Raw genomic sequence first — 144,179 nt, forward strand, 5'->3', positions numbered from 1 at the left:
TCCTTTACTCACACAACCATTTGCCCATTCATCTAACAAGGCAATTCAAATGAGAACATTCAGTTCCTTTATTTTATTCTAGCACCTTTATAACAATACACATGAATCACAGCCCACATTATATCGCAGTGCTACAATTTTGAGTCCAGTATCTTCTCTTTCTTTTCACTGTGAGTCTACAAGGAAGTATTCTTCAAGTGCCATCTCATCAGTCAATAAAGTAATATCAGAGACTTGCTTTGTTTCTCATTCTTTGACTCTTTAGGCTTCAGCTTTCTATATTTCCTTTTGAAGTGGTTTATGAGAAGTGTCGCTGCATAATGTTAAAAGTCAATGCATCTAAGTTACTTCTGACTCATGGTCTATTATAATCAGCACAAAGATTCCTACTGATGTGAATGGATTGGGAACCAGCACTTACTACTCTTGGTGATAATTACAAGTTCTACTAGACAGTAGAATCAAATACTCAAAAACATAGAGACCAGCAAGAAAACAGTAATGGACTGCAAAACCTATCTACTCCAAAAGGTAATGAATACTCTTGTAAGTGCTCTGTTTTTTCAGCATAATTTTTTGCTTAAGTTGTATTTATCTTTGATTTCTTGCAAGACATCATTATTTTTATTTTTTTAAGCAAGGAAAGAGGAGAAGAAAGACTCCAGGCCCAACAGCTTGTCTGTTGCTCACTTGCATTTCCCCCTGCAAGCCAACCATCTGGTCAACAGAAAAGAAATAAAGCCCATATTGACACCCTCAGTGTCACAACTACTGTAGTGACAGCTTAAAACAGCTGTAGGTGATGGCACTCAGAGCAGCTTCATTGCCTGCAGCCCTTATGGCTAAACAAAACAGGCTTAAGTGCTCCAATCCAGCTGGATTTATCAGCTTGGGTGGAGCACCATGCCAGTGTACTTACTCCAATCCCCAAAGCAATTCAATCAATAAGCCCTGCTGGACACATACCAGCAACCTGAAGATTACTTTAGGTCTCCATCATATTTGCTTTAACAGGACTACTAGATTGGGCAGTGTAAGACCACAGGTGGCTTGGCACAAACCAGCTTGGAACCAGCTGAACAGATGTCTAACAAGCCTGGCAAGACCCACACTGGCTTCGCACAGAGTCACTCGGATGTGTCTGCATCATACTACCTGATGCCTGTGAGATGGGGGATAGACAGAAGCACATGAAATGCCTGCAGTCCCAGCAGGACTGGTGTATGCAGAAGATTCACAAGTCCCAGTACTTTTCTGCAATTCTGCCCTCTAGAGCAAGCATGTCTCATGGGATTTCCCTCTTGACAATAAAAACAGATCATAAATAAAAATACTGCTGCAGAAAGATGCACAGGTTCTGAACTCTCTGGAGTCTCCACAGTCATTTCATGTATTTCAAAACTGTTTGGGGGAGAAAGACGAAAAAATTTACAAACTTAAACTATTATAGATCAAAGACAAGGACATATTCCATAGGCAAGCAGTTTCAAAAAAGACCATCCAGTTAGCTGTTCTAATTTATGTCAAGCACACATAAGCAGACCTACTACTCAATTCCCCTTCCACACCTAGAAAAATGTACACTTATTGCAAAAGGTTTGATACAAACCTAGATTTTGAGGTGCTCAAAAGAAGGCGCAAAGCATTACTCCCATTTCACTGCTGTGTAAATTAAGATGAAATAGCTTTTTAAGCATTGCAAAAGAGATGAGTGGCAGAGAAAGGACTTTTTTCTGACTCAGGATGAAATGCTCCACTGAACCATGCTGTATACATCAGCTCACTTTATTTCAGATACACTTGACCACTCAACTGTTTCTGGTTTGTCATTTCCTTTGGAGACAGACAGGAAAAAAAACAAAGGATAAAACCCCAAACATCTGAGGAATAAAGCAGGTGCTAGAAATCTGAAAAACAGATTGAAAAGTGCTCTGAGAAAAAGGGTTAAGCAAGGAAAGGAAACAAATAATGTATCCACACCACCCAACCCAGAGCAGTGTGGTAGTAGACAGTAGTTGCAGGTAAACCCAATGCATGTAAAGGGAAGAGTTTAGCTATGACAGCTCTAGCTATTCACAGAGTACGTTAGCTTGAGCAAAGCTCAGGGCTTATGCTATTAACTTGCCTTCAGATCCTGAAATAACAGTGTATTACAGAATCACAGAATCGCTGAGGTTGGAAGGGACCTCTGGAGATCATCTAGTCCAACCCCCCTGCTCAAGCAGGGTCACCTAGAGCACATTGCACAGGATTGCATCCAGGCACGTTTTGAATATCTCCAGAGAAGGAGACTCCACCACCTCTCTGGGCAACCTGTGCCAGTGCTCTGTCACCCTCACAGTGAAAAAGTTTTTCCTCATGTTCAGATGGAACTGTCTGTGTTTCAGTTTGTGCCCGTTGCCTCGCGTCCTGTCGCTGGGCACCACTGAAAAGAGTCTGGTCCCATCCTCTCGACACCCTCCCTTCAGATACTTGTACACGTTGATAAGATCTCCTCTCAGCCTTCTCTTCTCCAAGCTAAACAGGCCCAGCTCTCTCAGCCTTTCCTCATAAGAGAGATGCTCCAGTCCCCTAATCATCTTTGTGGCCCTTCGCTGGACTTGCTCCAGTAGTGCCACATCCCTCTTGTACTGGGGAGCCCAGAACTGGACGCAGTACTCCAGATGGGGCCTCACCAGGGCTGAGCAGAGGGGGAGAATCACCTCCCTCGACCTGCTGGCAACACTCTTCCTCATGCACCCCAGGATACCATTGGCCTTCTTGGCCACAAGGCCACATTGCTGCCTCATGCTTAACTTGGTGTCCACCAGCACTCCCAGGTCCTTCTCCGCAGAGCTGCTTTCCAGCAGGTCAACCCCCAACCTGTACTGGTGCATGGGGTTATTCCTCCCCAGGTGCAGGACCCTGCACTTGCCTTTGTTGAACTTCATGAGGTTCCTCTCTGCCCACCTCTCCAGCCTGTCCAGGTCTCTTTGAATGGCAGCACAGCCCTCTGGCGTATCAGCCACTCCTCCCAGTTTTGTATCGTCAGCAAACTGTATTCTGTAGAGATTAAGAAAGAAATGCATTGCGTAACATTGCAGTGTTGATTTCTAACAAAGGACATCCATCTGTACTGTTCTGATAAAGAGCACCTGTGTTTCCTACTGTTTCAACATTTCTATATGTATATAGAAAGTTGACAAGCAAGCATTCCTGGGCCCCTAGAAGCATTCGTTTAAACATATTTTACCATATCTTTAGAGGAAAGACTTCTGCTTACTCTGCATGAATAGATTAATTTAGAAATTGTCCATTAAGTTTGCAGGAATACATGATGATTCTAAGTTTGCCGAGTATTTTCACCATGGTTATCTAATTTTTTTTTCTGATTTTCAATAGCATCTTAATCCTCCAAGGTGCACCTAATTTGATATCATGATTCATTAGCTGAAACAAGGGAAGAAAGCATTTCTTATTGAACGCAAAATACAGATAATAGCAATAAGTGATAATCTTGGGAGATTTTTCACATCTCGGGATTTAATTAAACTAAGTAGACTAGGAAGGTCTGCAAAAATCCAAGCCAAACAAATCAAGGGTGCTGCAGACACTGTTAATATTTTGGTGTTTGGTGAACCAAAACCAAACAAGCCAGCCTAGAAATCCTGAACCCCACTTAGCTCCAGATCTTCTTTCATATTAAACAATATTGCCTAAATGAAATTGAAACACATAGCTCATGTTGATCTACTGGTTTTGTTGGTGTGGGATCTCTTTTGTCATCACAAGGAATTTTGAAGTATTTTGGTCTTGGTCCAGTTCAGAACTTTATATACCCAAATTTCAGTTTTCTACAAAGACTTGTTTTCCTAGATCAACAGACACTAAGGTAAAAAAACCCAAACACAAACAATAAGGTGATAAATAGAAGTTGAAGGACACATTAGCAGAAAACAGCAATATTTTTCACACTGACTTTAAGAGAATAAATATAATTAAGTATTTTTGCAGAGCTTGTATACTTTACTGTAGGCTCATGTTGAAAATAATTGCAACTACACAAAGTATATTGAAGTGAAGATTAAAGACAAAGAAGGCTTGACCAACATTTTGACAAAGTATGACTATTACTTTAGATATACTAGGAAGCGTTTTTGCAACTCTTATACTTGCCAAGAACCTGACATGTAAGAGATGCTGCTACACTGTCTTTGTCTAAATATGTGATACACACAGCTGAAGTCTCACACTGGTGCCTACCTGCTCTAAGGGTCATAGTACCTCTTATTTTATTCATTTATCCTACCAATATCAACTTCCCAACCCTTATTATTCATTTGTTTTTTTTCCTCCAGTTCCCTAGTATAGAATCACATTAATGCATGAGAAACATTTTCTTTAATGATACCCAAGATATTTTCTTTGTTACAGACTAAAATGTGAAAATATAGCTTGGTTATATCATAATTTGAATATACCTTTAAAAGCTCAGGGACTTCATTAGCTTCATTAGTTTGCACACAGCTTCATTAGTTGGTAAGACAGTGCTGGAAACCAGAAATGATTCAGTTACAAGGTCAGTTTTAAATGGACCGCAAGAAGCCATAAACTACTTTTCCTTTCTGCAGCACATAAGCAAAGCCCTGACCCACACAGAGAACATAAAAAGCAGAAAAATTATGAATCTTACTGAAATGGAAATAAACTGTTTATCCAAACTGACTCTTCTGGGCATACCTAACTTCCCATCACTTGGAGCAACATTTTGTTATCTCTGTACCTCCTAGCAAAGTGTTTATTCTCTATCAACTGGCACATATGGTACTATATAACACAGTTGTTGCGGCTCATGAAAACAAGAGATTCATTGCAGATACTCTGCCAAAGGGTGTAAAACCTGGGCTTCAGAGCAATCAGACACATCTCAGGTGACATACTTGACTCTGAAAAGGGAAAAATGACATTTGTTCAACATATGAACACTTTATGCCAACTGCTTCATTCACAGGCACCTTCTGCCAAAAAGTCTGACAGGCATTTTTTGTCCCACTGGGACTGAGGTGTAAAAAGGTGAAAGAAAACAGAAATAAGTATTACTGTCAAAACAAAGAACTTCAGCTAAACTGGAAATGGTACTGCTGGATACAGATATAAACGGTATCGAAGGGATGAAAAACGATAGATAGTAACAAGGCCTTTGCTAACTGGATAGCAACATATTCATTCCTGCTAGTCCCATTTGAAGGACGGCAGTTGCAGAAAGACAGTGCTGAGGAATTTCAAACAGTTTTGAAGTCTTGAGTTCAAAATCACCCCACACAAGAACACATGTCTTTTGATAGCAACCTCCTGTTAAAAGAGTGCAACATTCAAAAGAAGAACTCACTGGCTCTCCCAACATCTTTGGCACAGTGTCTCAAAGAAGAGGGGCAAATTTACAAGCTGGTGCCTTAGAAAAGCAGTATAATCCTCTTAAGTGAGAGAAACCCTTTTAATGGGAAAGCAGAACATATGGACATAACCCTTGGTCCGCAGGGAGCAGCAGGAACATGACCAGAGGCTCCCAGGAAAGGAGAATTGCTCTGTCTGGACCGCTCAAGCAAGCGAGATCAAAGATTGCTGCCCATACAGAGCTTCTCACCAGCAGCATCAGACTGCAAATAGCAGCTCTTTCTAGCTCCTCACACAACTCAGTGGTGTATCCCTCTGTTCTAAGGATACCATGTGTAGCTGATGCACACAAGAGCAAGAAAAACACGTACTGTCTACATTTCCATTGCTTCCCCACACTACCTGTGGTCACGAGGAGAGAAGGAATTTAAACTGCTGGTCAGTATAGTCCTAATAAGCTCTCTGGCTACATCTGGTGTCATTTAAACCACATAGTCGCAGACTGGCTGAAGGGATCCCTAGCAGCCCTTGCCCATCCTCTCCCAGGATAACTCCTGACCCTTCTGGTAAAGGGAGTTTGCAATGCATGACACAGTTTGGTCAGTAGATCCCATGGCTTCCTGAAGGCTGCCATTAGGATTTGTTACCCCATCACTGCATGACATGGGTAGAGAATGAGACATTTCTATAATGTGTTGACAAAAAAAAAAAAAAGAAAAAGAAAAAGTGGAAACTGGAGCAAGGTAGCCTGGATGAGAAAAGCCTCATGAAGTTTTGTGGTTCTAAAACATGCAAGGAAGACAACACAAGAATAAGAGTTGACAATATGTATGATGACAATCCAAGTATCACAAGGTTAAAATGACCAAACATTTGAAAAAGACCAAGAGTAATTGCCAGACCCCCAAATAAGTGCCAGCTAAGAACTAAATAACCAGCCCCTCCCTCTCCCTCTTAACTGGAGTATCATCAGACCACCTCCTTATTTTGCCCACAGAGATGACAACTGCAGTGGAAAAAGCACTTGGTAGGCAAGGGAGGTGTAGAACTCTTAATTTTGTGAGTTTCTTCAATATAATTGGGCACTCATTTATTGAAAGCAGCTGGAAACTTCTTTTCTTTACATTGTACTTAAAAAAAAAATAAAAAAATTACTCTTGCCAAACCTCAAAAATGGCCACAACTTCTTTTAGGAAAATGGAAAGGAGCACAAACTACAAAGGGAAACTTCGTGAAGGGAGGCAAACTAAGACTGACCTTTAAACAGAGAGTATTTTTCTCCATTTTCTCTACCTTTATATAGGCCATATATCAGGTTAAGACTGTTCTACCTATCAATTTCCTCTCACTTGGAAACACAGAACAGTAGTAGAAGGAAATACAAGTTGAGCATCATCAAATCAGGAGCGTTCCAGTGGAGCAGAATGTACAGTAGCTTTAAGGAAGGGGGGGGGAGAGGGGGAAGCACAAACAAGCTCACACACACACACACACACACCAGACAAACCATTTATTCACATAGTCTAGCTCAGAGTGTAATACAGCAAAGAGCCCTAAGGAGTTCATTGACAAAAAAAGGGGTAAAGGCTTGATATTTACTAAAGCACACAATGTTGATCTAGATAAACTTCATGGAATATATTTTTGAGGTTAATCCTAAAACATGGCTCATGATATCCGATATACAAAGAGATAAGGGGAGAAGGAGATGGGAGTCTTCCAGAGCAGAAAGCAAAAATTAACAAAACTCTGCTGCAAATCACTGAATTGATTTTCATAAAAATTTCTAAGATTTTACTTTAAAACTGAATAGTTACTCAGAAATAATTCAACTTTTTTGGTATGGCTAACGGAGCCCTACAGAAAGCTATAAATCTTATTTCCCCCACAAGGAGTTTATCAACTAAAGTATCTAATACGCAAGAGATGAAACTTTTTTTTTTTGTCTTGTGAGAAAAGTTTACCTATGAAACAACTGAAGTTTGTTACTCTTCCTCACTGTGTGCCCAAAAAAAGGTGTGGGACACACAACACAAACAGCAACCTGGAGAAAGCAATGGTAAAAATCAATCCATATGCACATGACTAAAGTTAATACAGGTGTCAAAATTCTATTAAGAGCTCTTCTAACAAAGAACTAAGTTATTTTCCAGGCACCAAATGCTTTTGAATCCTTTCCAGGTAGATGGCGGGTGCAACAGGGGCAGCAGAAAACTCAAGCTTCTCTCTCTGTTCCTGCCCTCAGCTGCAAGCAAGGCAGCTGAGGCAGCAAGGATTGATTTAGTAGGGATAGATGACTCTGGGAGCTAGTAGAGGAAGTATCTAGAAAAGCTTTAACTCTATATATTTGGGGAGGAGGGGGGAGCAGACAACAAAGCAAGGACAAAATAAAAACTTCCCAAATAATTTAGAAGTGGTTGAAAGTGTTTGAAGGAGATGGCCGGCATATCTGCTCACTGTGACAAGGTCAGAGGGAGGAAAGGAGAGTTGCAGTCCATCTTAGAAAGGAAAGAGCAGAAGTTTTCAGATATTGCCTGGTGGAGAAAAATCATTTTAAATATTTTGCTTAGCACATTTCAGATGACCTTAGGAACCCAGACTCCATCAGGCAGTTTCTAATATTTATTTTTTAATCAACTCTTTCCTTTGAAGGACTAATTAAATCTTCGGTGATCCCTCTCCTAAAGCAAGATTAAAGCGGGTAGCCCCCTCAGCACCCCCGGACGGGGTGTGCGCCTCTGGCGGCCTGTCAGAAAGAGGGACAGTGGCTGCCAGCAGCCCTGCCGCCCCAGCTCAGCTGGAGCCTTCCCCCTGTGCACCTGCTCAGAGATGCCACATACTGGGTAAAGGGCTTCGAATCCATCTCTCTCTGGGCATTTTCCTGCAGCTCCAAACAAGAAACATGGCATTTGCTTGGATGGATGTATCCTTACTGTGTACGGATCATCCCCACCTACTGCTGGAGAGCTGCTGTACGGCTTTGAATTGCTGCAAACAAGAGGCATCTCTGGAAAGTGTTTTTTGTTTTTGTTTTTGTTTTTTTTAAGAGAGAATTGCTTTTTCATTTTTATTCATACAAGTCTTCTTTGCAAAGGTTTACGAGCAAGATATGCTGAATGATGACTACAAAGGAAACAGCATGGCGTGCGTGACTGTTTATGGGAAAGTTCATAATGGAACTCATCTTGTAACCACTGACATTTTTTCCTGTTACTTTCTCCTATTTATAGGATGCAGTCATACACACAGGGAATGGGGCACCGTCCTCTGCTTATATATGACTCAGCACAGCCACAAATAGCCAACAGCGATCTCATCACTGTAGCAGCCTCACAGCAGAAAAACTTCTGCTTATGGTTTTCCTGTGAGTCAGTTTCAGTAGCTAAGCCTAAACAAGATCATACAAACCAGTGCATTCTCAACAGCACCTTACAGTTCAACCATTCTGTTACTGTAAGCCATCAGATAAGTAGCTTACAGTTTTCTCTGACCATAATCTGAATCATAATAGGATAAAGAGGATTATCTGCTTATAACTGTTCGCAGTGTAAACAGGAGTAGGAAATCGCTCATTCAAAGAGAGAGCAAGGAGGGAAATGTCTTTTAAAAATGTCAAGGCCTATGCTGAAGTATGTAAGGGATTGAGTGAATTACTGTTTATAGATAAATAAAAACTGCTAAGACATTTAAACTCCTTAAATTAGGTACTATGAAACTAAGCACAGCTTAAATAGACAGTCATAACAAGATTATGAAATAAATGCATAGAACAATACACAGGTGGATTAGCACAAACTGTGCTGACTGTATGACTTTTTGAACAGTATTAAACAGTATCATTACATGCCAGTTGCAAGGAAACGACATTAAACAAAACACCCCCCCCCACACACACACACACACGCCCCCAGCAGAACAAAACTTCAAAAGTCCTCAAACTTCATTTAATCAGAGCCTTTATATTTGATCCTTACATCAATAGATTTCAACAATATAGAAATTAAGACTAGTCATTGTTGTGACAGAATGAATTAATGCATTTCTGACCCAAATCCGGAGTCAGGCTTTCTGCTCACTTCTGATGGGGCTAAACTGTCATAATGTCCCTGTGTTGGCACAGATATCACTGAATCATTAAAGTTATTTCAAATTTTTTCATGTGTTTTCAGTATTATTTGAAGAGTGTCATAGTTAGGGGTTATACCAGGTTGATTCATTGGCCTTTTTCCTTCAATAAACTGGAATTCTGCTATAGTTTAACACAGGAATAGCCTTAGGTGAAGAGGTACAATTGCACCTAGTACTTGAAAGTACCCAGAATTTAACAGCAGAGATGTTTGACATAACAAGCCAAATCCAGAGGCAGCTTCTGGCTGTGGCTGGCTTCCCAGAGTCCCAGCAAAGCTTAATGCTGTTGCTCTCATCTTTGGGGAGAGCATTCAGCTTGCTGGTACTCTGTCATAAGTAGGTACTGAGACCCCACAATCTCTTCCCTTGGAAATACATATACATCTGACCAACTCTATCCCAAAAATCTCAAGTGGGTTAACCATATTAGAAGAATGCCACCTACTGTGCTGCAAAGGTTTTGAGCAGCTACACATTTGTGCTTAAAAGAGCCAGTAAACCATGCATTTCACAAAAACTGGAGTAGAATGTTTTCAGATCTAAAACCCAGAATGCCGGTGAATCATACATACTGATTTAACTGAATTAACTGTTAAGCAACCAGTAAGCAACTGTGAAACCTGCACGTAGGCATGATGGCAACCTATATTAATTTAGCACGTGGGGAAGAAAGTCAAAGGGCACAAAATGGAACAAAAAAAAAAAATAACTGAGCTCCTTCCCTCAATGTACTCACATGAGCTGAAAAAAATACTCATTTACAAAAAAAAAAAAAAAAAAAACACAGAGCAAAATGTCACACAATGTCGATGAATCTCCATAGGTTTTACTAGATTTACATTTTGTATAGTTGGTATTGGCTCCTTTTCTGAACCACAGTGCTAGGAATAAAAGCAGAAAAATTTGGGAAGATTGCTAGGAGTGAGAGAAGTTTTAGTATTTTCCATACAAAAGTAATAGTTTTATTTCAGTAGGCAATTTAATTGATACTGAGCTGCTGCGTAGACCGAATAAACAAAACAAGAATGCTTCATTTCCTTTATTATTTCCTCAGTAGCCTTTCTGCTGAGTTTATCTTCAGATTTTCAACAAATGTACAAAATAGGGTACATAAATGCAACCACAACAGTAAACAAACATTGCAAACAGTGCTCAAATGAGATAAGTCACAAGGATGGACTGTTTCTTATAAGTGCAAGAAGCCATATGAAAATTGAAGTGGAACCTTGGAAAACACCCACTAGTACCCCTAGAACACAGATTCTTCACAAGCTCTAGTTGCACCCTCTGCAACTTGGGTCGGGGGCAACCCTGGCTGCCAAAATCCTCAGCTGGAGCTGGCACAGGCTGCACCTGCTGCACATAGCACACAGTGCGCGACAGGCTTGTTACCTCCACCGAGAGGGTCTTCTGTCTCCTAGAACACCAGCCCCGACAAGTTTTGCGCTTTGTAGTTCAGAAAATGCTGCTCAAGAACAACTTCTTGGAAATTAGATACTTAAACATCTGAACTCCTCGCTGGCCTAAATTTCAATGTGGCCAAAGTTCAAAAAACAAAAAACCACACACACACACCCCAAACAAACACAAAACACACTCAGCTATGAGCCTAGACTCCTATATGAACCTGTACTTCTGCACTTCAAAATCCTGGCATAGAATCATCTGATCTTTCTAAATAGACAAAGAAACACAGTGAAAATTACTTTAAAAATCCTTCCTCACACCTTTCTTCTAGAAACCTCCCTCCTCTCCTACTACTTTCAGTGCACTCTGATGTACTTCTTCAGTTTCAGCTGATGTCTTCAGGTCCAAAACAAACTAGAAATATTTAAAAACAGGTTTCTCAAAGCTCCTAATTGTATGCTAGCTTTTTCCAGGTTTTCTTTAAAATGTCGAGACCACTTTTTCATCCCTCTCTCCTGGAGGTTCTCATCAGCCCTTGGTTCTTACACTGGGGACAAGCTGCAGAAATCTCCAAGCAAACGCAGACGGTGCCATTAGACCCCATGAGGGGACCCAGGAATATATCCCAAAGCAGCACAGCTACAGTTTCAAGGCGACATACCTACACCAACAAGCTCTGCATCTCAGCTGCACACATACTTGCGAAGAGCTAAATCAAGGGTCTCTGCTGTGCCCCTACCGAACAGCAACATTTGCCCAATGAATATTTTTCAGGAAGAGCTAGTAGAGAGTGATTGCCTTTTCTCTGTTTCTACAGGCAGCAAGGTTGCCTCTGCTATCAAGACATCTGTCAGCATTTAAGGGGCATCTCAATCTCAACAGGAGGATCCAGACATTATTCATGGAGTACTGTTAGATCAGGGTCAGGAGGCCCCACTTGAAATTTCAAGTTTAAAGCCATGTTGTCCCAAAGCTATTTGGATCCAGACTTTTGCTAGTTTTATTGAGAGGAGAAGGGAAGAAATAAATAAATGAAAGAGGAAAAAAAAAAGAGTTAAAAAAAAAACCACACACACACACTAACCACTACTAACCTCCATTTTCTGAAACACTAAAGATGACAAATACTGACCACAATTTCATAGAAACCGCTCATATGTTCAACAACAACAAAAAAGCAAGCAATCGTTCCTGCAACTATCTGACCAGTTCCTTGTAACCCAATATTTCAGGGCTCCAGTTTCAATGCAACAGTTTACAGCATCCAGTACCAGACTTCTAGCAGAGAGACCCTGTCTCCAAGCATCTGCTCAGGCGGTCCAATGCACACATTTAGTATTCCTGTAGGCTGGAAAAGGAATAGAAGCTTTCTCCTCAGCTTTACATTTATTCACTATTTACTCAGATTTCCAACTCCTCAGCTCAATTTCATGACAAGAATTAAAACAGGCATGATAGAGGTCAGTGCTCTGAGCAAAACCCAAGTGCCTTGTGATTGCCTGCTTTCTTCCAAAAGAAAGGAAGAAACTTTTGCCAGTATACGCTTAACAATTCTTTATAAAAAAATACCACAGACACACAGACTGGGAAAGATGGGATATTAGAAATAAAACCCATAGGGGAAAAAAAGAACCCAGATTTATCCAGATACTTCCTGATGTTCTGTCTGAATGCCTGAACCTCAAAAGCAAATACAGAAAGTTCCATAAGAAAAAAAGCTTCTGAAGAATATGATATTTAATACATGGTATTTTTCATGTATAAGCATGAACATATTTAATTCATAAAATAACCTAAATGAATGCTTAATCTCATAATAGAATTTTTCTAATTTTGTCAATAGATTCTAGTAGTAGCTATTAGGAAGAAAGCAAGAGAGAGCACCCAGAGCACCTTGAAATTAAAAGGAAACCTGGTCCTTATTGAGGGGGGAGAACGTTTTGAATATAGCATCAATGAACAATTCTGCTTTACCTCAGACAGCATGATGTTTTTGCTACAGGCACAAATTAAAGTATTTATTTCTGGAACAAAAATCCATCATAGCAAACTATTCTCAGAGGCACCATTTTCTCACTCCTCAGGGTGTCTGGCTGTTGGAAACAAGTAACCATAGATTTTAAACCTAATCCTGTAAGGCTTAATTATGGGAGAGGATCTTACTCACACGTCATCCCAGGGAAGCTAACGGAGCTGCTTGTGTGCATGAGAATTAGAGCTGGCTGGGCATAAGCCTGCCCTGTTTCCCCAGGAAACAATTTTTCCACCAATACTGAAACTTTGGGGAAAATACATGAGTTTTTATGCTGAACTTTTAGTATGCAACCTTTCGACTGGCCATGTTGGAACTGAGCAAGAACAGCCAGCCCCAGCACTCAACTCCCACCAGAGCGCTGAGAGCTCGAAGCCCATTTGGATTACAAGTTTGACTGTACCGAGAAACATGCACAGCAGTACTTGTCTGAAGCACATCCTTCTCAAGCTCTCATGGGAAGTGGTCTGCTTTTTATAAACCATTGGTTATACACAAAGCTGGAGAGAAATAAATGGAGCAGTAAGGATGCTTGCCTGAGATGCTGGGGACCCAAGCTGAAGTAACCAAACAATACCTACCTATAGACACAAGAAAGCAGTTCCCTAGCAAGGAAGGCCTGATAGATATTATTCTAGAATGGAAGCTGCCCCTAATCTGAAAATCAGAGAACTCACCCAGAAAGTAGAGGCGGGGGAGGGGGAGAATCTTTAGCAGAGACTCAATCTTGAATCTACATAAAATAAAGTACATTTTCCTGGGGGACTGAGGGATGAGTGTTTCAGCTCTCACCTGCTTCTCTTACAGATTTGGAAAGTGATTTTTTTCCCCCGCACAGCTTTCAAAACAGAGGCTTGGGCTGAAAGGACAGTTTTTGTCTTGCACTTACCCAGTGCACAGTCCAGTGAGGAACTGCTCTGGGACTAGCACTCCATCTCTAGGTCAGCTAGAGTTATGTGCCATTTCAGTAGAGGCAAAATGCTGAGAGGCATGTTTGTGCTTGTGAGAAGTTCTGCTTGCTCCAGAAAAAGTTCCAAGTTATGAAAGAGAAAAAGGCCCCATTTTCTCCATGTTCACTCACTTCTCCCTCTGATCATTCTGTTAAATCACAACCAGCAATATTCTTTTCTGTGCCTTTGCAGCAGGCCCATAGTGCCAGAGCACCACCCTTCAACAGCTGGTTCTTTGTAATATCTTAGACACCTTTTCATTCCTACGCACAACTCTAGCACTATTTTGTCTCCAGCTTGCAAGTTCTCAGTCCTTGCTTGGAAGGACAGTGATATATTGAATCCCACTGTAATCACTGAGGGAACAGACCTTTGTTCTTTACTGTTTGCCACTAAAATGCTTGGGATTTAGCTTCCCACTTGCTTGCTGGAACAACTTCACGCTTAACCAGCTCAGAGAGATGTTTTAAGACTAACTTTAATTCTGAATCAGAGGAAAGATTCAGATACTGTATTACCATGTGCTGTCAGGAAACTATCAACTGTTATAAAGCACCAGTTAGCCTCCAAAAGCATATTTACCCAGAGATGTGGCACAACATTTCAGTCTAGCTATGGAAATCAACATAGGTCAAAGTCCAAATGCTTTCTCTGCTTCCCCAGCAAGTTCTACAGCCTAGGCTCACCCAGATTTCTCAGCTAAAATACTACCAGTATCTAAGCCAGCTAGTATGAATTCAGACAAGCCCAAATATTAGCTTATGTCACACACTATACACATACACACTATATATAGACTACTAAGATGCTTTGATTTCTTTTGTACTTACCCACCCATGGAAGAAGCTACAATTTAATAAACAATAGGCAGAAGATTAATATAACTTTTGAAAAGCCATGTTTTAATCTATTAAAATTGGAAGGTCTCTTCATTGCCAAAGAAAAACAAGCTCTTCTGTTAATACTGGATCTCTGAGAAGACGAATGCTAAGGATTCCCCTGCTATGACTTTTAACGCACATTCACAGTTCAATGCCATGTCAGGGATACAGGGGCTACCTCTGAAACAAAGTATTTCTCCAGGAAAGGTACAGTGTTTTACAGTAGCATACCGAATCCAATTCGAGAAGCAAAACAGCTTCATCAGCAAGGTCTTGCATCTGTGCTAAATACAATCAAAGTCCTGAAAGGAGAAGCAGGATGACTTTTCTGGGTCTCCCCCACACCTCCAGTTATGACCATTACGTATTTGTTCTTGGTGCAGAGGGGTTTTTCTTTTAACATCTGCTGTAGAGAAAAAGAATTTAATTAGATTAATTAAAGGACCTGGGACCATGGCCAAGGACCTGGGAGAGATGTATTTGAGTCTCCTTATCTGGAAGAGGTTTGTTGTGGGACTTGCCAAAGGCTAAGCCTATCTACTACGCTTAAGTTACTCATTTGTAAAAAGTAGAAAAGTAGGGTTCTCCCTCTCCCCTCATTTCTTCTAGGGATTTTGTAGGGATAAATATGTGGTACTTACGAGTGCCATATAAGAACATAAAATAGATGAAATCTGAATGACAGCCTCAAGAAGATGAGCCTGATTGATTTAATATCCTTGCTTTAAAAGAATGACAGTCAGGCAGAAGTATATCATTAAATTGTTCCTCTTTCCAAGGTCGTAAGTAAGATCATTCCTCTGTAGGTGACTTGTAAGGAATATGTATGTGCTCTGTAAGTTACTGATATCCATTTGCTGTTTGTTGAGATCAAGGCATTTATTTCTCAAAACACAGCGCTTTCAACCACCACGCTATTGAATCAGCTACCTCTTAAATTTTTCTATCATGCACCAACAGGAAAGGGATTTCTCTTATCTAGTTTTACAGCACATTTAAGTCTGAGCTAGTCACCCAAGGCTTCCTTTAGAGTCTATGGTGCGAAAAGGTGCCTTCTAGGGTGCGATTCATCTCATCCTAAAGCAGAAAACTAAAAATAGTTCAGAAGAACTGCAGTCCAGAAGCATTTTTACTTCTGTCAATGGGAGCGGGAGGCTAGCATGAGAAGCTTAGCTGAAGAGGTCTGTGTGTGTCCTACCACACATCAACACTGTTTTGTGTAGGTCGTCTTTACCTCCTTTTTCTGTGTGTTTTAGCATAATCTAAGATAACAGCTTTCCAAAACATGTTTAGAAAGAATTTTAAATGCAGACTACATCTTTTCCTTTCTACAACATGAACATTTATTGTGCAAATTAATAGTACTAAAACTTTCTGGAGTTTGATTTTGTCATACATATCTAGGTATAAAATAGATCAGCCAGTCTTTAAAACTTTCTCTTCTTCCTGCGATAGTAGAAGTTACTGCTTCCACAGAAGTGAAATGCTTCCTGAGCACCCAGGCTGTACTGGCTATGGAATAAGAAAAGAACACCTGGCATCCCAAAATGATATTACATTTTGATAAAGAATGTGACAAAAACGTGTTAAAAAAAATAGATCAAACCTGTGACTTCTCTTCATGGGGCTTATATCTGTATATTCCTCTTTGTGCAATGAGGAGGCTTCTCAACCCTTTTGCAAAGAAAGGACTAAATACTCAGCTTGTCCACAAGCTCAGCACTGAATATTTATGGATTTGCACAGGAATTGCATAAATTACAGAAGATATCTACACAAGAATAAAGTTCTGTCAGTAGTAATTGGTAATGAATTATGTTCTAACAACTTAACCCACCCACCCCCACAAACACACATTTTCATCTTGAACACTGGGATTCAAGAAATCATTTTTGTCCAAAATAGAGAACAGCTTCCAGAAGTCCTGATAAGTTTTCCTTATCTAACTTCAGTGATCAATAACATGTTTTTGGTGTAGGCACCTGGGGAAAATCAATTTAATTAGTGATTACATTCACTAGAAACACCTTCTTATTAGTAGCTGTATTAAAAACAATTATTTTTGAAATGAAAGACATGAGTAAAGTCATGCTTAAACCTTTTCCATTAATATGCCAATGAGGAATGAAAATAAAAATGAGCTGAAGAGAAAAGATGTCTTATATTTTTATGGCTTCTTCACATAGCACTAAAGGAGGAAAGAAAACTGAATTTTAGTTACAGAGCAATAGTACAGATCTGCTTGGCATTTTGATGGTCTTTTAAAGAATGAAAAAGTCCTCAGAAAGTGATGTTGTCTATTCATTTTAAAAATAGGACAGGGACAGAAGAACAGATCTAATTTTCACACACACCCTTGTCTCCTTTTTCAATATCCAGCCTGTTAGGACCTGCTGCTTCTCACTTTATTGATCTTTGTAGCTTCTCCCTCTCTCCCCCTCCCCCCCCCCCCAAAAAAAAAAATCTTAAGAAGCTGTGAACTTCCAAGAAGAAATGATACACCCTTCTCAAGATATGGACTATATTAAAAAGGCCATAATCACTCAGTTCTAACAACCAGATGGAAAAATGAAAATCTTCTCACTGTTAGACTTTATCACAAGAAGCAGCCTGAGCAGTATTAGTAGGGCAGGTCATGAAATCTGAGTTGCACTCTGGGCAAAGGAGCCACTGAGCATCTGGAGATCATTTCAAACACACACCAGATGTGCTCTGTATTGTTGCCTGAACAACATGAAAATTTCATGAACCATTTTTGACCATCAGCATTCACTAGTTCAGGATTTGGTCCTTCCAGCCCTAATATGAGTATCAGTTATTGAAGTTCACATTTGCAAACTTTGGTAAGATAACATTTATAGTACTTTGAACAAGTCCTGAATTATATTCAGCACAAGAGAAGAGAGGTAAAACAGTGGCTTTACACTACTGCCAAACCTGCAACCAGGCCTCAGCTGAAGTTAAAGCAATCAGAAGAGTCCTTTATGTCAAACAAGGACTGCCAATGATTGAAGACACACCTCTTACACATCATTTTTCTAGGGTGAGTTAGAAGGGGTCAATATAGAAACCACTTTGGAAATGCTACCTTTTTGTCCTCCGCGAAATGGGAGCCCTGGAGCAGAGGAAATTAGTATTAGCTCTTCTGACAAAGCCACAGTAGAACATTTTATTTTTGATAGCCATAAACACTGGAAAAGTAAAAAGATGACACACACACACACAAAATCTTTTCTTGGAATTTTTCCAATTTTGGCTGTGTGTAGCTACACAAGGATGCAATAAAGGATTTAGACATAGATATCTTTTTAAGAACTTGGCAATCTGGCTCAGTATTTCACAAAAATTTAGTCTCACCTGCGTGCACACAAACATACACCTGCCTTATAGTTTAGATTCATAATTTCTTTCTCCTCTTGACAAAGCTGTGTAATAAAACAGAAATAGTAACACACAGAATTAACACAGGAGAGATGAACTGGAAAAAACTCATATTTACATTTATGTTCCTAATTTAAATTTAACTTGCAACTTCAAACGGAATTCCCACCCAATAGCCAGTTACAGTCTGTACAAGTCAGTTAGATAAGATTATTTCTGTTGAACAATCTCTCAGCTTGCCAGTAAATAGTTTGATTTGTTTTGTTTAAAAAACAAACACACACACACACACACACAAAAACACTTAAACCATTTGCGGCATAATCTGTCCTTATTAAAGAGAGAAGCATGAACAGGAAACTTTCTTATGACTTGACAGAATAGCAGCATCGGTTCTCACATTTCTCAACTTCACAATTATGGTAAAGAGTCTGCCCGGGGTGGGGGGGAATGCCAGACAGATCAAAGTTTACTAAAACTGAAGAGAGAGAAAGAACAAAACAACTCTTTGCAAAGGAAAGTGATTTCCAGCTAATTTCAACTTTCAAAGCACACTTTTGTAATTTGTTGCCAAGAAGAGCCAAATGCTCCTAAACACATACAGTATGATACCAAATAAGTTGTCTGTCTCAAAGATGCAATAAATTACATTAAGTATTAAAGTAGAAACAAAATGTAATTTGTCATGAAAGAAAACCTGAAAAAAACAACAGGACAAGTTTGGCTCTCAGGTTCAGTATAAGCCTTAGTTCTTACTAACTAAACGTGCACATGTCCCAACAAGCCTCCTGTGTCAAGGCTAGCTGAATGGTTCTATAGGAGAACTTTACCCTATCCAAAACATTCAGCTCATTTGCACTTTCTTGGGAAGCGAGACTGACAAAAAGTCTTTCAGTCCAAATGCCTGGAAGTATCTCCCACCCTTTCTGCCCGTTCCCCCAGCCCAGCCACAGGAAAGGCACAGAGCCAGGGTATTCTGCCTCTGCTGCAGTGCAGCTGCAGCGCAAGGCTGCAAAGTCTCCATTTTAATCCTCCTAGAGAAAAAGGAAAATCAATATTTTCAAAATTGAAAGTTTGTTTGATAAATATGGATTTCTGCATATCATGCCAGCAGAAACTTCTAAATCAGTTCCCCTTTTCAGTTCCCCCACCTAGGGAAAAGCCCCCCCTAAGTGGCAGGGAGGCTTGCAGGGTCCTTGCAATCAGCTGCCATCTTTCCTCCCCCAGAAGGGACAGGCACATGGACTGTGACCCTCCTCTTTGAAAACAATCACAGTTTCTCAGGATTTCCCCCCACTGCTTTGGGAGTGATGTGAGAAAGACTCTGAAGCTATTCTGTAAGCTTTTACCCCCAGGCCCTCAATTCCCTGCAGCAGTGGGAATGCACTAGACCCATGTTAACAATAAGCCATATATTTGACTTCATGTTTTCTCCTTGCAGATCTCCCTTCCCTTCTTGCCCTTAAGAGATTGTTCAGTGCCCATGTTTTTGTTCTTCAACTACATGGTCAAGTCCATATAAAAACCTTTTTCTCTGTTGAGAAACCATTTCCTGGATAAATTATATAACAAAAAAACCCTTACCATTCTGCCACCAAGAATAGGAGCAGTGGTAGGACCTAAATAGTTCTTAGCCATTCATACAATGTATACTTTCTGTTATATATAACATTTTCTCTACAGCACAAAGGACATCAGTTTAAGCTGTAATAAAGCAATTGGCGCAGGTCAAATTGCACAGTGTGAGTATGCCACACTAGCTGCAAACTGCTGCAAATCTACATTCAGTCCCAGCTTTGGCATTCAGTAGAGATGGAGTTTGTCACATTTCAGATACAACTGAATAACTATTCTTTTTCCATAATTTGACCTTTTCCCTCCAGAGACAGCCTGAAGGCTGTTCAAAACTGTGCAGATTGAAGGTACACAAAACTTGGAAAAGGTCTGTAAATAAAAATGGAGAAGTGGTTAGCAGAGCACAGCAATGTTTCTTCTTTTCCATTTATTGAAAACTCCCTCCTGCAAAGCATTTTTCTGCAGCCTAAACAGTAGGCTTAAGGCTAAGTCTCAGCTCTCTTTTTATTGTTCACATCGCACATGAAAGAGCTCAGATGTTCTGCCTTAAAGCAGGACAGAGATAGTCTCCATCTTCCTTCCCTTACAGGGAAGCACAAAAGCTACCCCAAAACCTGCAGTTCTGAGTGATTAAATGCAGCATATAGCTAGCAGTCCTAAACCAGATTCATTAAAGCCACTCTTCGGTGACCAAAAGCTTACCCTGAAGTTCAGTCCTCAGTAAAAACAATTCAGTACAACCCTGTATTCTTATCCAAGGAAAACATATTGCAGAGCACATATTCTTGTCTCATGCTTTTACTAAAGGAATGTAAATATAACTGCAGGGAATGAGCTGCAATCTCGGCCTAGAGACCCACTTAGCGTTTTTCCTCCCTCGTAGAATCATTCTGACTTATCAGCATAATAACTGTAATTTATCTGAAGCATCAGATGATACAGTGAGCTCTTCTTCAAAACTGCCTTTAAAAACTACATGTTGGGATGGCTTCCAGGATTTATCTATAAAACTTTAGTGTTCATTTTATACTCAAAGGTCAAAGCAACAATCTTCTCCGTACTAGAAAAATATATTTTACATCTCTCTCCTCATTCTTTACTCCTTATCTTTACAAACAACATTCAGTGGAACAACTTCAAAAATCTGTCTTTAAAAAAAGAAGAATTAATGCTACAGTGCATTAACCATTCTCTTTGCACTTGCAGCACATGATTAACATTTTAATGCTGAACTCGAAAGCTGAAGCCCTTTAGTTTTGCACCAAGCCAGAGCCACAATGGAACAGGTTCAGACACCAGAACCCAAATACAACGCACCCTTCATGCTGAAATGTAAAGGGAACCAGGCTGACTTCTAGATAAGAAACACATCTAGAAGGCATGCAACTTAAATATGAACACAGTCAAGACTTCAAGAGTTGGCCTGCTTTTAAATTAAGGTTTAGGAGCATGTTAAAGTAAACAGTACCTGTAGAAGCAAGTACAAGCAACTCAAAGTCAAAGAGAGAGAATGAAACACAAACAAGCAAAGACAACAGTCTAGACTTATCTTTCCTCTTCTCTTTTTTTTCCACTTGTATGTAACTGCAGCCTTTAACCTGTTCAAGCTCTATTTCTTTAGGGGATGACATGGATTGTGCTGGTAATTAACCTGAGGAGGCAATGACTAATGAGCCCAATTATGGTTGGAGGCACAGCTGGAGAGTTTTAAAAGCTAAAGTTAATCAGTAGGGGAGGGAGTTAAAAAAAAAAAAAATGCAAACAGAAGAACTTTACTTGAGCTAAAGTATCTAAATAGGTTTGCAATGCTCCTAGGTTTGCAATGTTCTTGCTATGTATTGTTAATTTAATTTCCTCTTTGGGGAAGAAGCATCTTTTTGCATCCTTAAAAAAAGGAATTATTTTTAAACAATCTAAGTGCTTAAAATGGGCTCATGACAAGGAGAATTTCTGAGAGATGTAAACATCCATACTGAAAACAGCCATGTGTACTCACAAGCACTTTTTACTTTATAGTTTATTAAAACACTATAACTGATATCTAATAACCAAATTAGTGAATACTGACAGTTGTTTGCTTCTCAGCACACCTCATGATAGCTCAAATCTGCCAAGTTTTAGCAACGTTATGCTTCTATAACTATTGTAGAAGAAGACATTTTGCCTTTCCGACCATCAAAAACAGTTATGTCCTCTAAAGAGACGGAGGAACACAGAGTGCATGGGCTGTCCAGTAGGAGATGGCTCACAGCTGTTCAAGGCAGGCACTGTCTGCCTTTTGTAACTTCTTGCTTAAAAATATCAGAGGAGTTATAATAAAAGTATTAGCAGAAATCATTCACAAAACTCTTTACTAAAGAGTGAGGCAGGACACCATTTCATTTGAGAAAGTGACTATCTGCAGAAAAAAAAAAAAGTAGTCTACTAGTTCTACCATAATGAAAAACTAGGCATAATGTTATATGAGCTTTTGCAGGACTGCAGTCTAAAATGAACGCTTAATTTTATACCCCACTGTCTATTCAGATTTTCCTAGGCAGGTATGGACTTTCCTCCCCCCAGTCAGTCCAGCTGTATTTTTACCATTGTCCATTTCTGCAGTAGTCCACAGTTTCACACACCAAACAGACATGTGCCTGCTTTGCACCGGCCAGGCACACAGTGGGTACATGCTTCTCCTCGGACTGGGAGCACACACACAATTCGCACTGCACGGCTGATGCTCTTCATCTTACTCAGAATAAAGATCACTCCAAACCCAGGGCAACAGTGAGCTCTGCACACAGGACAGAGGATCAGTCTGTGGTATATAATTCCACTTTAAGACTCAAAAAAAAAAAAAAAAAAAAAAAAAAAAAAAAAAAAAAGTAGCCAGCAAAGTCTTTATTTTCCTTTGAAAACAGAATTTCTGAAAATATTCCTATACTTTTTGACTCCCTGAACATGAAGATTTTTCTGGACACAAATGAACCCCATACATGTTTAATATTGTAGTTACACACATTTTACTCTGCTGATCATGACCATATAGAGATAACCAAAGCTATCAATGAAGAAAACAAAACACTGCCAAGCCTAGTCCTGATTCTGAATTAACATCTCCAGGAACTAAAGCATTACAAGGAAGCAAAACATCTGGGCTATATCTTGTACATATGCAACATTAACACAAGAAGCAAAAAAATTGCAATTTTGGTTTAGTTTTCTACTCTGGTTTGGATTGGATTCATGTAGTCAACTAAAGAGAGTGTTAACAAATATTTACACTTAGGAACCTCCTGTATGCAAATGAAAAAAGTTGGCTAATGCGTTCTTATGAGTACATGTTCCCCCTAATCTACCAATTTTCTCCTGTGATATAGTCCCTTGGCCAGTACTGTAAAAACGTCATCGTTTCATGCAGCTGAACTGCTCATTAGTACAGTAGTTGATGGCATTGCATAAGGCAGTACCCATACTGTGTCAGGGCGGAAGATAAGAAAGAAAACGAAAGTAGTAATTTTCTTTTGCTCAAGTTTTTTCTCCACTTTGATGTGATTTGTTAGAATGCACTTAGTAATTTGATAGCATTCTTTTTTTCCCCAGGCAAGTTCCCTCAGTACTTTAACAGTGCACCAGGGTGCCTGTCACTATCTGACATCTGCTACAGTTGAAGGCTGTCAGTTGGGTTTGCATGTCGAAAACAAATTCTCAGTAGGTTCTGTAATTTCTTTGCACTGTTGCTGTGCAGCAAAGTAGTATCTATTGATCACTGACTGGAACTGCGGTAGGTCAACAATTACTGCTGATGAGAGCTCTCCTCTGCCTGTGTGCGCCAGCATGCATTTATGTAGCTCTAAATGAGCAGGTGGAGGGGAGGGCATTTGCGTACATGAGACAAGCAAAGGCCCTGCCCCTGAGAAGTACTTCTGTAAACAAAGAAACTTTAAAGTGCTTAGATGTATAAAAATAAAACCACGTCATCCATAACAGAGTATCCATGTGGCACAGAAAAACAGCCCAGGAAACCGAGACTTATATAATATCTAATTAAATATCTGCATTGAAAAGTCAGCAATGATAAGGAATCATTCCTAAACTCCCTCAGTACTCCATCCTACATCTGATGTTCCAAATATAAACACAGACACACAAGGAATTAAAGAGGTTCTGATATCTTCTGAAAAGTACTAAAATAAAGTCTGCTTAGAAGTGGTTTTACACAACATTTCTTCCCCTCCCTTTTATAACATTATAAAATCTTGCAGCTTCAATTCAATTCAACTCCATAGTCTATTAAAAGATTACGGCAGTAATTTTAAGTGGAAGAATTGTAAGCGACTGGACTCTTTTGTACAGAATTACACATATTTAGACACCTGTTTTGCTTGAGAAAAAATGGAGTACATGCAATTCAAGCCAGAAATTTGGAATTATGTGGAGCAACACATGTTGCTTTGAATCAGATGAGGTAATATAGAAATGGCAGGCCAATCTCACTGGCCAGAGCCTTGGTATTATAGCAATTAGATCTCCCAAAGAAAGATCTGGTTTCAACCTTGGGACCTATGACTGCAAATGGCCACATGCAAGTACCTGAATGAATGTGTGTAACATCTCTTTGAAGTCTCTTGGACGGTTAGCAAATATGATTTATATCTTTCCATCATCTCCTTCAATCCAGAAAGAAATCAACATTTAAAGTACGTACTCTACGTACCAAGCCAAATCTACTGCTGCCAGAAATAAGCCCAGGACAGATGTCCTCAAGGTCCCTGGGCCAGCTTACATGAGATTCTGTTTCTCTACCCAAGGTGATACAACCAAGGTCTCAAACACTTACAAAGCCCCAGTTTCTTCCCTGAGACTATGCTGCTAGCTGAAGGCTCCTCTCCTCCCAGGCCACACAACCACCAGTGCTGGGTGTTGCTAACTGGGAGATGAGATCTGGAGGGGTTACAATTCCCTCACCTGCCCCCCATCCCTGTACCTCCAGGCTCCCAAATAAATTTGAATTCAGAAAAAAAAAAAAAAAAAAAGTGAATCCTCCCCTCACTGAACAGGAATGGTGTTTTGCTTCTGAAGTCACCAGTAACCCACCTCGTTCTGGTACATTTGTTAAAGGGGTGTGAATAAGTGCTGTCTCTGTCTTGTAAGCTGCTCAAGAGCAGAACAGACATACTCACTTTACTGCATCAATGTTTTCACCAACTCTACTCCCAGTTTTGATGTGAAATGGAGACTGAAGAGCAAGCACATGCAGACTGTCAGACATTCCTCTACAAAGAGAAAACTCCTTTCATCTGGACAGAAGAGTCTTTACCACTCTTACTGTTACACATTAAGAACACATTTGCTTCAGAGAACCTCAGCAGAGAGCAGGGATAGGGCAAACACCACATACAGAGGTTTATCACTGTTTTTTCCATCAACTGTAAGAAAATATAAAACAGAAAAAAAACATATGTACAAAAATACATTAATAGTTTTAAATCATGGCAGGTAGTTTTAAAGTTGGAGACTGTACCTGAAATATCAGAAATCCCTAGAAAATAACAGTAAAAATAACTATGATAAAATCAAATTTGAAATTTATATAAGTGCAGCCAAGAGTCAGTATAGCGCCTCTTAGGCAAAGAGGCTAAAGCATTTCAATAGTGCCTCTTTCCACTAATTACCATGACACTACATGGAATGCCAACCTTCTTGCTACTTTTAATCAAAGAATATCATCTGAAACTTGTAGTAAGCAAGAAAGCAAGAAATCACATTTCACCTAGACAAATGAAGTAGAATCAAGAGATTTGTGGATTCAGTCATACTCACATAAATAGCTGGTAACAACCGCATTAAGTAAGATGCTTTGTTTTGGAACAGTAGCAACATGGCATTTCCTGTGCACTGCTTAAAACTTTGACAGCATAAAAAGCACAGCAGAGGCATGAGCCCCTTTTTTTTTTTCCTACATAAGTATCTATTTGGTTGTAGTCAGCCTCTTGTCAGCACAAGAAATTCAGCAATTCTAAACCAACAGTGAATACCTAAAAACATATTTTCTACATCACTAAAAAGCTGTTTTCCCATCTATATTTAAAAGGACCGACCAGCATGCAAGTAATTTAGGATGTAGTTCTAGTTCTGTTATTATGCTTGTGGCATTAGCCATAGCAAGTACAATCATATGAGTGTAAAACAAGTCAAATGCAGTCACACTGTATTCAATCGGCTGATAAACTTTTCAGATTTCATTTTTCCTCATTTGCTCCCACCATCTCTGAAACAAATTTGCCCCCTCAACTACAAACACTATTTTTTATAACCTCTGATTATAATCTCCTCATGCCTTTCTGCTTCTAGACTTTAGCAGCTCTTCAAATTCACTATCATATCTCCAGTATCCCAAAGCTTCAGCGTAGCCTGAGTGACTTGTTTTGCTTCCCAAAGTTTAATTGCTTTCTTCATCAAGGCTTAACTGTGGGTGTCAGAAATCTACCACTGTGGGTTTGTTGCACAGCTATTTATGTTGCTGCCTTCCCAAACTGTAAGACAATCTCTTCTACTTTAGCTCACTCTTGGATTCTTCCATGTTTTCTCCCTTCTTCTGCAGCTCTTCATCAATCTCACTTTCATGTGTTTATTTTTATCTTATTCACAGCATCTTACTTGAATTTCTCTTGCCCAGTTAGATGAAAAGAAAGCAATCAATTAATAGAACTGGATTTTTAACACCTCGTTCTTTCATTCAGGTATTTTCTTACTTTTGTATCTGTCTAGTAGCTAAGAGCAAGCTACACAGCTGGTTCATCCACAGTTTCTGACCTATCCAGTGAGAACTGGAATAATGAAACAACAGGTTCCAAATGCTTCTTCCTTTATAGTTATTGCTTTAAAACATGCACAATTTAATAAGTGACATAGAATTTCAAAAGATTAACCACATCATATTAGTCTTTACTTGCAAGCTTCTTTTAACAGTAAGAATCAGTTTTAGTCATTTTGTTACGAATTTCAAAAGATACAAGTGAAAGCCATGGTTTCACATTGTCAGGTAGTAAGTTGTAGTAACTCTAGGAAGTTGTGCTGATTTTATTTAGCTATCTTTTCTAGACTACCTTTAATTTCTATCCCCATCTTTTGATTCATTAAGAGAAATTCCAAGTTTTATAAGTGTAAGCATATTGATTGCTGTAATAAAACACTAGATTTCTCATGCTGACAGTAGAAGATAAGCAGAGACAGAAAAAGAATAAAGCTAAACAAATGTAAAAAGCACACCATTAATAGGGTTCTCTATGGTTATTGAGCTAACTGTTCCACTTAGCACCCTAATGAACAAAAAGAAAAAGGATTCAAAAAATCAAATTCTTATCAGTCAGATATTCTGCATAATATGCATTTTTAGGTATCTGCAGTATTGTAAAGAACCACCATATGGACTAATGCTCTTAATCCTACCTGAGACCACAAATGTAATGAGACAATTTGAGTAAGCCAGGGAAAAAGCTATGCTCCTCCATGTGATGTTGAATTTCATGAATAAAAAGGAGCAGGAATTACTGCTAGCAGCCTGTCTAAAAGTAGAAGAAATACCCCCAAGAAAGAAAAAGCAATTGAAATTGTGCAAAGTGCATGCTATTTGTAGCAAGCAAAGTACATTAAAGCATGTCTGGGGAGAAGCAAAAATTACATTTAAATTGGATAAATGCAGCCTACCTTGCTCTTACGTGGTGTAAATTGCAATGCAATTCCAAACTGGCCAGATAATTTAAAATAAAAAGAACGAAGGAGTCTGTTTTCATAACACTACCTACAAGCAAAGTAAAAACTGCTGAAATAATCCAACTATTCTTTCTACTATTTAATTTTATAGCATGTTGTCTCCAAGGAACTATCAGAAAAGTCAACAAAGTTTGGACAGACCTATTTCCATAGGAATTATGTTGGTACCAGCAACTAAAGTTAGAATACTAAATAGGTGCCAATAAGTGGAATACTTTATTCTGAAATATTCATATTGTTAATGTTGAGCTTTTGCTCAGCTGTCCTCAGGTTTCAGCAGTTCCTCTGGTGACTCTTATTACAGGGATTTAAGATTTTATAGCCTCCAGATACCTGCCAGACAGCCGGCTCTTTAGTGGAGATTACCAGTTACACCTCAGCTACCCCGATTCCAGACTGACATTTTGGGTTAATCATCAAACAGAGGCTGTGCTGGGCCACCAGCAGGCAAGGAGGAGGTGCAGAGATTTCCTTTTTGGTCAGTTCAATCTGCTGTAGTTCGATCAATCAGGAGATATCTACGAGGGACCTGGACCTTTGCTGGCCAAATGCTCTGGAGACATTGTGTTGTGGTGACACACAGGATTTTTCTCTTCTATAACTTACATTTTAGTAGGATGTAGCATGCTGCAGCATGACTGCTGCCAGCAGACAAAATGAAAAGGGAATGATGTAACAGTTCCCCAGAGATGACTAATATTTTATTTTTAACATCACTTTTACTAATGGGAATTGAACTTTTTATAGGATATTTTTATATAGGATCTAGTATTGCTTCTGCTAAAATCTTTGGCAAAATTTCCATTTGATGTAACAGAATGAGCCTGCATCCTCTAGCTGGCATTTTTTCTGTCCTGGGAGAAGAGGCAGTTTTTAAACACCATCAGGGGACTGTACTTCTTTCACAGCATTATGCAAATAACTGATTTACCAGACTAGCTGCTGAGTCAGAGTCCTACCATTCCCCCCACCACCAAAAAAACAAACAAACAAGCTTAAAGGAAAAACAAGTCTTCCTCTCCACTAAATGAAAACTTGAAAAAAAAAAAAAAAAAAAAAAAAAAAGAAATGGGACGACATGTTCTGGTCATGTTTCATAGAAGCCAAATGTTCTGTCATAGCTCTGAAATGTACCCCTTGTCAAAGGTACAAGAGAGCTATTTGTTGCTATGGGAGGGCTATTATTTTCTTTCCCTTTCAATAACAAATGTACAAGTTTTTAGGCTCCTAAAGGCTGTATAAGATCTTTAGGTTCCCGATGGCTGTCTCTGTTTTAAGAATGCAGACTCATCCAGTAGCTGTACATGCATGTGGACAGATGTGTCCCTCAGGGTTGCTTGCACATGCAAAGCAGTCATATCCACTTGGAGATGCAGTCTGACATCATAGCTGCTGTCCCGCGCTGAAAAGATCATCAAAAAGGTTAAAAGGAGTAAATAAGAAGAAAGAACCACAACAAAGGCATGTTGCATTTGGCCTTCCTGAAAACTAGTGGAGATGTGGTGGAGTCAGTAAGAAAAGGTTCCCCATTCCAAGTGAAATAAGGCAGTACTTTTCGGGGGGGGGGGGGGGGGGAAAAGCCGTGAAATACAAGGCAATTTTTCACAGAATAGCACTGATAGAGTGGGCCTTGGGGCTTAATCCTTTACAGAAATCAAAGAAATGGAACAAGTGGTGTTCTCTGTGTGTACTTCCTTTGCTTTTTCTATCCCTTTCAGTCCCACTTTTCACTGTTAGAACTTTATTTAACCAAGAACTTCCTTCCAGACATATTTACCTACAGAGGATAAGACATGAACATATATAAAATAGTAAGCATTGTATTTGTTAGAAATACCAGCCTATCAGGAGAAGCTGCATACAAAACAGAGTCACATTTTCTAGAAAAAAAATTGAATTTGGAGGCAACTGCTTGCCCCAGACCCCACCAAAATCTGCCTGTGATCTATGCCTATGCTAAGTATTTACCTCAGGCTGTAAACTGCACTGTTATTCAAAGCTGGAATGAATTATCAGGCAGTAATGCAGTTACGATAGCATACAACCATGATACCTGTACTTGCACTAAATCCATTTTGTTCATCTCACTTGTCATATTTTAAGTGAAAGATGCAAGCCTAGGAAAATTTTTGTGTGCTTTTTTTGTCATTATTAATCCAAGAAAACAAAAGGAAAACTGTACTGAAAACTTTCTAGAAGCTATTGGCCAATTAGAAATTTGAAAGCACACCCTTTTTATAATTTTACTCTTCCCTTTTTTCACTATTAGCAGTGAACTCTATTAACACTATTCCTCATTAAGTATTAAAAAACCCTAAAGCTAAACCACCTTGTCTCAGTTTTTCAAAGGAATAAGAGTGCATATATGGTCATTCACCACGCCTCAGCTGTAGTAGGCGGTGATGACTCAATCATCAGTCAAGCCTACAAGGTAGCTGACAAATATAACATGGGACTCCTATAGGATCAGACCAATAGTACAATTGGGCTAGGATCTGTCTACCACTGGGCCAGTACCAATAAAAGACAAGAAATTTAATAACAGACTGATGGGATAGCCCATCTTTCAATATTTAGAAACTGGGCAACAGCCTGACACACAAATTTTTCTCCCCACTTTGTTAAAACAAAATAAGCAACCCCTCCGCCTCAAAAAAACACAGCATGAGTTATTTAGGGAAAAAAAAATGTTATTTATGTATTGAGTCAATCTGTCTTTAGCCATGTACAAAGCTTTACTCAGTAACAGAGACAGTATTAAGAAACATACCAATAGAGGAATTTACTTACTAGTGAATTCATAGCAATGTACCATTAATACCCGTGAACTGAGGAGTTTACATTTTTATAGATCATTACCAGTTAACATGGTAACTGACAATTGTTGAAGAATAGTCTAACATCCTTTAAGTAATCTCCAGTAAACCACATAAAAATGAACATAAACTGCACTTCTCCCTATTACATACAATAAAATCTGTCTCAATTTAATGTTGTGGAACACAAACACACATAAAAGAAGAAGAATGTAAAAAGTTAATATAATGTCTTCCAAGCACAGTTAAAACTGAAAGTTTTTCTAAAATATGCTTTCAGTAGGGAAAGGAAAATACTTTTGGGAAGTATTAAGATTCCTCTGCTCTCCTGTTCTCCTCACGTATTTTACATGAGACTTATCTGGATGTATATTGCAAAAGGAAACTTGTCATTAAATTATTTTCAAAGTGATGTTGCTGAGGATGTTAAAAATATTTTCTGTGCTCTTCATGAATCATGGGCTGCATTTCCCAAGCATAAGCCATGTACAGTTCATTGGTGCTACAACTGCAGCAAACCAAACAACTGTTTTACAGGACTCTTCAAAGACAGCAATAAGCAGTCAGCTTTTGCTTCAGGACAATGAAAGTATTAACCCTACAGCCATAAACTTTGATTTTTTTTTTATTTTTTATTTTTAGAAAAGAAATTGTCAGCCAAGGAATAGGAGAGTGAAAATTAGATTTCTAAGAACATGGAGAACTTTACAAGGAATTTTTCCAAACAGGACAGACTGGAAATTGGGAAACTCTTTGTTGAAAATTGTTCTGGAACAATTCTTTATTTTTCCTTGATGTTTTACTCTATGTATTTTGAGGCTTTTAGGGAAATCTGAACACAGGGTCAGGAGCATCCGATATCTGGGAAGAGTAAACTGAGATAGGGGAGGATTTAAAGTTCCATTAAATATATTCATATATTTGCACTTTAGATTTGACCTATAAATACTAGTTCTAGCAGCTTTTCCATAAACCTGATTATTAATGTATGCAGTGATGTTCATTGCATTAATAATAGCACAGTTTCCTCAAAGAGCCTATAACTATGCTTTGTTAGATGACTAGATTGCCATGAATGGAAATTTAACCAGTAGATAAAAGTCCTGCATACATCCCAGTACTTTGCAGACACATACAGGGAAGGAAGACAGTCACTTAGGTCTTGTTTGTATAGAACCATTCTGAGGGTCAATTATCTGTATTTTAAAGTGTAGGTTCTTCCTTACAAAAAAAACTTTTACATATACAAAACATTAAAAAAATGTAGAGGAGAATGTTTTACAAAATTCTCTATTAGTTCAAGTTTAAACCTGAATTCGTGAATACTTTCAGGGCACCTTAGAAGTGTGTGAGAGATTGTGGAGGGCAGACTTCCTATCTGCCAAATTATACTGCTGAGAACTATAAGGATGTATACAGATACATACATAAGTTTTAAGCATAAATGTGACTGGGTTCTGCATGCATTTGCCAATACTCCCTGCTTCTCCTGAGATATATCTGACAACCCCTCCCACAGTTCAGGACACTCTCAGTGTCAAAGCAAATTTGTGCAGCCACATAATACCATACATCAAAATATAGGTTTAAAGAACAAGAGCTTGCCTCTCTTGTCAGCATTTCCCATCTAAAAAATGTTTGGAAGACAAACATCCTTCAGTCTCTCTAAAAGACTTCAAATTTGACTATCTAGCACCCATACTATAAACTTCTTTGCTTCTTCCTTTTGATTTGGAGAGGTGAGAAAACAGAAATGTTCATAGCAAACTGCAGAGCAAAAGACTTCAGGCTGGATAGACACAGTCCCTGCTTGCTTTGTCTCTAAAGACAATTCAGACCAGCTTGTGACAAGAGATTGCTCAAATATTGGAGATTCACGATTAGATATAATTAATACACTAAAAAAAAAAATCATTCTCTAATGACAATCAGAGAGTGGCAGGTTTGACAAGACACCAGGTGGAGCGGGATGGAAGAAGAATGCGGACTCTTTGTTCAGGAAACCAGCTGCCAAATCAGTTCCATACTCACGGCATTTCTACAACTGAATGCTTTCATAAGCGTCTTGCAAAAAATTTCTATTATGTTCACACTGAAAGGGAGTTTCCAGCTTGGAGTATCAAAAAATACAAAGCAAAAGAATAAGCCCACTAGATTAGAGCTTTAGGCATATCATGCAGAAAACAGCCAGACATGAAAAACAAAAGCATCATTTGATCACCAATCCCACTAAGGAGAAATGAACTTCTTTAGATCTAAAAGAGTGCGCAGGTTAACAGATGGAACGAGAAGTGCCAAACCGCAAGCAAAATCCTATTTTGTCCTTGACAAAGCAGAAATAATTTCTTCAAGATGGAAAAGTATCTTTTGACCAACCTTATTCTTTTTACAGTTTGCTTGATTTCTTCACAGGAATAAGTAAACTATTCTTGTCTACACCAAGCAATAAACTGTCATAAATAGATAAAACGTAGACTTGACACATTTCAAGTAAAGAAAGGTATCATAAAATAAATGAAAGGAATCCTAAAAAACAAACAACCCCCCCCCCGACATTTAAATAGGTATTTGAAATTTATGTCTGAGAAATCATCGTCTATATTCAAATGGCAACCAAATAATGGGCCTATTTATTCAAATTTTATCCAAATGTTGTTCATATTTTATGTAGATGCCCATGTAATTTACCAGAGAATTGCACAACATATTCATCTGCTAATAATGTAAAAAGCACTCGGTTGAAGTAGTTTAGACAATGTTAGACTGTTAGTAATTAGTAGGTTTGCATCTAAAATACTCTTTACCAGAATTTTTTTTAATCTTCCAATGGTCTGATCCATTTCAAGAAGTACAAGAAGTGGTATTTTCCATCCTTCAGGCTTATAAGGGGATTCATACTTTTTGAGGGACTTTAATGGTGTGTCACATGCATTTATAACCTGGTTAATAATTAAGATACAGGATAGGATTTCAAGTACTGTAGTTCTGCATTTAGCTTATTTGGCTGACATTTAAGCAGCAGTAGTTTTGTATACTTTGACAGAATAAGATTATAGATTAAATTAATAAAGAAAGATAAACAGGACCAATTAAATGCATACAAACCTTTCCCTATTGTTCTTGTGGGTATATTTGCAATACTGTGTAATTTTTTTCATTATGGTAAGTAAGCAGATATGTTCCTGAGCAGAGCTTTTTTATCACTTCTATCTTTTTTCAAGTCAAATGCTTGAAAAGCAGTACATTGTGGGAATTCAAGGTATTGTTTGTAATATATTGCAAACCTTTGGAACCATTAAATTAATTTAAATAGTTCAAAATAAATCTCTTAATGCCCAGAGGCTTTAATTTAATTTCTATTTATATTCCACATTCTGAGCAGTACCTTCTCTTTAATTCTCATTTAAGATCCCATATTAGTGCTGTGCCAACCACTGATTAATTCTAATGCACCAAGAAAAAAGACTAACAAGATAAAACCACACTCCTTCTCATGAAAGCTATCTAACAGTGATGATTATTAGACACCAAGATCAGCTATAAGGAACGGTAGATATTCCACGTGCAGCAGCCTGGATGGGAGTGATGCTCCTTTAAATGACAGAACTTTTGACGTGTAACTGCATTACTCATGACACACAGGAAATTAGACTTGAAAACTAATAGTCTTAAACAACATTTTGGCAAGTAACATTTTCTCCAAATAAACCAAAACTGCAAAACACATCCATTAAGGAAGGGGGATATTTCAGTGATTTTCTCTTCAGACACTTCACTCTCTCTCTTCTATACAGTCTATAATAAGGTCTTTCCTGTGTTCTTCCACCCCTTCTACTACATCTTTGCACATTTCTTTCGCCTTTTGGCAGCATCTCAGCAGGCTCCTGGCTGACTTAGAAAGTTGCTCCATTTGGGGAACAGGGAGCATTTATGTAGCATAAATGTAGGACCTCACCATCTCCTACAGAAGGGACTCCCGTGCTGAGGAGCTGGGAAGGTCCAGCCTTAGACTGTATATTCTTCGGTGCATGGACTGCACAACACTCTTGACACATATGGGCCCTTCATGCATGATTAGTGCCTCTAACAGCACGAACAATAATACTAATGTTTTTGATAATACTGTTGTAATTCAACATTTAATTTCAATATAATACACAAGCAATTCAATTTCTTAAATAAAACCCCAGCAATCAGCTGTGGGTAGGTGCTGTAATTGTGAATTGCTCTTTTCTTCTTTAGGCAAAATAAATGAGTGAGCTAGGATGACACTTTTATTGATCTGAGTTTCGGAAAGAGATTTTGAATGAACAGCATAGTGTGGTGGCTATAAACTTGCTGCTTTGCAGCTTCAGGTAATATACTGTATTTTAAATTAATTCAATTGTGATCAAATCCAACCCAAAGATTTTTCATTCCCCTTTAATTTTCAGCCATCCATTGCTGACCCATTTAATAAACTACCACTTGCTTCCTAGATTCCAAAAAAACCTGCAGGCAGGTTGCCATCGAAGCTATTAAGACAAAAACAATGATTACAAAGTTCTCAATGCTCTAGCAGCTCTTTGCTAAAGGTAAACTAGCGTGACTCCTCTGTCAGATCATCACATTCATGGACACAAAATTGGACAGGTAAATGGAGTGTGTCCACAGCAGTCTTAATCAGTTATAATCGAACTAATTTTGATTTTAAACAATTCACAGGGAGGCAGTAGGCTCAAAAACTTAATCAATTACAAACTCACACTCTGAAATGACGATCACTGATAATCCCATTGCTGCAACTATTATTTAGTGTTACTTGATCATTTTACACTCCTACAAAATGAACATTTCCATGCATCCCCCGTCTGATATACAATCATAAGGAGAAGAAAAATTACATGTGGGAACCTTAACTAAATGTCAGTAGAGGCAATCAGTCTGAAAAACATCTGCCATTACTCTGTGCAGTGAAGTTTGCTTTAAAAACTGTAGTGTGGGAGTCTTCCTCTCATTACCAGACAAAAAGGTGCAAGGAGAACCAGCAAAGCCCAGACCTACAAATGCACATTGGTCATCCCCCCAGACAGTCGCACCGTGTGGCCTCCAAGCTGCCATCCAACAATACTATTCAGCTTATGCATGTTTGAAGACATTTCCTATTATTTGTACTACTACAGTATCCAGCAGCTTTTACATTCATCCAGAACACCTGAGCACCACGTGATGTACAGACACTGGACAGGAGAAGGGAACTTCTCATTTAAGCTGATAATTTTCTGTCCTGCTGTCGACTTTTATTCCACTTGGAGATCCTGCTAGCTCTGGGCTTTTTGGAGCTGCTGCAGGTCTAGCTTCAATATTTCCAGAAATGCAAACATTTCAAGGTTACGCTCATGCCCTGAGCCAGTTTCCCACCTTCCCACTGCCCCCCAGCTCTCCTTGCACCTCAAACTCTTCCTGTGCACGCAGTCAGCTGGGTCTGACCCTTCCCTGGAGCTCTCCCAAAACCAGGCATCCCCTCCAGTCACCCTGGAGCAGTCACCCCACTCAGCCCCTCAGTTTCCTCAGGGATTGCCACCACTGCCTGCACGTTCACATCAGCCCCACCACCCATGACACCCCTGGTGGGTTCAGCTCCATGCCTCACGTAACACTCCCCTTCTCCACGGCCAGTGCAGAAATTCCCTTCAGATGCTTTCTGGGCCACTCGCCAGACTCCAGCTTCAGCTCCATTTCCCCTTTCCTTCCTCCCCTTCATGAAACGTCAAGCACATCAGGGACACTGCAGCAGGCCACCGCATCTGCCCCCCCCAACATCCCCAGGCCACCTTCCACAGCCTCCCCCCATGGCCCCGGGGACATCGTTTAAGGTCTCTTCCCACCCCTGCTGCTTGCAGGGACCACTGGGGAACCTGCCCGACTCTTTCCCCATAGGGGCTAGCCACCCACCCACAGTCTGTAGGACTCCGTGCAAGGGGCAGGGATGTGACGGTACTTACGGGAGGTCCCGGTGGGGAAGGTCTGCACCTTGCAGCTGAGCGAGGGAGAGCATTGCGTGGCCTGACCCAAAGCAGTCATTTCATCCCAGCAGAGCAAGGCCATGTCCATGGCTTGGGGTAATGTCCAGGGAAGGTATCTGCACCCTGGTGGGTGCAGAAACGTTTCAGAGAAAAAGGGGAGACAGAGGCAGCAAGAGACCTTCTCTCCTGAAAAGTAGTCAAAGCCAGGGTGTGCAAATCAGGCGCACGCATGCACATGAGGGAACAGGCCAGCATAAATGTTGCCGATGCCAAGCTGTCTTGTGTCATGCTAAAGGAGCGCTGCCAAATGCTGTCCACTTCTGAAGCTCCACAGAAATATTAGCAATCTCAGGATGAGATCAGCAAGAAACTATCTAGACAGAGAGCAAAAAAGCCAAATCAAATTCTCTGCAGCTTGGGCAGGCAAACTCCCTCTCTTTTGTTCTTGCTCCCCCTCCTGTCTTTCATTGCCATCTTCCTAGTTCATTCCCAGTAAGAAGAAACTAGGAGCAAAGAGGGTCCCTGACTTGGTTTATCTAGCACCAGCACCTGTGGAAAATGATCCCCAGCAGCTGTGTAGGGCCACATTTTAATAATGAAGTGTTTCTTAGAGTGAAGTAAAGGTATTTGCTGAAGGATTTCAGTGTCACAAAGCACATTTGGAGGACATGAATAATAACCCTTCAATTCCCCTCAGGTTTCCTGAGTTCCTGTTACTAAGAAAGGCTGTTTGCTTGGTTCAGTTGGCAGAATTGGAGATTTATGACCAGATCCACTAAGGGGCTTATATGTCACAATTTTAGCATTGCAGCACTTAACTTTTGGGCATGTTGCTTATAGACTGTAAATGTTCCCATTGCCAGGCAGCAATTGAAAGCTTTAAAAGGAAAATTTGGGGAACAGGCTCTTTGTTTTCAGCTTTGCATTTTGATGAAAGTAAAAGGGAATCTTTAGAGGAAATCCACTTTGCTCCCATGGATCACAGTGTAGAGGGTCTATAATATCTGTTCACAGTCTCCCATTTGGCCCAATATCAAAGAACCACTCCACAGTTGCCATCTCCCCCTCCTCCAGTCAGTCCCTTGTTTAATTGCAAACTTAAAGGTATATGTAATAGCCTGCATTAAGCGTTTGTCATCACTTTGCTTCTGCAAGGCTCTGAAATGGAGGCTGGCCTCAGGCAGCCAGGTTTGTGGGAGCTGAGAGGGCTGGGGAACCACCAAAGCCAGGCAGAGCAGATAGCTAAAGGCAGTGCTGAAGAACGACTGAGACAGAAAGGTGAGTCCGAAACTTCACACTGCTTTGGGAGCAGGGTGCCTCATTCAGTCCTGCCATTTATCTTCATTGAGACTGAAAGCCCCAACACTGACCTGATAGGTGCTTGTGCTGCTCCTTTCTCATGAAAAAAATGTGCCAGCATCAGCCCTTTCTTTCTTCAGTAGCTCAGTAATTACAGAAGCAGTTTTCTAATGTTTTCCTGGTCCCCTTCAGACCTTTCTGCGGAGCTGGAAGAAGAAGGAAAGAGAAGGAAACATAGGGTGGGTGTGAAAGACAAGGGTGGTTGTGGCTCACCTGGCCGGGCTGGGGCTGGCCAGGCCCTGCAGGGCGCAGGAGCGGAAGGATGGGAAGGAGCCCAAATCAGTGTCTGTGGCTGCCAGCAAGTTCACCCCATTTCCTCCTCGGGGGCAGCCAGAGCCCCCTTATTTTCCTGACCTCTGTATATCTGCTACTTATTTCTGGGGCAAAACCATCTCTGTTTTTCCAGGCTCTGCCCTGCTGAGTTCTCACAACTTTCCCCTCCATCTCCATGTGCCTTTCCCCAGCTGGGAACTAAGGTTAGAGATATCCCAGCTCAGCCCTTTTCTCTCCATTACCCTTCCTCCCCCTTTTGAACAGAAAACTTAGCTGCCTTGTTCTGGCTTCCATTCCTTCTCTTCCCAAGGTGATGAGTGTGCTCAATATAAATTATTAAAACACTCACTGGACTGGAAGCCAAAATTCAAGTCCCCTCTCTCCCTAGAGAGGGTCCTACCCACCAAAAATACATATTTGTTAGTTGTGTCTCTGACCTAATACTTATTAAATTATTCCATGAAAATTAGAATAATTTCAAGTGAAGAGACTGAGAAAGTCACATTTTCTTTCCTCCACAACACGAAATAATCTGCAGGTCAATAGTTAGCTCATTCAAAAGGCAAAGAGGAGTTTCAAACACACTCTGATCAAGGACAGAAATGCAAGTGCATATCACATATATTCTATTGTTTACTATTTTTTCTTTGAGGCCTAATATACATTTTAGATTGGACCCTGAAAGCAAGAGGGTTGGAGAAAAATCTACTTTGCAGAACCTAGAAATGTAGATGTGAATGAGACCAATTCACTCTGCACAGCAAGGATTTAGACCCAGTAGACCTAAAGACTTTCATCAGTGAAACATCATAAGTTTCTTCACAAAATTTTCTTGCCGCCACCAGTTTGACATATTTGGGCAAATCTGAAAGATTTAATTAGAATAATGTACTTTCTGGTTAAATTAGCTCAGAAGTCAAGCAAGGATGCCTAATTGCAGCCTGCCAACAATCTAGCAGAGCTGAAGGGTCCCGGTCGGGGTGTTGGAAGCTTGCAAAATCTCAGGAGCTTCTCATGGTGGAGTACAAAATCAGCAGCTTTCTTGTCCTGGCTGCAACACCACTTTCATCTTCTCTTTCATGACTGTTGATTAGTCCCACTCCCGCTCACCCTTTCTTACTACAAGAGCAAGCCAAGTCCACCCCCAGTGCTTGTTAAAACAGTTGTCTGTCATCTTCCAACTTTCCTCCTTGTCACCTTCTGCTTCATATACTAACAATCCCTACATCCTCCTATGAATGCTCCATGTTACACATTTCAAATTGATCCAGAAAAGGCCTCGCTTTGAATTTTGAACAAAATCATTTAAGGAAAAAGAAAATGTAAAACCTAATGTGACATGTGGCTGGTTATATTCTACTTGCATACTGTATTCCTTTCCCATACACTTCATCTCTTCTTTGTCTTATATTGGAAACTCTTCAGAGATGACAGGAAATTTTTTATCAGTGAAATCCTGCATTTATCCTATTGACTTGAATGAAGCCAGGATTTCGTCCTGTTCTTAGTACTAAGTACTGTAACTCCTGAGTAGACTGCAAGTTGTCAGAGGATAAACCAGGGAGAAGCTTACTGTTCAGCTATTTTCTTTAATGATTTTATTGTCTGTTCTTAGCAGTATCCCCAAGCACTAATTAGGAAATTGCTTTGACACAGAACTGAATTCTGCTCAGAGCTTTAAAAATTGTCAAAGAAGAGTACTTGGTGTCTTTACTATTGTTGTTTGTGACCAAACACTTCTTATAGTGTCATTTCTCCCTCTTTTGTATTGATTCTGAAATCTCTAAGCAACTTAGCAGCAAAGCAAGGCTGCATCATTCAAAGCAATTGACGTGCACAAGCCATCTTTGAAAAAAAAGACATATGAATCTAACATAAAGCACACGCAAGCAATTATACCTTTTGCTCTGTGGTGCTAACACCATGCTAAACTTTTTTTCAAAAGAGTTAAATGCATAAAAGAGAGGTAGTACATTGCCATTTTGTGGAAGCCACACGTCTGAAATAAGTACTCTCAATAGCAGCCAAGTAAAGTACCTCAGCATGGGATTCATGACAGTCAGCATTATGATTTGGGAGCTAATTCAGTCAATCAGCCAGAAATATTGAAGCCTAAGAGAGGAAAAGATGTCTGTGATTCACTTTCATAACTTGGCTCAACTCAGAAATTAGACCTTTTATGTGTCATATGGGAACTTTCATTCAAAACCTTTGTCTCCCTGTTTTTGAAGAAGCATTTGCATCAGTATCTCCTCCTTTCTGGACTAGCATCATTTACATCCTCCGAGCTTTCTCTGAGGCCCAATCCAGCAGGATTGTTTTCAGCTTTATGGACAAACTGAACTGGGACAACCTGCTCTGTGATTCTTTCTGGGGTTTAGGTGGCAACTAAGCTGTCCAGCTGTACAAACCCCTGGGCAGGCAGGCTGGAATCAGGAGTAGCAGTTGAGAAGCTGTGGGCTGATAAACTTTTATCTGAGGTGCCTAAAGTGGCAGCTAGACATTTGAACTCTTTTGTGGACTTTTGCCTTTATGATTTACAAGTCCCTTCGATTTAGGATTGCTGTGATCACCTATGGTTTTTAAGGAATTTACACATTGCTCTACTTAGCATTGCAGTATTTAAACAACATAGAGAAGTACTGTGATTTAAGCGTCTAGGAGATTAAACCTATTTAGAAATGCATAGAGGCAAATTTTTGGGGAGACTTTGAAAACACTACCCCTTGTCTTTTTCTACTAGCAATCATCAAGGACAGTAGTCTTCTCACTTAACTTTAGTTGCCCCTAATGGGATGTGCCTACTGGAAGTGCCTATTCACTGACTCTGGAATTTGGCTTTAACTGAATTAGTAAAGATGATTTAAAATTATTTGATCATGAAAAGATGCCTGCCCTAAAGAAATTCTGCTGGGATATCCTGAGCTGGATATATTGTTTAATTTTCACAGTTACAATGCATTCTGCATAAGAGATTTAAATGATGTCTTCTTCAGGCTAGCTTTGCAGCTAATTTACAGGATTTCCTAGTGAACATACAAAGGGAGGACTGAACCCCAGTTAGAGCACAATTTATCAAAAATAATTTTCCAATCAAGCTTATTGGTTATGACTCTTTTAAAGCAAAAGTCCTTTTTTTTTTTTTTGATGTATCTACTTTTTTGTGATAAGCAAGGAAAATGATGAAAAGTATTGGTGAATGGCAATGCTCGGTGTTGTGTGCAATTATTTCGTTACTTTGTTATATCCTACTGTGGTGCAAACACTCCAGGCAGCAAATTTAAGATTACTTTGGAAGCCTAAACTGAGTTTACTGGCCTTTGTGATAATCTGCTCCTTGATATTGTATTAATATACCTTTTACGTTCAGAAAAAGAATAACCAAAAAGTGTCCTTGTTTTGATTGTCTGAGAACTTTTTGTAATGTACTTCTGTCTAGTGGTCTGTCAAATTAAATACTTGAGAATTTAGTATGCAGTCATTTCATAAAACACTAAGGACAACGAATTGGGTAGATATTTGAGGTTCATATTGACGGGAAAATCTTTCCTGCAGAGGCTTAATTATTTCCAGCAGTATTCACCAATGAAATGTTCAGAGGTAGTTTGTCCAATAATACTAAAGTCCAAGTGTTTACCACACCCCGGATTAGATTTATGCAATTATTTGCTATATCTTTTACATTACTGGACTGATAGCATTTTTTTCATAAGCCATTTATGACAAGTCCATAAATTTTGATTTTGTCAGGCCTTACCTATCATTTGCACTTTTTAATCCTGCTCTAAAATATGCATGAAATTACTTTAATTCAGACTTCACAAAATAGATTTTAACAGCCAAATGCCAACTGGGTGCCTTTTTTCTCTACCAATTTTCAAATAAAATTCAGGAAACATGTCACAACCCATAAGATTTGTCCTATGGCAAGTCTTAAGACCTCTTATCAGATCCTTTCAGCCAGGCCAATCTGTAATTATCAATGCACAGCACGAACCACGCTGATGTGGCATTAGTTTTATCTTGATTCTCAAAGGCTTAAAAACTCTGCCTCTTCAAAAGGAGAATTTTTTGACATGTAGGTTTGAGATCTTTACTCCTGCCTTAGAATTAAAAGATATAAAATTAATAGGCTGATACAGGTGAAATTTAATAAAAAAGAATTTACAAATGTTTATGGTAAACATTTAAGATGAAGACACACTGACAACATCATTTCAGAATATATTGAAAGAAAACATAAGTCACAAAAGTTTTAATTCACTTTCTGTTCTCACAGATACTTTTGCAAAGATGAATTCTATATTTAGCAGCAAATGGAAATAAGACTGTCTCCCAAAGGCTAAGATAACCAGGATTTTTGAGAAAGTACTTCTTTTTCTAACAATATATATATATTATATGTAATGTCATTGGCTAATGGAAAATCCTATCCTGCCTTGATGGATAGAAGTTTCTGATTCTTTTTGTATTTCATTATGAGCGAAATACCTATCTGCCTTTGGTACTTTCATGAATTTCATGCTCAGAATTCAATTTTCACTGGCTTCTGGCATTATCATAAAATAATAGTCATACCAAACCCCCTTAGTTAAAGGAGGTAACAGTAAAGTCTGTTCAGTGGTGCAGTAACCTGGTGCAAGAGGCAAGGAATAGTGTGTTTCATTGACACAGGGGTGGTGGTATGGGTTTAGTTGGTCTATAGTTTAAGATTGTGACTGATAATTATTCTCCTCTTAAAATTCCATAAGTGTCCAGGACTTACGGGGGGGGGGGGGGGGGGGCATGAGGGAGTATATGCAACCTCTAGGAAAGGAGCACCAGCATCCACCAAAATTCAAAGTTTTATCTGTGATCAGTTCCTACAGCTGACATGCTTCTACCAGCATTTTATGCAGTTAGTAGTTTGCAATTAGTGACAACTAGGAGTCCACGGATTGGACATAAGGTAAGGGACAAGTGGTGGATAAAAAAGCAAGGTTATGTGCTTGTTATAGAACTGAATGTGTCTCGCAAAGCTCAGTACCACCACTGCAGAAAAATAGAAGTTGGGGTCTACAAACTGAAAAAGAGTTTTTAGTTTTTGTTACACAGTCATATTGGGAACCAGTACAAATTGTGTAATAGTTTATTCAAACTATAATGCTATAGTGCTATAATATAGCACTATATTATAATAGTAATATAGCTAATATGCTTATTAGTATAATGTGATAACAGCAAGAATGATGCTTAGAGCCAAAAAAAATTATAGCAGAATTTATTATTAATATCAGGTTAGGATCACACCACTGTCAATCTCCAAAAATGTCAGTTTCCTCCTCTCTATAAAAGATTAATGAAATATATTTTTGTGCTTGGAAAACAAGAGTCTGATGAACTTTTAAATCTGATTCTGAAAGTGAGATAAGATCATGGAAATGTTGTCACGCTATGAAGATGTATATCATATTAAAAAGATTCAGTAAGGGTTAAAGGAAATCCAAAATTCCAAGTTCTGGCTATTGGAAAAGTCACTGGGTGCAGTCACTTAAGACGATGATCTTTCTTACTACAGCTTTCTAGAACATATTCACACGATCCTTATTTTAGGCAGAGTGCTGCAAGTAGAAAAGAGGGGCTGTAGAATGAAGCCCTCGAGGGTTTCCTAAGGAGATGGTTCTTGTTGCCTCCTTTTGCATCCCTCAGCATGTACAAACTCTGGTCTGAAAGCTATTTAGTGGTACCATGTGCTATTGGAGTTAAAAGTCCTGCCAACCTTTGTGCCCAGGTCTTAGAGACATCTTATAAAATCTCATTCTGGTCTTTGAACTTTTAGCATTCACATTTTCAAACTCCCCCCTGCTATCACACTAGTTTAGAAAAGTGTTTTGTTTTTCAAGAGAAGTTGAAACCGCATGCAAGTAAGATTGTTGCCAATGCTCATTGCAGCACTGGCATCGTCAGTGAAGCTGAGATCACACCGTGGCAACACTACCACAGATCTGTTTGTCTCATGCTTTAAATAAGACACTCACTTCTTTGGCCACTTCCTCATACTTTTCCCTATTTTCAAAAGTAAACCAGCAACTGCCAGAGACAGTAAACTCTCTGCACTGCAAAACTGTCCACTTTGCATAACCCAGAGTTTTGGAGGGCTAGGCTGGCTGCTGCTGCAAACACTGAATGAAAGACTGGGATCCATTTGTGACATATCTAGCGAAAAAGAACAGACAAAACTTTTGTTGGAGCCCTTCGCAGTAGAGAAGCAAATGGTGCTCCAGCGCATTTCCCCTCAGGGGTGCCTCTTTCTCCGGAAAACGTCGCCAAGCTGTGGCCGGGCTTTAGCGCTGCACACACTGGAACATTTAATACATATTTGCTTCATGGCAGCTACATGTCTGCCAGCTCACAGCCATAGGTGGCAGGGAAACACACCTGCCACACACACAGTTCTCCAAAGCAGCTAGGTACAACGTGCGCAGCAGCAGCCTGCTAGTGCAGTTATACAGGTCTGTATGAGCCACTCAGAGGTATCGATTATACCATTCATGACAGATAGCCTTCTATATAATCATGCTTTTTGCATATGCCCAAATGTCCAGTCTTCTCAGGCAGTCTCAGGTATGCACTGGTAAGAAACCCAGAAAATCTTGGGCAATTTAAGAGATCTAATAGCTGGAAAACTAATTACGCATCTAGTCAAGCCTTTACGTACCCTTCTATGGTGTGGTACCCTGGACCTGCATGGGTGGAAAGCTGTAACCACATCAGCAACTCTAGAAGGGTCTCAAATTGCATTAAAACACACCTCAAAAGAAAACAATTATACTGTATCTCCTGAAACAGAAATTTCAGAGAAGTAACTTGTTCTTAGTATTTGGAAGTTGTAATAGGACTCACTTAGCAAAGTAAGATTATATATCTTTCAGATATATATCTAAGCAAGTGACTCAGCAATGAAATATTTCACTATGTAACCCTCAATATGGATGCAAGACTTTTTTTATTATTATTATTTTATCACCTCTTCTACCAGTTGTGTCAGCATGTAATCTTTACATTTCCTGCAAGGCAATACTGCCCTCTCTTGGTGCAATTTATTATGCACAGCGTTTTTGATATAATTCATCTTCAGGGTTAGAAAGTGTTTTTAGGGATGTGTAACTTTTTGATTTCTACAGAAAACACCACCCCACCTGAACTCTGAAAGATGACAGACTGAAGCAAATGAAGTACTACACATACAGACTTAGTTTTGTAGGATGTTGATCCAAAATGTCACTACTATTAACAGAGTACTGAAAGCCAGTATTGCAGAATGTTAGATTTAGAGCAAACAGCACAAAACACGTAAACTCTTTGTCCCATTTAGTAAATAAAGACATAAAGGGAAGGCTAGACAAAAACTGATATAAGTTACAAAGTTTATAAAAATAGATATTGAAGTGGTTAAAACATTTACTGAGCAAAATCTGCTTTCAATCTGAGGTAAACAGATTGACAATCACAGCTGGAAACCAGTTGCAAATAAAGATTTTGAAGCAGGAATGGAAAATCCTTGTCAAGTCTTTCAGAAATATAAGTAAACAAACTGACCTACTGCTACTCTTTACCACTGTCACTTATCCCCATAGAAATTTCTCACTTGATCTTTATCCTTGCTCCTGTTCCAATGCCAAAAATTACTTTTTGATGATTTTGCTATACAGCTTCAAAAAGATAAGAAGTTTTGTTTTCAGCTTTGTAACTGTGTAGCCCTGTAGTACAGCACTGCCATAACTAGCAACAGGTCATAAGCTTGGTATTGAGGTTGCAAGGCCTCAGAACTAAGGCTCGTCAGGCTTGCTGTCTGAACTTTCCTTGATCTGCCTGTAGCTTTGTTTTACCTGGTTGATCTGTGACAGCAGTTTCTCTAATTGACCAGGTGTCTACGGCTAATTTGTTTTACTTCTGTTTATCTGTGTGTGGTATAACCACAGTTGTATGTAGATAGCAGTTATTCTACAAGGTATTTATGATTCTAACACAATGATGTAGCACACAGAAAACCAGGCCAGGTAGGATAGCAGAGGCCCTGAGGAGAGACAGGATGCAGCACAGAGGAGTACAGGTGTGGGACAATAAGAGATGGGGCACAGACTTGGCTCTGGAGACCCCAGAGCTATAACTGACCCACTCGTGGTCAGTTAAAAAAAAAAAAAAAATGCAGACCTGGAGCTGCACAAAACTGGTTTCACGGGTAACAGAGAACAAACCAACCTAACATAAACAAATGTAAAGCATATATAGTCAATTTGAACGTAACAGAGCTGTAGACCAACAAAGAAAGAAAAAGGCATAAAAGTGTGTTAGCAAATATATACAAATGACCCCAAGCAGATTCTGAGAGACAGGAAGAAATCAGCAACATCACCAGCATATCCCTCCCACTGAAGGGCTCCAGACGCAATTTATAGCATTATCTTCTCCAGCAGTCTAAAACTAATGACTTTAAGACCCAGAAGAGCAAAGGAAGGGTGAGCATAACTCCAAGACAAGGGATAAAAACTAAGTTGTCCATGTGTGTTAAAATTTTATTACTACTATTACTGCAATTTGTTCCCATATAAGTACTCTAACTGTATTAATTTTCCTTTTCTGTAACAATTACATCTAGACTAATGATTCTTGAATTAGATTAAGATTTCCATTATACTAACAATAAATGCTTGGCTTTACTTCATACACACATGGGTTTGCTTCCTCTTTGCCCATATACAAGATTTTGAGCATACCTTTCAAAGAAAAAATTACCTACCAGGTTCTAGAAAGTAGAGATCAGCAAGTCTCCATTTCTCGACCAAAAATTAGGTGAAACTTCAGTAAAAATGACAGCTTTGGTCATGCTGGTTTATGTTAGAAGATGTGGAGCAAAAACCTCTCCAGTGTTAGGACAGAGGGGTAGTCACATTCCTGAGATACAACTGTTTAGCACACAAGAGCTAAAGATAATTTTCTTTAGAGACTTCAGATAAATTTATAATCAAAGTCTGAAATTCACCAACATGTTTTGAGAAGTGGGAGTCTAAAGCAGGGTTTCTAAACTTGTTTCCTTATTTAAGGGACCTGGTTTTTAGAAAGATCAAACCTGACACTAACAGAAGAACTCAAAGGATGTCTCTGAAAGAAAAGACTAACAGACAAAGGATACAAACAGCAAAGAAAAACCATTGGCCTATTGCCTGCAAGGACCATTTCTCAATTTATGGAGATCATCCTTGTATACTAAAAGCGTTTGAAGTAGGGTAGTCAAACAAGCAGTACAATAGTATTAGGACAGTTTTGCATTGTACTAAACCAGGAAACCCTAATGAATTAATTTTCACTTAGGAGGAAGAGGCTAGCAAGATGGCAAGGAAATGCTCATATCAAAGAAGAAAAAAAAAGCATTTAACCCAGATTGATACACTTCTCCTTTCCGCCCCCTCTCCTTCCACCCTATGATCATGCTGGCAGCTCATGCATGCAGGAAGGAAGAGGGACAGGAAACAATTCAGTGTTTTGTGCTGCGCTGTTGCTTCTCTCCAGTGCTGAAGCAGTTGGTGAAAGTCCTAGCAAGGAATTATATAGACTCATAGTCCACTGCAGCAGAGGATGGAGACTTAACAGGGAGACAGAGGTTCCCTTATCTCCCCTGATAAGTCTCTTTGAAAGCATCCTAGGATACAAGGGATGACAATCAGAAGACTCAAAACAAAGATTGCCAACATTGTGTTAAATGAAGTAATTTGTGAAGCTGACACTTACACTGTAAAGCTACACACAAGCAAAAGAGGCACCCAAGCCAATATGGATCTTTCACGAAAATAAAAAAGCTAATTTTGCTGAAAGGATATCAAGAAATAGATGGACTTTAACATTTACTGATCCAATAAAACAGTCCAGTGACCTTTCCAAAACATGTTTATGGAAGGGCTTCACACATATGAGACAACCATTGTCAAAATAATTATTAGCTCATTAAGGTGCTCTGAGGACCTCTAGGAAGAACACAGTGCACATTAGAACAGCTTTCAAGAACATTTGATTAAATTCCATGCTGTTTGTTTTCAAAATGACAGGCAGAGATGCATAAAAAAGTATGTTCAGAGAAAAAGTTGCATGTGCATAAAGTAGTTTTATGGGTTTTTTTCTTTCCTTTGAGGAGAATACAGACTAAGGAGTAAACACTTAAACAAGAGAGCCAGTGCTCAGCTGAACAAAGATGTTCAGGTGTTTGACTCCCAGTGATTTCCTATCATAATTGTTTCCCAAATTTTTGGGATGGCTGTTGTTCAGTTTTTCCTGGACAGCATGTGCTTAAAAACCTCCAAGTTATCTTGGCACTGGTCTCGAGTCATCCTCTGGTCCACAGAATAAAAAAAAAGTTCCAGTTCATCACATCCTTGCTTATATTGAGTACAGTTACAGAATTGCAGGCAGCTTAGCCTATCCACATTATATTTTTCCTCTATCTCTAACCGCTAATGAAGCATGGCCTCATCAAGAGGGAGCTTCAAAAGGAAAAGTGACTTGCTATTTGCCCACCCTTGCATCAAAATCTTAATTATTTATTGTAACCCAGATAATTTCTCTGTTCAGGGTTAAAACAGTCGCAGTATTTAGGAAAAAAAAAAAAAAGCGAACCTGTTCTTGAATGTAGCTTAATAAGGACCAAGCTCTGCAGAAGAAATTAATACTTCACATTAGCATTTCAAAAGTAGTGCTGAGCTCAAAATAGTTCCCTTGTGTCATGAATAATACTTAATCTTTTCAGGCCTTTGCACAAATTCAAAATTGAGAAAGAGGTTATATTACTGTTTATCTTTATTTCTGAGATTCAATAATAGCATTTATTAAGAAGCTACTGAACTAACTATGAACAAACTGAAAACTGAATTTCCAAGTGAGAGAAAAATACTAATATGGAAACACAGAAATTAAAGCAAGCAGAAACCACCAAAAATCCATTTTATTGCAACAATGTCCCCATCGTCAACTGAGATGGCAAAAATTAAGTTTTAATTCATTCTGCATTTCTACCTTTTTATTTATGCAAATATAAATTCAAGAGTGTAAAATAAATCCACGTATAAAACACAGAAAAAACACATTCTCTTTCAGTGACTCAAAAAAATACATACTGAATAATCATGACAAATCATCCATTGTCCATTTTTCCAAGTATACAGGAGTGAAAAAATGCAGAAAGCTATTCTCCAAAAGCATCCTGTATAAAGTCCTTAAAGTATATAAGTAATATTTAGTAATCTCATATTCTTGAGCTTATGGATGTAGATTCCAAGAAAGAAGGAGAGACAGACAAAACATCTCAAACTTCAGATCACTTAAACTCCATCTAAAATAATCCATTAAAAAAAAATTATGTTCAGTTCTTACAGCTGAAGCATCACAATTACTTTATTAGTACCATTATTTTGGAAAACTATTTCTTATTAGTTTTTTCTGCTTTTAAAATGAAGTCAGAATACTTATTTCAAATAAGTTCGTTTACTTATACTGTAAATATATTGCGGAAAGTAACTCCACATGCTGGTACAACAGGCCTTCATGAAGTTCCATTTAAAGATTACTATGATGTATCTTAAAAAACAATGACTATAGCATGAAATGCACACTGAAGAATCAGTATCATGGGATTATGTACTATCTTCTTTCTCAGATGTAACAAAATGCTCATATTTAAAGTGAATATCGGACTGTTAGACCACATGAATATTGCCTGGTTATAAATATCTGGACTAGGCAACTTAACTGATGAAGAAAGATAGGATTTACTGTTATTACTGTTTGATGCTGTTTTATTACTACACTAGAAAAATAACATTATCAGTATTGTAAGTGTATTGTGCAGAATATTTCTTCAAGGGGAATGTTTTCCACTGGGTCCAACAGGCAGATGTTGCCAATGATCCTGGCTTCTAATGCATATCATGCCAAGTTCTTAATAAACAACATTTCCCTTGTGGTTATGTTACAATAGAGAATGAAGAAATAAGATGGTAAAAGCAAACAAAGCTAAAAAGAACTGCAAGCAACTTCACCAAGTAGAGAGGAAAATGATAAAAGTATTTAAATCAGCACTCTTGTGAGTTCCCACAGTTGCACCGCTACTCTTAGGTTTCCAAAAGATGCATATGATTTTATAAATATTTTTTGTGCTAAGAGCCATGTTCAGGAACAAAATAGAGGCTAGCACAAGTCTATCTTCTTGGAGATGCATGTTAAGTATAAAATCCACTTACTAAAGTGCATTTGCTGAATTAATCCTAACTTCTACTATTATAGCTATCCCGATAAGCAATACAAACTAAACGTTATCTAAATTCTACCTCTACTTAAAAGCAGTAAATATAGATGATTGAAATCTAAATTACAATCTCTATTACCAAACATTGTGTCTCAATGCTGTGAGTTTTAGAAATAAACAAGATGTACTGTCCTAAACTTCCTGGAAATGAGGAAGTGCCTCTAATTAGAAATACCGAAAGTGTACAATGGATTTAAATAAGCAGAGCTGAAGTAAGCATTGCTTTGTTTTATATTCAATATGATGGGTTTTCTTAAGGCTCTGAGAGAAGCTGTTGCTTTTCGCAAGATCTTTTGGCAAAAGATAAATGCAGAAGTAGCGGGGCCATCTGACATGTCAGAACTTGTATTTTCATGTTTCATTAAAGCCAGCTCATTCAGTGTCTGTATACAGTTATTGCACTTGTGTTGTTGGAATACACCTATACCAACATAGTAATAATGATTGCAACAAAGCCATAGTAAAATAAACTTTGAAAAGGGTTCAATTCTGACATCTGAAGATAAGTGTCTGCATATTTAAAGTGTTCCCCTAAGAATAAATACAGACAAATTGCTCAAGTCAGATGCACATGTTCAACAATTATTTAGCATATATAAAATTTCACTCACCCTTTTATCAATACAAATCTGGTAGGGATCAAAAAAGACTTACCATGCAAAATATTGATTAGTGCTGCATAATGGAATATATATTTCTATCAGAGTTAAAACAGCATTTTCAAAATTTAAAGAAAAATAGATTTTTAAAAAGGGATTCTACTGTTGAATGCAAGTCTTCCTTGTAGCAAAGACAAGATAGAGATAAGTTACAATTTATCACTGTACTTCAGTCTTGATGAAAGACTAATAATAATTTGTCCATCTATTTCTTAATAAATGCTACATTTTCAAGAATAAAGGAACTATCAGTAGGCATTATTTCTACTTAAAACAAGTTATTTCTCTCTGTAATAGGTCAAGTATGCTTTTAAAGATTCAGGTAACGGTAGGCTCATAATTTTCTCTCTAAGAAGATTTCGAGGAGGCTCTTCCGGCTTCAAGGCCTCACTGTGATCTTTATCCTCTTCCTCTTTGTTATCATCTTCCATCTTTTCATCTTCTTCACTATCTAGAGGCTGAGGAATGAGTTGATTACCAACAAATACATAGGTGTTAATCCTGCGTCTACGACATCTCCTGCGTTTTCGTTTTGGAGGAGCCTTCTGAGCAATACCCTTGGCTTTCATCTCCTCATTTATGAAGTTTCTAAGGGTGCGTCTGATATAGATTCGAGCTAGGTCCTGGAGATTCCTAACAGCACATGGAGCTAAAAAGAAAGAGAGAAAAAGTTATATTCATTTTCTAAGTGAAATTTCCCTCTAACAAAAAACTAGCTGCAAGACATTAAGACTAATGTTTAAGAGCAAGTGAATTTTTAGCACACGGTATAATACGCAAATAAAACAAGGGGAGATAGAGAGCTCCTGAGAAACCTTGTAGCATATTTACTACTGAAAGACTTATCTTACTCAACAGACATGCTCAAAGAACTCAAATTTGAGCTGAAGATGACTTCCGGAATGTCATTAATCTTTTACAGAAAATACAGAGTCCTAGAAATTAAGGTGTCTTTTGACAGATATGAAATAAAAGTTGAAAGCATGGAAAGATTATTAAAGTATTTAAGAAAGCATACATCAAATAATGCCACCTTTCAACATCTGGAAAGTCTTGAGACCTGCTTATGGTACTGTTCTAAGATTCTGCAGCTGGGAAAGAATTTGCCCCCTATGCCACATCGGTCTGCACAGCACAGATGCCTTTCTCCTGCTGGCCCCAACTGCTAAGGGAGAGCCATGCCAGCTTGGCAGCTGTCCAAGCAAGTGAAGTCACCTATAACTTTGCAGCAGAAAATGAAGCAAAACTGCTGAAGTCCAGAACAAAAAGAGTAGCAACAAGCAAAAAGCCACATATTTTCCAATGACAGAAAGGCAGATGATGATTCTAAGTGTTGCTGGGCTGGTGTATGACCTGCACTAGATTAAAAATAAATAAATAATAATGGTAATAATAATAATAATATATTATTAAAAAAAACCCAGACAACTCTGCAGCCTATTCAACCCTCTTGATTCTCATTTTCGTTCCTATACAAAGCAACATAAAATTCATGGGGACTACCAAAGGGAGAATTTAGTGAAGTAGTAATTTGGATGAACACACTTCCAATATTGCATTAAGCTTAAAAAACTATTCAATGTATTTCTAACTAAATCTTTTGTTTCATACACTGACTTCAGTTGCATACTAGCTACTCAAACTTAAGACAAAGGATATTTATGACTGACACATCCCAGTTCTAGTAACACTGATTTCGGCTATTGCCAACTGAAAAATATCCAAACTCTACTTGTTTATTATAAAAACAACCCAAAAGTTACAAACAAACCCTATCTGACCATTTTCAAAACCCTTTTTTAAAATCATGCTAAACAGGCCACAATCACAGATTCTGTGCCAATCATAATAAATGCAAGCACAAAGACGTTTAGAAGTTAAAGTAAATGAACTGGCAGGCATTCATTCCATAGAGAACTAAGAAGGACTTCAAAGTCAGAAGAAAGACAAATTATTTCCTTCAAAAGATGGAAAAAAACTTGAAACAAGGCATCCTATTCAAGCTCATCTTAACCTATAAGACAATACAAAACACCTATACTGCTAAACATGTACGAGATTAGACACTTTATTTTTAGTGCTAGTTATGATTGATTATATTCTATTTGATTTCAACGTTTAAAAGGTTTCAAGACAAAGAAATGTCCTCAAAGTTGAAGTAATTAGAAACAATCAGTCACCAGTACTTCAGATATGAACGCAATTAAGGAAAGTTGCACAGCAGTATGATTATAATCACATCCCAGATCATAAGCTAAAATTAGGAACTGCCAAACAATTGATACTACATAAGTCAAGACCTAAAGCTCCTGTATTTCTGTTCAGCATCTCAGGCACACAAACAGGTAGCATAAAGAAAATGAGCGTTTAGAAGTCTTCAGACTTACTATATACCTATTTTTTGAAAGAAATCTTTGATAGTTATTTACTAATATTACTTAGCTATTTATTAATAAAAGATTAGTATTACAGATAGGACAGCTGAAAGCTATCTCTTCTAACAAGAAAGGGTGGAAATTGAAGTTTTGGACACTTGTCCTAATCAATAGGAAAGCATATTCAAGAGCAGTGACTATTTTGTAACCAACAGTTGCAAAGTGATTCAAACCAAGAACTCACTGCTCCTCCTCCTCCACTCCAATAAGTATAGGTTATTTGAGACAATGTATTAGCGTTATCCTAAATTGGAAGAAAGGCTATTTTAGTAGGAGGAAGACCACATGAAGAGAGTTAGAGGTGCCACCATAAAGAACTACAAAAAACCTGAAAGCATAAAATTGCTGGAAAGCTACCTGAATACACTGTCAACACTTGCTTATGCTATTGTCACTCATTAGCCGGTAAACTGGGTAGGATTAACTATATTGCTATCAAGCACTCATTTCAATAAATCATCATTGGTATGATAAGAACTGAGCAAGAAACATGACTCATTTTCATTTTGATCAGTGATCCTCCCAAAATTACTTTGCTTGAGAATTATTATCCAATTACTTCCGAGGCTAGACCAACTTCAAAAACTCTAATAAAACTTAGCAGAATCTAGGATGTTGCATCTTTTGTCCTTTGTTCAGATTACATTAAAATGAAATTTAGACTATTAGAATTATCATTGTGATTTATCAGCGAGTCAGGATGTACTAAAGTAGTGATCAGACAGAATTTTTAGTACACACGATACCTTATGGGTTAATGCAAATTTACTTCCCATGCTTTAAGCTGTCCTATTACCATACTGCTAAATGTAAGCTCTGTTGCAATACAGAACATTTACTTTATCAGTGCTAGTGCTGCCTGACCCTTATTGCATGGCTTCTAGTATACCCACAGAGCTTGCCCTTGCTTGCAATATGCCACACAGGTGTAACCAATCTGGTGTTGAATACCCCCTATTAAACCATTTACATAACATGAAAATTTGGATGCATTTTGCTGTCAATCTGCCCTAGTTCCTTCAAGTACTCAAAGGAAAAAAAAAAAAAAGAGAGAGAGGAAGGAACATTATGCAATTTTGGGAAGTTTAATAAGCATGTTTTTCCAATTATCTAGCAGCAGTGAACTGCGTCCTGACCAATAATTAAGCTTGTAAAATGATCCATTAGCAGCACCTCTACAGCCTTCCATGACAAAAAGATTCTACTTTGAGAATGACTGGCTCACAGATATTTTATTAAGCCCTATGTACATGTAACACTTATAACTATTGTAAGTATACTACATTACATGTATGTCAGAAGGCATTCAATCACTCCTTAATACTGTCCAAGGAAAGGCACAGACTCCATGTTTACATCAGCAATGACATCTGCCATTTCTGGCTTAAAGTTTACACGAGGGTAACATTTACTAGACATTTGAGATACTTTACAGAGGTGTGGATTGTATTATAAAAGAGAAATTGGCTAGGACTTATTTCTTGAGCTTCAAGGTCACTTTTTTTTTTTTTTTTAATTCACAGAAAAGCTAAGCCAGCCTGAGCAGCAAAAAGCAGCACATCTTACTGATTTCATTTTACAGCGCAACTTCAGTCCCCTGAAGATTTTTTTTTTTGAATAGCGATAACTTTGCAGTACTTGTGTGTTACTCACCTCTTCCCCTTCTCACTAAAGAGTTAGTTATTTTTAAATTATTATGTTAAGTTACATATAGGACACAGCTTTATTGTCCTAAAATTCATTTCTTAATGTTACTGGTCTGCACTGTTTTCATCTGTACTATGAAAATTTAAGACTGGTAACAGAACACTTGAAAATCCTCCTGTATCTTCTATGGAATTAAACTCTACAGAATCATAGTAAGAACAGACATTCAGTTTGTCAAGCCACCTCTATATTTCACTGTTAGCCATGATACATCCTATTATGGAATAAGTTCTCAACAAAGAACAGAGGAAAAAGTTTTTGTATTAAAAAATCAGTATTAAGAAAATAACTTCTGAGGTCTCAAAAAAAGCAAGCATTAAAGCTACAAAAATGAATTATTTCTGCAAATAACTGATTACGTAAGGGAAAAGATTATCTATAAGTCAAACAAAAAAGCAAATGGAACTACAATAAAGCAACGATCCTTTGTGAGCTCACACATACCCTCAAAATTAATAACCAGATCACCAATAGCCAGTTACATGCTATGCAACCTGATATGACTTTCTGGACTCTTGAAGTGTTTATACCCATTTTGCATTTTAGAAGTGCACATGGAGGGAGGAAGAACACAAAGGGGACAGGGATTTGTTCCCATCGAGTTGCATGCTAAAGCAGAACATAGGAACAGAAGAAAAAAAGCTAGTACTTTCTGGTTTAGATGTTACCAAAGCCCCATATATTACTCTATTCCTAACCCTAGCTGTCCAGGCAGACCATCTCATCTCTGATCCTTCCTTTGATTTCTCCTTATCGTGCTATCTTATCATCTTGGCAATAGATGTATTTTCAGAGACATTCTATCCTTTACTAACCCAACTCAGACTACTGCAACTACAAAGAAAAGCCCAAAACAGCTAAGCATCACCGTATCAGTTGCAGACAGAGATAAGCGCACTCAGCTGTTAACATGCTACTAAACTGCAGCTGTAGTATTGATCTGCTCCTTCCATTTCAGGGAAAAGGAAGAAATATTTTTCTCTAGGAGACAGTCAGCCAGTGAGCACTCCTGACATACCTAGTATTAGCTGAACGGATTTCCTGTGCCTCATTAGAAAGCAAGAAGCTGAATCTCAAGGGAAAGAAGTCTGGAAAGAGAAGCTGGAAACAGGGCATTACTTGAATTCAAGATATTAATTGTATAGCAATACGGAACATGAGCCAGAAGCACATAAACAGTCAGCTACTGCTTTTCTAAACTGTACATTCCTGTTCTATCATGTTACATGCCTGCATAGCATAGCCTCTCCTCTTCCAGAAAAACACCGGCAGGCACTATAAAAGCTTGTCACATCAAAGAGAGACACCACAAGTGACACTTACGCAGTCCCACAGCATCATGTTTGCCATTATCATTTCTGTTTGGTTGCACTAGTGGAGCAAATGAAACAGCAAGGATATTTTTACTTTCCCATGTGTTCTGTCCCGTTCTCAAGATTTGTGTTAGCTGCAAAAAAACATGGAAAAAAAAAAGTGGTTAATGTTTTATTACACTCAGTACTATTCAGATTGGTGTTTAAATACATTGCTTTTTCAATATACTTTGAAATTAATTTATAAAGGTTGATTTATGGACAGAAAGGAATTGTCTATTCCTTGAAATCTTATTTGGTCACTATAGTAATGAACAGGACTTTCTTTGACAATGGGCAAAGATACAATTAGAAAATGAAGGGCCAAGGTAACTTCTTCCAAATTTTCCACAGGGTTATAGAATACTTTAGGCTGGAACCAACCTCTGTAGTCCAATCTCCTGCTCGAACACAGCTAACTCCAAAGTTAAATCAGGTGACTCAGAGGCTTTGTCCAATTAAGTTTTGAAAATCTGTAAGGATGGAGATTCCACAACTTCTCTGGGCAACCTGCTCTAACATTCAGCCACTCTCACAGTGAAAAGTTGTTTCCTTATAACCAGGCAGAATGTCCCTTGCTGCCATTTGTAACCTTATTCCTTTCTTCCTTTTGTTGCACATCTGCAAGGAGAATTTGACTCCTGTCTACTCAGTAACCCACCCACCCCTTTAGATAGTAAAGTCAGTAATTAGATCTTCCCTTAGCCTGTTTCTTTCCATGCTAAACAAACACAGCTCTTTCAGTCTCTCCTTATTTCGCATGGTCCAGCACCCTAACCATGTGCACATATGGCAGAAATATTCTTAGTGTTAATTTTGCTTTTAAATCTTGGCTACTTTTAAGTTGAATTCCGCCAATTTCTAATGGCAATATCTTAGTTCAATAAATACTGAAAACAAAAATATTCAAGTAATTGAATGTAATCAAACAATGCAGGTTATGTTTAAAACAAATTTGCTATTTTGATAAAGTAGATATAAATGACATTTATTTCTGTACAATAAAATAATTAACATTTTTATCATAAAATATTTTGGTAAATATTTGGATTTAAAAGGACAACTTAAATAACATACCCTTTCTTTCTCAATTTCCCTATTAGCAAAACAGGGAGAATAATACTTACCTTTGTAAAACTTTTTGGGATCTATGGATGAAAAGTGATAGAAGTGTGAAGTATTATTAGAATAATACTCCTGTCTGGAAAATGTTTAACCTAATATGCGAAAGTAACACTGAAAGCTGCTGAAAGCAAGTCATTTTCTTCCTTCATTTTTTTCCTCTCCATACCGTTTCCCACTAAGCACAGCAATTCCAGATTTCTCCAAAATCTATCACTTGTTTAGAGTTTTTTTGTTTTGAAGTACTGACAGTAAAAATGTATGTGTGTTGGGGGAGGGATTTCAAAGCAGTTTTGGGACTGGTATGAAATATCAGTTTTGCCACAGACTTTGATGGAATGAGGATATTCATGCTTTTCTACAAGTTTAAGGGAAAAAAGTACAGAACTTCATTAAAAAACCTAATATTTACACAGCTGCAGCAATACGCTGAACCAAGATGTCATTAGTCAAACATTAACTTAGTCAAATATACATTGAAAAGCATTCCTAAATTATATAATTATACTAAAAGATAGCAAGGGGAAATTGTCACTAAGTCACCTGATCTTCTATAGGCATTACTAAAATGCCTCCAACTTTCAATAAAATTTTCATGTAGTTTTCATGGTCTTTCTGGACTCCAGCTCCACAGTAAATCCGGTCATACTGATGACTGTCTGAGGCTATTTCCAAACAATTACCAACCACAAAGGCAGGTTCACAGAACTCAAATCTAAGGGGAAGAAAAAAAAAAAAAGAGGGGACATTTCAAAACAAGATTTTAAGGAAAGCCAGTCCAGATAAAGACAGAAAAATAATCTTCAGATTTAGGTAATGAAAAAAGTGTTAGCATACACACTTTAAAAAGCTGTATTACAATACTATTAATACTATTTAGAAGATAATCTATTGTTTCTGCCACATTAAGGACCACCACAAAAAAAAAAAATCTTCAGCAGTTCTATCTATTAAACAAAAAAGGACTCAAAATATCATTAGACTTTCTAAAGACAGGCAAATAGGCTTGTCTAAACAACCTTACAAGCCATAAGAGTCCCTTTAAAACAGTATATTTATCAAGGTTTATTCAACAACCTGGGTATCACTCAAATGTTGAAACAATTCAATTCCTAATAACCAGCTGAATTAGGCTCTTAAGACTCACTTTCCTCCATCTCCCTATTTTCCACCTTGAGTCCAACTCATTTTTCCCAGAAAAAGAATTCATTGGAAAAGGTTTTCATTTTTTGGCTACACACAGAACAAGGGAAAAAAAAAATCCACCTGTTCTATCTGATTTTCATCCACAAATGAAAGTTACATAACTGCTTGTAAGCGGACCCAAGTTTTAACAGAAGTTGTAAGGATTATAAGGACCCTTGACCACTGCATAACATACCAAAGAAAACATATGCACAGGATAGAACTTCATTGCCAAAGCTTCATATCTTCCCAATTACAGTGCTATTTTCTGACAATTTTTGAATCTCTGCAGCATTTTACTGCTCAATTTGCTCATGTCATGACACTATAATTCACATATTATAAGCTTTTTTTCTTCAAATTTTACATTTTCTCTACCCACTTTAAGAAGAGAGACTACAAGGTTTACCATAGTTGCTTATAGAAAGGAATGCAGCTTTCTTAAAAACTCTGAAGTAAACCCTAATACCTTGTAGGTCCAGAAAATAATCAGCTTCTTCTGGTAGTATTAAAATCCAATGCATCTCAAATTTCACCCAGAAGCAGTGATTTTTTCCCAAATACTTCACAAATGCATGCAGCCATTTTATGAACTTTACAGCTGACTGTAAGGAAATTACTGGAAAGGAAATTATTTTGCCCTGGCTAGCAGTAGCAGATCCCAGTATGACACCTGATGACAATCAAATCAATGCTGCTTCAGTTACAGTGAAGCTTGGCAGCTTTTGCTACTTCCTGATACCGCACATAAAACTTCTGATCTACAGCATCATCAATAACAAATGAGCATTCTATTACAAATTAGACAAAATCTAATTCTATTAAGAATTCTAGAAATCTTAATTAGAAGATTCAAATTAGAATTCTAGTCTATTAAGTTTTTGCCTGAAGAATTCAGTGTATTTTACTTCTAAGGGATGCTTGATCTTGAAAGTAATGCAATGCTCCCTTCTTTGGACAGTCATGGATAGACCCCAGAATCCTTTACTAACTATTGCAACTCTCTCACATGCTGTACGTGGCCAACAGTGTATATTGTTGTTCCTCATCTAAATCCAGTAGAAAAACTGCAAGCTACAAACAATATTGGTAGATTAGAAAGAAAGAGAAAAAAAAAAGGAGGGCAAGGGGTAAGGAATGACTTCCTTGTTGCATACAACTGGGCAGCAAGCCTGAACTGTGGTTGAATTAATTTCAGATGAACAGACAGAGAGATGAACAGGGATGAACAAAGATCTAGAAACACATTAGGCAAGGTTAAATGCTGGGAAGAAAATGAAACCAAAGGCATTCATCACTTTGCTGAAGAAACTATCTCATTTCATAGGTTCATGGAAAAGCATTACGTATTTTCAAAATTCCGTGGAGACCAATCAGGCAGTTCATGTTATAGCTTTAATTTCAGTTTGCCTACAATTCGAGTCAAGCATCATCACACTGATTTAACCTGAAAGATTGAGAAAAGTCCCTCTGAGAGCTTCAAAAATGCAAGAAAAATGGGGCTGAAGGGAGAAACATGGTACTTTCCTAAAAATGCAGTTTTAAGTCTTGAAATAGATGCCTGCTGTAATTTGTTCTTAGACAAGCAAAAATAGCCTGCCTGCCTAACTTTGCAACTTTCACAACTTTTGGGGGATTTTCTCAAAATGCTCCTCTAAAAGCTGGCAAAATTACTACTAGATACTTCCAAACAGCTTCCTTTACTGGAAACCACCCTAATGCCTGTGAAGCCACTGGCCATATCTTCTTAAAACAAGCAGGAATCCCAAATTCTCCAAGGAAACAAAAAAACTAAGACAAAACAAAAACCTACAAAACATCCCCAGACACAAAACATACTATATTCAAACAGTGGATGCAAAAAGCAGCTTTACAGATTTAGTAAAAGCTGAAGAGCATTTCTCATTTAACTCCACAGTACACAGCTAGAAGTGCATTAAGCTGCTTATGTGTCTTTGTTTCCACTTCCTATTATGCCTGTAAAAATCAGATGGACCAAACAAGACTGACTCCACCTATAGGCACCATAAAGCCTAGTTAGACCATGATTCACATTATTAGTACAGTTTTCTGGAGACATGAGGCTTACGACCAAGCTGGCTAGGCATTTGTTAGTCCATATGCTTCAAAAATGTTGTCTTCTTCCAAATATCTTTAGCTAGTTTCAAACCCAGTTTGTCAGAAGTAAGAGTTCCCTAAAAGATAATTTCTCATAACAGACCTATACAGTGCGGACTCTGGGTACCTGCAGTTCTTGAAAGCAACTCTTTGGTCCAAGTCAGCTGAGAAATCAGGGGGTCTATTCAGCTCACCTAGCAGTTCAACAGTAACACGCAGCTGGCCTACCTGGGTACACTGGCTGCACATTTAGAACATACACAGGTCTTGAATTGCCACAGGCATATATGGTTTCCAAGGTATACACACAGGAAGCCACATAAAAATGGGTAGAAGAAACAGGAAGAAAAAGTTGTAATGGTGTCTAGTCATGTCGATACATGAGGTCGAAAGCCAAATCTCTTCATTCATATTGCCCACAGAATTAACTGCTTTGGGTGTGAGGCAAGAACAATGACAAAATACCAGAAATAAGGGCATACACAGGCCTTAATAGAATATTATGGGCTTGTCAAACCTAGTTTAGCTGTACAACAGTAAACTGTGCCTCCCCTTCGCCCCCATGTAATAATGTAAACCTAGTCACTGCAGCAACAGAACTCTTTCCTCACCCACTGAATTTTCAGCTGATTCTGCTTTCACAGAAGGATGTGCACCCTTGAAAATTAAAAACAATTGATAAACGCATGTAGCGTGTTGTTGTATTTATGCAATCTAGTATTTTGTGGCAACTTCCCATCAGAGACTAAAAGAGGATTTAGAGAATTTGTGTCACTAACTTGCCCATACAGTTTTCAAAACAAGCTACATTAAACTCAACTTTATTAAAACATAACTTGGAAAAGGAGAGACTCTACCATTTGATCTGGCATAAAACTTTTAAATACAAAAATTCTGCAAATACAAAGGATTAAGTCATTTTAATACCTTCCAAAAACATCACAAGCTTTTTAGTCTTACACTATGAAAACAGGATCAACCACTTTGTTTTACTATGGAACTTAACCCAGTTAAACCCAAATTCTTTTAGCCCTAATTGCCACTGTACCCAACATACTGGTTTATTTTATTCCCAGTGCCTTTGGGATATCAGAACAGATTGAAGATTCAATTTCCTTCTCTGTAACACTAAGCTATCTTTAATTAGACTAATGACTCTGCTGAAAAAGATCGGTTTATTGTTGGAATGTGCAATATAGACAGACACATAAGCTACCTATTGAGATGAGGTACATTTCGCTTAGTTACTGATTTGAAATGGAACTAAGAAAAAGATCTGATTTAAGAAACACCAACCGTTATTTACCTTTTGCTGACCTTTACAAAATTGACAGGGTGGCCTTACAGACAGTTATTCCAGTAAATGAGAAAGTTTATGTTATTTCATCTGTTAGATGCAAAAAAAAGTGCTGGACTAATAGGGAGAAACTGGAATCACGTTAGCTTCTTCATTGAATCTGGTATTTTGATTACAAGAGTGGTACAGCAGCCAACAGAATAGAAATTAAGAGTTCCCATTACAAATAACATAGCAACAAAAAGGGTTCTTTGTGTTTAAATGAACACCTGCCATAGGTTAAGTACACACAGATCATGTTTAGCAATGGCCCAAGATAAACAAGAAGTTTTATATATGAAACATGTTTGATCTTTTGCATTTCAGTGAACTGTCGCTCAAGGGTGCGCTTTTTAATCCTCTCAGCATTACAGGTGTATAGGTTCAACACAGCCACAATGCTTTTCTTCCAGATAAGCATCAAAAAGCATCTGTAGAATTTAAAGTCTGGTTTTGTCCTCAGCGCAACAACTTAAAAAAAAAAAATTAGCAGAGAAATAGATTGCTACTGTCCACATTCTTCTCAGTAAGATTCTCCATAGGTATCAACATCGTGAAACATTACTATTGCAATAAAATATTTTTTCAAACAAATATTTATAGCAAATAATTAAGAGGTTAAAGTTTGTTGCTCTTGTATCCATATCCACCAATCTATTTGTGTGGTAACATGATATTACTAAAAAACAGGATAGTATAGTACAATAACCTACCCTATCAGCAGTTTTTCAAGCAGATTGATTGCTTAGTCCTGCCATAACATCCACTGAATCCCTGCCAAATCTACCCATTACTTCCAGCTCTGAAGGTCTAAGCATGCCTTTCTATCTATACACCCTTTCTTCAACATAGGCCATTATTAATCCTGATGTCTCTTGAAGATGAGAACAGACAAAGTGATCACGAATTGTCAATCTTTTTTTTCCTCCACTTTCCTTTTTTTCCTCCCCAATGGTAGTATACGTACTTAATTCTTAAAAAAGAAGCAAGTTTAATAAAACTGTGTGTGGGGGGGGGAAAATCAAGTAATTTGGGAGGAAAAAGACTTTCAATATTCACAGGTTTCTGTTTAATGTAATCAGTAAAACATATTCCAAGATGCTTAAAAAGCAATCCTAAAGAGGAACTACTTAAGCTACTTACATCTGTCCTCTGCTAAGAGAAAAAATAATTAGTTCTAAGAACAAGTACCAATCCAGTTACATTTTACACCTCTCCGTAACTGCTATATTCATTCCAAGATACCATCTAACACCACATTTCTGCATATCATTATATTTACAAACCACACTCAAATCTGATCTTGCTGTTCACACCCCTTACAGAAAGAAAACTTTCAGTATAAATTTAGTATACTGGCTTCCCATCATCCACACCCATTTCCTTCAGTGACAGCCCCTCCAGCAGGGCAGAATCCCAGTCGGTGCTGTCAAGCTGCTCCAAGCGATTCCCCTCTAACATTCCACAAGCTGGAGTCAACAGAACAAATAAAAATAAAATACACACTAAACCTCAGCAGCTCCAGAAAGGCAAAATTAAAATAAGTGACAATGAATCTTTTTTTTTTTCCTCTGGAGGGTTTGGGGGGGGGGGTGGAAGGAGGACAAAGTAAGGAATTTTTATTTAAATTTAAGGCACAAAAGACTACTGTACAACTTTAACAAAGTGGAAGAAAAAGGTTTTCAAGTTGTTAACACTTGCCGTTTGACCTATGCTGATGCCAGATTTCAGCAAAGAGTTCTAAAGCATCCCAAGAAGGATTCTGGATATCATACTTCATGGGGGGGGGGGGGGGGAGAAGCAGATTTAATATATATATTTCAAAACAGAATACTGAATCCAGCATTAGAACCCTTGAAATTTGCTTTATATCAAACTCCCCTTAGAACATCCATTAATAAGCAGACATTGAAATGAATCTGCAGAATGTGCAGACTGTTATACTTTGAAAAAGTAGGCTAAAATTCTAATAATTTTTGCTACTGCAACAAGAAAGTAACACTTATTTTTGTCCTATCCTAATACACTGCTCATCATATTTTCACCAAGAGAATCACTCCGAATAGTGGAAGGAATGGGTACAAGTCAGTTTTGGCAGATTGGTTTAGAAGATTCTTACTCTTTTCACCAACTGGCCCATCTTTTTAAAATATAGATATAGGAGCTAAAAATAATGTAATAAGTAAAAACAATATTTACTGTGCTTATTTTCAGATCCAGACTGTAAAGCTACAAATGAAAGAACAACCTAGAAAATTCTGGCTCCAAGAAAAGAAACAAATACTCTGAGTTTCAAACACAACGATTTCATAAATCAATAAACTTACTCCAAGTATTCCTAAAACCTCTGTTTAAGCACCAAGTTTACTGAAAGAATTCTTCAAGAACCTTCCAAATAATCTGATCTATTTTTCAGTTTTTAAGCTGACATAAAATTTATCTTTAAAAACCACCAATGAATGTCAATACTCATATGGCTTTCTGTGAGATAACAAAGTGCGAAACAGACTGATGAAGTATTTTCCAATTTCCATGCCTCATTAGCCTTTAGCATTTTACTCAAATGCAAAAGAGTCTGTTCTGAACGATTATCAACTAGATTTAAAGGTGCTTTTCACATATTGCATAACGTAAGAAAAGGTTTTCCCATTTGTTTCTCAGTAAATATTTCCTGTTTTATCTTATAAGAGATGCCCATTTAAGATTAAATAGCTAGCTAAGAAACTTTAAAATTGCATCTGCTAATATGGGACAACAATTTGCAAGATTGTACAAGACAATTCTCTTCCAATTAAGTGGAACAATAGAGGGTCAAGATGGCAAGTCCTTTCAATGCTTTTTTTTTTTTTTTGTATTTTTCTGTACTGTTCATTCTCTGCCTTGTTTAAACCCTTTATTCAAACTCATCAAGATGGTGTTTGTTCACGTAGAGTAAGTGCGTTTTCATGGAATACCTGCAGCTTTCATTGAAACATTATACATATTTTAATTAATACTATTGTTATTTGTGAGACCTTCTGCATTTATACTATGAACATTAGAATAAACAGAAACAGAAAAATATTAAGTCTTGGAAAACAGAACAGCTGTTAATCTACAATAACAACTTAAGTCACTTGCATCCAATTACAATAATAGAAATTTTATCAATATTAGAAATATAGCCAACAGTGATGCAGGTGAAATTTCTGTTCAATAGTTCTGTCTGGAACAATTTTTCAGTTTCCAGACAGTACAGTAGGGCAGTAAGTGAAAAATCTGTATTTCAGCTTTATTTGTATGTGTTATTCTCAGTTGGAATAAATTAATTTGTCTTGGTCCTTTTATCAAATGACCTCAGCTCTCCCGTTTACAAATCATCTCAGTTTCATTGAGATGGACCAAAAAAAAATTACTGATTTCTGAAGAAATCTGAACACTGGTTCTTAAAAATTCTTATGACTAACCTCACTCTCCCTTCAAAACTGGTTTCAAAACTTAAACTTCATTATGTAGTGTATCTAAGTTTTGATGACAAAACAAAGAATTGCATTGAAGGAATAATTTATATCAGTTCTGCAGTGAATTCTAAGAAAGGTGGACAGCAAAAGGGAGGTGAAAAGAATTTTCTGTCACCTCAGGGTGACACCTCAGCCTATCAGGGGCTATTAAATCCACACACAGAAGTCTGGAAAAAAGCTTCTTCTATAGACAGAAGAGTATTTGCACACACATACCCCCTTTTTTTTTTTTTCTCCTTTTTACTAACAGATAAAAATAGTTTTATAGGTTAAAATCTTCATGTTTTACAGTGCAGATTTTGGGGAAGCAACAGATTTGATGGGAACAATGAGATGAACATTTTCATCGATAGTTTTAATGCAACAAACATTCCAAATACTATCAAAACTTACAGCAACTAAAGATCTCCAAAAAAAGAAAGCGTTCACCATAGGGTTTCTTTATTTATTTTTATAATGTATTTTATTTGTGGTTATGAGAGAGCAAGAGTAAGGATTTCTTCAGTTATCAAGTACTTTAAAAATGCAGTTTAAGTTTCTGCTTAAGTAAGGGTAGATTCAACTGCTTTTTTTTTTTTCAATTTTGGTTTTTAAGGTGTTTGGATAGAAATATTATTTCTCTTCAATAGCTCTAAATAAAAATGTCTTTTTTCAAAAGCCTTTTTTCCTTTCATATTTACATAATTCCTGGCATCAAAGAATGCTACTAAAAGAAAGTTCTTCTGGTTAGACTAAACCTCAATGAGAGTCTATTCACCACTTAATAAATAAGCATTTTCACTACTTGAATCCAAGACTAAGTCAGCAGTAAGTCTTAAATGGAGAAAGCTGCCAGTGAGTTTGGGAGACTGCTTGCTTTTCCTGCTTAGATTTTTACTGCAATCATCACCCAGCTGCACAGGAAGGAAGAAGCTTTATTTTCTTTGTGTACATACACGGAACCTTCAGTTTCAAATATGCTTTTCTGAAAGCAAAACTGAGCCTTCAGCATCCTATAAAGAGCCCTGAATTTTGATGAAGACAAATACTCTGTTGTGAGAGTAAACTTACTATTTTTCAATGACAATACAAGCTACTATATGACTTCAGGAAGAAGTTTCACCCATAACAGTTATCCCAGAAGTAGTACTAGGGTTCTTGTCACTTACCATTGAAGTGGTTTCTTTTGATCCTGAGAAGGGTTGGTGATTTTCTTTCACAGCAGGGACTTCACCAGCTTACCCAGGTTTGGTTTTGATAGGGTGCTAGAAGATGGGCAACCTAGCTTTGCCCTGTGGCTCTCTCTCCGAGCTGGATATTCTAGGTCTAGAAGTTGACTGGGAGCAGAAAAGACAACACATTCCCCTTCAATAAACAGGTGAAGTGGGGCCTGATACTTGCACATGTGTTTTAGATAGAGCCTTCTTAAGGAGTGATTTCTTTTCCCATAACTGGCATGCATTCTCTCAAGGTTTTAAGCATGAAAGAAAGCCTTAAGTGTATTTCAGACTCAAAGAACATCCTTTTGTTCATATCTAAAAATCTTTCGCAACTCAACCACGATGACGCTTTGGAAAAAGCTTTCAGAAGACACTTCTCCTTTGCTTCTACTGGCAAAATATCTTGTCAAATAAAATCAAGGCAGCATTTTACCTCTCAGAATGATCAACTCCACCTCCATTTAGAGGAAAACTATTTTTATAGATTGGTGGGATATGGATACAGATACAAGCAATTACCAAAACTATTTGTCCTTCTGAAACAGGTACCTGAAAAGCTTTTCCTCTGACAAACAGTTCAAGAGGCAACAACAGAGAGAATCCCAGCTACCAGACAGAGATAATTCTCCTTTAAGTAGAAAGATTGTCTTAAATCCTTTAAGACATTTTATTTTCACATTGCTACCAGTCTTTGATCAAGCACTTACTGCCATCATATAAAAACACTTTCAATTAAGTTTCAACAACATTCTTACCAGGAATTAAGAAAAAAAGTGATATTATACCACACAACACAAGATTTGACATTCAATACATCATTCCCCCATAAAAAAGGCTTCCAAGCAATATTCCAACTTGTTTTAGCAGAAAAAATTCTAAATCATCATGACCCAGCTCCATGCAAAACCATATGCAAAGACTACAGCCTATTGCTTCAAGTGACAGAACAATACAAATAATGTTACAATGTATTTATTTAGGATCTAGTTTGAAGCTCTTCAAGTAGCTAAAGATAAGGTTAACCACCCTTTACATTTGTTTCAAAAGGAAATTGCTGTAAAGCATTCAGACTAGTCTGAAGAATTTTATTACCCACTACAAAGTGATGGAAGGCACGGAAGTGACAACGTAAATTTTTGTATAATTCCCCATCCACATAACTCAATTATTACCACGCAAATTGAATGCCATCTCTGTGCTTTATCCATCCTCCAGGTTCCTCTTTGGAGACTGCTGACAAGCATAACAGATTTTTTTCCCCATAATATGCACACATCCACTGAGACAATTAGCTTCATTTATACCAGTCTGTCAGATAAAATCTATTTTCAAACAGTAAGGATGCCTGTTAGATATACACCAGTGATCAACAGTAGACAGACACTGCACACCTTATCAATCCTTTTTCTCTGGTGGTCTTTCATCCAAATACTAAGCAGATCAAATCAGCAGCGAAGTTTAGAATCACAGTCCAGACAATTGTGGACTAAATATCTTTCATTTACAAACCAAAATGCAACAAAGACTTACTGAAACAATAATCAACACCAGAATTACTGTTCCACAGCACATTATTCTGAGAGTCAGATATAAACCAAAAACATGCTGTATAAATTTGTTTATATTAAAAAACACTAAAGATATAGAAGAACCCAGTCAATCACAGAAGAAAAACACACTACCTTCATTAACTACATTAAAATATACTGTATTTACAAAGAAAGCAGTTAGACAGAATCAGACAAAAAAAAGTTACAACCCCCCCCACCCCAGCAAAACAGAAAATCCAAACAGCCAGTCAGCATTATGTCAGCTGAAGTAGTTATTACTGAACAGATTTATATCAAAAGCACTTTCACAGCAGTATAATGTTTGTCAGATTACTTGGAGTGGGGGGAAGGTTTATAGCCACTGCTTAGTATTTTATTGTTGTGAGGAAAAGGTGGATTGTTAAACAGCGTATGCTGAGATGTAGTATGTCAATTAGTGATAAAGTCTGGATGACATTTGCCGACCTGCTGACTTTTTTCCCACTGCAATAAAACTGTATAAATAAAGACCAATTTAACCATCATCAAAAATAGCACATAACATTTAGACCACTGCACCCAGAGTCAATCTTTTCTGAATTACAGGAAAATTCATTTCTACTCTTTTAAGAACATTGAGATCTTTTACTACATATAACCACTTTTTTTCCTTCAAAAAAATACATACTAATGTTCACGTATGACAAATTTAGCAACTTTCTCCAGTTTTCATATTTTAAATTATAAATGGCACTGTTCTGATATTCATTTACAAAAGTATTCTAATAAGATTAACTTTGGTTAACCAATAATCCCTTTTTTACTTGCTACCCCTTCACTCAATTTCTCTTTGTTTCTTTACATAAACATATCACCAGGCCAGAAGGACATTTCAGTCAAAACCGGAGCTTTTTGTACATCTGAATGATTGCACAGGAAGTGATTAGCTGGCTGTAGCATCTAACCAAACAGAGCCACTAATACAGTATTAGTAATGATAAGTGACATATAAAGTGCTCCATAAAGTTCTAGATTTAATCCATTTTTATTTATTCTGGCTTCTGTGGGTAGGTACCCTGAGCTAACAGACAAGCCTGAATTAAAATTAAAACTGCAGTAATGAAACATACTCTTATTTTCTTATATATAATTTTATTTATTCTACTCAAAGAGGGTGGGGGGAACAAAGTAGTACTTAAATTATCTTGCCAATATTATAAGTACTGAAATGAACACAGCTAGAGGTAAAACTAGAATGGTATTTTAAACTCAACTTCACACACTATTTAAAAGAGCCTTCCTTTCCTCAGGAGTGGAAAGAGGAAGGTCTGTGGTCAGACAAGAGCTCTAAAAGTCTGGGGCAGAGAGGAAAGTGAACAGAGCTCCAGCCAAGACAGCCAAGAGCAGAGCACTTCTTAAAGCACATTACAACAAATGCAAGGGGATAGGAAGAATTTTCTCTGCTCTCTACTGGCCAACAAAAGATGACTAGGACATGCAACTCTTGTGCTACCCCTTCAATTCAAAAGTTTTACTGGATTTTCAGAAGCCACCTTGTAACAACTGCTGGAGAATTTTTGCCTAATAGGAAAAAAGTCTTTACAGAGAATAACCCTAACAGATACCGTGTTGTCCCTTTCATGGGAGGGAGGGCTGAGATCCAGATTATGGGCATACTTCAAAACAACAATAAAAAAAGACCATGTTGAATTGTTGGGTAGGTGAAGCCAATAAGATTCCTATAACCCTGAAGTGAACCAGTAAAAGCGAGTGGCACGTGAGCATAGATGAACATTGCTAATCATCTCTCTTCAGGTAATAAACAAAGTCAGTTAGGTAAATTCACTCATGTCTTTCATACCTAGACCAGCAATGGTAGATTAGAAGAAAAAAGTTGATTCTGTACAGGAAGAGGATGTCCAACTGCATAATCTAAACTGATTTAATGGATACAAATTATTTTATACATGCAGAGAAAGACACTGCACATCACAGATCATTCTTTATGTATGTACACATACATACGAGCACACACACACAGATACACACACACCCCCTTCTCAAAACTGCAAGCGGATCAATTTTGCCAAACATTATACAGCAGCAATACTCTCAACTTCCAGAGCTGCTTTTTTAAGCCTTAACCTACCTCAACAATTAATGTCACAAACTTGAAGTTATACGTTTTTATTACAAAACACTGTTCACCATGTGATGCCATTCTTCTCCTCCCCTCCCTAAGCTCCTGCGCATTGACACACCCCAGTTTAAAAACAAAAAAGAAGCTCCAAAGTGAACTAGGCAAATTAAATACTTACTTATCAAAGCTATCACTATATTTTATGAAGCTCTCCAATTTTTCCTTGGCATATTCTACCACATCTGAATGAAGCTCTATTCCATGATTTATCCCAAATGGTCCTGTAAATAAAAACAGCATTTTTTTTCTTTAAGCACAGCCCAATCACATGGAACAGTATTATACCTTTCATCTGTAAAAGCACTAACATCACATAAAACACTTAAATAAGTCTCCCAATGCAGCTGAACAAAGATATATTTGTATTTGCATTACAGATGTTTAAGGGGAAATACATGATGAGGTAAAAGGCCACCATAGGCTCAAAGAGGGAACTAGGATAGTACTGTGGCAAAACATAATTTTATATCATCAATTTTCTTCATAAAGATGTAGAAAAATGAATCTGACTACATTAAAGTCACTGAGTTAATCCTTTTGCTTCAACACAATTTTGTAGGAAGACAACATTTTCAAGTTATAATTTAGTTTGTATTTTGATATTTAAAGTTTGAAAAGTTTTCTTATGGCACGTTTTTCAGCTTTTGACAATTTGAAGATTTTTTTTTTATTATTATATCCCTTCATAACATCTGTTCTTCTGTTATGCAGGTTCCCAAATCAGAACTTGGGAGCGCTGATTTACTTTTACAATAATCAATTTCCATACAGCACATTGAAGTTGACCACACTTACAGGTTCATTCGTCACAATGCCATTACAGTTGCAACACTGCTTTCCTACAATCAGTATTTGGTATCCAAGGTTTTTTTTTTCAAGTTAATTTGTGTGCCAGAAGTTAAGTTATTTATCAGGAACAGGAGGAAATCATGAGACAGTATTACTAACATTAGTGCACATCAGGAAGGAATCTGAATCAGATAGTTACATTTGCTGTGGGGATTCTATATTTAACATGTACTCATAGCCCAGAGACCTTAGTCACTGGAGCATAGAATTGAGGTAGGGAGAGCGAAGGAGAAGAGAAAGAAAATGTCAATAACATGACACAAAAATTAAATTTATTTCTTCTACAGTATTCTAAATATTTTCTAAATATTTAGGCCAAAAATGTTAGCCAATGAAACAGAATTCAATTTGTCATTTTTTGACAATGATTCATGAAAACAGACCAAGGTTACTGACAAAGGTTTCATTTGGTTTCATTACACTGCATTAAGAGAAAAATCAGTATATGCCACTAGGCTGATCAATAATTACAATTAGTAACATAATTTAGAACATTTTCTGTGTGAAATAAAAATGGATCCAAAAGGTTACTATATACACTGTTTGTAAGGTCTCTGATGGCAGGCAACAGGTAGGCAGATCATGTGAGTGAGATGCCTTCTGAACTTGTGAAAACATATACCTCCTCCTGACACTCATTCATCTATTGCAAGTTTATTGTTTATCACATTAAGAAAAGCAATCAGCACAGTCAATCTCTTCCTAGCTATTTCATTAATCCTCCCTTGCACATTAATAAGCTATAACGTTCCTAAACAGTGCAGTTGCAACTATACTGTTCTGTGGCAACTGCCAAGGTATGCTTTAATTAATATTAATTACCATTCCCTTAACCTTGTAAAGTACTTCATTTGCTAATTTAAAGTAAATTAAAAATGCATCAATGTCCTCCGTCTCAAAGTTTTACATGTATTCCTTTCGATACTCAATTTTGAAAAACAATAAAAAAATCGTAAATGCAAATTTAAAACTGTTGGAACCAAATCTGTGAACGCAAGCCATTACTGCATCATGATACACCATATTATTTGAGATGAACAGAAATCAGAGATACATACTCTCTTCTCTCATCAGGAAAAGTTATAGTTGCACACTGAAGCAAAAGAGTCAGCAATTCTCAAAAAGTGACACCAACTCTTCTGTTACTCTCCGAAGTCAACCAGGCTCTTTCAAAGTACTTAGTCTTAACTATGATTTTAACTCTGCCAATAACAGTTAACTTAGTCTCTGTGAAGTGTGGGTTTTTTAGATGTCATTATACTTACAAGTGTTCTTCAATTTCAAATCACTTGCAAATTTAATCTATGTCATTTTGATACAAACAACACAGCAAAAGTATTACTCACTGCATTGTCAACTCACTAGATACCCAGCTGCTGTCAAAGAGCACATGGCCCTCTGTTACTAATTACAGTGCATGCTGAAATTGGTTTTAAAAAGTAGGCTTTTAAAAGTGTATATACTGTTTGTCAGAATTATACTTCTGTTTCTTTTCCTTTGTTAAAGCAGCTGCTCCTTGATTTACAATAAACACTAAAATAAAGAATGATTATACATAACTTAATTTCACCAAAGACAGGCAGAAAACAAAAGCACACACATCATTCATACCTTCCACACCTCAGACTAGCAGTCAAACCACATTACAACAGTACACAGACTTAGGAGATTGGGTACAGCACCACAGAAACATGGAAAGTCTGCTTTTGTATCTGAATCAGCTGGTACATAGTTCAGGAGTCACTGTTTCAGGCTCCTTAGCAGCGTTTAGAGAAGTGTCAGCACCTGAGCTTGCTCTGTGGGAACATGTGCAATATAATTATCATGCTCCTAGGGGGCTGTCAGCCAACCTCCTCCTCTGCATGAGGCAAATCTTTTCCCTTTTAATTTCAGCTACACAAGCATTCTGAAGGACAGGAATTCTGCTTGGTAAGGAGAGGTCAAACCCAGAAGCATTCAACAGCTTTCCAAGAGCCACTCAAAATAGGTTAGATAAATACAGAGATAAGTGCAATATACATTATCTGTAGTTTTGTTTTAAAATATCACCATAGGACAGGATAATGAAACAAAGCTTTCCACAATGCAGAGAAATCGATGAATACCCTTACTCACTACTCCGAGCATACATTTTTAGAGGAAAAAAATGTAGTATTTTCTAATTTTTAAACAAATAATTAACTATAACTCTGAACTTAAGATATTATAATCTAATTAAAAACATCTACTTGAACAGAAACTCTTCAAAAAGGCAAAGCAACACCATTGGAATATACTTTCATTTTTAATTTTTACCTGTGAATGAACACTAATTCCTGTTTCCACAAGAGGGAGCAACAAATCAGCTGCTGGATTTATTTATAATAACGGGAACAAATGACACTGCTGAGGGGGCAAATACTGAAGCTTGTTGTGTACCCATTAGGGCTCTTTAACAACTTGTTATCTATTCCTACCATTTTAAAAATTAGCAAATCAACACTTCACACTTCAGAGTTGTATATGTATATGCAAAATCTGTGTATTGCCTTTCAGCAAGTTTTCTGAAAAGGAAATAAAACTGTATTATACAGTCAGTAAGATTATAGCTGTGAAAACTCCTTACTAAAATAAAAAAAGTTATTTTATGTAATGAAATTGGTCAGTTAAAAAAAAAAGTATTTGCTAGAACACCTCCTCTGAATTCTAAGTGTCAAAGTGAGGAGACAAAAAAAGTTCTCTTTAAGGTAGGTTTTACAGTTTACATTTAGCCAGCAATATCTCATTTCTTCCTTTCTCTACACAGGAAATGTACTTGAAAACAAACAAAAAGTACTAATCTCTTAAAAAAAATTGTTTGAATGCTAACAATACAGATTTATTTTTTCTATAAGTTTTTCCAAGCATCATTAGCCTTCAAAATTTAGATTTTTCTTTTTATGAACTGAGAATCAAACCGGTAACCTAGTATAAGGGCATAAATATGGTATAAACGCAGACTAAAATTTTAGTCCCCATTACAGTTGTTCCTCTATGACTTTTCTGTTTAAGCAACAAAAAGACCGTCTTCTTTCAAATGCAAATTTTAGACAGGCAAACATGAACAATTGCCTCTCTTCCAAAACACTTCATGAAATGTCAGCAAACAACTTGTAGATAACATCCAATACTATAAAAAACACATCTCAGAGTCAGTCTTAAGTATAGCACTGCTACTTTTAAAGAAGTATATGTAAAGTTTTACAAGGCTTGTATAATCTTCTAAAAATATAGGCAGAAACAGTATATTAAAATAAAAATGTTCAAGTTACCTAATATTAATCCCACCATTGTACTCAAATATCCGGTTCCACTACCCAGATTTAGAAAAGACAATCCGGGCTGAAGCTTCAGTGCTTCCATGACTTCAGAATAAATGCAAGGTGCTGACAAGTGTATATTTCCATGCTTCCAGGCCAAGTCTTTATAAGCATTGTCCCTGTATCCTTCCAGATAATAATCACCACGATCAATTGCTCTGAAGGCTTGCTCCACACTCTCAGTGCGAATATACTGAGCTTCTTTCAAGTTATCAATTAAGTCATCGTTGTCTTCTCCAGCACTCACAGCTCCTCCCATGATGAACTTCTATTTAATTCAGTTAGTTTGCAAAATACATCAGAAGGAGCGTTTTCCAAAAAGCGTCAGTGTGCAATGGATCCTCTGTTCTTCTCTCAAAAGCACATCACAAATGAATTCTGAAAGAAAGATATGTTTACACAGTTTGAGTTTCAAAAGAGAAAAACAAATCAACAAGTATTAGAAGGTGACAAAACGTTAGAAGTACAGAATCACTTATATCAGAACTATTAGAGTTAGGATAACTAGCATTTCATCAAAAATGTGCCCTCCAGATTCATGTCCACTCAATCCACTTTTTTTGGCTTAGGTCTAACATGCCAACATGGGCTGTCTACATTAGCCAGAGAGGCGGCATAAGAGGAGTTTACACAGAGAATGAAAACATCTAGTGCTGAGAACCTAACGCTCATTATATACATTTGCAGAGAGGGAAAGTGTCTTTGGACTAGCTCTAGTTCCATCCTGAGAACTAAATGTCCATCAGCAGCTGGAGTACATTCCAATTTAGTTTTATTTGAAAGGAACTGACTTCACATGCTCTGAAATCACTCTGCAGTGGGAGACAAAGCCAGGTTGAGTGGCGATGGCCAGGAAGTGCACTCCAAATGTTCACTCCTGAGCTGAACCACAATACTAGTGCAGACACAACCACACACTGTTCTGTTTTGGATGCAGCAAAAGAACACCTTCTAGAGTATCCAAGCTCCTCCTAATGCTTGCCATATGCATTAAAGGAGTATGGTTTCCTTAAGTACCTAAAAACTTTCAACAGCTTGCCAGCTCTTAGATGACTAGAAAGCTCTAAGTAGTATGTTTACTTCAGAAAACAAATCCTTCAAAGCAGTATTTTGTTCTGCAGTTACTACACTATTCCTCACTAAACTCATCAATTCCAGAGGTTAGCATTTTGAATGCTGCAAGAATTACCAGTGAAATAGCAACAAAATACTGGAAAAAAGGAACACAAGAGTTTAAATCTTGTTTCCAAGAAGACGGCCTACCAGGGTCTGTTTTAAAACCTGAGTTCTGTTTGCAGTTCTACCATCTCTATGCTTATGAATTCTCTCCACCCGTTCATTGATGAATAGAGTACCCATAGCACGTTAGATATTAGCATTAATTACAAAGTCTTGCTTAGTAAGGATCATTCAGTCCCCTTAAGTTTAGATAGCCAACAGAAGAAAAAAACATCAGGATTTTGGTCCACATCGTAGCCAACCTTACTTCCCTTTCCTAGGTTGGTTTTTTTTTTTTTTAAACAGTCTCTCCTTTAACATGCATCCAACATTACACAATTCAAGTCCAAACAAATGTGGATTGTTTTCAAAATCCAACACCTTTGAGAGACTTTTCTCAAGCAGCAGAAGAAAAGACTGGCTTACAAACCTAAAAAGAAAAGAGTCAGGTTATTTTTTTCAAAGGTAACAGTAGAGTGACAAGAGGTATGTATACAAGACAAAACATGAGAACAAGAACATAAGCAGCCACCATGGTGAATGTTCTTCTTTTATGAGCAACAGAAAAACATTAGCCAGAATGACTTCAAGCTATACATGGGACTACTACTCACAAAACACTCACCACTGATATTTCATTGTACTATTGAGTACCAACAATATTTCAAAAGTTCCAGCTGTCTCTTCAAACCACCGTATTTCACTGAGCATTATTTTTAAAAATATGGACATAATCTTTTTATCTAAGCAGTTCTGCAAATTCCTGTTTTATACATGCCTACTTGTGTAAACGAGTAAGTCAGGAATTTGCAAACACAATCCAGATGCCCAAGGTCATCTAAGTTATCAGAATGAAGCTGGTTCCTAAGTTTAGATCATCAGGGTCAACTGCAACATAATTTTTACAGTAAAATACTTTAAACACAAACAACTTAAACTTCTTAAAACACTCATGAATCCATTTCCACATGTTTAAGAGGTCTTTATCGAAATAATTTTATTAAGCCTTTCCATAAAGCCAAATGGAAACTTCCATAAACTAACAGCAACTCAAATTTGTGGGTTTTTTTCCCATTGCATCACTAAACAAAGATTTTTGGAGTCTCAATCACTTTTCTGAAGGATTGAACTGCTAACAACGACTCTGAAACAGAGTATTAACACACCTTTGAGAATGAGAATTGTTACCTAAAACATGCTCACCTGCTGGACTACAGTCCAATGACTGAGCTCGCTTTTCTGAAGACCAAACTCCCCCCCCCCCCAAAAAAAAAAAAAAGCACTAAAATTATTAAAGACCTGTTCTGAGCAGAAAGGGCACGCACAGGCAGAAGTGACTGCAAGTTAGGTAGAAAAGAATATTGCATGGTTATCTCCTCTCCAACTAGGGGTGAAGACCTCAGCTGTTCAGAACTTTAAGCTTCCAATGGAACCAAGCATTAGTATGACTCAGGCATGCATGATTTTTTCTTGCGATTTCCTCTGTTTGAGCAAACATGATAAATGAAGTTTGCTGAACAGGTTACAGATAAGGGTATTCAGAAGAGACTGAAAGATGTTTCAACCACAGTTTGGCTGTAACTATGTAAGCAAGTGAACTAAATAAATGAATATTTCAAAAGTATTTTTCCCCAACCCATCCCAAAATACATATTTTAACAGCATCATATTCCAGAATATTCTTGTAAAAATGCAGCTTATGAGAAAAAAGTTGCCCATTTCAGTATAGATGACAATAGCGTTCACTAGTAGTCCAGTCTTAACCCCTGACTTTTTTCCAGCCTGACAGATAGGTATAGCCTGATAGCTATAGCCTGTATCTGAAACAGCCTGTTCTTAGTGGAATGGCAACATATTCCCCCTGTATTTCTCCAAGGTAATAACCACAAGCTATCAGAAATTCAACAGGGCTTTCTGTACGTTTCTCCACAACAAACAGCTATAAAGCATCTTGTTATTACCAGGGACAACTGGAAATATGCATGTTCCAAGCACATCACATGATTTTAAACACAAACAGAATGTAAGAAGAAGACTTAATACAGGTGCTCAGATATTCTGAAGGTGTTTAGATTTGGTGAGTTTTAGGGCAGGGGAGAAATAGGGAAAGAAAAATGCTGTCACATTCACAGAAGTTCCATTCAAACCATTTTGAATATCCACAATACCAGAGAGAATCATGTATCATCTATTATCACTGAGCCACAATCCACACACATCCGTTCTCACAGGATTTTGACTGTTTTTACTTAAGCAGGAAAGGTAAATACACACGCAAACAGCTACAACTACACACATAGCATAGGCAAAAAGGCATTTACTGTTTGTGTAAGTTACCTACAAAGACAAGCAGCTGCTTGTTTCTCCAGCAAGTTTATTTACTTTGTTACTAAAGTAGATAGATGTTAAAACTGGCTTACAGTTCTTCCTCACCTCATACCAGTACAAGCTGCAACAAAGCATGTCCTTTCCCATACAGTCCAGTTATTTGGAACAGCCAAGAAATCATATGGCACACACATACATGTGAATATTCAGAAGTCAACAGAATTAACTCAGTCTGAACAGGTATTTCACTTTCTAAGTATGCAGAGTTAATTGCTCCAAGAGACCCTGCAGTTGAGTTACTAAGGCTGTGAGTGATGGAAATCAAAACTGCTCACATCTGCTATTTCTCTACTACTGCATGAATACTCATTTTGTGACTGCATAAAAAGCTGATCCCCCAAAGACGTTACTAAGTCTCTGTCATTCAAATGGGATCCCCATCCAAATGGGCCCTCAGACTCAAGGAAAGTCACGATCTGATGGTTTCTGTTAAGAGTATGCAATCATATGCTGAAATGGTTACTTGGCCTTTCCCTTACTTTTTTAAGCTAACATTTTTACTACCCTTCCTTTTGAAAGGATCAAATCCTCTACCTCAATACTGGAAGCCTATATTTTGTGCCATTTTTATCTCCTTTTAATGGTAGTTGTCCAAGAAGGACAACTAATCTTCTCAAAATAATTTCCAATGGGATTCTCAGTTACAATAACAGCAAGTGATGCAGATGAGTTTCTTGTATATTAAGTCATCGAAATATAAAACATCCTAAGAATAAGACAGTTTATATTTTTAGTGGAATTGCATACAATTAAACTGTATAGGCAGGGCTTAACCTACACTGGAATTACTTTGTGCCACTAGTAAAACAGTGGACTATGAAAAGAAGCAATGAGGAAAAAAATAATAATCAGAACTTACAGGCAGGTAAACTACATAAAGAACAAAACTGAAACATAGCACTGCATTAACTTCAGATCTATGTTTCCTGGACCACTCAGAGGCTCAGAGTCCTGAAGATCTGGACATGAGAGCTAAACCTAACTATGCATTGCTTAAAGGGTTATTTACCATAGCCTCCTAAGGAAATGAGTCTTGCAAAACATCATACAAAATTCATAAGGAAACCCACACCTCTCATTAATCTGAGGATTGGAATTTTGTTTTAAACAGTTACTTGATGACAGGGAGGGAAAACAATTCAAAGAAGAAAGGGAATACTTGAAGTGAAATTGTTTCAGCATTAGCCATAAAATGTTTAGGCAGTGGTTTATTTAGTATGTTTATTGCTCCACAGTGCAAAGCATTGAACTGACAAAAATCTGTACAACCACATCAGTAACTTTGGATGATAACTATGCTAAATTCAAACTGCAAATCCCAAATGAAGATGTTTAAACATTTCAGCTTTTCTTTTGAATTTCAGCAGATCAAATGCAACTATTAGCACTTCATATTGTGCTCAACAACATAGGACATTGAGACAACAAATCACTACTACACTTAAATTTAAGAGTTTAGCATGAAGCAATCAATTTTCTCAAAGGAATCTAAAAATATTCTGCACTGACATTTAGCAATTTTGAAGAGATTTTGTCAAACAAAAAACAGAAACATGCTCATTTGCTAGAAGATAGTCAAGGAATCCAGGGCAAGTTTGCGAAATTCAGGATTCTTTCTGCAAAACAGGGAACTAGAAGTACTGGGAGTCCCAGTTCTCCTCAGGATTTGTCTTCCGACAAAAGAAGCTTCATTTCTATTTGTTGTTTGGATTGATAGAAATGTTTCCTTGTTGCCCTCTCCATTAATTTGCATAAAATACCAAGTCACTAAAAGATGAATAACTGTATACTACCAGTACTAAGATTAATAGCTAAATATTTCACACATGCAAACTCCAATTTACCAGTCCAGATCATAGTCACAACTTTTTTCCTTAACTACATACATTAAAAAAAAAAAAAAAAGGAGGGGGGGAGGGGTACAGGGGGAGGAGGAGGGAGAAGAAGGTTCATGGCTACTATAGCCCTGGTAAAATCATGGGGAAGCTGATGACTATCCATCATTCAGGCAGTATGTTTCCATCTGAACCAGAAGCAACTCTTATTAACATACTGAAGTGGGAAGAGGTAAAAAGTCAAACCAAAATAAGTCACCAGACACAATGATCAACCAGCAGGAAAACCTTTGGTGAAAGCAGAACAGTGCACTTCTCAGGATGTACGTATGTGTGTGTCAGGATGTACATGTGTAATCTCCCAGGCATGCTCCTTTTTATTTGTGAAAGAAGGGACAATTTCATTTGTAAAAATATCCCAGGTTTGCTCACATGTCCACAGTTGCAACACACCTAAAAGATAAATTTATCTTCACAGAACACTAATGAATTGTTGAATCAAATGATAGCTAATGAGTTTGAAATAATCTATAGTGACTAAGAAACAATATTTCTCATCATCCCTTCACCCTAAAAAAAAATCCATAATTTTCTTTAGAAATATGTTTAAAAACACTTAATTAAACAGTAAGTGTAACACCAAGCTTCTTGATTAATATGGCTGCCACATTTGATAAACAGAAATACCGCTTGCCCTGACTCCAGAATGCATAAACTACATTCAACCACCAGATGGAGAACTTCACCAACCACCTATGCTCAACTGGTAAGCAGGCAATGCACAAACTGTTAAGAAGGAAAACGGTTATTCTTTCAACTTGTAACAAAACTTTATAGTTTCTATCAGAGAATGTCTTTACTAGTTTCACAAAAAACTATTTTCCCATAAAATAACATTTGCTAATTTCAAAATAACTCACTGCACTAAAACAAAATTAATTTAAGTGTTTTGTAATTTTATTTTCTCAGGGCTTTCTGATATCTCAGGTTACTGGAGTATCAGAGATTCGCTACTGATGGCACTGACCAAGCCTTTCATCTTCATTAATGGTTATCACCCAGAATCTCAAGGCAAAAACGAAAAAGGCTTGATATACACCATGGCACTGGAGGGAGCAGGGAAGAAAAAGACTGCACCCTTACAATCTGCAGTGCTTTGGACTAGGGCATACACAGCAAAGCTGAGTGGCTAGTTGGAAGTGTGGTTGATGACTTCTCCTAATTGTGGATAAACACATAACCCATGGCCAAAAAAGGCGAGATTAAGTAAGGGCAGGGACATTCTTCGCTTCTGTTTTAGTTAACTTGCTTTTGCTTTGATTCTATTATTCAACTACGGTGTCCTACTCCAGCCTCTGCAGCTACAGTTAGCAAATACCCTGCTCAAGAGAGAAATATTTTTGTAAACAACAATACCTAGAAAGTTAAACAAATCAACGTAGATCTTTCAATGGAAAGTGACCTCTCGTGCTGCAAAGAAATATTTTTTAGAGGGACACTTCCCTTCAATGCATTTATGTTTGCCCTCTGAAAGTAAAATTACTTGCTTCTGACACAGGCTAGAGATGTGCAAAGTCAGATACACCTGCTACTATTTTAAATATACAAAAGAAGCTACCCCACAAGCTATTTCAGTAGATTTGGGGAAAAAGAAGCTAGTTAGCCCAAGTTTCCTTGTGACAGGTGATCCAGGACCAAGATAGACAGAACATACTAAGATACAAAAAAAATCTACCTAGCTACACTTCACAAGGCTTATGGAAAGCATCCTGTGAATTCCACTGATATCTACATTGAAACACATGAAGTTCACAAACAGCACGAGTAGCATTCTGATGACTATCATACCAAGAAGTATGGAAATTTTGGAAGAAGAGGCGGGTGCACAACATTAACATAAGATGCAGCAATTTTCTTTAGCCTTAGCAATACTTGGAATCCAGTAACCAACAGAAGTTGTAGTTTCAATACAGTCTTTTAAAAATTTCATTTACTGATTAAAACCAGCTACAATAAAAAATAATTCTGTTTCTTATTCTGTGCTATTCATAAATTTGTTTTTTAAATGTTGGAGTAGTTTATCTTGAGAAGTTTCTTCTCATGCCAATAAAAATGAAATGTCAGTACAATTTTCAATGTACCGTACCTCTGATTTGTACCTGACTTAACTTGCAACCAGTTTTACTGGAATTCCATATCATAAATAATATCTGATTTTTCTTCTGTTGTCACTTTAAACAGGTATTTTAGGGCTCTGTGAAGCTACAAAAGAGCTGACAAGCACATTTAAATTCTTCATCACTCTATAAGCCACACAAATAAACTCTGATCTGTGAAGTTAGTAATTGAATGTAAGCTTTGCAAGTTCTTCTGTTTACCAGCCATCAATCAAATGGAAATGAGTTTTTCACATTTCAGAATTTTTGCAAGTAATACATTTGCACTTTGTAAATAAAATCCTTAGGTCATTAAGCTTTTCTTAAAACAATCAAGCTTTTCTTAAACACAAGCTAAATACCATATTACCAAGGTATCAAGCTAATTTGATAAACAAAACCTCACCCTTTGAAAATCCCTATAATTTCAATTACATTACAAACTTTAAATCTTGTAATACTGCCATATCCTGACCCCACATTTTCTAGGATCATCCATATAACTTATTTGATCCTACTATCTTGACTTTTGTCTAAAAGGATGAAAAACAAAATGGAAAATAAAATAAATGTGATCATCCATATTTTAAGTCTGCTCCTCAGAACTAAGGCATTCTGAGAATACACTATTTTCATTAAAAAGTCAGCTCTGAGAATTCAAACACCATACTGAATTCAGTCTGTGATTGCATCATTTGCACTACGGCACACAGAGTTGCTTGGTAAGGCACCCCCTTTCCCCGTCCGGGGGGGGGGGGAACACACCTATTTTGGTAGGTGACAATAAACTGTAAAACTATTCATTAAAATAGACTCAGGAGCCAGCTGTTAATTTTCCAGAATAAGAAATACTCCATGATTGGGGACAGGAGGGAATTAACCCATGTGCACACAAGGACCTAAAACACTTCAGTCCATTTTTACAGTTGCAGTTTACTCATGACAGAATTCAGCAACACCAATTCTCATCAGCAGAAATTCAATGTTTCCTGGGCTACTAACATTAAACCTACTGCTGTTAGTCAATTTGTGCAACTTATGATCTTGAGCTCACTACAACTGCACGTTTTGCCTGTTCTTGCCCTGTCTTTGGTGACTCCCACAAAAAAAGTATTCCATTTTTAGTTTAGCTTCCTTTTTTATATTAATTATAATAAAAGTGCAGTAGTAAGGAAATTGAACTCCGAACTGCAGAGCAGAGGCTTTAGCAGAACCTTCTGAACAAACAGAATGATTGATTACTATCTGAGAGGAAAAGAGAAATTATTCCTTTACCTTCACACCAGGCAAAGGCTGGAGAAAGCCAAAATGTGAATTGTCTGTGCTGGAGGTGATTGACTTTAACAGGTGACTCCAAAAATCAGAATAAACTGTGGGACACAGGTATTCCAGAATGTAGGAATTAAAAACATTTTCAAAACTCTTATACTTTAGCCTTGTTGCTAAACTGCAACTAAAGGCAATAAAAAGTCCAAATATTCTGGAAAAGTAACTCCTACTTAAACTGCCCTCTCTTCCACAGCTATTTGTTTTGTCACTCACGCCAAATAGTTTAGAAAGGAGGAAAACAATCATTTTCAGGGTAGCTAGAGTAACTGAACTAACTGTCGAATAAGGAAAACTCAGTATTGGAAATACCATTAGCTTTTCAAGTCTGCATTCTAGAAAGACTTGTCTCACCCAAATGAAAACATTCACTCCTAACCTACTGTTCAGTACTTCATTTCAAGAAGCTTTTCGGGTTAAACAGAAAAGTCATACAAAAACAAGTATGGCGAGTCCGACTTAATGCACTCCACAAAGCGTACTTTGCAACACAGCAATGGAACAAGGAACAGACCACAGGATTAAAGTTAAGCCAAATGAATTTAGGAAGCTACAACTACTGATTTTACCTGAGTTGCATTGACCTACTTGGGCAGAAAATGTTAGTCACATCTGATAAAAGCTTTAAGCCCTGATCCTCCTGTTTAAGAGCTTCCAGAAGATGCTGATACAAGCTTTCAGGTGTGTGCTTGCTCTCACTCCTTCTTCCCCAGCCCTGAGTCTCCTATACACACTGAACACCACACTGTTACAGCATTTGTCTCGGAAGATCCACTGAGGCCTGTGGCACTCCACCAATGAAAGAGCAACGACAAGCGCATCTGTGCAGATTTCATTATAAAAATGAGCTTAGCCTTGATGATTACACAAGGGTGTAATTTTTGGACCAAACTTTCTGAATGTTCACTGGAGCTTTTGACTTTTTTTTTTTTGCTTTGTTTTTTAACTGAGACAGTTTACAGGAACTGAAAGTTAAAAAAGTTGAATTTTGTTGGTTGACCAGCTGGGACAGGGGGGCGGGACTTTTCCTTCTTTGGACTGGGATACTTTCCTTTTTCAGTATATGTTTTCTTCTGCAGTACACTTGTTTTTCCTCATCCGAAATTCTAACGACCTTCTTTATGATGGCAAATACTGAACACTGAAAGGAGCATTTTCTATATGTCAGGTACCTGGCTGTTTTCAGGCACGCTGATGAAGACTTTACAAATTCATTACCTCATATTACATAGCAAAGCAAAGAGTCCTAAGTGTTTCCTGGATGAAACTTTTAATAGGCAGTTTAGCAACACATCCTGACTCAGTACTCTTTACTGCATAAAATCTGGATGACCAAAAATGTGTTTGCAAAGCTCAACCTCCCAGGCTTCAGGAAAAGTTTCTTTCATCTGTAGATGAAAAGTCTTTCATCTGTAGCACCATGTAAATGTGGTCTGAAATCAGTGGTCTACTTCAAAACAAAGAAATAGGAGTTCAGTGTTTTCACATGAGATAGCTAACAGTGCCCTTACATGTCATACAGGGATGAAAACCAGAGGGTGCAGGACAACTTCTGGAATTTAAGAGCATAGAATTATATCCAACAAAGATTAAGTAACTCTACACTCTCAGAGAGCAACTCCTCAGTCATGCTCTGTGTATCTATTTTGGGATACCAAACAGCACCACTTATGATTCTCCAATAGTTGTCACTATGGTCACCACAGACCCAGCTTCAGTGTTCTTCATATCCTGGAATGCCCTCTGGGCCACCAACTGACCTTTCTTAATTATATCCTGTAAGAACTCCTTGCTGAGAGACAGGAAAGCTGTCTCACTGCCCTAGTTTAGTGACTCTAATTGTTAACAAAGATTACCTGTCAGTCATCTGCTTAAGACTATTCCTCTCCCCTCCTCAAGTACATGGGATCTTTGGGGTTTGCATACCTAAAAACGTTTTGAATCTAGTCATTCAGGTTATATGAAAAGTTTTAAATTGAGTGCAAGCACAGGAAAACCCATTCTCCTAACAGGATTTGCTCATATCTTAACTTCACTGTCTAAATTAATACTTATCGTATCTGCCATAAAACTTTTGTCAAGAAATGCTTTTATTTATAAAATAAAAAAGCCTCCCTGGATGAGAAGCTGATAAGATAAGCAGCTTTGGAATCCTCTAACTAGGCACTGTCTTTGCAAAGGTCTCATGAGATTTTTAAGCACCTGACATTACTACCTGTGCAGAAGATATTAGTCTGCCAGGCACGAAAGAGCTTGTCCATTACTGATGGATAACGCTACTAATCAGTTGCTGCTTAGTCCCCAGAACCAGCACCTCTTCACATTCTCAAGTAGATGAACAGAAGCACTGATAGGAAAATAGCCTCCTTCTTCAGCCCTCTGAAAATCAGTTTTTCCAACCAGGAGGATGCTGAGAGCTAGTACCATCATTACAGAAGACCAAAGAACTAGTTTGTTATGCGTTTGTCAGTCCAGTGACACCATCCACAAGATTAAAAGAAATAAGTGTTTTTCTAAAATATCAGAGAAGAGCGTTCACTCCTAACAAGGAAAAAAAAATAAAAAAGTCTCTGATAGTGACAGGAACTGACACCTATGAGAGGGTATGAGGCAGCTTCAGTGGAGAAACTACACAGTTGCCAGTAATGGGTCAGAGCAGCACAAGATGCTTTTTTGCAACACACACTGATATTAAGTGTCAGCAAAACAACAATAGGTTCCACAGGTGCCAGCCTGTTGCTTATCCTTAGTGGTCAGTCATATGGAAATTAGTAACACCACCACCTCAAGAGGTTATATGCCTTAATGAGTGAATGCTAAGCTCTGCTCTTATAACTTGTGTGCTCGGAAGTATCCTCTCAGCTGCACATTTCAAATCATTATATTGCTTCTCTCCCCACACCAGCCCACGAAGTTTGGTGATGCGTTGTTTGTAAGACACTATGCACAAACTGTTCTTGTCTCTGGGGAGCCTAGGATGGCCCAGTGACCTATCATAGTTCCACTAAGAGATCTTATAAGCAAAGAAAAAGGATGTCAGCTTAACCCAATGTCCAACACAGAGAAAAAAAAAACAAAAAAACAAAAACAGCCTTCCTCAGCGGTGTCCTTAAAACAATCTGGCAAGTCTCCTTGTAGTATACTCTCTTAAAAGGAGTCAGCTCCTGAGAGGTGTGCTTACAGCACTGCCTATTCCCAGGCTAGGACTATTTAAGTCTGCCAAGTATAAATTAGACCTCAGAGTACCGCTTTATTACAGACCAGCTGGGAGGAAGGGAAAAGAAGAGAAGCTGCCCTGGAGAATCTAACAGACCCACAGAAACACGATGTGCCAGATAATATTGGCTAGTTCACTGGCAAGAAATATCAGGACTTCCTAAGACAGATAGGAATCAGCGATGTTCAAGATATACAGATGTCTGATATTCACTGAGTCTGCATCATGCACCTGTTTTTCAAAAGATAAACTGCTGTCTGTGCACATATTTCACAGGAATTAGTGAGCTACAGAATGGCCAGGCTGCAAAATTCATTGCCACAATAAACAGCTTTGTACAAGAGTATTTAACAGAGAATACTCATTTCAAACAGGTTTACATAAACAATAGCAGTCAACAGTTAAGAAGCAGAAGAGATGTACAGAGATGTGTAAAAAGCTTTAAGATCTAACTCTGTTTAGTCAGTCCGAAAAAATTGTAAGGCATAGAAGTGACACAAACATTTCTGCAAAGGTTTATCATTATACTGAACATACATCAATTAAGCAGACACCTTGACATAAAAGACAAACCAAATCCTCAACATTTTTAAACCAAAGTCCGTTTCTCTTTATGAAAGGAACTACTTAATCATTAAGCTTGTGGTGATGAGAAGACAGTCAAAACAATTTAAGATAAACTTAACTGACTTTTCTACTAAAAAATTCAAGAAAACCTGTTTGATTTCTGCATCAAGAAAGCCTAACATTTTAAAAATAGAAGTGTAAGCAATGTCTTGATGCAACTTTAAAAACAGCATATATATAAAGCAAAGTTATTCACAAGTAGTCAGTGTCATCTGGGCCTTTAGAAGATTTATGTATTACTTTTAAAGCCTCTTGTTATGAGGGACCCAAAACAACAAGTTTCATCTCAAGTTAACAGGACATCTGCAATAGCAGCTCTGTCCCAGAAAACACAGAATCATAGTTTATACACAAGTGATTATCTGTGGAACATTAGTTAATGATATGCAGCAAACGAGACAGTAATATGATGCTCCTTTTCCTTCAGTATCACTTTCATAAAACCAATAATAGCTTGAGGGAAAAAGAAGAATCTTTTAGAATGAAATATAAAACAGGTTTAGTGCAAAAACTGAAACATACTCTCCTAACTTTTTAGTACAATTGTAGCCTCTGCAGCTACAGTCTTAAACAGATCAAGTCACAGTTCATTTAATTTTGAGTAGGCTAAATGTGGCCCATGACAATATATTCACTAGTTCAGCCACTGATAGAGTTTGAAAGCTTACTGCACATAAACATTTCAAGTTATTTAAATAACTCACTTCCAGCAGCAACAGAACAACATATGCCTTGCCTTTAGCAAAAAAAAAAATAGAAATGAGGTCAAGTGTAAAAATAGAAGATGGTTACATTCCTGTCACTTGAAACCTCATCTTAGAGCTATGTATTTACTGCAGCCTCTACAAAAAAAAAGCCCAACCTCAAACAAAAGTCAACTTTATCAAGCTCCAAGTGTACTAAAACCTTTGGGGTTTTGAGATTTAGATACAATATTTCCAGAAGTATCACAATAGCATGCAGTAAGATTACAGATGAACAATTTTTAATATTTTTTTATCAAAATATTTGTTTCTCAGTCTGAGAATATCAAATTTTATTTAAATTTATTATGTGTCTCTCATAAAATGCTAATCAAAAAAATTTGGTGTCTACTGTACCAAACCTGAACTATCAGTCCAGCAATAATGAGACTGCTAGTAGGTTTCTGCTAGGTGGAATCTGATGCCTTAGAGAAAGAGGGAGTGAGCATGAGAGCAAGCAAGATCTTTATATCTACATAGATAAATCTTTAGTAATGGAAGAACATAGTCCTTTAAAAAGAAAAAACACTCAAGGTTTATCACCAAGATCACGTTTACTAGATTCTTAATATGGTCCAGTGTAATACAACAGTATGTTTTTGAGAAGTTACTTTATTTATTACTTAGGCCTTTAATCTTTAAGGGGGACGAATAAGTAAGGCCTGGTCTTTTGTTCCCCATTTCTCTTCTCTGTTCCTTTGAGCTGTGATGCAAAAATCTTCAACTCCCAATTAATTCCTAAATTCTTTCACTAATGCAATTTAAGAGAGTCACATTGAATTCATCAATTTTACCCTGATTTAGGAAAACAAAAAAAAACCACCTAACCCTGTAACAATTACTTTGACAAGATAAATTAAAAAATATATATATATATATATCTACTTGTACATAACTTTCTTCCCTTTAATCCTCAAAGCCTGTATATCTCTAAGGCTCCTCACACTTTAAAGGCCCATGTCATAATCTGCTTCATTCTCCAGGCACACCACATAAATCTGTAAGCCAACAGCATCTCCTAAAATGGCTCAACCTAGTCCAAAAATCCCATTTATTTATTAAGATGTTCAATGCCTACTTTATATAAAAGACATTATCCATCCTTCACAATTCTTAACCAAGAAAAGTATCATTTAACAAAACTATCAAGATCTATAAGCCAAATATGAACTAAATGGATTTTAAAAGTATATCAAAAAGAGTCTTTATGCAAATGCAAAAGTCATTCAGAAAATACATTCAACTCGGTTTACCAATGAAAGTTTAGAGCATTGTTACCAAAGCCTGTTCCACAAGCAATTTCTTACAGTCATTCTAGCACTCTCCCTATTCCTGTTGCTATTTGAAAAACCTACTTAAAGGTAACATTTTAGAATAAGTTTTGCTTTTGCAACAATATCACTTTAATTCACACTTCTATGGCCAGCCTGTTACTTCTACCACAGATTTCATTTTTGCGAGCATTCAGCTCTACTCACAAGTGATGAGACAGCTTATTTGCCAGCACATATGAAAGATAAAACTGAAGGTTATGTGATAAAAGGCTCATCTCCACACCCACAAAAGAGCACAGAGGCAGACTGGCAGGTGGAGGAACCCCAACGAATACCATGACCCAGCTCCTCCCAGGGCTATCGCAGGAGAGCCATCAGCTCTGGTCAACAGGAAGGGTTCAGCTCTCCAGAGCACCTTTCAGAGGGGCATTACTGCATGGGGGGCTATGAGACTTATTATGGGATGCAGAGGAAAAACATTTGGGCATCGTACAAGACTTATCTTGGGAGGTTTAGGGGAAACCTTTAGGGAGGGAAAGGAAGGAATCCAGGTGGTTTGGGGAGGAACAAGCGTGGGAAAATAGAGGGATAAGGGGATAAAAGGGGCTGGCCACCTGTGAACAGGCTGCTGGTCAGTACACTTGTCTGGCCATGCCCTGTGCCTGGTCACCACCATCTGTCCTGTCAGCTCATTAACTATTTTCCTGGGTGAGGGGGCTCACTATTCTGTGTGCATGTATAGACATCTAAGTGCCAGCAACTAGAGTGGGATCACAGGTCACAGGGGCCTGTGAGTCTGTGGTGCCAACAACAGGAGCAGGTGAGGGTTCCTATATCAGTGCGTGATGGCTAGCAAATATCAAGCTGCATTAGCCAGAGAGCATGGGAAGTGGCTTGGAAGCCAGGGGTAGGTGGGTGTGTGAGAAACAACTGGAGGAGCTAGCTACTGGAGGGACCAAGGGGTCCAGGCCAACTGCTGGAGACCGTAGGGTCTGGGGGTTGACTAAGAGACCCATGCATGTGTGTATGAAGCAAGGGAAGATGAAAGGCTTCAAGTGCCAGTTACAGGACAGACTTTGTGTCTATGGCCAGTTACTGAAAGGATCCTTACTGTATTTATTTCCCATTAATGGACCTTAATCCCGATCAGCCAGAGAAGGGTACAGGACAAAGTCATTGGTGCTGTGTGAGTATGCATGAGTGCTGTTTTCTGTCTGTGTTTATCTGTGTGGGTTGCTGTGTGTGTGTGTAAAACATGTTGCATACACGGGTTTGTGTGCGGGCCACTGGAAATGCATGTACAGTCTCACTGCTGGTTGGACCTGAAGGCATGGAGCTGCAGCAGCCTCACCTCTATTGGGCTACCAGATTCAGCAACTCCTGAACAAAAATTCCATTATAAAGCGACACATACAAAGCTGTGCATGCTTAAATGAAAACTCAGATGACAGACTTACATTCAGACATAATTCTGAAACAAATGATATTTGAAAGCCCCTTGTTAGAAAGTGGCAATTCAAATGTTAACCTCATATTCAAATTAATTCTGCATAAGTCTACTCACTCAGATTTCCTCAAAATGTTTCAAATGTCATCAGTACTTACATCAGTACCTAAATCAAGCCCAGTTACCGGGAGTTTTGATGACGACAGATGCATTGCCTCCTTATGGCCCCAAACCTTTAAGCTATTTAACGTGGCTAAACATACATGTATAAGCAGGGCCTAGTTTTATTTTATAGCACTAAGGAATCAGTAATACCTTCAAATATAAAAAGCTAAATCAGGATCAAAGCCCAACAACAAAAACTGACCTTTCCTTTGTGACTAAGCAGATCGTTTCAAAATGAATAACTGATCCAAGAGACAATTCTATGGATTTATTTTAAGGACAGGAAACTACACCCAGTAAGAAACTGTTTAACTACTTTATGAAGAAAGGTGGAGTTATGCTTATTCACCTGAGTTCTAAGGGATTTCTGTTAAAAACTTACATAAATCTAGGAAAAACTGACTTCTAGCTGTCTTCTCAACCATATTCTAGAAAGAATGCATAAACAAAACTCCATGTTCAGTTATTTTTTAAATTACGGATGTTTTTCTTTGAGAGCTACAAGAATGTTTCTTTTTCACTTAGTTTAAAATTTTCCACACTTGTCCTCTCTTTGAAAAAGCATAAACACTTTTACATTGTTATTGTCATTCCTTTATAGCAGTCTTGGCTTAGGGTATCCTTTTGAAGGTGACTGACAGGGGCAGAAGAGTGAAAACAAGCAAGGGAAATCATTTTTATAATTTATAAACACAACTGGTTTGCATAATCTCTTATACTAAACTTCTAATCTGCCTAGTCTAAGATACTGACAAGCTTCTCTAGCTAAAGATTACAAGACAGAAATACAACTTTCAAAAATGGTAAATATTAAAAGCAATACAATTTCATACAGTTAATGTCTAAAACTGTGAACAGAACTTATTAAATAGTCATTATTTTAGAACTTTGCTCAAATGGTTAATTGTTCTTCACAAATGTGCCAACCTGCCTCTGGTCTCTAAACAACCTCAAGGGGGCCTGAAATCATACCAGTTTTTAGTACTGCCAAAAATTACAAATACTTGAACAAAAACTCACAGGCCTTCTTTAAAAGCCAAAACCAAAATACATATGCACATTTTTAAACTGAAAACGCTTAGGCATCATTTTGTTTCCAGGTAAGAATCAAGCACAAGTGAAAATATGGCTCCAAAGTTACGATCTTATAGTACTAGCAACTGCAGATGTTCAAACCTAAAAATTAGTAACCAAGGGCTATATACTGTGTCTGGGTTAGAGCATTTAGAAAAGCTTGGGTAACCATTTCGAGATACTTAGACAAATATTTCACCACAAAATGGAAGCTGACAACCTTTCATTACTGCTTGATGTAGCAGCTGTGCACTTCAACAGCACAAGTGAAATCTTTATCCCCTTAACCCTACCCCATAACTTCTTTTCAGTCATGAAAAGCACCTGGGTTTCACCTGACAGAAGTGTAGTTTACAGACCATATCACGAGAGGCTGCTACAGTCACATAACCTGCTTCAGTCATACCAAGAATACACCATATCCAAAGCATGCCAGAATAGAGAAGTCAGATCCTACACTGACTTTTTTTTGAGAACCGAGTTATTCCAGAAGACACCACAATCTCAGGAAACTACGCAATAATGAGCCTTAGTCAAAATGAATGCATAATTAACTGAAGTAAATAAGCAGCCATTACAGCCTATGGGATTCATATGCTGCAACTGTCAGCTCGCTGGAAGTTATAAAGAAACTCAGCAACTCAACTTTTCATTGTCCTACCAGTTTCATTGACCTACTGACTGCAATAATGACAAATTTGGAGTTTGTTGAAAGAACAACAACATGGTAAAGATTACATTGCAGGTGACCACACTGAATGGAAACAAAAATCTGCAACACATTTCATTTTCAAAAGGGTAAAGGGGAGACTTTTGCAAATAAACAGCAGGGTCGCATGCCTCAGCAGAAGAGCCAGCAGACTTCACCTGGCAGAATCCAACATCAGCAAGAGCAAACAAGTACATTCTGAGTCTCAGGGAAAGATTTTCAGATGGAAATCAATGGCAAACTGATGTCCTAATAAGAATACTCATAGCATTCCTGACTACTTGAAACTATTAATATTGCAGGAATATTAAGCTTTTACCTTTTTGCTGAAACTAAGCATCTCATGTATTGATCTTAGAAGTTCATGCTTTCAACAATATTAATTTGCACAAGTTTTAGCCAGATATTTCAAACAAAAACAATTGTGTTGCAGACACGATTACCAAGACAGGGCCTCCAAGTCTCTGCTCTTTTTGATTTCGATATGTAGACCATTATAAAGCACAGTGATCTTCATTGGGCTGAGCAGTATTACCTGGCTTTTTCTTTCCAACATTTGTCAGGAAACTCACATGGTAATTCCTGAATGTCTACTGAAAGCATCTCCTACAGATATACCACAAGCAAGTCCTAAGAATAGTAACCCCTTCTCATCTCCTCCCCACATGGTCCTAATTCCTCTTTCAGTGTTAAAACAATCATTTATAGGAATGAAGCTTTTCATTTGGGACAGGTACACCACAAACATATCACTTTCTGGATGTGATTCACTAGCTGACTATTACCATAAACAGTTTGAATAACTTTATCACCTTGCATATGGAAGCCATAAACTGATGTAGGTATCTCTTTAGACAAGCAACTTCCTTTTGCTTTTAGAATAAAAAAATACAAAGAACCAAGTAAGACATGTCATCTATTAGATGTTCTCTTTGAGGTTAAGTCCCCTTTCACTCCTGAAGACAACTGGAACCGATAGCAAATGTTACTTGTTTTGCTTGAAGGTCAGTACCAATACAGATATTTTCAGTAATTACATTGAGTAGCACGTGTATTTTGTATATACCATATTTCATACTTTCTCTCAATATGTCTTAAACTGCTATTATAGGACTCCACTTTGATTTTACCTCTTACCTCTAAATCTATAAAAGCAGTTATAGACATCAACTGCAAACAAACAAACAAACAAAAAAACTCTTCCCAATGACATTGTCAGATGCCTCCTGATGGAAAATTATCCAGTACTAACATGTTGTTCTATTCATCCTGAAAATAATTTTCAAAATGGTTAATTTCCCATTAAAATTATGCACAGCCAATTGTCTTCCTATAGTCCTCAATGATAACAGTAATAACAAAACACTGAGATATGGGAGGGGTGATTCAGGTGCTTAAACACAGACCTCTAGTGCCATTTTAGATGCTCATGGTAATTACAGGCTATCTGGCCTATGCTATGGCAGCAATTAGCTTTAAAACTCAAACCTCTTCTGCCCACATCTTGTCCTCCCTTCCTCCCCATAAGTAAGAAGAGTTGCTGTCATCGTGCGAGTTAAGAGCCCCTAATCTGAACAGAGAAACTAAAGAAGGTTGAAGAAAGTGTCCTTGGAAGGGAACATGACAGCTGGAACAGGAAAAGTAACCAGGGAAGTTGAGGCATCATCAGCCAAAAAATTTCTAAGAGAAGAGACCAGAAACAAAGAGACACTCCAGACCTGTAAACACTTCACAGAAATATAGGCAGTGTATCTGCAGTGTATCATTACAAGGTTCTCAAAACTCTCAGAACAGAGATCCCATTCACAGTGACTATGCTGGTGCACAACTGGTTGGTTGTATATTCTGTGTATGTGTACATATGCATATAAACATACAAACAAGCTCTTGTAAACCTTGCCCATTAGCAAGACAAAGGCTGTCCTTTCTCTGACTGCTCACTTATCTCTACCTAGATTTATCCTGCCTGGCATTTAACTTCTCCTTCAGAAGGCGGCAGGTCTTTAGCAGATCCTGTGTCATACCTAACAGCTCCATGCAGACAACCAGATACCCCATAGCACCTAAAAATACAACTACACATCTATGTTAAAGTATCTTTCGATATCTGCAGTGTGGAACTAATTTCCTTACAAGCCTTCATAAAGGATTCCAACATCCCACGTTGCTATCAAGCCACTTGATAAATGAGGCTTAAGCTTAGAGATAAGTTTTTGTTGTGAAACAATCTAGAATGTAACAAAGAACCTTTTAAACATTAAGTCCATTTCTCTTCTGTTACACCCCAGAAAAATTTGGATTTGCAAACCCAAGTTTAGCATTAATTTTGTAACAATATGCTGAGCAAATACTGTTTTAAGAAAATTGAGTAAAATGTAATGCAGTAATTCAGAGAAAAATCCTAAGCCTCAATATTAAGTTACCTTTTCATCTTAAAACTCAATTTCCTACAATTCATAGAAATTAATGTTCTGCATTTGTAATAAACTAGCCTTCATCACTAAACACTATATAAAGCAAAGCCAGATCTTCAAGATTAGCCTTCATTAAAAGCATCTTCTGAGCAGTGCGTTCCAAGCCATTTTCTGCCACAAAACAGCTTTCCAACTAGAGAAACAGTTTATTCTTGTTGCATGTTCACTTCCCCACTCTACAACTCCTCCACCCAAGAATACACCAGAATATGTAGCCTAGGAGTTACCATGGTGACTCCTGATGTCACCTCTACACTATTTTAGGACTGTAAGGTTTTTTTTGTTGTTTAACTGCTCTACGATGACTTCTAAAACACTGTTTTATCCTCAGAGAGAAGCACAACTTATGTTTTTGGGCATCAGTTTAAGGGACTGATATAATTCTTTACAAGAGATACTTGACTTATTTTTCTATCAGTGTACAATGATAGACACTACAGTTGTTTTCTAGAAACAGCTTCCAATACCTCTTGCTTCAGAAAGAAGTTTCTGGGGATTAACTGCAACTTTTTAAGACATTTTAGTCCTTTTAAATTTTAAGAGCATAAATACTTTACTACTTTCAAAGTTTCCAATAAGCTCCTAACCAGAGATGGTATGCATCTTGCAAATTAGGTATCTGAACATGTTTTTTAAAAAAGGATTGACACACACACAATCATCAGGATTTCAATCTCCTAAATTACTTAACTTCACTGCCAACTTTGAAGTGGTGACACTGACTCTCAAACAGAAATTCGGTATGATGTACCAGTAAGACAAAAAGGACAGAAAATTAATACTACTCTTCTGAATGGCAGCTGGGTAATCATTTACTGCTGAAAAAACTGATATTCAACATCCTTAACTGCTACAAATTCTATCCTTTCTTCAAGGCCAGAAAGTCCAGCCCAATTTTCTTAAAACAACATAGCATGAGCAACTCTTAAGAATTTGTGTTCAGCAGGCCTGAAGGCTCTCATTAACATCCAGTACACACAAATAAGCCTCAAAGGAAATGGAGCACAGCAGCTGTTTCCTTATGTTTTAATGCAATTATACCCACATTTAACATACAGTACTTCACTCCCTAGAACTCTGTAAAAGGAAGAAATAGAAATGTGTTATCATGCTTCTGTGAAGTAGATACACAAAAAAGCTCTCCTTCAAAAAAACCCTCACATTCATTCCATTTCATCAGCGCTTTTCTAGATGTTTATCAAATGTGGACTGAAAGTAAAATGATATAATAACAAAAAATTCTCACACCACTGTTTTAAGGACAGTTAACAAAACTAGACCAAACAGCACGGACAAGCACAGAAACATTTCCTCATGCTGCTTTTTGAGTCACTACTTCACAAGGTACACTTTTGGTTAGAGATGATGAAGCACACAGATCAACTTCTAACCCTGCCAGAAGATGCCTAAAGTGCCTTTAGGCAAGGCACAGACCTGATTATTCATTTACAAAACAAGATGGCACACACATTCTTCCAGCCTTTGCATTGAAATTTTACATTCTAAGTAGGTAAAATAATCAGATAATATTCAGTGATGCTTGCAGGAAGGACTGTGCCAAGTCTGTAGATTTCAAAAGATTTTTCTTAAACTGCCAGCTAATTAATGACTGGCTTCAGAGAATCACTTTTAGTTCAGCAGGACAAAACATTAGATCTCTGTGATATTACTACTGAAAATGGGAACAAAGCAGGAAATGAAAAGAACAGGTCAGGATAAAGACATTCATCCTGAAACACTACAGGCCAATGCCTGTATTTTTCAGTCATTTCTCACCATGCATTGAAAACTGGGATGCGTATTCCCATACTGGATACCAATTTCAAAATTACTTTTAATGTGTTGTTTTGGAAAAAATTTAAACTACCAACATAAAACTTTCTGGAAAATTGCTTGGAAAAATTATTTTCTCTGTATTAAGTTTTAGGAGCATCTCTGAAGGGGGGGGGGGACACTTTTACTGACTACGCATCAGAGTAGGAATTTGAAATTTGGCAGAGTTAAGGTCTTTGTCTTATTGTTCTTTCTTTCATATTTGCCTAAAAAAAGTCACAGGAAACATACTCTCTTGCGACTTCCACCGATATCATCCCTGAGCCTACCTGTAGCTTCAGAACACACACCTATGATCTCAAACCAGCTGCACTTCTAGGTTACGAAAACATAGCTCTGGTAGTTTTCTGTTCCTGTACTGGACCACACAATACAAGTCCGGCAGTTGCTTTCTATTCTTAGTCTCTTAGGCAGAAGCCTTTTCTAAAGGAGTTGTTGGGGTTTGGCACAGTCACTGAAAGGAAAACTGAAGACAAAACAATAAAACTCACCAATCTGGCAAGATTAGCACTATAAAAATGGCAAGACTTCATAAATTAATAGATCAAGTAGCGCGAAATCCAAAGTGGCTGGTCAAATATCTAGAGCAAGGAACAACTAAAGAGGAGACTGAGATTAGATGAAAAAAATCAACAGAGAAAGCCACTTAACAGAGGCTGAAAGATTTTTACAAGGATTCTGGAGTGAAGACATGAGATTATGCAGGCAAGGAACCTAACCCTATGGAGACTCAGAGATAACATTCAGCTGTCCAGGGTATAAATACAGTATTACATAACATTTTCTGTTTCTGCAGTTTCATGACATCTTCCTCATCGCAGACCTCCCAACAACATCCAATTGTTCTCCCTTGCATTTCTGAGGGGCACTGACTATTGTCAAGAACATCTGGCTAAGTGTCCATCTCCAAAGCCTTCATTGTGATCCTGTGACCTCACTCATGTATTTCTTACATTACTACTTTATACTTTCTTTATTCTTCCAAAGTTAGTTAAGATACCGTTCTGGACCTTTCACATATTTGTCCACCTACACATCCAAACGGTTTTTCAAACTTTTCAAACAAATCAGGCAGGAGTCCTACAGAGAACAGCTCCATTTATCCAAGCCTGATTCATTCCAAAGATGGTCTGTCCAGTGCCCAGAGTAAGGTAAGGGTCCTGTGGAAAAAAATGCATCACACATTATGATTCATTTACAATGAATAATGAATTACAGTTACAAAGGCACTCTCGGTTTCGGTATTTACTAACTATAAGCACTAGATTTTTGCACCTTAAAAGCATTCTCTTTAATATGGAGGGAATAGGGTCAAGAGGGATTGAGTATCTTCATTAATTCATTAAAGTGCTGACTACCCTTATCTGTGACTTTTTTGTGTGTCTCACAGTTTACAGCTCATTATCAGAAGAAACCTTACCTCCCTGCTAAAGTTTGCAATTCAGCTGGCCTTGACCGAATGAAAACTTGAGAGAGATACAGACTACCCCTTCTAAGAGAACAGTAGTTTATGGGGCATTGCAAGTACACATGCATTCTCCACACAGTGCAGCAGCTCCGTCTCTTTTCTCACTTAGACCGTAAATATGTTTTCCTTAGTCTTTCACCACCAAGAAAAGAGAATCTTCCCTCTCCATCCTAGTTTGTTTGTTGTTTTTTTTCCCCCCTCCTCTTTCTCTCTCTCTTTTGCTGTCAAAGACGGTGGAGCTGCACAAGCCCGGCCCAGGTTGCCGACTACGTCTCACCGAAAAGCCACGGCTCCTTGCCCCGCCGCCCTCCCTTCCCCTCGCTCCAACTTTGCCGCGAGCCTCCGACTCGGGCCGAGGCAGGGGGCGGAGGAGGGGGCAGCCCGCAGTGCCGGCCGAGGAGGGACGGCGCTCACCGCAGACGGCGGTGAAGCTGCAGGCAGAGGTGACCCCAGGACGCCGCCCCCGAGCAGATAACAACAAAGAAACAGGCGCGGGAGGAGGTGGCTGCCCCGGAGCCAGTTCCTGCTCCTCCCCCTGCGCCGCTCGCAGCCAAAGCCGAGACCACAATGTAAACAGAGATAAAATGTGCGTTTATGGCAAAGCAGGGGGTAGAGGCGTCCTTTACATTTTCTTGCGGCTGCTGCCAGCAGCGCACACCGTCTGTCTGCTCTGGTTTCAGGGGCGAAAACCAGAGTTATCCGGCGTTTTATACACTTCACGTGCGTAAACAAAGTATTTCTCTCCTCTCTCTGCCGCCACCGCTTCTGAGGGAAAGAAATAACCTTCCCCAGCCGATCGGTTTTTTCTTGAAACAAAACAGAACGTTGTTTCACAATCCCTTTTGCTCCCTCCATAATGTTTCGACCCGGAAAACGCAACCCCCCTACAAAACCCGACGTTATTAGGGCTTGAGAGGGAAAATATGCGAGCTTCCATCCTCGCTCTCTATCCCCAAAGTCAAGACCATCCAGGGGAGGAGGCAGAGCACGGCATCGTTACTGGGGACGAGCGCTTCCCCCTCCCCCCCCAAACTCGTCCGGATTTCGAGGCTGTAGCCTTTTCTCCCCCCCCCCCCCCCCCATTAAATTCACGTTCCCTCACTCCTGCTCGGACCCACGGCAGCTACACAAACACCCTCTCCTCACCTCCCTTTTGGGGCCAGAGATTATTTATTATGCAGGCAGCGAAAGGACGCGGGGGGGGGGGGGGGAGGGAGTTAGAGAGAAGGAGGAACAGGGTGCCGAGGGCGTACACGTTCTCCCGTCCCGGGCTTCCCCATCCCTGCAGGCGCAAGGGAAGCCAGAAGCAGCAGACCCTCGCCCCGTCCCGGCGGCACGAAAACAGCCTCCCCCCACGCGCCTCGCCAGCCCGCGCGCGCGGGGGCCAACGGACGGCAGCACAGTAACGCGGACGTTACTGTCGTCCTTTGGCCGCGCTCCCTCCCCTCCCGCCGCAACTAACCGTCCCGGCTCCCGGACGGCCACCTCCGCGCCCCCCCCCGCGCAACCGTAACGGCCCGCGCGCGGGACACTCACCCGTCCTGCAGCGGCCCCCGGCCCCGCGCCGGGAGCCCCCCCTCGGGGGGGGAGTGGAGGCGGAAGGGCGCTCCGGCCGCCTACGCGGAGCGCAGCGGGGGCAATCACCCCCGCACCGGACCCGGCTAGAGCGGAAGGCGGCCAGCCCGCGGAGCAGCCCCCTCCCTGCCCCCGCACGCCCGGTGGCCCCGCGGGTCGCCCGCCGCTGTTTGTGTTGATGTGAGACACCGCAAGGGAAGGAGGGGCCCAACAGCTGAGAGGATGTAAACAGAAGGCCACGTGACCCCGCCTGCGCGGGCAGCCGGGCCCCCGCCGCGCGCAGGGCCGTCTTAAAAGGGGGGGGGGGGCCGCGAGCGGCTTCGCCTCGCTTCGCGCCGTGATTGGCCGCGCTTCGCCAGCCCGAGAGCTAATGGGAGCGCAGCGTTCGCGGCGTTCGTCACCAGTCGCCCGGGGACGTCGGGATCCTTCTCCCGGCGCCGATGCCCGGCCACATCCCCTCCCCTCCCCCCGCCGCCGGGGGGCGTCGCTCTGGTGGGGGGCGGCAGCGCGCTTGTCTGCCCTGAGCGACAGCGGAAGGGAAACAGGAGCAGGCTGACGCAGGGGAGGGACAGGCCGGCCACAGAGACCCCAGCGCGGAGGAGGGTCGGTGGCGAGGGCCCGAGCAGCCGGGCGCGGCGGCGGCGGAGACCGGCCCGGGGCGGGGGCAGCGCCGGCGGGAGGCCAGAGGAGTACACACAGCTTCTCAGGCCCGATCTCTAAAAAATATGCCTGACTCCTGATGCCCACCCGGAATTGCTCTGCTTTCACCGGGGTTCCTGATTTCAGGGCGTTTTCTCCCTTCTCTGGCGGGAAGAGCCAAGAGGCAGGACAGCATCGCCTGAGACCCGGCGTCTGTAGCGCCTGGCACAGGGGAAGGCAAAAAGTAGCACTTCTGCCCCCCCCCCCAGTGCTGTCTCACAGGGAGGGGACCTTGTGCCCTGATGTTGCTAATGCTCTGAAAAATGAGATAATTTTAAAAACTGCAGTGATCTAGGGAAAGCTTGAAGGAATTTGGGGAGAGAAGTACAGTGGAAGGGGATACGACAGGACCAGGTGGAGACTGAGGCAGCCAGGGGTCCCACATGCTGGAGAAGCCCGAGTTGATCAGAAGTTTCTGGCCCATTGTGGCAGTGGGAGACAGACAGCTTAGATTTCTCAGTCGTCGCCTCATGTTTGGCCTCAAAGGCTGGAGAAATGTCAAGAAATCTGGGGAATCAGAGAGTGGGTAAAGTAGGCTGTTTATGGTGTTTTGAAAAACTGAAGCAAAGGTTTACAGGTGGCAGGACTTGTGCTGTCTTGGCTGATGAGTTTTCCTTTGAGGAAAGGAGAGAGAAAGGCTGGAGATGAGGGTAAGAAAACTGATGGTATTCACACATGGGGAATCAGAAAGGTTCAGCTGATCAGGCAAAAGGCATAGTGTTTAGGGATTTCAGCCAATTGGATATGGAAACCTGAAGATTGATAATTGATGTTACAATGATGGAAACAGCAACTTAAGTAACTTGGTAGCATTCACAATGATAATTTAAACTGAAGTGGTTTTAGTGTTGAGAGATTTGCAAAATAGAGCTGAGAGGCATAAGGTTTTGAGTTTTAGCCAAAGTTTGAATACTGGTGGAACAGGATTTCTAAATAAAAGCCATGAGAAATGAACTACATAAAAATGTAGGTGGTAAGAGGCCAGCAGTGAGTATTACCTTGTTGGGGAGGGGGGGAGAGAGCAGAGGTGAGGAAAGAGTAGTTAATGCCTTCAGCACACAATGACTGTAGATAGCAACAACTGAGGGGGAAATAATTGGCAGCATAAGGGGGAAGTGCTTCTGCTGGGCTAAAATGAGAAATAATTCTCTCTTTTGTTAACTGGACTGAGAGATTTGAGTCACACAATTTTACGTCATGTTACTGCTGTAACTGATGCACTCTAACATGAGAGAAGTAGAGGTGAGAAGAAACAAATAAATTCCTTTTCACCTTGAAATAAGCCTTGCCCTCAAATAGTAAACTTAATAGATCATCTCTGCTGGCCCTGATTATTAAACATTTTTTCATTAAGAATTTTTGGATTGATGTAATAAGCGTCTGTATTTCCCCACCTGTTGCGTGTATAGAAAATTCTTACTTTTCATTCCCTCTCTTTCCATCGCACCTTAGGTGTTCTCTCACATGACCAACACGTACTCATTGCCTGTCAGACCAAATGGACTTAATCATACCAGTATTCACTCCAGACAGAAGTTATGCCACATTATGCTCATTTAATTTTGAGGAAATTTTCTGATAGTGTTTTCCACCCCCCCATAAATTACCATGTTATGCTTGAACTGATTCCATTTTCTTTTCATTTGCAGCAGACAGAGACATCAGATTGGGAAGGTCATTCTCTCCTCTTCTCTCAAAGCCGAAAAGTAGAAGCCTCAATGTTCAGGTTTAGCAGGAAATTCTACTCTCAAACATGTACAATTCTGTAAATCTAATTTAACTCCTGTCATCCATCATCAAACCAGAGGTAAGACACATATTTTCTTTTGCAATATATAACTTTTGCATCTTGATGTGAAATATACTTATTGTCACATCATTTTAAATTTGAGATGTGCATAAATTGGACAACCGTTCTTTTCGTTTAGGTGTAAGTTAACATTCTCAGAAAACATATGTCAGCTCAAGTATTACATGACAGGCTGTCAAAGCTGAGTTCAAAACCTGTGTAGGGCACTTAAGAACAGCACAGTGAATATCCTTTCACCCCCATAGAATAATGGCTTATTTAAGTTTGTGTATCCCCAAAATTCTTTGTTATTTGGAGTTTTCTTACTTTCTATGCGGATTTAAGCAGTATTTACTGTTTCAGTACTTTGACCTGATTCTCTGTTACTTTTTTCATGATCATGCAAACAAACTAAGTCTGTCTTTGTTCTGTGCTGCTGGTCAAGATTATAACATTATAACAGATGCCTGGAAAAAAGTACATACTTAAGATTTCTAATTTACCGATAAAAATTGAGATTTGCTACTAGTGATCAGTAAAGTACTGAGTCTGTTACCATATTGAAATGAAAATCAGATATACACAGCAGATATACACAGCAATTTATAATAAAAAATTTATTCCAGATAAAGATAATGTAATATCATGAGTAGTTAGGTATTTAATTTTTTACCTATACAGAAAAAAGTTGCTCTCTGGACTAAAACAGCGTTTTGACCTTCCTGTAAATGCCAGTAGCTTAAAAGTAGAATGGTGCAAAGAACATTTCTTAAATGTAATCTTGATAACATAAAACTGACAAGTAACATTTTATATATGCTGCCTGTATTTTTTGCACATCTCAGTTCAGACATTGAAAACTAGTTGTATCATCATTGCCATTATTTAAGATTGCTTGCTTCAAGTCGGTTTCAACTTTATGTTCTGGGATACTGAAAAATCACTTTCAAATACTTTCCAGTGCTACAGGAAATATATACAAAGGACACACTTTTCTTGAAATGTTATTTTCAGACATTTTAGTAATTTAATAAAGCTTGGTATAGTAAAATTTTTGCCTAAGCTTTAGCTTTTTAAAATAGTTCTTATGTTCTGCAGTACAGTCTAATAAAGTTACAGCATTATAATGTTCTGTTGGATTTCTGAGGGTTTGGAGTATTTTTTAAGTGTTATCTATATCAAGTAGGAATCTCTGTACTCCCTTGCTTAGCTCTGGAACACCTAATGCAAGGAGAAGGATATAAAAGACATATACCTAAGCTTTGTGTCTACTCAGTTATTTCACATTGTGGCTTGTGCATTTGAATGTTGACTTAGCTTTCCAGAAAATAGTGAAAACTTAGAAATTATCATTTTGAAATGGTCAACCTTTTCATTTTCACTGATTTTGTTCTTTACTGTAGTTAATGAAACCAGATTTTACTGGTAATTTTTAATTCTAACTTTCCCATTTTGCATTGACTGTTGTTTTTGATGTGTGAAAAAGGCACCAATACAAAGACAGAGAAGCAAATTCTAAAGTAGCTGTTTTAATCTATGGGTCTTTATTGTTATGTGGGTTACTTGCCATTTGCTTTCTCTATTGACAAATTTCTGAAGAAGTGTTCTGAATGTCAGCACTTAACAAATGTTGTTAAAGAAGTTATAACTAATGCATATGTATACAGAGGTTTAGTTAACTCAGGAAAAAATAAAGTAACTGATGGTCACCCCAAGATCTAAACAATTAGAATTTCTTGTTTATGGAAAGTTACTTCTTCCTGTGTTTTCAGCTGCTGCTTTATGAAGGGCATAAAATTAAACAAAAAAGAACAAAGCAAGGAAGATGTAGTATTGGATCTGCATGTAGTCCAGAAAGCCCACATAAAAAATACCCCAATAGAGTAGTAAAATAGAGATCAATTAATGTACAATACAAGTTACACCCAAAATACTATGGAAATTTAACTAGATGTCCTGATGAAAAAGCTAAAGCTAAGCTTATGTTTAAAGTATAGACCTTCTATCTGTATTCAGATGAATTGGCTTGAATGGGACAATATGGAGATCTGGGTAAGTAGTACTTGTTCTTACATTAGAGCCAGACAAGAGCTAAGCCAAAAAAATTTGAGGGTCATTTTTAAAATAAATGTAAGAAATGTTAAGATTATAAATTTATAATCCAACAAATAATTCCAATTGTTAGTGGTCCAACTAAATAAAACAATTCTGAAAGGTGCATAAAATCAGTGTTGTCAGCTCTCGCAAATTTAATTTTTTTCTCACATTTTTTTCCATATTGAAAATGTCTGTCAACTTCCATTATGCCAGTAAAGCAGGAACCAAAAGCTGACCTACAAAATATGGTAGGATTAGTATTTTCAGAGTTAATGATATTTGCTGTCTCTGTTTCTTATATTGCTCTTATCATAGGGATAATATATGGCCAATGTAGCACTGTCAATAGAAGCTAAAACAGTTGGGGCTGAAGAACTCTAGACAAATGGTTTCACCACAAGCAGCCATAAGTAGGATGAGAAGAATCCGTTGTTTTCTGAACTCACACTTAGTCCAATATTTAGGCTGATTTGGAGATCAGAAGCTGCTGCTTTCCTCCTACTTCCAAAAAAAAAAAAGTGTCTTCACACCAGAAACTAAACTGAACACTCAAATAATTATAATTTATATTCAATCTTCTAACTTTGGGTAAGTCTTTGATACGTAACATCCTGTTTCTCATTCTCTTTACAGTTGTTACTTATTTTTTTCTCAGGGTTCTGCAATCTCATTAGACTTCCTTCCCCCAGTCTAATCTCGTTTTGCTTTTTTGTTTCATCTTCAATTATCAGGTGTTTTAATGTTGCAGTTGATTCCCTATGTCTGTTTTTTATGTCTTCTCCTCTGATATTCTTGCCTTAGTACAGTATGTTCATTACTATGTCATTGAGGTTTTTTTCATCTTTTAAATTTTTCTTTTCATTGCCCTATTTCTTCTCTTTTATTTTTGGTGGATTTTCTTTTTTCTTGACTGGCTTTGACTGGTCTTGTATGTGTAGAGCACAAAGAGCATGTTCCATATAAGTAGCAGTTACAATTTCAGATACTGTCTTCTGCTCCCTACAGGAGGTGTCACTTCCAGCAAGAGGATACGGTGAGCACATATTTCACACTGTATCATGCATTGTCATTGGTGCAGCCTGTTTCAGGAAGAGAGCTCTGAAATGGAGGAACACTGCAGCGACTTTCTCTTCTCTACCAGAATTAGTCCTTCCTTATTAACATCTTGTCTCAGAGCAAAAAATACTGTACTGTTGAGGAGGTTGCAAGTAATACAGAGGCAAAGGTAATGAAGTAACTGCTGGAAAGCAGCTTCTTTTATCCTTGATGTTTGGCCTCCCTATCATACTTTAAAAACATTTCAACTTGTTTTTGCATTCCTTGTTTCCAGATATTGGAATGTGCCTTCTGTGGCTGTCATCTATCCAAGCACCCATCATGCTGTCTCCAAAGATCAGTAGTGTCTGGGATTTCCAGGTCCCAGGAAGGCTGATTAGCTCTCACACAGTGCCAAACCCAAGCTGCATCCATTCAGTTGCACCTACAGCACCAGCCTTCTCACAGATAAGTTCTAATGGACTAGTCTGACTGCACCGTCACTTCTCACATCATGACCCCCATTACTAATACACAGTGAGATATCAAGCTGGCTCTGTACATTATTCGTTTGGTCTCCTATCACAGGAATGCGGCTGCTTTGCTTTCAGATGTGACCTGGCTCTGTAATTAGTTTAGTCAAATTTGTATAGTGCTGTTTTGACAGGTGAGACCTGCAAGATCTCGCCTCTAAGACTAGTGAGTTGTGCATATGCCAGCTCCTGTACATCTGTGGCTTCGTTAATTGCAATTTAGGTAAACAAACTCCAGATAACTGTCTTAGACAGAAGTGGTCATGTGCTGATCAAGCTTAATATGAGAATAACCTCTCCTAAAGGCTCCAGAATTAGTTAATTCAAAAAGCATGTCTTTATGTGACACATTACTTCATAGAGTATTCCTACTGGTCTTTAAGACTTATCTGTGACTTTAACTTTCTTTTAGTATTGCATACTATCCCTTTCCTGCCCCCTCCTGTGAGGAAAATTCGTACTATAGCCTTTCAAAGGCATTTGTAATTTTAGGAATTGAGATTTTCATTGCTGTAGATTTTGAAATACACTCTCTCCAGACATAAATGCCATTAAACAATTGAATACTGTTACACACCATGTGGATCACGATGGTGCTCCTCTAAGCACACAAAATCAGTTCCAACTAAAATGTGCTGGGGTTTGAGGCACATATATTTGTTTGGGATCACCATAATCTGTCCGTGTATCCCAGCTCTTATGCTCCATTTGAGTGATTGCAACTCCTATCTGCTTTATCAGAGGGAATGTGATAGAATAGTAGCAGAAACTCCTTCTTTTGCTGCCCTGAGTAAGCAGGAATAGCAGCAGTATTTACCAAAAATTATATACCCGTATACATCTAGTTAGGACAGTGCAGGAAATTTTTTCACTTACTATAAAATCCTCTGCTAGGGCAGTGTGAGCATTCTCAGATTTCCTAGAGCAATCATTGGGAGCATTTCTGGGTGCGTGCAAAGGATGGCACATAGCCAGAAGTATCATTTTTAGCTGTCAGAACATAAGTTGTGCTCAGTTCATATTCTAAAACACTGAAAGCACATGTTAGAAATACTTTTTTTTTTTTAAGTGAAAGATGAGAATGTCTGAAATTAAATTAAATTAAATGGGAGCTGTGACCATAAACATTGGTTTGAAGGATGTGTCTCTTAGGATCTGCTGTCTGACCTTCTTGCGGTTGCTTCTCCCATTTACTGCTCATGCCTTTGTCTTATTTTCTTCTGTTAGGAACAAACATGAGATCATAGGAATGGAAGGGTTCCAGTAACCTAGAGTCACGGATAATTATATAACCAAATCTTGTTCATAAACATAACTAATCATATTATACAAAAAAACCAAACCCTAGCTTAAGAAGCACAAAAATTATGGTTGATACACAATAAATTTAAAGTTAGTCACACAATAAAAAATAAAATGAAATCTTTTATAAATTTAGTATCAAGACAGGTGTTTGTCTTTTACATTTTGAATAAAATAATATTTTCAAAGAACTATAAAAGATTAATGTGGAGCTACAGGGGCCTGAGCTCAAAGAGGTATCAAAAGGAATTGCTAGGTGATATTTACTTTCTCTAGTGCACATTTCTTTAAGTGGTCTGGCACTGATATTATAACAGAAAAATATCTTACTAGTATTTCGTTACAGTTTTCTAGTTCTCTTAGTGAAGGACCTAGAAGCACATCATATAACTATCACATTAATAGAAACCTAACTTAGATGATAATGGCAATCATATTAAGGATAAAATTCACCTGTTGTCTGTAATGGCATTTTACAAAAAATAAGGTACTTTAAGCCACTCCTCCCTTTCAAAACATTAGGAATACTTACTTTCATTACTTTTTTTTTTTTTCTCCATAACCCATGGTGGGAAAAGAAATGTTTTCCTTCTGTTTTTCTGCTTTCAACAATTTGTAACTTGTCTCAGAAGTTTATTAGTATGCAGAATGAGTATGTCAGCAGAAAGTGTCATCTATTATCACCTCTGTCCTATTTGTTGATTGTAAACTGCAAGCACAAGACATTCTCCATTAAAAAATGATGATTTTTTTTTTCCTAGCTGTAGTGGACAGTAATTCAACAACAGACTTTTTGTGTTGTTTTTTGTGTAAATCAATAGGGTGTTCTGCTAAGTTTATGGTTCTTTTTTCTTCAGAAGCAACACAGCCCTTATGACTGAGGAAAAATTATGTGCCACCATGATTAATAGTTTGAAGCCAGTCTGTGAGTTTCGCTTAAATGAGTCACTGTTGAAAAGAAGTTACTTTATTTTGCATCTTAAATAATAGCTAAAAATGTATTCTAAAATTAATAACTGTTGGGGATTGGTCTGTATTTTTGCCAGACGTTTAATGAAGTATGGAGCAATATATAATTTCATTGATATAAATTAACAATTAACTTGTAGAACCTCTATTTTGTATGTGGGCTGAAAGTACACTATAATTAGTCCTCCTTTGGATAGTCAACTTGCCTATGTGCAATAATTTAAGAGGCTTATAAGGCCGACCATCCACTTGCAGAATGACAATCTTTCTTACATGCTGCTTTTATCTTTAAGTAGGAAAGATGAGAAAAGCTATCTACATGTTGTAAATATGTCAAAAATCCAAATGTTTCTTCTAGTTTCATTTCTTATGCATTTAGTATTTTGGCAAAGTAATAAGGTTAGCTGTATATGATTTTTCGTGAACTAATTTGTCTAGCCAAACATAAATCTCTAAATGAATAGTATTGAGTTGTTAGATGTTAATTTATTCTTCTTTTGGACTGTATAGAACCAGCCTTTATCAAGAGGTTACCAAAAAGACAAGGAAACATTCATTTTTGTACAGCAGTCATTAAAGTTAGCATGATATTCTCTTTAAGTTCATAGTATATAGTATTCAACATCTAAGCATTTTATGAGAAACTGAGGAAGAAAAAGTTAGATGCAACAGACTTACCAAAAGACTTGTGCTTAATATTCAGCCTGCAGAATGCTTTGTAAAGGCCTTAACAGAACATAATCTTTTCTTTTAGCCTGCTCCAAACTCTTGATGCTTTTCAAAAAAACAATTGATATTTTTCTCCAAATTTGGCAGAGGTTTTTGCTGCTTTTTGGTTTCTGGATGATGCAGTTGGCTATAGTTAAATCCTAGGAATATGTGCAGATGGCTGAGACAGTACAAGTGAAACTTCATAAATATGTCTGAGTGAACACATTATTTAGTAAATTACATAAAACTGGATTGTTAGGATAGGTGTAAAGGCTATGTGGAACAGATCTGTATTCAGCCAATCAATTAGAGTGTTTTCCTTGAATGTACAGTACTCTGTCAGATGTATAATAGAAGAAATTAAATGCTGTAAGTATTCTCCCCTGTTTGGAAGCGTGTTTTACCTTTTACGTCCAGCTCCTGGAGTAATGGTGAAAAAGGTAAAAATAATGAGAGGTTAGGTAGGTAATATACAGGCACTGGAAGGAACCATTCATATATGGATATGGGGATACTAGTCATGTTTTACAATGAAGCTAGCTGGGTATGCTTCCAAACGTATTTTTAATTCTATGGGAATTCTGTGTTTTAAGTACATGGAAACATAAAAATATTATTCAATTCTACAAAGATTAAAGTATGTGACATTATTATTGATTATATAAGACAGTATCATTGATAATACTGTAATGTTTACTCTCTTGGTGCCTAAACACAATCATTTTTTTAAAACACTTAGCACAGTCAGGATCCAGAATAGTAAATGATTTCTCTTAAATAAGCAAGCCAGGTGCACATTGAAAACAGAGGTACAGCAGACAAACAGAGTGAAATATATAGCAATAGTAAGTATTAGGCTGGTTGCACATCTTTATGGGATATAAAAGTAATTAGGAGAAGATAAAGTAAGTGAAACAATTAGAAAAGAAGATGGATGAAGTGGCAAGACAGGAAAGAAAAGATGAGAGTTAGAAGAAAAAGGTTGTGACACACAACTGGGATCTGAAAAGTTACAGAATGTTGCAGAAAATAGCCAATAAGAATGGAGCAAAACAAAGCTCAAAATTTTAACTTTTTTTTTTCTCTGAGTATACAAATCTCTGACCATTTCTGAAGCTGCTTCTGCTAGCACTAATTTCTAAATATTTTCTGTCTTCAGCTTTTCTCATACAGAGCCACATAGTTTGGAGTACAGGTAGATCGTAGTGCCTACTTAATGGAGAAAATGTCACTGGCACACTTCAGAAAGGTTCTGAGGAGAAAGAGTGGGTAAAGAAGAAGAAAGAAAAAGAAGATGCTGAATGTAGTATCTTAGAACTGGAACATGCTGATAGTGAGCATGGTAGACTTGTGCTCCTCCACACATGTAACAAAAAAAAAAAGTATTTGTGATATATTGAGTGTTTTCAGGTGCCTGACTTTTTTTTTTTTTTTTTTTTTTTTAAGAGATGCACTTTTGCCAGGAATCCAGAGGAGATCTTATCAACGTGTACAAGTATCTGAAGGGAGGGTGTCGAGAGGATGGGACCAGACTCTTTTCAGTGGTGCCGAGCGACAGGACGCGAGGCAATGGGCACAAACTGAAACACAGACAGTTCCATCTGAACATGAGGAAAAACTTTTTCACTATGAGGGTGACAGAGCACTGGAACAGGTTGCCCCGAGAAGTGGTGGAGTCTCCTTCTCTGGAGATATTCAAAACGCGCCTGGATGCAATCCTGTGCAATGTGCTCTAGGTGACCCTGCTTGAGCAGGTGGGTTGGACTAGATGATCTCCAGAGGTCCCTTCCAACCTCAGCGATTCTGTGATTCTGTGAATGGTGACCACCATTATCAAGGAGCAGCAAAAGCAGAGCTGTTCCCTAAGGGAAGGCAAATCAGGAGCTGAGGGTGGCCACAACACAACCTGGTGGTGTCCTCACCAGCAGGGCAGTCTCACTGCAGCCAGATGAGCAGAGTAAGGTGATGACAGCAGCAGGCCATATCAACAGTACAGCAATCATCAGGCAAAAGCAAGGCAACAAGCCAGGACCAAGGTCAATCTAGGAAATCCAAAAAACAATCCAGGAACAGGGCAGAGAGTGGTCAGTACGCCTACAGCATAGATCAGACAAATGCTGAAGACACAGGCCTGAGGTTAAATGGAGTTCCAGGGCCATGGGCAGGAGGTGTGGACAGAGGCCCCAGGTGAGGCTTGTCAGGGCTGCTAAGGCCTATTAGTGCACGTGGCCCTGACATTGAGCTTTTCAAAGGATCAAGCCCAAACAGAGTTCTTGCAAGACATAACTTGGCAGGCCAACCTTTGCAGTGAATGTGTTAGTGCAGAGTATAATCACCAGATTAAGATTGTACTGATTAGTCATATTTAAGGTTCACCAAATTAAAAGTTTTCTGATCATTTCAGATGATCTTGAACAGGCATTAGTCTCTTGTAGAAATGACATGGCTGACTCTTGTGATAACAAATAGGTTTGTGATCTTTTTAAACTGTTTTATTTGGTATAATGCATACATCTTAATGTGCAAGACAAGGACAAGTAAGCAGAATACTCTTTTTCTAAGCTTTGACTGAATGCCAAAGGCCAGCATTTTTCTTTTATTGCGCATTGTTAATAGGGGAAGATCTTGTTAAAATGTTCTCATTCTAACATGCAGCCACAGAACCGAGCGTTTTATACTCCAGAAGGTCTGAATAAATGTCTAAGTCTCCACCCTTTTAAATCACATGGAAAATTGTATCATCCTGATTCCTGACAGTTCTCAATTTTCTACTAACCCAAAGAGATTTAAAAAAAAAAATCAAACATTAGGCAATAAATAGCTTTAAATATTGATAGGGATTGAATGCGTTTAACTGTTTTACTCTACCTCTTTCTATTTTTTCATAGAATTTCCTCTTTCCTACATGGGTTTTGTGTAAGTTTTTTTGGTTTTTTGTTTTTTGAATAGTGTGAAAGTTGCTATGCTGAAGTCTGCAACTTTTAATCATGTAAAACGTGAGCCTGAAATCAATGGGACTACATGTAAGTGTAAGGGTATGCCTGCAGGGTGTTTTTTATTGTGTGTATGTTGAGCCTTTGGATGACAAAAAAAGTGTTAAATGGACTTTGAGACAGCACTATAAATGTATTCTGTCTACATTATACTATGTAACAGCAGTGGCAGAGTTCGGTCCTGAAACAATTAGTATCTCAGTATATTAAAGAAAAATCATTATTTTATATAGTATGTTTGCTTTTGTATGACAGTTCCCTGCTGCTGAAGCAGGCAAAAATGCAAGAATAGTTCAAACCCTTTTTTCCTCTCCCATGGAACAAGCTATTTTATAACTAAATAGCTGTGCTTTTTTTACAGTTTTGGGGATATAGCCAATTAGAATCTGTGCACTCCTGTGAAAATGTTTTGCAGTGCATAGGCAACAATGTGTTAATGTTAGAGAATGCCCACTAATTATATCTATTGATTTTCCCTCTTTAAACGTCAGTATTTAGCTAATTTTTAGGTGTTTCAGTCCTTCACATAACACTTTTCCTACTGAAGAAAAAAGATGCAGACGCATGCTCTAGACCACCATGGACTTGTGTTCTCTAGAAGATTTATGCTGTAGAATGTGAAAGGAGGCTCAGGAACTTCCTTTCTTATACAAAGGAAAGTTCCTGAGCCTTTTTCTCAGTGTGTTTTAATTCACCTGAATTAAGCCACTTTATTTCTGGCATATATCATCACAATTGAACCCACAATGAAAACAAAGGTAGAAATTAAGACACAGGAATAGAGTAGCATTCAAATGATTTCAAGTCTCTAGAAGCCACTAGAAACTAGACTGTGTGTAAATAAGCATGTAGCTAACACTTGTATGGTAAATGAAATTATTTGTGATCCAGCTGGGTTCATTTGTTTTCTTCATATAGTTCTGTATTAAGAGTAAAATTATACAGGTGTGTAAAAAGTAGATATACAGAACAAAAAAATCTCATACAGCTAAACTATTTAATCACACTCCGTTTTGTCCATGTGCATCCTTTAACATATAAAATACTATATGAAGGCTACTGCATAGCTCTTCATATATTTTATGATAGCCTTTCACCTTCCAAAGAGTTGCCAGAATCTTCAGAGGATTATTTAGGGTTATAAAAATGAAAAGGAACTGCTATCATCTCCTGAATCTCAGCTAGGAAGAGGAGAGAGTAGGAGCATCGTATTTTCTGCAATAACTGAATAGAAACAGATTTTGGAAAGCCACAATGAAAGATGCATCATAGACATTTAAAAACTGTTCTAAATAATTTTACGAATGGTGCAATTTCTTGGATTCTGGTTTAAGAGTTTTTATTTTTTGTTATGGGGCTTTAGACATTGCTTGATCCACTTATCCCAGATCCTTACAAATCAGAGAATCACAGAATAGTTGGGGTTGGAAGAGACCTCTGGAGATCGTCTGGTCCAACTGCTCTCTTCAGGCAGGGTCAGCTAGAGCCCAGGACCATGTCCAGTCAGTTTTTGAGTATCTCCAAGGATGGAGATCCCACAGCCTCTCTGGGCAACCTGTTCCCATGTTCAACCACTCTCACAGTAAAGCAGCATTTTCTTGTGTCCAGGTGGAATTTTCTGTTTCACTTTGTGCCCATTGCCTCTCATCTGTCACGGGGCACCAGTGAGAAGAGTCTGTCCCCATCATCTTTACACCCTCCCATCAGATTTTATATACATTGGTAAAGATCTCCCCCTGAGCCGTCTCCTCTCCAGGCTGAACAGTCTCAGCCTCTACTTATGGGAGATGCTCTAGGCCCTTCATCATCTTTATGGCCCTTCACTGGACCCACTCCAGTAGCTCCATGTCTATCTAGTACTGGGGGAGCCTGGCACTGAACCCAGCAGTCCAGATGTGGCCTCACCTCTGCTGAGCAGAGGGAAAGTATTATGTCCCTCATTCTGCTGGCAACGTTCTTTCTAATGCAGCCAGGTTACCGTTAGCCTTCTTAGCCATGAGGGTGCATTGCTGACCCATGTTCAGCTTGCTGCCTGGCAGGACCCCTAGGTCCTTCTCTGCAGAACTGCTTTCCAGCTGGTTGGCCCCCAGCCTGTACTGGTGCATGGGGTTATTCCTCCCTAGGTGCAGGACTTTGCACTTCCCTTTGTTGAACTTCATGAGGTTCCTCTCTGCTGGTTTCTCCAGTCTGTCAAGGTCCCCTTGAATAGCAGTGCAACCATCTGGTATATCAGCCCCTCCTCCCAGTTTTGTCATCTGCAAATTTCTTGTGAAGTTTCTTGCTTAGAACTTTTGGACCCTTTAGACCTTATCTGTCAGGGTAGCTTCAATACCTTGTACAATATGGTTGTGCTGCTGTTGCACAGTGACCCTGAGGCTTTTTTCTTGGGTTTTTATTTGCCACGATCTTTACTATCACTGACAGTAATAAAGTCAATGTATTACTTTTCCTTACGCTCACATTGTCCCCTGTAGCTAGGCAAGATCATTTCAGAAGATAACAGTAGTTTTTCTTTCTTGTGGTTATTAAATATAAGAACAGTCTTACAGAGCATTTATTTAATTTGTATGCTGACCCCCTCTGAACACCGCTATTAATTTATCACAGGCTAATCTGTTTTCTGAAATGCAACAGAAATAAACTATATATGTATGGTTCTAGTGGGTTTTTAAAACTAATTTAGCTACTGCAGTAGAGCTATACCATTCCTCGCAATCAAAACTTGGGAACCAGAACACAATCAGATACTGAGAATCCATGCTGTAATAAGTACTTGATTTGTGACTCGGAGCTGCAGGGGACTGTAATGTCTGAAGACACTTAAGAGGATGAAATATGCTCTTCATTTTGGCACAGAAAGGTAAAGACCCAGCAAATGAGTGATGCCGATTGCCTTTTTGGTGAGTCACTCTGTAAATTTTCCTAGTATCTTAGGAGGAAAATTTGACCTGCTATAACCATTTCCCAAAATTTCAAATCAACTTACTCAATACCTATATCCTATATGGAGCCATATAAACTTATTTTATCTAAATACACACACACACACACACACGTGTGTGTGTGTGTATGAATGTGAACTCAGGTAAACTTCCTTGATGCTTCTTATTTAAGTACCCTCTAAATATTGTTAGGGTTATTCTTATATCATCTCCACCACATACACAGAGCTTTCTTTTCTTCTTCTTTTTTATTTTTTTGCAAAGGTCAGAAGGGGCTAATACACCCAAGATCTTCATTAATTCCTCTGCCTAATACTAGACTGTAAATTCTTTGGGGGCAACGGATGTCATTACGTGTTTCTATTATTATATCTACCTGCATATCTCACCTATCAAAACGCTCTATTTTAATAGCTCAAATAGCATCTGACTTTCTCGTGTTGATGTGGTAATCTTTATGCTGACAAGACTCTTCTGATTTTACAAGAATTACTTTGGGAAACATGGTCACTGGTTAGAGCAAAGGAAGGAGGGAGTTAAGTTGCACTAATCTTAATTGTTCCTAATTTTCATTGAGACTTTGGACCTGTCTTAAAATAGGAATCATATTTACCATTAGAAATTGCTTTGAAAAACATTGTTTATATTATCACTGTACTGAGGAAAGTTTATTAGAAAGCTGCAGAGAGATTTGTATTCAGTCAACATCCTACTATTGTTATCCTTCCAGCTGGGACATTACCATCAGAGAGACTGGCCTTCTAGTGTATTTTTAGATGATTATTCTTTGTAGCATAATTACTAGAACAGCATTATAATGCTAGCAAAGCCAAAAAGTTCTAAAACCTGAAACATTATAAGATGGCCATGAAGAACCTGAACTAAATAGGAGATACAAATTTGACAGGGATTCTTCCTCCTACAAAGAGAAGATAGGCTCTGTTTCTCTAAAAGGACCTGGAACCGCCAATCAAGTCATATATGCAAACACCTTCACCCATGGAGAAAGTAAAGGACTATGGCACTGAATACTTCTACTCAGTCTTTTTATATTTAATACCAAAGACTTTAATATAAGTTGAAAGATAATTTTAACACAATTAAATAACAGTGAAGTAATGATACTTTTCATTCTCTTAGCCTTCAATATAAAGATAATTATCTTCCCAGATCTCTGTAGAATAGGTATGTATCATTATCCTTATTTTATAGAGAGTACAATGAGGCATAGCAAGGTTAAACAAATTTCTCAGAAGGAGGAAAAAAAACTATGGAATACCAAGAATAGTACTCTAATTTCTTGTCATCTTGTTCTATTCTGTTTTCACAAGATCAGCTTTTATTAAGTTGTCATCTGAAGCACCTTTTAACTGGTTATACTATGAAGAATTTAAATAAGAAGCTTCCAAAAGTTCATTTGAGAAATGAACCATCAAGACAAGGAATATAAAAAGCATTGCACTGAAGTTGAGTTTTGTCAGGTATATACAGTTTAAAGGTCCCTGTCACACTGCCTTGTAGGATGCAAATTGCTTAGCTCTAGAAACCTTGTTTAAACAGTGCAAATCATCACCAAACAGTGCAACCTCACCAAAATACTGGTGATGTCCTCTGGTTGCTTTCGTACCTAGAGCCCTGAGCCTTAATTTTTTACAAGACAAAGGAGTGATTCATTGTTCATGACTTGCAGGGACAGGGCCCTTAGCTGCTCTTTGCACCCTCTATCTTTTACATGCTTGTGTCGGATCACCGGAAGTTGGACACAGCAGAGATCCCTGCCAATTTTTTTTTCTCTTCAATAAATCTTACCAGATTTTGGAGTCTTCAACTTGAAATCACTGGAAGCAAATCAATCTCCTTGCAATTTTGAAAAAATAGATTATAGAAATCCAATTCAGGCAGCTTTAAAAATAAAATTTGGAATCAACACTTAAAAGTCAGGTTTTTTTCTTGGGGAAAATTTAATGCTTTAATATTAAACTGTGAGTGCTGTATGCCAAATGGAGTTCCTGCTGTAAGTAAAAAATTACAGTCCTTACATTTCTATTTAGATTGGTCTTTATGGAGATGTTTGGATGAATTCAGAAACTATTTTCATGAGTTTTTGCAAATCTCATCTACAGCAAAATTTAGCTACTTTCACCAGGCAGCACTGACAGTTGCCAGAAAAGTGTCAAAAATCATTCTCAGTAAATCTGTTTCCACAAATTTGTCTCAGGTAGAAAAACATTTTTGCAAAGAAAATGAGTCTTCTGATTAAAGCCCAAAAAAGAAAAGAACTATAGATTTTGGGGAAAAAAAAGTAAAAAAAAATCATCTCACTGAAGACTGTATTTAATTTTACCTATTTGTAAATTTTTAAGAATATTCCTGATATGCTTGTAGCACATTCTACTGTTTTCCCATCTCATAACCATTGAGAAATGATGCTTTACAACCTCCAAAATATTTTAATGATAGGTGAGGATCAATTTTTCTATAATTAAATGTTTCCCTTTAATATTTTCATTGTCTTTTTTTGCATCTTATAGGGTTGCAGACTGCAATCCTTGCTTAAATAAGTCAGACTATAGCTGCATCTCACACCAGGACAAGATTGTGCACAGTTAGTTATTCTTTCAAGACCTGAATACCCTTAGTGAGTCATATTAGTGATAGATGGAGCCTAGCCTACTGAGCTCCAACATACCTGAGCTGCCTGCACGTGCAGCCCACGGGTACACATGCTCCCAGACGTGGGAACTCTAAAGAATGTTCTACAAAAATACTGGAGTAATTCTGGCAGGACTGCAATTCTAGCAGTTTTTCCTGAGAAGGGTCTATTATGGTATTTCAGTTTTAGGGTTTTCTCAGTAAACATGCAGACAGACCATGCTCGAAGGGGCTCCAAGATCCAGCCTGAGGTTCAAAGCAAATATTACATTCTAAATACATAAAGGAATTGTGATGCTGGCTTTGACTCTCACTCTTCTGTTGAATAAAACATTCTTGGATGGATTTGCATTTGGGGAAAGAGGGTTTTTTGAAGAGATTTAAGAGAAAGCTTGGTACAAAAGAACCAAATTACAGCCCCCGTCATTGCTTGGAAAGCATGTTTTGTAAGAACACAATTTGATCACAGAAATTTGATGCTTTTTTACTGGCATTTGCCTTTGTCTAAATCTGATGTAACAGATCTGAATCCAGGTTCTGTTGGAAAACCTGCATTGCTAGATGGGCTTCTGTCAGAACCTATGTGGGTTTCTTTCCTGCAAAGTTAATCTTCTTGTGTGTGACCATTTGCAATGAGTGTGGAAGCCCTAACTCAAAACTTGCAGTTCTAGGTTCAGTGAAGTTTCTAAGTTCTACAGCTCTGGGAACTTACCCGACGGCTTTCAGAGTCTGTGGCTATAAGGCCCACTGGAATGACTTATTTAACAGATAGGGAAAAAAAAATACCTAGCTATTTCTGTTTGTCTGGAAGGATTGTGTCTGCAAGCATCATGTCATTAGTTTTTCTTTCTCAGAAGTTTTCTAAAGTAGTGAAATGTCAGGCAAAAGCCTAAGGAAATCACTCTGATATCATTTCTTTTCTATTTAAAGATAGAGTTCAGGAGATGCAATCCACTTGTTAAAAGGGTAGGTGTTTTAATCCAAAGTGAAAAATGGAAGGCATTCTGCAAAAGACTTGAAAACAAATTCATCACTTCACACATTAGACTATCTAGAGATGAGACTTTGGCACAGTTTTGGAGGATAAATAGCATGTCTATTTGATCAAAGAAGTTTTTGTAGATTAGCTGAATACTGAAGATGTAAATATGCTCTCCTCTAACAGGTATATAATTGGCAAAAATGATCAAAGTAACCTTTCAAATTTCTAGACAGATACTAAGTATGCATTTTCCAGTGTTAAAGATTGTACTTAAAAAAAACAAAACAAAACATTGAGCATCCTCATCTGCTCTTCCCGGGTGCGGGGGAGGGAGGGGGAGAATGAGCACAGTGATAAAGAAGACTTCTTTTGAAAGGCTGAGAGAGGAACATTTGTTGTGATACATTAATCCTTTGAAAACAGGAGACAGTTGATAGTGGCAAAGCCCACTCCATCACTCAAGAGTCTGACATCCTTGGGAAATGGCTGGCCAGACTATATGAATCTGGTTTTTGCATTGCTCACATCCCTGTGCTAGCAGCTGTTATCATACTGTTAGTCTTCTGAAGTCCTTATGTAACCTCTTGAAACTTATATGGGCTCCATGCTCTGAAATGACCTGCCAAATATTTAAGAAAAGAATCATCATTATTTCTCACTTTCTTTTCATTTTCCGCTTGGGGGAGAAATAACTTGATTAGTTTGGGTGATGATAGGAGACTGGAGGAAATCCAGTCATGATTTTTCAGTCTGAAGGATTTATTTCCTTTCATTTCATTCATTTCCATTCAGCTGAAGATAATTAGGTTATGCAGGTCTAGTTTCAAGGGACACAATTTGAAATGATGGGCTTTGCCCAATTACACTAGTTTTAAGTTGGCGATTTTGATGATGTTTTACAAAGTGGAGTATAGTCCAGTTTCTTTTCCCAGGGATATGGTAGCTCAGCAGTGAAGACATGCAGTGATTTTTTTTTTCCCTCTCCCCACTAAAGCACGCAGGAACAGATCTGCTGAGTAGGAAGTGCTATTTTTACATAATCACTTTTCAAACTAGCAGGGACCAGACTAAGCAACTTAGAAGTCACTGCTCTGGCTGCAATTGAGAAGCTGTTGTGTAGGTCATTTAATAATTTGATCATCTCTTTATCCATTTTTCCGTCAGCTCTCTGAAGTATTTCCTGATAAGTATTCTTTGCATTTCTGAGGCTAACCACCCAGAAATTATTTGCTTACATACAAACAGCTTATGATTGCTGAAAAGAGATTTTTGAATTGCAGTCATCTAAAAAATAATGGAAATCCAATTATTTTGTTTTCAAAATTATTTTTAAACTTACTTCGATACGTTGCTGTAGTATCTGAGCAACTAATCCATTCTCACAATCAGCCCTTTGAGGTAGAAAAGTGTTATTATTCTTATCCTCATTATTCAGGTGAGAAATGTTTTGCTCAAAGCCATCCAGGACTTGCATAATGGAGAGGGGAGCTAAAACCATCTTTCAAGTCTCAAGCCATAGTCTTATGAATTGTTCAAGTGCTAAAAAAGTAGCAAACACTATTAGAGGCCTTTTTTACACGTGATGCAGAGACATCTCTCTCGGTTATGCTAATGACTCATTTTTTCCTCACCTCTTTTTTAGGTTCCCTCCAGTTGATGTCATTGACCTGCAGTTCCTCTTCTTGATACCTGTAGTAGTGGCAGTGTGTTTTTCCTTGTGCAGGAAAAATAAGCTAAGTACATCTTTTGTCCAAGCCTTGCTAGCCTGGGATGTTGTATACGCTCAGTGATTCCCTTCTATCTATTGTGTATCGGAAAAGAAACAATGCTATTAAAAATTAGTCTCTTTCCCTTACAAGAAAAATCACATTCATAAATCATAGATCTTCAAATAACTTAGTAACCCTGACTATTCAAAACTTCTGTTGAAAGTTAACCTCTTGGCTAGAAAGCATAGCTTTTCATTAAAATTATTGCTTGTTAGGATGAAAATTTACCACATACATACTTATTTTTATTTATGATTTCTGCAGAAGTTTTGCATAAGCAGCATTGGCTGAAATCAGTAAAATTAACCTCCTTGCATGCCAACTGGGATACAGTGTTTGTGATATGCAATTTGCTATTATAGTCAAAAAAGCAAACATTTTCACTTTATGCAGACAAGTGCATTTTGAACTGCCTCTTGCTTTTTTTTTTTTTTTTTTTAAATTAAGAAACTATGTCAAAGAAGCCACAAGAAATGTAAGGTATTTGTAAAGCCTCCTGCCACCTCTTCCTTGCAAACTTTATCTAGCACAAACTTTTTCTTTATCCTGAGAGCGGTCTCATTGACTTTGATAGCTCAGCTTTCAGAGTTCGGTTTAAACACCTGTGTAAGCATTTAGAAAAAGGTAGCATGGGTCTTTCCATTTGAGTTTGTTTTACAGCTCAGATATTGGCTGCATTCACCTTAGAGTTTGAATTAATATCACCCCACAGTTTCACAGAATCACAGAATCGCTGAGGTTGGAAGGGACCTCTGGAGATCATCTAGTCCAACCCCCCTGCTCAAGCAGGGTCACCTAGAGCACCTAGAGAATTTCTTTTTAAACCTGAAGATGGAAAGGTAATTTGAGACAATTGTTTTTTTCATGATTAAATTGTTTTAATATGTGAAATCAAGGGATCCTTAAAAGTGTTACTAAAAACTCAGACCCTGTCAAAAAACTCTCAAGGTTTTAAATTCAGAGATTGAGTCAATTGCAATGAGAAGCTACACAAAAACTATAAAAATTGTAGTTTGCTTTCTGCTTTCCCCAGTCATTGTCTTTCAGGTCTAATGACTACATGCATTTTACTTGATTTATAGAAAATTACAATTTATAAGTAGAAATGTAAGGTCTCCCTACATGTTGAACTTTTTGAAATGAGAAAAACTCAGGATCCTTGTACAAGATTGCAGAACTGTTAAATGAAAGCAACAAACATTTATTTTTCTAATATAAATTTTTAAACTTTAAGTGTACAAGTTAAATTGCAAAGGCACCCCTAGCTCTGCCATATTTGTATAGTTAATTATATTCAAAGGCTGGCTCCTTACCTGATGGAGTTCAATATTACTTGACACTAATAAAGCAAACTTCACATAAATAAGCTGAGAATATGGCTCACTAAGTAGAAAAAGTCTGCTAAGCATTAGGAGAAAAGATAAGAAAAAATATGCAATGAATATGTTAAAAATAAACATGCTTTTCTTAGTTCTGACTCATCTGTTTAGAAGGAAAAAAGTTTTCAGTACTAATAGTTCAATTTCACCCTTTGTTTACAAGTGATAAACTCTCATTTACTGTTTGTTCCAGTAAAGGAGCTACTGAAATGAATGAGCACTTGAGAAACATCTGATAGGCCCTGGGCTTCAGAAATTTCAGTTTATATTAAGCTTTGATGAGTTACATTAAATATGCAATATCCTAAAAAAGGTTAGAAAAAAGAATTTCCCCTTTCTTTTACATTGTTTATCAGTCTTTATTTTATTGAGGCATGTAATGCCCTCTACTGGTACACATGTTTTATATCAAGTTAAAGTATGGAAGAAGCTAGGAAGTTAGAGATGCAATAAATATTTGGAATGCATCCTTTCTCCCTCTCCAATTTATACACTCTGCCCTGCCCAGGACTGGCTCAGTGACAGAACTATTCTAGCTATGTACAGTTGCTGATATTCCCTTGGCAATTAGCTAAGATTAGTAGTAAGGTTTCATTCAGAGCTTCCTCAAAGAGAAGCAAAACTCTTCTAGTCCTGTCATGAACTAGCTATGCTGCCTCCAGAGCACATAAAACTCCTGCCAGTAATGAAGAAGAATTAAAGCCAGATTGTGGTCTGAATTATACTATCATAAGGCTAGAAAGAAGTCACATGTCTTATTCTGGATTTAGGCCTGCGTATCATTGTTTGTTATCTGGTCCTTGCTTGTGAAATAAAATATTTGTCCTGGCATATCCTGGTATCATTTGCCTATCTCAAGCTTTTTAATCAAGGTTCATCTCAACTTGGATCCTGGCAGTTGAACAGTTCTGTTGCTGCCAGACATATCTTTTTTTTTTTTCTTTTAATCTTACTAGTGCTTAGTATATCAAATACATTTACTTAAATAGGGCTGGTGTGAATCTGTATCCATCTTTATTAGGCATAGTTATAAGAACCAAATAATTATAAGAACCAAATGTTTTACCCCAACAGATGTGCATATGGAGAGACGAGTTTGGCTGACCAGTGTCTTTGTTTTTGTAGAAAAGGAGATGAAAAGATGGTGAAAGTTAGGAGAATGGACATAAGCAACTCCCCTTGCCCCCCCGCAACCTATATCCCATCTCCCTCATATTCTCTTAGGAAAGAAGTAAGTAGTGGTGGTCACGTAAAAGTAAAGAAAAAAATCGTGGTAACTGGAAACAGACTTCAAGCTGCAAGACACTGTCTCTGGCTGTTTATTCCTGTGATATTCCAAAAGACAAGAGTTTGTACTTTCTATTCACATTAAAGGACAAGAGAGAAACACTTGATAGATTCACTGATAAGTTCTCTTTGCCCAAGTTTTTAAGCACAGCACTGTATTACTTGAAGTCAGGATTCAGGATTCCAGCAAGAGAGAAAGAAGAGCTGACAGAGGAGGCTTTTTTCTGATTCAGATATTCTATTTTGTTTTACTTCAGCTGTACTTAAACACTACTGCTGCTGAAAGTTGTTGAGATTATCCAACACAAACCAATCTAGACACTAAAGCCATTCTTGCCTTTGGTCAGATTGTTAGTGACAGTGTTGTGGGTTGCAAAGTGCTGATTGTGAAATCAGGCGAACAACAATAATTCAGAAATTTAGTTTTGACATGACAGAACTGCCTGGAGGCTCATCATTACACATACCAGCTCCATATAAAGAAAGGCGGAAGGAAAATTGACTTCAGTATCCCAGCTGTTCTTGTTCCTGGGGATGGCAGACATACGTACATTCACACACAAAGTAAAAATTAAAAAAATGAATAAATAACTCTTACTAGTAAAAGGTCAGGGTTTTTTCATCCAATTTAAAAAAAAATAATAATTTAAAAAAATCAGTGTTCCAATTACCTCAGCTTTTACATCCCTTTGCCTGAAAAACACTATATATGTTCAAAAAGCAATCTTTTCTTAAGTCATGGCTGGTCTGTTATTATAGTGAGTGACTTGCTAGCATCTTTAAGATCACTCAAATTCCTGTGAAAGCTCTGTTTTAGTAGGTAACCTCAGATGTGCTAACTGGCTGAGGAAGCTATGGTCTGTTTTTAAGTGCTTATCTGTACTTCAATTTTTAAAAGTCTTAAGGAAGCTCTCTGCCTGTATAGTCAGTCTAGATATGCCCCACATAACACGTGTTTAAGTGTGTCTACAAGTTTGTTTGTTTTTGGGGAGGGAGCACAAGTTCGTTCTGACTGTGCTCTGAGCTGAGTGAAAAACACATAGCCATACTAGCACAAAGACAAGCCTGAGATAAGATACCGTTTCAGGTCCCGTGCAAGTAAGTTCTCACCATCCTCAAGCTGCGACATTTTCTACATCTGGGAACTGAATAGTTACTTCTCTTGCTCAAGGCCAGCACAGTAACACCAGAATACACTTCCTTCCTGCTAGGAGCATTTGATGTTTATATAAATGTATACATAAACATCAAGTAAAAAAATGTAACAAATGATCCATCTGACATGATCTGAAACTATTAGCACTTGCTATGTTATAGGGATGAAGAGAGGACGATCTAGATCAACATACCTGGAAACATCGGCAGAAGCTGCCAAGATGTATTTGAATGCATTCAATATTATCAACTGCAAGCATGAGGCCCCAGGAACGGAAGGCATGCCCTCCGAAATTATGTGTGGATGCCATTTGGCATGGGAGTCTGAACAGGATCTGAAAAAAAAAAAAAAGAGGTTTGTTGGGTTTTTTTGGTATGGAATAGCAGAACAGTGATAGATTGATAGCTAACTCCCATAGCTGAGGCCTAATAAACACTGAAGAGTTCAGCTGAAGAAAGGCTAGAGAAAACAGATGAAATTCATGCCACACATTACAATTCTAAGTGAGTAGTCGCCATCTAGATACTATTTTGTGGCTTCCCAACTTCTACAGGGGTTTGGAACAGGTCATTAGTTTTTTGAAGAAGCTGCTTGTATTTATAGGGCATTCTGTCCCTGAACAATTTTACAGGGGGTATGTGGTTAAAACTGCTGTTTCTCAGACAATATTGCATTGATTACCTTTCACCATTTATTGTTATATTCCTTAAAGACCAAATCACCTAAAGTACATTAAGGACTAAACTGACTTTCAATTGCATGCCTTTTTTTATGTTAGCTACTTTGAATTAGTGGCATGTCAGTTTGTGTAATCTGCATATAACTTTCACTATTATTGTATTTCAGTAATATCTAAAAAATAGGGAAGCTGTAGCCTTGAAAGTAGTAAATCATTTATAGATAACTATTCACTCTACAGAGAACTTAAATGAAATTAAAAGAAAAGTGAGGAAGTTAATAAAGAGTGAGGTCAAACACTAGCAAAACAATATTTGGTTAAAAATAAAGAAAATAAACATATAACAGAGACAATAGACTGGGACTCTTATCTCTAGGCACAGGCCAGCTGGTTGGCCTAGAAATTCCCTTGCAGTACATTGTCTGAGTACTGAACAAACTTCCCCTGGGGTACCAGCAGTTCCAGCAGTCCCACCTTGAGACAGCTCAGAAATTGTCTTCAGCCATCCCTCGACCCTGCTTATGTTAAGGGCAGAGAGTCAGTGAACACCAACAGTGAGATCTTGACAAAATACAAAAACTATACCCTTATTTTTCCATCCAGCTCAGTATAACAGACACATAACTTCATTATAAGACCACTAGGTGGCAATTTAGCAGCCCTGTATCAGCATTTAATATATTCAGTTTCTTCATTGCATTAGACACCAACTTGATGAATGCCCAACTGAACAAAGTTCTGCAAAATTGTGTGGTTGTGGTGGCTGTTAGTGATAAAATTATCAAAGTCTTTGTGCTTACTGCATCCCTCCCAGGTGCTCATTAAATTCAGTGTCCCTTTGGTCAGGAAGCAGGACACAGAAGTGTTGATTATCACAGAAAAAATAAGAGTCATCGTAAATCTTAATGTATACATTGTGTTTCAGACTACCTATAAACTGCAGCTATATGTATCTTGTGAGGAGGCTGACTGCGTCCACAGCTGTAGCTCTATATGATCATAAAGTATCTGCATATACAGAGGCCAAAGATGGTAGGCCAGTCACCATGGCTTTTGTTCAAATCTACTAAATGAGTCTGCGATGACTCCACCCCTCCGCCTTCTACTAATGAAAGATCAGAACAGCTGATATGAACCATTTTCCTAGAAATTAGAAGCTGTGTGCCTGACTAACAAATAACTATTTTTTGGTTGTCAGAGAGGATTGCATTGCTGCAGGAAGTCTTTCACAGCTGGCAGATTTATGACTGGCATCTAAACAGAGGGGGGGGGAAGTGAGCAATTTAAATGTGTGTGTGTGTGAATGTACAGTTATTTTCATTAAAAATACTATACAATCTATTGAAAAATATACTATCTGTATAACAAAACACATAGAAAAACTGTGTTCTGATTGCATACCCCTTCCTTCACCTTTGGGATAATGCTTTTCTTTAGTCCCAAACCTGTAGAGATTTTTTTATGGATTTTCCTTATCAGTGAAGTAAGTCTTAAATGACTGATCTTGCAGCTTTTGTGAAAAATATTCTTAGTAGCGCCTACGGTTTATGATTCAATAAGGAGATACACAAAAAAAAATTTACAGTGATCTCAAGTGACATGCTAAAAGCAGTGAGCTTTTGATATGCTGACATTTTTTCCCTTAAAAAAGTAAAAGAGCAACAGCATATTGTAAAATATCAGCCTTCAGATGCTAAAAATAAGAGGAAATGGAGGAAAAGAATCGCTTGAAGTCAGAAATCAACAAGACAATATGTAGTGCTTCTGTAGCTTCAAAGCAGGCTGACTCAGAAGCTAATGTTTTGGTAGAAAAGGTCAAGAAGAAAATGGTTTATGATTCTCAGCAATCTTTATATTAAGTGACTCTTAGGTCTCCAATTACATAGCTGCTAGTTGATGCAAGAAATTCAACCAGTCTGTTACTAGCAGAAAATACCACAAGCGAGCACAGCCTAAAATTGGATTTGAGGGATGAAAAGAAGAAATGAAATGGATGAAAAATGATAAAAGGTTTTGTGAAGACTGCATCAATCCAAATGAAAAGCAGAGCAAAGGACACTGCAGGATACCCCACTAAGTCTTCTGTTCTCCAGCTGAACAATCCCAGCTCTCTCAGCCTTTCCTCATAAGAGAGATGCTCCAGTCCCTTCATCATCTTAGCAGCCTTCCACTGGACTTGCTCCAGTAATACCATGTCTCTCTTCTACTGGGGGGCCCAGAACTGGACACAGCACTCCAGATGTGGCCTCACCAGGGCTGAGCAGAGGGGGAGAATCACCTCCCTCGACCTGCTGGCAACACTCTTCCTGATGCACCCCAGGACACCATTGGCCTTCTTGGCCACAAGGGCACATTGCTGCCTCATGCTGAACTTGGTGTCCACCAGCACTCCCAGGTCCTTCTCTGCAGAGCTGCTTTCCAGCAGGTCAACCCCCAACCTGTACTGGTGCATGGGGTTATTCCTCCCCAGGTGCAGGACCCTGCACTTGCCTTTGTTGAACTTCATGAGGTTCCTCTCTGCCCACCTCTCCAGCCTGTCCAGGTCTCTCTGAATGGCAGCACAGCCTCTGGTGTACCATCAGCAAACTTGCTGAGGGTGCACTCTGAAGAAGTTGAACAAGACTGGACCCAGTACTGACCCCTGGGGGACACCGCTAGCTACAGGCCTCCAACTAGACTGCGCTTCTGATCACAACCCTCTGAGCTCTGCCATTCAGCCAGTTCTCAATCCACCTCACTGTCCACTCATCTAGCCCACACTTCCTGAGCTTACCTATGAGGATGTTATGGGAGACAGTGTCAAAAGCCTTGCTGAAGTCAAGGTAGACAACATCCACTGCTCTCCCCTCATCTACCCAGGCAGTCATTCCATCAGAGAAGGCTATCAGATTGGTTAGGCATGATTTCCCCTTGGTGAAGCCATGCTGACTACTCCTGATCACCTTCTTTTCCTCCACATGCTTGGAGATGGCCTCCAGGATGAGCTGCTCCATCACCTTTCCAGGGATGCAGGTGAGGCTGACTGGCCTGTAGTTCCCTGGGTCCTCCTTCTTGCCCTTTTTTGAAGACTGGAGTGATATTAGCCTCTTCCAGTCCTCAGGCACCTCTCTGGACCTCCATCCAGGGTCTGAGGTTCCTGAGGGCTGGTCTTAGCAGTAAAGACTGAAACAAAGAAGGCACTCAGTATCTCTGCCTTCTCAGTATCCTTCGTCACCAGGGCCCCTGCCACATTCAGCAGTGGGCCCTCATTTTCCCTAGTCTTCCGTTTGTTGCTGATTTATTTAAAGAAGCCCTTCTTGTTGTCCTTGACGTCTCTTGCCAGATTCAACTCCAAATGGGCCTTGGCCTTTCTAGTCTCATCCCTGCATTCTCAGATGACATCCCTATATTCCTCCTAAGTGGCCTGTCCCTAGCCTTTGCTGGCTAGATGTGGCCCTTACAAATGCACTCAGTGACTATTAGTTATTCCAAGATTGTTAAAGGCTTTTTGTAAAAATGCTTTCCAAAGTCTTTAAAAAATATGCTTGTGTTCTTTGTGCTTTGAGGTATAAAGAAGGCCTACAAAGAGTTGATATTCTTAAAAATCCCTCCTGTCCCCCTCAGCTTTTTAAAGCTTGGGAATGATCTCACAGTTTTCTTGAGCAACAAGTATAGGGAGCTCGACCTTAGCCTGTAGGTCCAGATTCTTTAACAGAGGCTTTCCTTATTTGACATAGTTTTTCTTTAAGTTTAGCAGTTGTTAGTTACACTTGAAAAGGCTCATATTTGAAAATTCTCTTAGAAAAAAAATCTCAGTTACAAAACAAAAAAAGATTTTCACTTGTTAGTTTCCCATGTGCAAACTGAGAAGCTTCATGTTCAGTTAACAATCGGTAGTATTAGGAATCTATTTTCTGTTAAAAATGTCTTTAAAAAAATCTTTTATCCCAAGGAGTGTTCTACAAATAAACACTTTTCTGCTCTGGGGAAAAAGAGTCTTTTTTTGTTTTTCAATCAAATCAAATAAATGGATTGTACTTTCTAAGAGGTTTTTTTTTTCCTTTAACAAAAATTTAAAAGGTTTTGTAACATTATCATTTTGACAAAGCAATAATTTTCTAAGCGCTCTTTTTTCCCCCCCTTTAAGCCAAGATTAGTTAGTATATGGGCACCTCAACACTTCTGGCTTTTAAACACCCATTTAAAACTCATTTTTGCAGGAGCTGTTGTACTATTTATTACTTATATTATTTCTTCTCTTTAAATCAAAAAGAACTAACCAACCAATAACCTCTTCCATTCTATTTCTAAAACTAACAAACAAAAATCCCTCAAATGCACTGTTATCTAAATAACATATTTAGAACCTGAACTATGAAAAGAAATTAAAGGCTATAGAGTATTTGATATTTTTATCATTATTATTTTCTGTGTTTTTGTGAATTGCACCAGTTGTCTCCCTACTCTATAGCTGTCTTTTATCTCCCAGCAGTGACACCCATCATCTGACTTATGATCTCTACAGGAAGTCATTGTGTGACACAATACAGTTAATGAATTGGTCTTTCACCTCCAAAAACCTGATCTAAATGCTAGCCTGAGATAATGAGCATGATGGAGTTCAGTAATGTCAGCAGAGTATTAACTTCTGTTTAAAGGAAGAATGAGCACTGGCAGGAAAATGGATTTTAAGAGATATTTGGAGCAATTGCACCTGCATGCATTATGGCAGCTCTAGCCTTCCTTCATTAGAATCATATTCACAATTTCTCTTAGCCATTTGAATAGAATTTGGCAGAGGTTTATCTGCAGCACATATCACTTGTTAGGGATCTTTCTAGATATTTAGGTTCCCAACCACCTTAACATCTAAGCACCCCACTTACAGTACCTCACAGCTCAATGTCAGGATAGATCTATACAGAAAATCTGACAGTATCACCTAATCAATCAACAGAAATATTTCTTCTCATATGCATATATAACAGCAGTGTATTTCAGAAAAAAATACATGCTATAATCTGATAAATACTGGGTTAACTGCAGAAGCTTACGGAACTGACAGAGCGATCTGCTCACTAGTGCGGAAAGCCTAAACAGTTTATTTCACTGAGGACCTCTCTCCCTGCTTCAGGTGGATTGCTGGGATGCACTGGAGGCCTTTAGCATGTCTAGCTATAACTCCTTTGTACCTTTTTGAGGGACTAGTAACAGGTCAACAACCCTTTTGCTAGCGCTTCATTCCCCTTGATCAGGATTGGCACAAAGGCTCAAATTTCTTCACCGACACGTTCCATAGATCCCAGCTGTACGCAGTCTTGTATGGCTTCCCCTGTCCAAGTGGAATAAATCTTCCTCTGGGTCAGGTTAAAAACATTTTATGAAGTTTTCTTCTCAGTCCAAAACAGAAAGCATCTCCCATTCTTCTTCCAAATTCTTCACAGTGTGGTAGCTATGCTGGCCTGGTGATATAGATACTTATCTTAAGGCTACTTCAAAAAGTACAGTACATGACATGAATAGACACTAAAATATCCATATACCCATACCCAGTGCTCCAGCATACTTTCAGACTTCCAAAGACTTGCCAAAACAATGAGGATGGCCTAGTTGTTTCTCACTAAAAATAGTATTTCCCCTGAAAAGCAGTAGCACGATGATAGGTTGTAATGTCAGTCAATTTTTCTCAACCTGCACTTTTGATTTCATTTCTAGAAACGTCACTGTAAAGAGCAGCTGTCTTTCAATGAGCAATAGGAAATGCTGTCTCTTCCTAGCTGGAGCTACATTATGAACTGGAAAAGGAAAAAAAAAAAGCCAAGCAATAAACCCCAGAACTCACCACCACCACCAAAAATGAGTCCAAAGATAGTAAAAGCCCCATACAAGAACAACAGAAATTCCATCCCCACTTTTAGCCAAGCAAAGTGGATTGAATTTCTTTCCCTGTGAACTTCATGTGTCTTGGGGGAGAGTGCTTCCAAAAGCCACACAACAGAACAGACTATCAGAGTTAATAAGCTAGCTGTACTGTTGTCCTTTCTGATTTCTTTCCCTTACATGACAAAATTCAAAATTTCACCTCCATTAGTATGGAACCACAACATTGCTTCTATGCTTTAACTAGGATTTGGGTACAAACTATGGCCTGTTTGAGTCATCAGTTCTTCTTTTTTGAAGGTAAATTCAAAATATATATATATTTACAGATTAACCACTGAAACTTTTCAAAGAAATTAAACCCTGATTAGCCTAAGGAAACAAGGATTTTAGAATACTAAACTCTGTTTGTACCATCATGCGTACACCTGTTAGCCAAATAGATTTTATTTTTTTCAGACTGCCTACAGTATAATGAGTAAACTTGTTCACTGAACAGTAGCTGACATATAACACTGTCCTACAGACTAATGCTTTTTTATAGACCCACCACTTCTGTGTCTCTCTAGCTGTAGTCCTGGCAAAGTATGTCTATTGATTAGAGCAACCAGACTGTAAACAATTAACAGGTTCATCTTTTGTTGCCTTACCCTTTATCATCTTCCTATTTCTTTTTTGTTTTTTCTTAACAGCTCTTGATTCACCTTTAACTACAGTCTGATTAAATAGCCTTAATACAGCTTTGTCCTCCCCTTGTCTGCCGTCTCCTCCCCAGCTGCAAGCAATTCCCACTGAAAGACTGGTTTCCCTTCTTGTTCTCATATCCAAACCTAAGTTTACCTGCATCCAGTCTTTGCCTGTCTGTGTTTGATCCAGAGTTAACTTTAAGATTAAACAGATGTTTGTCTCTAATGTTTACATGCTTGATATATTTAAAGTATAAAAGTCCTCTCTCTTGGCCTTTGTTATTCTAGATTAAACAAGCCAAATTCTCTTCAGGTATGACTGACAGGGAAAGGGAAACAGTGGTTTTGCTTGGTCCGTGCTCTGGGCTAGCTGAACCCAAGGCAGATCTGGGCTTGAAGCTAGGCAGATCTCTGTGTGTTTAGTCTTTAAGATGTGCTTAAGATATTTATTTAGTCCTGCCTCTCAGGACCTAATAACACTGGCAAGGAACAATCCAGGCTCACATCTGTACTGATGCAGGTATATGACTTTCAGTCACAGACTGCCTTGTTTAGGACAAAACACAGGTGGAGAGAACATGCTTGAATGTGTAAAGCAGAACCTTAATCTCCTTAATCTCCAGTCCCATAATTTGCCAAGATTTTCCCATAGCTGTTCTGGTTTAAGTTAACCTGCTTGAAAACAGTTTTTAAATAGATGATCTCTCTTTTTATAGAAGATTTAGTTCTTAAGACCATGTCCTTGCACTTGGTACTGCTGAATTGGTTTCTGATAAATTTGGAAGTTTTATTCATTTGTTTGTTTTAGACTGGGGTTCAGAGCTGTAGGACTCAGATTAGGTAATTTAACCTTGTGGACTTGCAGACTTCATGAGCTGAGTTCTCAGAATAGGGTACTGATGAGTCAGAATGCTGAACAGGCACCACCAAAATGCTGAACATGGGACATATCTCAATATCTCCTGTTCCAGGGTTTTGACACCTTGCTTAGGTCCTTTTGGGAGCGGCAGGTATACAAGATCAGAGCTTAAACATCTACAGGGCCTAACATGAGGACAGCCCAGAAAACACAACTTTAGAATGCATGTGTGGCGGAAAAGGGGCAATATAGTGAAGCTTGGAAAGCAATTTTCTTTTGCTTTTACTGTCAGCCTTACAGTGCTACTAACTCCATGTGTTCTGTGCTCTAGCCGAGAAGAAAACTCTCAGATGTACCAATGTGTATAGTAATGGTACATATGCTCATCTACATTAGGCTTTGGCATATTTCTATAACTCAGACTGCAGTCTTCATTTTGTTTTAACACTTTTTTAATTAAAAAAGACTCATTATATTAAGAGTTTTTTTGATTTTTAGGGGATATGGGGGTTGTTCAGTTCCTCTGTTACATTCTTTCAAAAGTGTGTGGCAAGACAGCAGACAGGAATTCTCTTTGCCTAGCTGCAGCACACTAGGTCATCCTCTTGCTGGCGATGGTGCCTTCTCTGGAAACTCATGGACATGTACAGAGGAGAGAAGTTTCCCAGGTGTGGGAAAAGGCATACAGAAGAGAAAACTGAAGAGCCATAACCAGCAAGGAATTGGCAGAACAAACATAACTGGGCACTTCCTGAGTAGAGCAGAGGTTAGAAACACAGCTGAAACAAGAGGAGAGGAAAAAAAAAACACCCTTTCCTGGGGATTCAGAGAGGGTAGTGTGTCTTAACCGTCTTTGTGTTGTAGCAGAGCAGGCTTCCTGTCCAATCTTGGTTTCAGACTAACAACTTGGTGACTAGTCTGAAACCAAGAATGAATGGGGAGGCCTGCTCTGCTATGACACGAAGACAGATTTGTTTACAAATTCTAGAGTTCTGTTCTGTGTTCTCTTGCTGTTTTGATTTTTCTCCAGTTTAAAAGTGTTTTCTCCTAGTTTCTGTTCTGATCAAAACCTAGCATCTAAAAAAGCTCTTTGGTCTTTTGGGAGTGATTGCTTTTGAGGAAGAGATTTATGTAGATCTACCTCAAAGGTGTGGCTTATTGAGAGTGTGCATCTAAACAAGTCCAAATAATTCTTCAGTCCTGCTTGATGCTGCTCACTCCAGCATTTGATTGTGCTCCAGAAGAAGAGCACAGATTCAGGTCCTAGGGCTTCATTCTGCTCCTCATTTACTGAAGTCAGTTGACTGTGTAAACAGAGCAGACAACAGCTTGAATTGTGGTTTCCTTGTTCATGCCTTCCTCCCAGCTGAGTATTTTGTATTCACAATTGTATTTCAAAATGTACCTATCCAGGGTGTCTCATGTCTGGATATGCTCAGAGCAAAATAGGAAATGGCAGAGCCACATTTTACATGGTACTGTGGTCGGGTTAATAAGCCTTGCAAGCTTTCCAGATAGTACGGTGTTGTGCTTGAACAGGGCTTGCCACCTCAAACATGTTCTCATCTTAAATATTGTTAGGTAGCTTCTGTATATTTGACAACTTTTTGTCCAGTCAGCTGAAAACATGGAGTGACCAGACTCATTTTTGTGTGCAGAATACTATGTAACATACCCTACAATCAGCTCTGGGAAAACTTGTATTTGTCCCCAAAATATGTACACAGAAATGGTAATTTCCAAGCTTTAGGTTTTGTTGTAGGCAAGTTAACAAAAATGTCTTTATTTTAAAGTCAGCAACCAGGTCTATAAAAGAGTACAATACACCAGATATACGTTAAAATAGTCTTCTGTGAATACACAGTACGCTTCCAGTGATAATACTAATAACGTGTCTCGTGTATATGATCTTATTTGTACAAAAGATTAGCAGGGCTCTGTTATGTGTGACCATATACATTGTGGAAATTTGTCCAGATTAATATTTACTTGACAAGTTGAGGTCTCAGTTACATTGATAGGTGTAACACTGCCTGTGTTAGCTGACAGTGAAATGACTCTGAACCTATAACAGGAATTAGAATACAGGCTGTATTTTTAGGATATTCAAGACAGGAATAAGGAAAAAGCAATCAGTATTTATAAAGCATTGTTAGAATATTTCCTATACCCAGAGAAACCCACAAAAGCCAGGAAGGAGCCTTCTCCTCATCCCAATCCTAGAATGCAGGGTATAACTAACAGTACCAGTATGATTTTTAAGCAACCTGTCTACCTCAAAATAGACCCTTCCATTCTTTCAGGATCTATGAGACAGGTTGCACTCATGACTGGGTAAGAAGCTATAATGAACCACCACATCTATACTGACCTCCAGAAAAAGAAGAGAAGAACTTCCTGAAGTTGCTGGCAGGTGCAAACAGAAACCTCTGCCCCTTCACTTTGCTGTATTTGAGACATGGACATAGTTCATTATTATTGCCTAATACTGGTATTGCCAAACTATCTAGTACCTTACTCATGCACTGTGGGGCTTCATTATTTTGAAAAGACATTCAGAACAAGATGTTTTGATACTTCCAGCCTCCAAATAGTCTTAGGCTACTATTTAATATATATTTTTAAACAGGAAAAAAATAAACCAAAAAACACAGTATCCTGGTCTATCAATATTAAGTGTCTTTCTGTTGGAAAAGGAAATTTTCTATTGGAAATTTCTATACAGAAATGGAAAGTCAGAGAAATTACATTTTATACAGTATGGTCCTTTTCCTGAGTGGAAATCCGTTTCAGACAATAAAGACCCTGAGAAAGATGAGCAAAAGATTTAGCATGTTAAGTTTTCTAGATGTTCTACTGGCTGTGGTAATTTCAATGGAAAAGAAAGTTTTCAATTCTCTCCAGATTTGGGAAGACAATAGGTCTGAAGGAAACACTGTCAGTAATTCTGTGGTCAAGTTTTTGACATTTACGTTAGTACAGTTTACTATTATTAATTTACATTCAAGGCATTTAGATTCCATTTCAAGCACAGGGAACACGCAGATCAGAAATACACTGTTTGGTTTTAAGAACTTCTTTGAAGTGAAATTTGACTCATGCAGCTACTGCTACAGTTTTTTGTTGCTTAGAACTAACTCTGAAGAGCTTCCTGACTAGATTTATTGAAAATAATTTCTTGAAACCAAATCTTTCTTACATCACCTATAAAAACAAACCAGAGGAAGTACATATTAAGAGGGAAAAATAAAACTAAAGAATCTGATTACGTTTTCAAGTTTCCAGGAAAAACAAGATAGAAAATTATGAAAACTATCTTAACAGTGTCTTTTTCAGTTATTTAGAATGCAGAGATCATCATAACCCAAGAAAAACTCCTGTTTCTAGGATTTCAGGATTTATGGCTAGTGATAAGGGGAAAAAATGGAGAATTAACAATTTGAAGAAAAATAATGAAGGTTTATTCCTGGAAAATAAAACAAAGCTACTGGCTTGATTATGGTAGAATAAAAACATGCTGGGTGGAGATTTAGCAACAGAGAACAACATAACATGATCCTTGCACAGCATATTGATATTGTTCCCTTGTCTGAATGTTCAGGGCCAGAGGTACCTCAGCCCAGAAAGTGACAATGCTGTTCATTGCAAAAGAAATGGCATGGGTAAAATTTCATTTGATGTCACTGTTAGATTCTGGCTCTGCTGTATAAAAGAGAAACTTATTTATAGCTTTTAATTTGGTTAATAAACTTTATCCTCACTTCTTTCACATGGGAAAACATTTCCCCATTGTCCCATGAATCAATGCTGTCACTATATTTTTTTCATTGCTGGAAAAAGGAAACCAAAGTCTCTGTCTAAATTTAAAACTTCATCACCTTCACTTTAGGCATGTATCTTTACCCACAACTTGTACAAAGTTCCAGAAAGATGTTTTGAAGCTGAATTTAGAAACCATGTACTGAGGTTTCCCTGCTTTACCCCAGTTGTTGAATATAAAGGCTAAGCTTGAAGAGTTTAAATGGCTTCTGCAAACTACAAAGACAGCTTGCTTTTCCACATTACACAGGAAGCAAAAAAAAAAGAAACATGGCGAGAGGATAAAAATAGGCAGGAAATTGCAGACAAAACCAGACAAACAGAAATAGAAACCTGAGAAAGCTGAAGAGGTTTCAGGGAGCCCTCTATCCCACATGGGATAAAGAGCTCAAAGAGCTGGCACAGCTTGCCCTATGCCTGCTACTTGCAGATCATGTTCCAGAGACCCTGCAGGTGATAAGTGGCTCCAGTGCAAAGCCAGAATCACAGTACTGATACCGCAGAGCATCTATACTGTGACTGTCGGTTGACTTTTTCCACTAGAAGCTGCTGAGGCACTGCAGTCCTTATCTGCGGCTTTCACATCACGTCCTCTCAGCTGGAGGAAGATACCACATCCCTCCTTGGCAAACTCTGAGGAGCTCCAGTCACTCGCGAAAGACCCATCTGGAGCTTTGGATTGTTACAATTAAGGATACTTTTTGAAATTAAGAATTGAGATTTTCTGACATTAAGGATATTTTTTGGGTGGAGGTGAAGCACACATTAATTTCGCTGCATGTGCCCCACAATCAGCTTGTTACAAAGTACTTGCCAAGTACCTGGCTGTGCTGAAGAATGAGGTGAGACTGCAGAGTGCATGACCTCGAATGTCTGTCACACCTCAGAAGAGGTGTGAGAGAGAAAACAAATCAAGAGCAAGCTCTGGAAAAGTGGTCTGTCCCCTTACCATTTTGTAGGTGTGGCAAAATGCTTGATTATACGGTCCAGAGTGCAAAAAGGGGAAATACCCCAACTGTCAAGCAGTGTCTCTTCATAGGCAGAAATAACAACTAGCAAAACTGTCGTGATAAAACACCTGGGGAAATCCCTAAAAATGGAGGTAGATATCTGTATAGATCCATACACACATTCCAATTACATTCTTTTCAGTGCATGCCATATGGACATTTCAGTGCTTCCTACTAGTGGTATATATGGGCTGTCTGTGATCACTACCCTGGAACAGGAAAATTGGAACTTAGAAAGGATTTTGTTAATAAGCCTTTTCTAAATGACACTTTTACAGTCCACCTCTCAAAGGAGTACAGTGCCAACTTTGTTGTGAGGCAGATGGTAGTGAAAAAGGTGGATGTGACTCTGATCATTTAGCAGGGAAATTAATTTATGTGATACTAACCAGCCTCCAAACTGGGTTTATTGGCTCTTTACAGTTTCTCCAAAATGCCAAAGCTTTATGTTTTAAAGAAGCTGCAGGTTATTTTCAGGGTACTTTTAAAAGAGAGCAAGAGAGAGAGAGAGGAGAAAATTGAATGAATGACTGAGGATCTGTATTGAAGGTAAGATGACAACTTTTATGCAACTTTGGTTGAAGGACTTTGCAGCTTCATCAAGAAATGCTGAGGAAATTCTCCAGTCATGATAAAATGTGTCTTTATCCACCCTTGCCTCACCTAATATAAAAGCTCTTAGTTTATTAGTGTGATAGCTTTGAAGAGAATGCATCTTTAATTATCGAAATAAAAATTAAATACACTATGGCCTAGTGTAACAGCATATAGATATTTCACAATTTCTTTTAAAACAAACAAACCTTGAACCCCTTATAGACAAATAGCTCTGTGTCTATTTAGCTTACTAAAGCAGGAAATTCAGGATGAAAGTTGGACAGAAAAAATGAAAATCAGTGTTTGCATTTCAATGTTTTATGTCAGATGATGATTCCTAGATGCAGCTTAAAAAATTCATTCCTGACTGTGGAGAACATTACAGCTTAAAACAAAGAAGCCAACTAATGGACATTTTTAGCTTTAATTTTGTTAATTCCTGTTTGTGAGTAATACATCGATGTCTATCATCTTTCCATCATATTTCTCCTTCCATATTGGTCTGTTTTTTATTGTGATTTTTTGCAAGCACTACCCTACAGCTCATCAACACAAGGCTGCATTTTTTATTACTTCTTGTTGTGGTCTATGGTACATTGTTATCCTAATGGTGCCTCTAGAACTACCCTGCCAGAGGAAATACCTAGTAGTATTCCTTGATTTGATGCTTTAAGCTTCATTCATTGCTTCACTTCCTTCAAAGCAGTTACTTGTGTTTGTAAGTGTGTTTATAAGCTGAAGACAATTTTATTTCATGTATTACAATATGTAATCTAATGGAATTTGTAAAGATTCCTTAAAATTTAGCCCTAAAGCTTCATTAGGTTGCTATAGTCAACTGTTATCTTTAATAATTTTTTGACATTTCATGAAATATGCACACTAAAACTACAAGACTAATAAAATACTAGGCTGTGATTTATTTTTAGGTCCCAGTGTATTTTATTTTAGTGGTAGAAAATTTGTTTCCAATAGATTCTTTCAAGAACAAGTGGTATTTTAGGCTTTCTATTTTTATACAAACAATCATTTTTTTAACTTTATGGAGTGGAGACTCTAAAAATGTTAGTAGTTTGGATCCAGACAGACCTGCACAAAAGCACCAATCATGATGTGGGTAATACTTCCAGATTAGACTAACTCCTTCATGTCTGTTGGATGTCCTTTTTATATATCCTGAACATTAACTGTTGATGCTGCAACCTGAAATTTTCAGGTTGCACTCTAACCACTTGAAATAGAGGCACTCTAATGGTTGCCTTGTTTTCATTTTGGTGAGCTGATATTTATCAGTAGAAAAAGAATCAGAGAAAATTCTCAAAAAGGACAAGTTGCTGAGTGCTAGGAGCTAATTGTGGATTTTGAAGGTTTGGGGAAGGGCTACTTGGATTATCAGATGATTTCAGGTTCCTTAAAATAATGAGTAAAAGTTCCTGATGCTTTTGGAAGTGGGAATGTTTCACAAACGCTCAGATGTGTCTTCTATTACATTTCAGTCCTGTACTAATACTCAGTTTCTCCAGAACAGATTGTCTGTAATTAGTTGAAATGAATACCTGCTATGGAGTTTAAGGAAATCCTCCAGAAGGGCTTGGCTAGAATTAAGGGTCCCCAAATCCCAGACTGAGACCTAAAATCCTCCCTAATCCTGGAGATATTTGAGTTTAATAGCTGCAGCTCTGTTTGACTTGGAAGTTCTCGAGGCAGCTAGAGCTCTGTTTTTATGTGTGCCCAGAAATGCTTTTATTTGTGCAGTTCAGTGCCTGCCTCCTGCCTAGGTTATTGTTAGGATCCAAAAATCAGGTTTGACTCCACTTCGCTCAGATTCTGCCAATTTCGATTGTTTTTTCAGAAAGTATCCTACATGCAAGATGTCTCCACAAAAACATAGTTGTGATCACTTTATGCAGAGAGTGGGAGGAAGTAGTAAAAGCAGTGCTAAAGCTTAGTGATTAGAGCACCTCCTTAGGTGACTGCTGTACACATCTCTCACAGAGAAATCCCACCTACCCACACCTGGTGTGAGATGCTTAGGATAAAGAGCTTTTCTCCATTTCTGCTGCAGCTGGCAGATAAAAAGCAAAGAGGCCTAGATACACTGGATTGATAAAAACAAGATTTTCCTTCCTATTGGTTAAGTTTTCGTTCCAGTTACAGTCAAATTTATTCCTTATTTATGCCAGAGACTATTTGTTACAGGTACCCAAAGTCTTCCAAGAACCAATACGGTTGTAAGCATTTTAAGGACAATTAGAGAAAAAAGAATTACATATGGAGCATGGTGAAATGAAATGGAGCAAAGCAATAGAGTGTCTTCATATGAAACATTTTCTAATAGCACTATTAGGTTGTAGAGTAGCTCCTTGTGAAAAGCTGTGGTGGTCCAGTGATTTGAATAACATACAATTTTTCTGAACAAAGGTTGCCTGAGTGTATCTTGCAACATTATTTAACACTGGCAATGAGATGAGTGTGAATTATTACAACTTGAACAAAAAAATTAGTATCCTCCTACATGCTGCAAGACATACCAAAAGTGGGAAGCTGGTTTATTGCTTCCCACATAGCATTAATACAAAACTTAATGAATACAAAACTTAATAAATAAGCTACTTATAAATTTTCTACCTTGCCAGCTACTGCATTAGCAGATTCTGAGGCTAGGATTAAGGTTTATCTAAAAAATTTTATTGGGGAAAAAAAGAGGAGTTCGATAACCTATGCTGGTGGTCCCCAAAAGCTTTCCTTTTTGCAATCCCACTTTTGATTGCTGGTCCTGGTTCTTATTAAGCAAGCATAGATGGCTGAGAAGTAAGTGCTGCAGCTTTATTTAAGGTCATATCCTCCAAGCTGAGAAGAACACATACTGCTTTCCATAGCACAGGCTTCTGTGTTAATACCTCTATTTTATTAAATAATATCTAGTTATTCATCAACCCATTCCAGTAGTACAGGGGAATAAGAAGAGAGCAGAACACATGTCTTTTTAAGATAGGGACTGTGTGGGCCATCTATCCAGACCAGAGCTATCCAGAAGTGCTATCAACACAAAATGTGTTACAGGACTAACCAAAAAGCACAATTCTCCCCATCCTATCTCGCTACATAGCAATTTCATTACACTTTCCCTAGCTCAGGGTATTTTCATCTTGCCTTCATCAAAAAACATATGTAGGATGAGGTTTGAGTGAGTCACCTCTTACTCCTAGATAAAAAATTACAGACAAGCAGAAAACGGGTAATTTTCAGTGCAAAGCAGGCTTTTTCTCTCTTCCTTACCAGTGAGGTAGGTATGGACTGACTTTGAATGCTCAGATCTCAGTCTCCTTAGATTTTGAGGTGGAACTTTGAGGAATCTAAAGACTGGCACCCAAAATGTGATAGACACCAGTATACACTTTGGGATGGAAAAAATGCAGATGAAAGGGTGTGTCACATGAAATGCTGCAGGCTTTCTACTCCCTCTGAATCTGTGGCTGTTGCAAGTGTTCACTGCTTATAAAAGCTAAACTGACCTATAATATCATACAGACTCTGAGATCTCATGGGAACATTTTGCAGGATAATACAATTGATTTAATATTGAGTATGAACCCTTTCTAAACTCCTCCTGGACTGAAAAGTATACACACTCCTTACAAATATAATTCATTTCCCATTCAAATGCTAATCTCTGCTCACAACACTACACTCTCATTTCATAAAAAATTAGCTAATACTTTAAAATGGCTTTGAAAAATCACACACGTCATATTTTGGATGATCATCATTTTAACAGATTAGCGGCTAGCTAAAAGGGCTAACACATTTCATAAAACCCAGACCACACTTTTCAGAATCATCTAGTGGCTACTGTCACTCCCGGGTTTTGTGTGACTATTTGAGACATCACAAAGACAGACTTTCAGAAAATGTCAATCTTTTGTCTAAAACATCAGATCTACTTGAAGTGGATTATTTTAGGTACCCCAAAACATTTGCAGTGAGGTCCTCAACACATTCTTACAATAAACAGCACAGCGATAAGACATCCTCATCATTTTGCAGGCCATCATTTTAGGCCACTTAGCCCAGGAAGGTTTATTATATATGGCTGTAGTAGACCTGTGCTGACAACTTACAGCATTACTGTTCCTCCCTGTGCTTTGACACGTTGCAGATCCAGGGAGGGTCACATCCAAGGAAAACACACAGAGCTAGGTGGATCCTTTGCTAGAGTAAAGGGCAGACACATCCATGCAGCTCTCTGTAGACCAAGCCTGTCTCTGCCGTAACTGGTAGTATACCAGAGCTAGTAAGATGAGCTGGACCAAACTACCTAATTTCTGCTGGATCAGACCCAGTTCCTGAAGAGCCTGTGCTTTGCCTTAGCACAGCAGTCCATCATGATGCATGTTCTGGGAGGATTATTCATTTCATGGCAGTGCTGGTTTTGAACTTGCCTCCGTGCATTGGTGCCATGCTTCAACAACACTTATAAGTCTCCCCTGACCATGAAGGACTAGTCGTTATGGGAGCCACATGCTGCAGTGGCTCAGCAGGACCCAACCTGGCGAGCTTGTGTGAAAGAGCCCAGCTGACACCAGGCCATTTTATTACAGAAATGCCTGGACATCCCTACTTTACATTCCCAGTGCTTTTTGCAATATCCCGCTTAACTCTTCCACTCATTCCATTATTCACTGTGCCTTAGTCCAAAACAACAGTGTTGCAATAGCAGTTCTGAAGTTACTTTTAATTTGCACCAAGAAAGAATATTAACCAATTTTTTCATTATCAAGGACATATACTATTAAAGTCCTTAAATGTGATTATTTATTTACTTTGGTATAGGTATATAAGTTTGACTGTTTGCTGAGGTTAGGAAAGACATGGGAGTCTATCTGTTTGTGATTTTTTTTTTTTTTTTGTATGCAACCAGGCTTTGTTAAGTGGGCTAAAGCCATTTGAATCCTTGACTGTCAATCATCCATTCTCTTGTTTCATTACACAATCCATTTCTTAAGGCTCACCACAGCAGGAATTGTTTTCATTTTTGTTCTGCTAATGGAACCTGATTTGGAAAAACTCAATGGAAGTCACTTAAGGAACCTTAGCTTCAAAGGAAAAATATGAAACAATTTACTTCCCAGTGGGGGAAAAATGTGGGCTGGAAAAAGAAAAAGGCAGTGAAACAAAGAAATGCAGATAGATATAGAATCAAAACTCAGACCAGAGTGTGGGAGTCCAAAACACTGCAGGAGTAATCCATGTATGAACCAACAGCCTGAGGAACCCACAGGGAGTTTCCAAAACATTTTCCCTTTGAAGAAGATAAAATTAATTTCCATAAGAATTATAGTCAGGGGTTTGTAACCAACACAAAGATAGTATAATATGTTTTTAGACGACTGTTTTTCTGCTGTGACTGAATAAGAGTCAGTAACGCCTGCTCCTGCTGCAGATAATGGACTTAATTCTGCAGCTCACACAGGAGAGATGTCCTTGGTTCAAATCCCGTTGTCAGCTCTCTAAGAAGGCTTTCTTCCTGTCTGTCTATCTAGATATCTTTACATACATGCGTATATCCAGATGACATAAGATCACTGTAATTTTCTTTGTTCTGAGTTTAGCCTGACAAAGAATTCACGTCACTTTTACAAAGTTTTAATTCAGCCTTTTCTCTCATCAAGAATTACCCCCAAAACAATTCGTGGGTCTTTTTTTTTTTAGTTTTTTTTTAAGTGCAAATACCCCTTAGTGTCAGGTAGTGGCGGAAGCAGAGCATTCGCTATTTGCAATTCACTTGCTCTAAGTCTGTAAATAGCTTTTGTTTTTAGATTCTTGGATACTCAGCACTGTAGTATCAAAACACCTATTGGTGTAGTTGAAAGCAATTGAACTAAATTTTTGCTTTAACAAATACTTCTCATAAAAAGTCAATAGGAAACATCACAGATCTGGGAATAAAAAATTATGATTACTTAAAGAGTTGCACTATTACCAATGAAAATAAAATACAGCATGCAGTGCTGTGTAAGTTGCCAAGAGTTACATCCAAGTTTCTTG

At 38.2% G+C, this 144,179-nt stretch overlaps 1 protein-coding gene and 1 long non-coding RNA gene across 6 annotated transcripts; one reads left to right on the forward strand and one right to left on the reverse strand.

Moving 5' to 3' along the window:
* Window positions 1–50,598: 50,598 nt before the first annotated feature.
* On the reverse strand, window positions 50,599–100,484 carry PCMTD1 (protein-L-isoaspartate (D-aspartate) O-methyltransferase domain containing 1). 4 transcript variants are annotated; one of them, XM_067290448.1, is made up of 7 exons: window positions 100,289–100,484; window positions 98,318–98,444; window positions 74,751–75,176; window positions 70,730–70,832; window positions 58,088–58,259; window positions 56,394–56,517; window positions 50,599–51,577 (listed from the first exon to the last, which is right to left on the reverse strand). In XM_067290448.1, the coding sequence occupies exons 3-7, from the start codon at window positions 75,055–75,057 to the stop codon at window positions 51,207–51,209; spliced, it is 1,077 nt and encodes a 358-aa protein (XP_067146549.1). In that variant the 5' UTR covers window positions 75,058–75,176; window positions 98,318–98,444; window positions 100,289–100,484; the 3' UTR covers window positions 50,599–51,206. The 4 variants fall into 4 exon arrangements, with proteins under 4 accessions (XP_067146549.1, XP_067146546.1, XP_067146547.1 ...); XM_067290445.1 differs by lacking the exon at window positions 98,318–98,444; XM_067290446.1 differs by lacking the exons at window positions 98,318–98,444; window positions 100,289–100,484 and adding an exon at window positions 98,295–98,315.
* Window positions 100,485–100,717: 233 nt separating this feature from the next.
* Window positions 100,718–106,704, forward strand: LOC106494413 (uncharacterized). 2 transcript variants are annotated; one of them, XR_010883572.1, is made up of 4 exons: window positions 100,718–100,930; window positions 102,676–102,833; window positions 105,918–106,137; window positions 106,243–106,704. It is a non-coding gene; the product is annotated as an uncharacterized lncRNA (long non-coding RNA). The 2 variants fall into 2 exon arrangements; XR_001294291.2 differs by lacking the exon at window positions 100,718–100,930 and adding an exon at window positions 101,334–101,676.
* Window positions 106,705–144,179: the final 37,475 nt, after the last annotated feature.

The sequence above is a fragment of the Apteryx mantelli genome, chromosome 2, assembly GCF_036417845.1.
Source record: "Apteryx mantelli isolate bAptMan1 chromosome 2, bAptMan1.hap1, whole genome shotgun sequence".
NCBI lineage: Eukaryota > Metazoa > Chordata > Aves > Apterygiformes > Apterygidae > Apteryx > Apteryx mantelli.

Excerpts from the sequence above, each read along its gene's own strand:
- PCMTD1 (XM_067290445.1), bottom strand. The coding sequence starts at position 75,057 with ATGGGAGGAGCTGTGAGTGCTGGAGAAGACAACGATGACTTAATTGAT. Across the intron at positions 58,260-70,729 it reads TATAGTGATAGCTTTGATAA|ATTTGAGTTCTGTGAACCTG; the intron begins GTAAGTATTTAA and ends TCTTCCCCTTAG. Across the intron at positions 56,518-58,087 it reads TAATGCCTATAGAAGATCAG|CTAACACAAATCTTGAGAAC; the intron begins GTGACTTAGTGA and ends GTTTTTTTGCAG.